This window comes from Pecten maximus, chromosome 16 (genome assembly GCF_902652985.1).
Source record: "Pecten maximus chromosome 16, xPecMax1.1, whole genome shotgun sequence".
Taxonomy (NCBI): Eukaryota; Metazoa; Mollusca; class Bivalvia; order Pectinida; family Pectinidae; genus Pecten; species Pecten maximus.
This window is the reverse complement of record NC_047030.1, coordinates 9,704,181-9,848,359: the sequence shown is the minus strand read 5'-3', so window position 1 is coordinate 9,848,359 and position 144,179 is coordinate 9,704,181. Positions and strand designations below refer to the sequence as shown.

General features: G+C 37.6%; 5 protein-coding genes across 6 annotated transcripts; 3 read left to right on the top strand and 2 right to left on the bottom strand.

Moving 5' to 3' along the window:
- The first annotated feature begins 17,108 nt into the window (after positions 1–17,108).
- LOC117314795 lies at positions 17,109–19,310 on the top strand. Its single transcript, XM_033868899.1, has 2 exons — positions 17,109–17,774; positions 18,132–19,310. Exons 1-2 carry the CDS (start codon positions 17,257–17,259, stop codon positions 19,270–19,272), a joined length of 1,659 nt encoding a protein of 552 aa, XP_033724790.1. The 5' UTR covers positions 17,109–17,256; the 3' UTR covers positions 19,273–19,310.
- A 382-nt stretch (positions 19,311–19,692) lies between these two features.
- LOC117314614 lies at positions 19,693–22,808 on the bottom strand. The gene is made up of 4 exons (XM_033868683.1): positions 22,485–22,808; positions 21,961–22,105; positions 21,374–21,634; positions 19,693–20,794 (listed from the first exon to the last, which is right to left on the bottom strand). The coding sequence occupies exons 1-4, from the start codon at positions 22,806–22,808 to the stop codon at positions 19,920–19,922; spliced, it is 1,605 nt and encodes a 534-aa protein (XP_033724574.1). The 3' UTR covers positions 19,693–19,919.
- A 9,392-nt stretch (positions 22,809–32,200) lies between these two features.
- Positions 32,201–34,339, top strand: LOC117314612 (apomucin-like). Its single transcript, XM_033868680.1, has one exon. The coding sequence runs from the start codon at positions 32,201–32,203 to the stop codon at positions 34,337–34,339; it is 2,139 nt and encodes a 712-aa protein (XP_033724571.1).
- A 1,496-nt stretch (positions 34,340–35,835) lies between these two features.
- On the top strand, positions 35,836–80,762 carry LOC117345422 (E3 ubiquitin-protein ligase MIB2-like). The gene is made up of 19 exons (XM_033908497.1): positions 35,836–35,943; positions 37,032–37,254; positions 39,261–39,438; positions 47,694–47,800; positions 48,609–48,824; positions 49,669–49,796; positions 50,178–50,288; positions 51,942–52,046; positions 57,589–57,796; positions 58,809–58,963; positions 59,953–60,101; positions 63,928–64,084; positions 71,727–71,887; positions 72,336–72,462; positions 73,401–73,506; positions 73,805–73,884; positions 74,844–75,007; positions 75,686–75,922; positions 77,722–80,762. The coding sequence occupies exons 1-19, from the start codon at positions 35,923–35,925 to the stop codon at positions 78,143–78,145; spliced, it is 3,057 nt and encodes a 1,018-aa protein (XP_033764388.1). The 5' UTR covers positions 35,836–35,922; the 3' UTR covers positions 78,146–80,762.
- A 13,354-nt stretch (positions 80,763–94,116) lies between these two features.
- LOC117345421 (E3 ubiquitin-protein ligase MIB2-like) lies at positions 94,117–138,442 on the bottom strand. 2 transcript variants are annotated; one of them, XM_033908496.1, is made up of 19 exons: positions 138,346–138,442; positions 136,042–136,255; positions 135,510–135,681; positions 134,776–134,882; positions 132,823–133,029; positions 121,617–121,753; positions 114,510–114,620; positions 113,467–113,571; positions 112,474–112,696; positions 111,139–111,284; positions 104,537–104,685; positions 103,188–103,344; positions 101,374–101,534; positions 100,885–101,023; positions 99,532–99,634; positions 99,033–99,112; positions 98,551–98,708; positions 97,912–98,157; positions 94,117–97,233 (listed from the first exon to the last, which is right to left on the bottom strand). In XM_033908496.1, the coding sequence occupies exons 1-19, from the start codon at positions 138,355–138,357 to the stop codon at positions 96,813–96,815; spliced, it is 3,048 nt and encodes a 1,015-aa protein (XP_033764387.1). In that variant the 5' UTR covers positions 138,358–138,442; the 3' UTR covers positions 94,117–96,812. The 2 variants fall into 2 exon arrangements, with proteins under 2 accessions (XP_033764387.1, XP_033764386.1); XM_033908495.1 differs by lacking the exon at positions 138,346–138,442 and adding an exon at positions 138,137–138,306.
- Positions 138,443–144,179: the final 5,737 nt, after the last annotated feature.

The window sequence follows — 144,179 nt, the reverse complement described above, 5'->3', positions numbered from 1 at the left end:
GTTCTGAAGGGGGCTCCTTTTGGTTTAAGGGGGTGGGGGCCCTTTTGGGCCCCGAACTGTTTGGTATGCTGGGCCAGTTGAAACCATGGGTGGGGGTTGGGTCCTCAAAGGTTGTTTTTACTCCACCCTTTTTTTTATCGGTTTAAAAATTTGGGGGGATGTCTTTTGTGTTTTACGGTACTAGCTTTTTTGTATGACTTGTATGTGCCCCCTTTTTCCCCGGGGAAAACCCTTTTTTGACATTTCCCCTTCCCAAAGGGTTTAAAAAGAAATTTAGCCCCGATCACTTATAAAAACCCAAAAAACCCGTAAAGGCTCGGGAAAAATCCCCTTTTGGGAAAAAAAGGGTGTCCCTTTTTTTTTTCATCACTGTGGGACAGTTATTTGTATTTTTTGGACTTTTAACTTGGGTGGAGGCGTTCTGGGGGCTTTGGGTTAGGTTTTTGGGGAACCCAATAAAAACCTTTACCCCAACTGCCTGTCTCCGGGAAATTGGGTGTCGTCTAAAGAAAGTAGTTTTTTAAACAGTATCTCAGCCCCCCTTTAAAAATTGAGGAAAAGGGGGTTTCTGGGGGGTTTTATTCTTTAATCCCCATTTTTTGAACAAATTTGAAAGGGGGGGGGTCAAAGGGGGGGGGTTTTTAAATTTTTCCCGGGCAGAAGGGTTCTCGGGTTTTGGTCTTAAACGTTTTTTTCTCACTTTTTGGGCAAATTCTTTAAAAACCCTTTTCCCTTTCCCCTTTTTCGGTAATTTTAAAACATCTGCACAAATCCCCGAGGGGCATATTTTTGGGGACATTTTTCGGGAACCAAATTGGAAAAGGATGCTTTTTAATTTGCATAAATGGGGGGGGGGGTGTTTTTTTGGTTTGTTTTGGGGGGTTGGGGGTTGGGGGGGTTTTGGGCATTTTTTTGTTTATTTTTGTAAAAAATTTTTTTTTTTCTTTTGACTTTTTTTCCAAAAAACTTGGGGGGTTTTTTGGTTTTTTGGTTTTGTTTGTTTTTTGGTTAAGGGGTCAAGTTAACTAAAAATTTTTATAAATGGACAAAAATCAAAGGGGGGGGGTTCAAGGGGCTGTTTAAACTTTTGTTTATACACACAAACCGGCCCGGGGGGGGGGAAAAACGGGTCATTTTTCCCGGGTTTTGGTTTTTGGGGGGGAACAGGTTTTGGGTTTTAAGTTTGGTTTTTTTTTGTTTTGGGGGGTTAAAAAGTTGTATTGGGGCTTGGTTTATTCTTTTGGAGGGGGGCCCCCTTTAAAGACAAACCCGAGGGAACGGTTTTCCCTTTTCGGGAAAATTTGTTTTTTCCCCAAAACTGAATATCCGCGGTTTTTTGGGGAAAACTGGTTTAAATTAATAAAAATTTCCTACCTGAATAAAAACCAATTTTTTAAAGGGCCCGGGGTAGGGAAATTTTTCAATTTTATGGTGGGGATCCGTTCATTTAAAAAAAATTCCATTTCTTGTTCGGAAAAAGAAAATTTTTCCCTTTTGGGTTTTTCCTTGCAAGGGGTTTTAAAATCCCGGGGTTTTTTTAAAAACGGGGTGGTTTTTTTCCCTTTAGAATGGTTTCCTTCCCCGGAATTGGGGGCCAAAAAGGTTTGGAGGGGGGCAAGGGGTGGAATTCACCCCCGTTCCTTTATGTATGGCCCCCTTGGGGGGCTTTTTTTTTGCTCCCGGGGTCCTCAAAAATTTAAAAATTTATTTTTTGGGGGTTTTTTGGGGCTTTATTTTTTCTTTTGTTTTTTGTTTTTGTTTTTTTCTTTTCCCTTTTTTGTTATTAGGGGGGGGGGGACAAAGGGCTCGGGGAAAAGCCAATCCCCTTTATTGTTTCCCCATTTTGGTTTCCAAAAATTCGTTTTTTTTTTTTTCCGTTTTTTTTTCGTTGTGGTTGGTTTTTGTTTGGGGGGTTTTGGGGTTTTTGGGGGAAAAAAAACCCAAAACTGGGGGGGCGTTAAACCCCCTTTTAGAGGTTTTTCTTATGGGGGACCCCCCCGGGAAAGGGGAAAAAACCCCGGGGCAGAAAAAACAAAACCCCCGGACCCCAAAAAGGACCCCAAAAAAAAGGCGGAAGAAAAGGGGGAAGAGGGAAAGGGGGGGTAAATGGGAACCAAAAATTTCCCTAAAAGGGGAAAAAAATAAAAAACTCCCCGCCCAAAAAGGGAATTTGTTGTTTGTTTGTTTATTGTTTTTTGGTGGGTTTTTCGGGGGGGGGGGGGGGTTGTACCTTTTTAAAATATTTCATATACACAATGTGACAATTAGATTTTGCTAAAATATGTTCATAAAGGTGTGAGTTCATAATTAAAAAAAAAACACCAGAAATCTCTCCCTGTTGATCAACACTATGGCTACGTATATTTTTGCGTCAGAATAGGATACGCATGCGTCCAATCACACCACACAAATGTAAAAGGAAAATGGCTTTCCATGTGAATCGGTTGCGGTTGAAATGTCAGTCCCAAAACAAAAGATGGCCGAAAGAGAAAAAGAAATCCTAGAATTTCTCTAGGAATGCAACGAACATAGCAGATGGGATTTGTTGAAGCACGCAGCAGCGATCTGGACGATGTACGTTTTCTGCTACATTGGCGTCTGTCATTGACAGACGAGACAAACCTATACATGTGGTTAACTCTTACTGTTGTTTACAATAGGTTTGGTAAAATAGGTTTGGATGTTAAGGAAGGGAGGCCTACAAAGCGTTAGGTCGTGAAAGCTTTGACATGGCAGCCACGGCGGCCCGGTATGTAACATGATTGTGAAATCATAGTTTTTCAGAACAAAATCATTCTTCTGAAGTTCCGCCACATGGATATTAACGTTCTTGAAATGATAAGAGAGTTATAGTTACTCCCGCCGTTTACCCGTGCTTGATTGAATTTCTTCACTTTGACATTCAGAGCACTGGGCAGAAATCACATTGCGTCAACACCAGGTTACGGCCATCGCAATGCTTTGTTTTAATTAGACAGTCGGATTCCCCTGGTCCGTACCAGTTCTAAGTTGGCTGTTAGTTGCCGGACGAAGCCAACGAACCGACAGCCGCAGCACAGTTGAGACAGTCCTTACCAGGTGTTCTTATTTTTGAGGTCAGTCTGTTGAAGTCAGATGACCGTTAAGGCCCATGGGCCTCTTGTTAAGCACTATATCAGCATTCTGTTGTTTCTCTGTGGTAATCAATGTAAAGATTTCTTTTAAGACTAATATCCTCTAGGAACTACATGTAACTTATATTTCCTCAAGGAACTTACTTCTAGAACGATTTCCTCAATGGTTTTACTCAAGACTGACTCTCTCCTTCAGGAAATATACTTCAATAGTGATTCCCTCTTTGAACTTTCTAAAGCATGTTTCCCCCTGGAACTTTAGTATCTGAATAGAATATCGGAATCAAGGAGTTTCCTGATAAAACATTCCAGTCGAAAACGAAATCTATTCACAATCCGATAATGCAATGCAAAGCATAGTATAATACAAACAATGATTCCGGAATGCGGACCAGAATTACAACACTAACTACAGTTGAGTGTAGACTAAAGGTTACACAAAGTGCACTCCGAGTGCACTCCGTTTGGACTCGGAGTGCACTCCGTTTGGACTCCAGGTAAACTTGGAGTGCACTCGGAGTGCACTCCAAGTTTACCTGGAGTCCTATTAGGCCCCAATCCTACCTGGGTCTACATGTGTCACATGTACCTGTAACCAAGTACATATATACAGGTACATAATGTTTATAGATAGTTGTATACTCTTATACATTTAGACTCCTTAAACATGTAACAATAAAATATGTATTACTGTTTTATCTTTGTATATACACTACAGCTTACGTGGACTTTGCGGTTTCCACGCGCCCACGGTGGACTGCCCACGCAATGTCCACTAGTGGACATGCGTGGGCAAAGTGTCCACGTGATTCCGCGATTCGTGATGGATCGGCAGATACCGTGGGTGTCCACGCAACAGCGCGGCCCGTCGAGGAACACTGGATATCGTGGCCCGCCGGAGGCCGTGTATGTCCACGGAACAGCGCGATCCGTCGTGGAACGCTAGATAGCGTGGCTAGCTTATGTTTTGAAGTTATGCTTACTTTACCGCGTCTTCTAATCACGGCCGAAGGCAGGATGTCCTCCCGATATATAAGAGTTACTTCCCTTCCGTTTCCCTGGTAATGTAATATTTGAATAATGCTCTATTATAACGGGCCGTATACAACATGTAACATCTCATTAATTTTCTTTAGTAACGGGCCGTATATAACATGTAATACTTGAATAATGCTCTATTATATCGGGCCGTATACAACATGTAACATCTCATTAATTTTCTTTAGTAACGGGCCGTATATAACATGTAATATTTGAATAATGCTCTATTATAACGGACCGTATACAACATGTAACATCTCATTAATTTTCTTTAGTAACGGGCCGTATATAACATGTAATATTTGAATAATGCTGTATTATAACGGACCGTATACAACATGCAACATCTCATTAATTTTCTTTAGTAACGGGCCGTATATAACATGTAATACTTGAATAATGCTCTATTATATCGGGCCGTATACAACATGTAACATCTCATTAATTTTCTTTAGTAACGGGCCGTATATAACATGTAATATTTCAATTATGCTCTATTATAACGGGCCGTATACAACATGTAACATCTAATTAATTTTCTTTAGTAACGGGCCGTATATAACATGTAATATTTGAATAATGCTCTATTATAACGGGCCGTATACAACATGTAACATCTCATTAATTTTCTTTAGTAACGGGCCGTATATAACATGTAATATTTGAATAATGCTCTATTATAACGGGCCGTATACAACATGTAACATCTCATTAATTTTCTTTAGTAACGGGCCGTATATAACATGTAATATTTGAATAATGCTCTATTATAACGGGCCGTATACAACATGTAACATCTCATTAATTTTCTTTAGTAACGGGCCGTATATAACATGTAGCATTTGAATAATGCTCTATTATAACGGGCCGTATACAACATGTAACATCTCATTAATTTTCTTTAGTAACGGGCCGTATATAACATAATAATTTTAATTGTAAATAATCTAATAATCTCAGATTAACACTAGTAAATATCTTTTATGTAATTTGCGTGTACACCATTGTATTAATGTATTTTATGTTACAGAAGTTAAAACGCAAAGTAAACGATGTGCTTATATCAGTTGATACTGTGTAATATGATAAATTCTTTTAATGCGTCATCTTTACGAGCCCATGTCTGTGTGAAGCACCTTCTATTTAAAAAATATATATATCTAAATTTCATTAAGTGTGAACTATATTACAGATATTCTTTCCGTATATTACTTATGATCTGATCAATAATAATCATATTTTGGTTACGTACATTATGTATGTTGGTTTATGGGTTCTCACGTAACCACGGAATAAAATTTGTTGATATCATAGTTATCATCTGCTTTAAGTTTGAAACAAAAGCAAGACCAGTCTATAATCATTAATTAATTCGCTGTATAGGAAAGCAAAATACCGTTACAAAAACTGAGTTGAACAGGTAAATGCCTGGGGCTAGGACCTCGCAGCGGTTGCTATGACGACTTGGTGTGTCAAACGAGCTAGAGCTGTGAATCTGTCGCCACGGATGACTGACCCACAAGGTAAGAAAAATCGTCTGGATTACCGCGGGGGGGGGGGGGGGGGGGGGTGGTCTCCTTTCTCCCACTTCTTACAAATAAGTTACGGGCAGGTATGTTGTGACAGTCATTATAGTCTTCACCTATACCTTACCTGGATTTTACCTGTGTTCTCCAAAGTTCTCCAAAATTACCGGTATCTTATCTGTATTCTCCGACATTACATGATCTTTACCTCTATTTTACACGAACTTTGAATTCATCTCATTTCATTCCTTATTAATAATTTTGCATACCATTTTCATAAACCAAATTTGCAGAAGACAGCTATAGTACAACAACGTAGATATTTTACTGTTTTAAATGATTGAAAATGCGAAACAAAATCACATCAGACCATTTACTACTATCCGATAACCCTTATCAACATGGCGAACTATCACTGATATTTATCTTGATATTATTTAACTTAACTGATTACAAATCATATAGACATAAAAGTGTACTCGACTGTGAGTGGGTTAGTATACCATTTAACAATAATCAGATGTGAAATTACGGTCGACACGGTCGTCACGCCTGTCACAGCACCACAGGTATCTGTTCTGTCGGGTGTTCTAATCGGAACCGCCTATAACTGCTGGTGAGTTGACACGTATGGTTTCCGTGCACGTCAAAAATGTTCCGAATATATGCTTTTACAGGTTGTACGTATATTTAGCTTGAGTTTTGTTAAAAATTTCTTTTTACTGTAGGGATTCATTTTTAAATTATACACATTATTTACATTTAAATTCCGTTGAGTTAAAACAATAAACATTCGTATCACAAATAAAATAATTAGCCTAAGTTTGAACATTCACATACCCACGATGTTGAAACTTTACTTTAAGCATTTATTTCATGTACGAATTCCATTTTAAACTTATATTATTAGAAGTGTTGTAATCGAAATCGTTATTGGTATGCAGCGAAACCCGTGTCCTCGTAATAAAGGCTATGGACAGGGTGATGTAAGTCGTTACACGTTATATATGTTGTATACGGCCCGCAATAAAAGAAAAGTAGTAAGTTACATGTTATATAGGCCCGTTGAAATAGAACATTATTCAAATGTTACATGTTGTATACGGCCCTTTACACCAGTATAGTAGAAAATTAGTAAGAAGTTAAATAAATGTTATATGCGACTCGTTACAATAGAAAATCAGTGAGATGTAACATGGTGTATACGGCCCGTTACAATAGCAAATTAGCATGTTATAAACGGTCCGTTCAAGCAGAAAAATAGAACATTATATAAATGTTACATGTTATATATGGCCCGTTATAATAGACATTCAGTGAGATGTTACATGTTGTATACGGCCCGTTATAAAAGAAAATTACAGTGAAACCTCACTATTAAGAACACCTGGGGTCCGGGACAAAGTGCCGAGGTGGACCAATTTGAGCTAGACCATCAGGAACCGTAACTCTTAATTGACTGAACTCAGGTGCAAGTTGTATAGATTTGGCTAAATACATGCCATAGGCTTAACTTTAAATAAAAAGAAAGACAATTGTTTTTGTCTATCATTTCCTTTATTTTCTTCATAACCTTCTAAAATTTCTGTCTTTCTTTTCAAGATGCTCTGACCTGTGTTTTGCCGACCCCAAACTGTTCAGCAAGTTGTCGTTGGCTACGACCATTGCTACATTGAATCAGTTCAATTTTCTTTTTTAGTGATAACTCGTTACGTTTACGTGATGTGGCCATCATGAGCGAAAAAAGAAATGAAGTTAGAAAGAATAGCATAATTCTAGCGAAATATTTGAAACCAAACATGTTTTTTTTTCAAATTATAATAACACCTACTCCTACAGGAGTGTAGGACAAAAGCCCCCCCGGACATTAGCCCCCCGGACATTAGCCCCCCCCCCCCCCCCCCGGACATTAGCCCCTAGGACAAAAGCCCCTCCGGACGAAAGCCCCCCCGGACATTAGCCCCCCCGGACAAAAGCCCCTTCATTATAAATTTAGCTGGTATACTTTATATAAATATATTTTGAAAAACAAAAACTGTATATATACTGCTGTTTTTATCTCTGAAATTTGTAATATACTGCAAATATTGATAATCAAAGAAATGCCTACAAAACATGTTGCTCTGTGTTGTAATTTTAATTTGAGGAATGATTAAAATCAAAGAAACAATATAAAAACAATTTATACCTGTGCAAACATGGAAATTTCACTGTTGATACACATGAAGCTATTAATGATATATTTCCTTCGAGGAGAATACAACATCAATGAAAAACCTACCAAACACCTGTGTAACAGCTTATTGTTTATGTAACAGTAAAATCAATGAAAAACCTACCAAACACCTGTGTAACAGCTTATTGTTTATGTAACAGTTCAAGTAGTTGTTTACATTGCAGAAGCCACTGGTGACTGAAGTCACTTACATATATATGTAGCACTTAATATAACCACTGCTAAAACATATATTGTAATTTAAAAAAAAATGAATAAATAAAAACATAAAAAATAAAAAAAATAAATATAATTTTTTTTATGAAGGGGCTTTTGTCCACTTTTTGATTAGTGTGAAGGGGCTAATGTCCGGGGGGGGGGGGGCTTTTGTCCTAGGGGCTAATGTCCGGGGGGGGGGGGGGGGGGCTAATGTCCGGGGGGGCTTTTGTCCGTACCTCTATCTACAGACCCTATTCGGCATTGATACAAAAACATCGAGATCGCTGAAAAAACTTGCGCTTGACCAGAAAAAAAATCAAACGTTACTATGTTTATTTTACTCGCTTGTATGTAATCGGGTCTTAAAACGACCAACAGCCACAAATCAATTATTTGAATACCATAATTAATAAGCAAATGTACGGTTATAACAATTTTCAAGGCAAGATAGATAATCTGATCACTTGTGTATTTGATCCGTCACAGCGCCACCAAGGAAGGACGATCACCCGTAACGGTAAACAAAGGACTACAAACTAAAACCCGGCACATGTTGGCTTGTTACGAACAATGAAAGACTGGATGTTTATTTTAACTTCCGGTCAGTGCGAAGATTTCAAAGAGATTAATAGCCATTCTACTCACCTGTCGATACACTGGTCAGTAAACCAAAGATCGATAATTACGTATACACACGTCAATGGCCAGTTTGACACGCATTACCGTAAGCTGTTCACGGTTCGCTACACACCAGGTAATTTTTTAGACACGACCAACTGGTCGTAATTGTGGGGGTAATAAGCGTTAATTAGTATTCGTTGGGACTGCCCAAGGTGGTCGTAATACGGAATAGCAAAGTGGTCGTAATAGTGAAGCGACCAATACCAAGATATATAGAGAAAAAAATCGGGACTGAAAAAAAAGTGCCCGTAATAGCGGGGTGGTCGTAATTTTGAGGTGGTCGTAAGGTGAGGTTCGTAGTAAGAAGTTACATGTTATAAACGGCCCGTTAAAATAGAACATTATATAATTGTGACATGTTATATAGGGCCCGTTTTAATAGAAAATTAGTGAGATGTTACATGTTGTATACGGCCCGTTATGATAGAACATTATTCAAATGTTACATGCTGTATACTGCCCGATATAATAGAAATTTGTAAGAGGTTACATCAGCATCACATGTTATATACGGCCCGTTAAAACAGAACATTATATATGGTGACATGTTATATACGGCCCGTTATAATAGAAAATTAGTGAAATGTTACAAGTTGTTTTCGGCCCGTTATATTAGAAATTTAGTGAGATGTTACATATTGTATACGGCCCGTTATAATAGAATATTGCTCAAATTTTACATGTTATATACAGGATGTTAAAACAGAACATAATATAATTGTGACATGTTGTATATGGCCCGTTATAATAGAAAATTAGTAAGAAGTTACTTGCTATATATAGCCCGTTAAAATAGAACATTATTCAAGTGTCATATGTCATATACGGCCCATTATGAAAGAAAATTAGTAAGAATATGTATGTTATATACGGCCCGTTAAAACAGAACATAATATAATTGTGACATGTTGTATACGGCCCGTATAATAGAAAATTAGTAAGAAGTTACATGTTATATATCGCCCGTTAAAATAGATCATTATTCAAATGCCATATGCTATATGCGGTCCATTATAAAAGAAAATTAGTAAGAAGTTACATGTTATATACAGCCCGTTAACACAGAACATTATATAATTATAACATGTTGTATACGGCCCGTTATAATAGAACAGTATACCAAATGTTACATTTGCATTATCGTTGTCTTATTCGCATTAATTGCAGGCACGTGTTTACATTTGTTTATATATATTTCCTAAAAAGCGGTCTGATCCCGTTGAACCTGTGATATCACGATCTTGTATTGCTAATGTATATGTCTTTGTATATGTTGTAAAATCAGATTGGCTGAAACGCCAAAGGAATAGATGAATTAAATTTACCTACAGTTAAGGACCCACTTCTTGGCATTGGGAGTCCTTTTATATCATAATTATCAAAACAAACTGCCCTACAGGTAAATTCAACATGTTAGAGCTACACCTGTTAATTAAGATGTGGTATTTACCGGGCTATTATCTTAACACGCCTCTGTGACCGCGGCTTGCCGGTCTCTGGCCTTTGTGGTGTTAGCCACTCGTCGGTTATAAAACGGACCCGGATGTATCTTAGTTCGTGTTTCTACGTGTAGATATTCATATAACATTATCATGACCAGTCCTAGGACAGGACTTTTTTTATTGTTTATTCCACAGATCAACCGATTCTCGTCTCTGATATCGAAGGTGCATTGAGACTTTTCTATCTCCAATAATTTAGCTCGAGCTCTCCAACAAATGAAATGTAACCCAAAACCGATATCGCCCGTTAAAATAGATCATTATTCAAATGCCATATGCTATATGCGGTCCATTATAAAAGAAAATTAGTAAGAAGTTACATGTTATATACAGCCCGTTAACACAGAACATTATATAATTATAACATGTTGTATACGGCCCGTTATAATAGAACAGTATACCAAATGTTACATTTGCATTATCGTTGTCTTATTCGCATTAATTGCAGGCACGTGTTTACATTTGTTTATATATATTTCCTAAAAAGCGGTCTGATCCCGTTGAACCTGTGATATCACGATCTTGTATTGCTAATGTATATGTCTTTGTATATGTTGTAAAATCAGATTGGCTGAAACGCCAAAGGAATAGATGAATTAAATTTACCTACAGTTAAGGACCCACTTCTTGGCATTGGGAGTCCTTTTATATCATAATTATCAAAACAAACTGCCCTACAGGTAAATTCAACATGTTAGAGCTACACCTGTTAATTAAGATGTGGTATTTACCGGGCTATTATCTTAACACGCCTCTGTGACCGCGGCTTGCCGGTCTCTGGCCTTTGTGGTGTTAGCCACTCGTCGGTTATAAAACGGACCCGGATGTATCTTAGTTCGTGTTTCTACGTGTAGATATTCATATAACATTATCATGACCAGTCCTAGGACAGGACTTTTTTTATTGTTTATTCCACAGATCAACCGATTCTCGTCTCTGATATCGAAGGTGCATTGAGACTTTTCTATCTCCAATAATTTAGCTCGAGCTCTCCAACAAATGAAATGTAACCCAAAACCGATGAGTGGATGAGTCGGAACAGAATATCACAAAATATCACAAATCGTGCAACATCGTTGCCTAAAATATTAGCATCTCTAGAATAAACTTTTAATAGACTATTAATGCAATGACTCAAATATGGTCTCTGGGCGAACCATGAGGTCACTGTGCGGAATATATCCCTATATAGGCTATTAGAACCGGTAGATAATCAGTTTTGACGGTATGTATCGATACAGGTTTTGATAATGTTTCTCAATATTTATTTAACGGATTTTACGTCTACTATTACAACTGACGACAAAACATGTGCACGTACGCTGACTTGTCGATCATTCTCACCAACCAATGGAATTAACGGACGCCTTTCTACAGTGTTTGATTGACAGAGTCCGAGATCACTGGAGTGTAACAAGCTTTAGTGTCTTGTCAATCATTCTCACTAACCAATGAAACTCACGGATGCCGTCAGATACCCCGTTTGATTGACAGACAGCTAAAATAGAATCATCTGCGTGTGACGAGCTGCCGAGAAAATCAGCGGTTATGGCTGCCATGTTTATGCAAAACACCGCATAAAAAGTGTTGCATTCAATGAGTAATTTATGACTTAAAATATGATTGAATACAAATCATTGAAATCACAGTGGTGATAGAAACAGAAACCATAATTGGACCTGAATGCAAAGCACTCAATATACATGATAAATATAAAGACATTAAATGGTTATCATAAATCGGTACATTTAGGGAGTGTATATAAACATTGTACATGTAAATTATATTGCAGAAAGGGCCGTACCTTTTTGTGTTTTCCGTTTAGATACCACATTAACGATATTACATGTATACAAGATACCCAGATAGGCAGTTATTAACAGCTCTTTTGTGTGTACACTTTAGAATAGATATACAAATAGTTGTCACAACATTCGATATTCCGCATATTTTAATATGGTCGGAGTCTGATAACATGATAACACCGATGTTTAAAAGATAACGGAATAAGGATTCAAATGCCGAAGTTTAGATATTTTGATGAGATTTGGAAAAGCTGTTCTTATGTCGCAGTGGTATTTTCTATTTTCCCAATTCAATGTCGTGTAATGAATGCAATATTTCTAAAATAAATGAATATTTTTTAAAAACGTGAATACGTCAATGGAGAATGCTGGATGGATGAAACAGCTTATGTTAAGTTACATTAAATATTAACGGCGCTTAATATATTGCGATTGTTTTTTAATGTTTATAATAAGGCCATCATAACGCTATTGATGGACCAAGGGTCTAAAGCTTTAAATAAAACTTGAAATGTTCTTCAATTTCATCCGAATCATAAAGGCTTATCTACACCGCCAACATGAAACCATGCATAATTCTGATAAACGATACCGATACCACTACCGCTACCAAAAGACGAAGGGATATAACTCGTGTAGATCAGAAATGAACAGCAAACAACTTGTACCCACTGTATATCGCGGATCGACATGGACCACGGGCTTTAACATGAAATGCATGTCCACCACGTATCGTGGATCGTCGCGGAACACGGTGTCTCGAGTTGAACTATGCCCACCACTAATCGCGGATCGTCACATACCGTGATGCCGAGTGGATACCGTATCAGTCAGCTGATGTCCACGATATATGACGGACCGTCGCGGAAGGCCATATCCGGTGGGCGAGTGGGGTCCGCGCTGCCCACGTCCGTGACGGACGCGTGGAAACCGCAAAGTCCACGTAAGCTGTAGTGTATCATGTACAAAGCGGACCCGGATGTGTTGTGTCATGTATTTATTAATCCACCGTTAATGCACTGGTGGCAATAACAAGTACAATATACAACATAGAAATCTTGCATTCCTTACGTACGTATACGTAAGATAATAGAAGTGAAATAACTGTTACTGAGATATGATACTTGTTAACACTTTACTCTGTAATGTAAATGTAAAGTGAAATTAATTGATATTGATTTCCAACGATAACTCAAACATTTTATCTTTTCCTCCTTATATATTAACAATTAATTAATTATTATTAATTATTAGCATTCCAATCACCAATTACTCCTACACTCTAAAATATAAGGACAAATTAAAAAAAGCATTCTAAAACACTCATTACTCATCCAAAGGCTATGGGGTCCAATTATTAGGAGTTTTATAAGGAGGTAAAAATAGCGTTAATTTACCAAATAAACCTTAACTGTTATGGAATTCATATGACTTCATAAACGATCGATGCAAAAAGATCACAACAAATTCCACTTTGACCATGAAATTGCTCAATGACAAAATGTCAATTACCTTATAAAAAAGATAATTGATCGATAACCACAATGTAATTACAAAAATAGTATATAAAGATACATTTTTGCTATATTATACCTACACAAACTTCATAATTAAACAGAGTAAAATATTATTATTTGACTTTAGGCTTGACCAAATTTACATGTAACCAGTCAGCCCAAGTTGGCCAAAGCTGAGGTAAACTGAGGCATTTGTTATGACCAAGCTAATAGCCTGTCCATAGTCATATGGCATATCAAACTCACTTGATCACTTCCACACAGAGGTAATTACATATCGCCTAAAGTAGTACCTTTATACGTTAAATGTGTTTCGTTATTTGTTTGTGTTTCTGCCAGTTCTGCCAAAGGACATGTGTACGAACAACAGAAAGCACTGTATCCACGTGTCACACACCAATACCCAGGTTCTTTTGGGGGTTCCGTGAAGTGAATAACAACCAGAAACTCATCAACACTATTGACATTTTGGTATCAGTTACTACCTACATGCACCAAGAACAGCATGTAGACATATTGACGAAGCTCCTAGCATAGGCTAATGGAGGGACGAGGGACGAGTACGCTCATACACTCATTGTCAGGGCAGCCCGGTGGGCTTGGCCTGCGCACTGCCACACATATATATTGGCCAACAACTAAAAACACCCACTTCGCTCGAAGACTAGGGAAGAAAGACACAGGGAAAGAGAGCAGAACTAGCTCTCGAAGGCTACGTACCAACTAGTTAGACTCGACAGAGCAGGAGAGTGACAGCCAATAGAAACGCAGCTTACAAGAGATAGGACAAAAAGGAAAAGTAGAGAGTGAGAAGTCCCTCCCGGTAATAACAATTCAATCACTCCTAAACACATTCACACACTCCTTCACAATCGGGTCAATCTCTCTCATAAAAGCCAACTTCCACACTAGCAGCGCTGATTCTAAACAAGGATATCGAAGAAATGTTAGCACATTTGACATATGCGGATGCTATATTATATGGCATCTAACATCATAACATACGCATTCATTCTTTTAGGTACGGGCGTAATAGAACGATGATAAACATACAGGGGGCTAGGAAGCATCTTTGAGTCGTGTCTTGCATATACAATGCAGTATATAATAAAATTTCTCGGCATTTGATGAACAAAAAAACATGCTTTTGCGTTTATCATCCGGAATATAATGTCGATTCACGTTCTATTGTTAAAGGTTTATTACATATTTCATTTATGCATTATTGACGTAATACAGCAGATTTAAATGTAATTATATGAAGGAAATTCCAAAAGGGATAATAAAGTTTAGCTTGATAAAGTTTTAAATCTTGTGTACAAAAACATAGAATGGTTTTAATAAATGTAACCCTACATGCATTTGGTTAACACTCTTAGAGCATGTAAATCAGGATATGTTCGTAGATAGACATAATGTTGCAATATTACATGAGGGAATATATCCTATCATTCATACACGTACACACTGCAAAGCCTTTGGATATAATCTGTTTTCTAGTGAATACGAGTATTTATTCATCCGAGAAGTCTCCTGAAGTCGGAGTATTCACCTAAATCAGGTTTGCTATATGACATTTGATAAGCTTTGCCGTGTGAAGTGTTGAACAAAATGCAGCACAGGATAATGGATTGTATTATTCATCTTGGATTTTTCCTGATACATTGAATATTCAGATACTAGGACTATATAGGTTTCGGTGAAGCATCGTAATATATTTAGACCTGTGAGATGTATTGAGACAAACAAGCGTGTAGCAAAAATGAAAGCCGTATAATAAAAGCGTGTGATATATGTTGTAATGATATTTTAGAGAAGTGAAATATCAATAACTACCGAAAATGAGTACTGTCCGAGGAGATCCGCCAATAGCCGCTTAGGTTGGTATTACTGGGCGAGAAATATCGATGTTATACTCATAGTCGCTAGGTATCAGTCTTGATCTGACATGGAAGCTGTTTAGGTAAATTCGAAGTTCGATTAAGTGTATCGTATATTTGTCAAATTTGTCAGTTCCTCGCTTAATCGCATATTCACATGCCTACATCAAGACAGAATACGTCATTTTGTGATTGCCTCCATAGAAACGGTACACGTAATTTTTAAAGAGACGAAGTGCTTTAGAAGTCATGTCTTGCAGAAGACAAAAAAGGATTACCTATATTTTTCTTGAAAGTATAGTTTCGTTTACCGGATGATGATTTGCAATATTTAATCAAGTAGCACTTCCAGTGTTAAATAATACAAATTCTTCCAATTCTTACAAGAAAGTACCCAAATGTTCAAAAAACATAATTTGTGTATGATGCAAAAAAAAAAAATGAAAAAAAATATATAATGAATTGTGGATCCCATATTATAATTATTTTAAAAATATAATTATCCTTGGTGAAAAGGGAGGCTTTATATTCAATCAACTCATTCTGTAGTTGTTTCAGGTTTATTAGGAGATCACCTGTTATGAACAACCTGTCTCTCTTTTGATGAATATGACCCAAAAGGCATATCATGTTGAACATTTTTTAATTGATTGTATGTATTTAAAACACTTTCAATGAAGTTTCTATGCCAGTCCGATATTTACAGTCGACATGACCACTCGATTTAGTCGGACAACCACTGACATTCGTATATTTTAACGCATAGGAGCGGATGTTTTTGGCATCAGATTTTGTTGAAGGTGTTGCAGATGTTATCCTATGACTCAAAATCATTTCTGAATTATGAAAGAATGATCTTATCAATTACTCAAAATCATAATACGAGTCTCCCTGGTCGTATTGTAGACAACATGCAGATCTGGAGCTAAGCTTAATTAATGTACGCCTGTCTCATTATAATATATATCCTTTTACTAGATTTACATCCCTGTAGACACCATTTTATTGGTTGGTATATAGTTAGCCCGAGTTTTCTTTGGCCCTGTCACCATGCCTACACCAGACATGGTGTCAGGGCCAGAGAAATCTCAGGCTACCTACATCAGGCATGGTGTCAGGGCCAGGGCTAGTACATAGTCTACATCCATACTCTAAAGGGCAATACAGGGGTAATACAGAGAGGAGAATTACATAGATCAAGTACTGAAATGCAGAGAGGATTTTAAAAACGAAAACATCCTGTATGGTCGATAGACTTATTCAGTAAAACGGAAAATATATTTAAGTTTAATATTTGTGTGTACAAAGGCGGCAGGAATTCGTCCGGACGCGAAAGGTATGGAGGACACCTGCCAGACCACGTGGGTTTTCTCCAAGATCCCTCGTGCGATTCCATCAGAGCTAACAAGCATGATTGATATAAGTTGTAATGACATGTTTCCCTATTGGTTTGATATAAATAAATTTTATAGTTACATTTTAAGGTATAAGATGTTATATAATTAAAAAGCAAGAGAACTTACCATATAGAAGCTGGGAAACCTCAATAGAAATCTGAAATGTTTTGATGTTAAATTGCTCGGCTATTTAAACAACATTTACTAATAGCTCTGTTCCGGGTTAGTGGAAACTCTTGTGTGGAGGAAGAAAACGGTCCCCATAGAAACAAAAATCTAGGCATGTAAACTTCCGGTTTGAGCCGACTTCCTTACCGTTTACACCGCTTTCAACTTTCGCGTTACAAAATATCGTCTCTAATGGATTTCGACGGATTCCACGTGCCGGATTTGAAGGGATATTTACAAGAGAGAGGTATTTCATGCAGTTTATATCGCAAGAACGATTTGGTTAGATTGTGTTCGCTAGCGAAGGAGTTAGACTTAGAGGTTGTTGCCTGTGATGATTATCATGATATGGACGTCTTGAGACGAACCGTCGACGGGATTGTGTTAGATGACGTCGGTCAGGTACAGTGGATATCAGATCTTACATCTATCCCTACCGTGGAGTATTGTGACATTCTGATTTATTTCATGAAAGTTTGTGGTTGGTCTGAAACAAGGTTGAAGAATTATAAAAGTGACAGTGGCTACAAGTTGTATCTTGATCATCACATCAGTGAAGTGTGTCTCGGTGCCATTCCAAACAGTGGGTCGTACATGTATGTGAAGGCCTCCTGTATTCCAGAGACTAGACAAAGTGCTACACCATATTCTACATGGCTCCTTATAAAGCAGGACGGACATGTGAAATCTGGTGGTTGTACATGTGTTGCGTAAGTACATTTTAAATAGAGTCAAATAAGTGAGCATGTAACCAAAATTCAACGTCAACACAAGTGTAGTTCTTCTATGAGCAGAATATGTTGGGTACTAACCCGGTAGTTACATTTATATTGTAGCTCACAGCCATTACCGCAGCATTGTAATGGCAAAATAGTATAGTTGTTCAATTAAAACAAGGATTTGTGTATGATATACAAATAATTGATTAATATATGCAAGAACTTAAATACAAGAGGAAATTGATCAACATACATCAGTATGAACAATGTATTTATGTACCATTCTACGTTGATAGTTTTATTTCCAGTTAATTGAAATTAAATGTTTTTATATATTTGTTTTTTCAGTGATGATGGTACATGTAAGCATTGTGTGGCTTTGCTGTTTGCCATGTCAGCATTCTGCGAACGACATCAAGACAGGAGCACTGAGGTTGGTACAGATGTTGCTTGTGTGTGGGACAAACCCAAGAAAACAACTACACCGTTGGAGATTGAGGACATGGATATCCGTGTAAACAAGGTAACACCCAAGCCCAAGTCTGCTAGTGCTGAAAACTACAATCCCACAGTAAGGTCAGAGTGTTTGTCAAAAAGACAGGTGGAGAAAGAGATCTTCACTTTGTGTAAGGGGAGTAACAGTGTACTTTTACAAGCTTTGGATCCACCAAGTGATGATGATGACAGTTTAGATGATGAAACTTTCCCACCTACATTGCTGGAAATTGCAGAAACTCTGAAAGGTAATGGTGATGATGTAAATGCCTTAGCCTCAAAAGTTAATTCAGCACACTCTGGTGCAGAAACTGTGAACAGGATTGAAGAAATGACCAGGGGTCAAGCTGATAATCCTGATTGGTTCGCTTATAGGACAGGACGTGTGACAGCCTCCATATTTTCCTCAGTGATGCACTTTAGATTTAATGAAAACTATGATAACTATATTGTGAAGAAAATCATGTGTCCCCAACCACCAGCTATGTTCTCGAGGTCAAGTGGTCCAGATGTTCTCAAGTTTGGCAAGGATCATGAACCTATTGCACGGTCGTTGTACACAACACAGTATGCCACTAGCCACAAGACGTCATCAGTCAGAGAGTGTGGTTTGTTTATTGATGCTGAACATCCATTCATGGGTGCCTCACCCGATGGTGTTGTGTGCTGTAAGTGTTGTGGGAAAGGATTATTAGAGGTGAAATGTTCATATTCATTTAGAGATTCAACGCCTCAAACTGTATGTGATGATCCCCACTACCACTTGTACAGTGATGATGCAAATATCATCCATTTGAAAACTGATTCCCCTTGGTACATTCAGATTCAGGGACAGATGGGAGTGTGTAAGATCAACTGGTGTGACTTTGTATTTTACACAAAGAAAGGGTTTTCTGTGGAAAGGATCTATTTTGACCCAGCTGTTTATGAACAAATCATTGAAAAATCTGAAAGATTTTGGAACAAGTATGTTGCAAGGGCATTGTTGCAATAGTGATTAAAAACTAGTAAGAAAGTGACTAAGATCCATAATGAGAGGGTTATTATTTGCTACTGATCAATGTCTTAGAAAATTTATATTGATATCTTAATGTTACTTGCAGTAACCTACATCAAAATTATCTGGTCATGGTATTCACATTGTGTTTAATGAAATTTATCTAAATGGATCAAAAGCTTATTAAAGCATGTACTTGTATAATGCTGTGCAGCAGAATGAAGCAAACAAAATGACTAGAAAAATTCATTTTAAATATTCACATCATATTTTACTGTTCATCTTCAAATCATAAATTGCAATTATAAGTTGTTGATTCAAAACCATCCAATCAATAAATTGCTTCTTGCCATGTCAATTTTGAAGTATTTTTATAGCTTGATATCCATAAAACATCTAAAAGTTTTAATACTGGCTTAATCTGCTCATAATATTGGTTTCAGCAGAATGTTTTCTTGTCTAAGATTAAATGTCCAGATATATAAATCATAAAATTCAAGTAACAAAAATGTCAATTTGTATTATAAATGATGACACCTGTATAATACAATGAATTATATGTAGTTGCTAAATTAAATGGTGTAATATGAAATTGATGCAGTAGTAGTTCTGGTACAGACTGACTGATGGTAAACTTGTTATACTCATTTTTTCACTAAAGGTCGCTGCAGATTACAAAGGAAAGAACACACTTTCAACATCTGGTTGGCAACTGGCTTACAACTTAAGGGCATAGTGTTTGACAAACTGTGAAAATTTTTCAGTCGTTCAATCGCTCTCTCCACATGAATTCGAAGTTTGGCTATATTTCGTGTTTTCTTAATTTCACTAGCATTGAGACGTTTGCCTTTACCCCAAGAACATTTTCGAGTAAAAGGTGGGATATTCAAAGTAGCATGATGTTCCAATAATAAATCCCTTATCAAAAAACCCCTGTCTGCCATAACTTCATCTCCAGGTTTGATGTTATCTAAAAATCCACTTTCTCTTGTTATGTATTTGTCAGATGTGTTACCACTCCATAGATTTGACACAAAATTAATACAGCCAGATGGAGTAATGCTGATCAGAGCTTTGAAAGTGTTCCTTTGTTTGTAAGAACTATATGTTAAGCTTTGTGCTGATGGTGATCTTGGTTTTTCAATAAAAAATTCTGTACAATCAATGATACATGTTGTCTTTGGAAAAAGTAATTTGAAACATCTTGGCATAAACTTTTTCACTTGTTTATATGAAGGCCACTTCAATAATGGAGTGAAAATGACAAACATAAAGTTAATCCAAGTGATGTATGTTTGGGAGACTCTGCTTTTCGAGATTCCAAAAATATCAGCTAAAAAAAAGGTCAGCAATGCCAGACGGAGCTTTACTAAAGTCAAAATGAACTCCTCAAACCGAGAAAGCTTCCTTTTTGGGCCACTCTTTTGCTTCTGGGGATTCTCTTGGTAGCTGGGCATCTCTTTAGTAGCTCCTTGACCACACCAGTACTTCAGAGTTGGAGAAGATCTATTTAGTATTCCTATATCACATACAAAATCACAACTTAGAAGATATAAAAAATAAAATCAAATGATAATCAAACCCTCCAGACCAACAATATAATACTAAGTTGTTTAATAACTCATACATTGTTGGAAGTTTCTGTGAGATTCAATCATTCCTTTGAATGCTACGCATAGTATCACTAGTATTTGCTCCTTTAAATGGTGTGAAACTGAATTTCTTTTAACCTTGACACCAGACTTAGATGCTTTGATGGATACATGTCTTGTTAAGGCCTAGATTAGACATAAGAATATTAATGCTTGAATATATTATGATGTCTTGGTCAGCAGAAACTCATGCTTAGTAAAACTAATGCATTGATGAGTATACAAAGTAGTTTGTAAGAATGTATTAAGTTCACTATTTTTTTTAATATACATGCAACTATTTCATAAATATACTTAAAATAAGGATCCAATGACTAGCATACAATGCTATTTACCCATATATTAATTATCAAAATATCCATGTGCATTATGGGGATCAGTGTAATTTAAGTTACAATTTCAATATTTACAAGATTGACTGAATAAATACAAATTAATTTACTAACCAAACAGTCCAAAAAGCAAATCCTTTGATGGTATGCCTGTATATTGCATTACACTTTCATCTGTTCTGGTCACCTTATCAACAAATAAATCCCTCAAAAGGGTATCCTTATTTGCCAATTTCTGTTCCAGGTCTTCAAGTTTCTGTGAAGTGTCTTGTATGTCGAACATTGACAAGTCTGTTTGGACAGCAGCATCTCTGGATGTGTGACTGTCTGATATAAGTGTTTGTCTCACCGAGTAGCGGTGGTCATCTGATATATCTACAATAATACAAAATAAATGCCCTTTATAATGACATATAATAACACTTTAATAAATAATGATGAAATATGATATAAATGAAGTCATTAACACAAATAATGATGAAATATGATATAAATGAAGTCATTAACACTGAGTACATAAATTGTTTATATAAACATGACACATCTGAACATTTTTGAAAAAAATATTAAGAACTAGGTGGGGATATCTTGAATCTTGGGTGCAATGGCCTTGCCAGTAAAAATATGTATGAGGTTTACATGGCCATGTTGCTGGTTTTAACCATACTGAAATTATAACAGAACCCACTATAATAACTAACCTTTAGATATGAAGCATGAATGATCATCAGATAAATCCACTGTATCTGTTTCTACCTCAACAGTACAGACAAATGGAGGAGAAAACACTGTATCAATTTCACTTGGACAGTCAATTTCTTCATAGGATGGATCAGATTCTAGTTCCTTTGAAAATAAACAAATGGATTTTTAATTATTATTTTTGTTAATATGGCAAGTAGTTTTTTATTACTTTTAACTGATAGTAACTAGATAGATCAATAGTTGTATCATATTTCCATTCACTGAATGCTTTGAATTGAAGTCAACAAGCCATATAAAGTAACAACAAGTAAATGGTACTTCAGAAAAAAGTTTTGCAGTGAATTACGTGTATATGCTGTAAGAGTATCATTATTACTTCTTCTTGCACAAGATAGTGATGTACATTCTGATTCTGATAAACATGTATGCAGTGTACATGTATGGCAGATGTAAACTATATATTAATTTATTTGTATCTACAATGTAAAGCAATGGGAGTTACAAAATTGTAAATACTAACCTCTGCAGCCTGTCGTTTTGTAATGGAAGAAGTATTCCTCTCTGATTTGGGTCTTCCATAATTGTTTCTACCAAAGAGTGTAGGGACTGGATGGTCATCAGTTGGTTTACCGTCAATGAAATGGAGCGAGCAAACACGGTGGTGTTGTTTTGCTTCATAGTCCTTTCTCATGATTTGGTCAAGCCATCGTTTTCGCAGTTTGGGCTTCTTTTCACCGCTCGGAAAGGGGAAAAACTGAACATTTTGCATAAAACTATATCTACCTATTTTCCTTCCGTCTGAATTACATTCGGGTACAGCGCACCAATGCTTGTTCGACGGCATACTATATGTAGCAGACGATATTCTGTACGTTGCTACAGACGCCGGAAGTAGGCATGCCTAGATTTTTAATGAAATCACGTGACTTCCGGCGTGCTTAAAGTCGGAACCGATTAGATCCGGACGCAACCCGGAACAGAGCTAATGTGCGTCTTCGTGATTCGCGTAAATGTAGATAATACAGATTTAATTACGAATTGCGTCATTAAAGTTAAAGATAAAATATGGTTGCGTCAACTTCTGTTGCTTCAGACGTCAAACAATTAGTGGGTTACAAACTAAACTACAGTTAACTCCACATATAACGAAATCTCAAAATAAAATTTACGCAGAAGTCAGGAATCTGTGAAGAATCTTTTACTTTTGTTGTAATTCACTAAAGGACATTATTATGAAGATAATAGTAGCTATATATCTATGCGATTGCATGTTCTTTTCTATTCCCACAACACGATCAGATATAAACAAAGAGTCCTCGATTCTTTTTCAACTTCGTTTATTATTTTGATTTCTCTCTCTTGGATTCAAGATGGCGACCGTGGCAGTTACACTGTAAGTACCTCAGTGGTAAAAAGTTTTGGCAAATCATGTTTGTACGGCGCTAGATTACGATGAACTTTGATATATATTGCTTCTAATGCTGCAAGTTATTACGGATGAACTTTTAGAAAGCCAATGAGTGATTTTTGAGGTACTTTCCCTTGTTTAGAAAATTGTGAATAGCGACATTCCTTTGTTCTGATATCGTACGTGACGAGCAAAAAAATGGAGGAAGACAAAAACCAGCCTGCAGGTACTCCCGTTGTCGACAACAAACGGAAAACCTGTGCTAGTACCCCTAGTCCCAGTGTCCCGTCCCAACCGACCCACAGAAGAAGAAATTCTATGGGTGATATGGAATATTCGGAGATGACGCCATCTTTGAAATTAGATGTAGGAAAAGGCAAGGTTGTTGACTTCAATTCTTTGATACAAAATACCGTCTCTAATCCTGCTTTTGCGGCAGCAATTGCCCCAGTTTGGGTGGAAGCTATGGTTCCACATTTTAAAGTGATGATGACTGCAGTGGTTACGGAAATGATGGGGGAATTGATTAAACCACTTCACCACAACATAAATGAATTAACAGATAGGATAAATGATCAGAGTGTGCAGCTCCAAAATCTAAAACAATCTAACAGTGAACTCACAAATAAATGTAACTTTCTCGAGAAAAAAGTTGAACAACTGGAAATTTGTGACGAAGAACAACAGCAATACAGTAGACGTAACTCACTGCGATTCCATAATGTCAAGTTAGCTTCCAGTGAGATTCATAACACTGATCAGAAAATAGTATCTATATGTTCTCAAATATCTGTCGACATTTCCGAAGATGACATATGCAGATCACATATCATTGGTAAGCCTTACAACGGAAAATATCAGATTATCTGCCGTTTTCGGAATTGGAAAATAAAAAATTCCGTGTTCCGCTCCAAAAAGGCCCTAAAAACGAACCCAGAAAAAATCTATATTACTGAGGATCTGACCACTTTTCGCCAGGGAATCATAAAAGATCTGTCCGCGGCAAAAACGAGAGGTGAAATAGATTCTTTCTGGACAAATGATGGTAGAATTTTCCTGAAACGTACCGTGGATTCATCCAAAACTATAATAAGAAGTAAGAAAGACTTACATCAATCCATCCCATCCACTCGCCCATCTGAGTGAAGTCAGCTGTGTACTCGTCAGATTATGTTATACCAAAAATCTAACATAAGGACACACTTCACAAGTTTGTGTTTATTTCCATCATTTACTTAAATTTCACTTTGTTTTGACAATTACTTTAATGTACCTACTTGTAAACAAAGTATCAAATTTCATGAAGTTTAATAACTATTAACTATTTGTCTACAAAATATCAGTTTGATAAAAGTAATATTTCATAAAGTTTGATATATGTTACTAATAACTACTCTTTTTCATAAAGGTAAATTTCACAAAGTTTGGTTAAAACTGCATTTGTATTCATGTCCATTGTGTCAGTTTATACGTTCTCACACAAATATGATTATAAACAATGATTTATTTTTAAAATGTCAAACCACTTAAGTTTTGATAACCATTATATATACATGCTTACTAAGGTGTTCTTTTTTTATAATAACCCCAATTAGATATACAGACTTCAAAAGTTTGTTTACTTTTACCTACTAGCTAATCTCATAACAAAGTTGATAACTACTATCAATGTTATTACATTCTAAAGTTTTCAAGAAGCTTGCAATTATTATCTACTGCTTATTAAGTGGCATTATTTTGTTGGTTTTTTCTGCTTCTGTTTTTCTTGTTTTGTTTTAAGTTTCACACATGATGTGTCAAATTTTTCACAAAGTTTAACAAAAATTACTTATACCAAGTGGTGTTTTGAATACTATTATCTCACCTTTTTTTTATCACAAGAATATATAAAAATTACCTATTTGTGTGGATACTTGTACATTAAATATCTCGAAAGAATCTTTCAACAACTCAAAGCAGCAAAACTCACTAGCGCATGTAAATATTTTTTTTTGTGAATATTTTTTAAAAGTGTTTTCTTTTTGCTGTCAAACTGAATTATCACACCAATTTCTGAGTTATTTTCAATATGTATTTTATATATCCCTTATTTCTTCTCTCTTCTCTTCTTTCCTTTACTTACTTCTATATGTCTCTTGTAAATGTATCTGAGTGTTTTGGCTGCCTTTCTTTTTATACATGTATGCTAATTTTGATAGATGTTGCCGACTGCCTCCCAACTTTCTATGTAATATTTGATGACCATGGGTAATGACTTAGCACAGTACCGGGCGGCTATCGGTTGCTTCTATCAAAGAACTCACTGTTTTTTGTTTTCACGAAAGTTTATTTATCATTTAAAATTATTTGATGTTGTAAATAGTTGCAGGTCATTAGTAAACTTATTACTAACTTACTTATTTCATTATATCCATGAGAATCGAATTGTTCCGAAATCTAAACAATTTCATGCCACTAGACCTGCAACTGTTGTTATATGGAAACAATGATTTATCCATTGAAGATAATTTTATGATAAGCCAAATCACTCAGAAATACATTCAAGACTCAAGAAGATTTTAATTCCCCGTTTTCTCTTTTCTTAATCAATATTGTGAAATATTATACATACATATATATATTGACAGTTAAAAAAAAAAGAAAATGTATTTATAAAGTCTCTTCCGATTCCGATAGCGCAAGAGAAACGAATATTTTTTTCCAGAAGGCAATGGATCGAACGGAGAAAGCTTACCATGGAACAGGATACAACGAACATTAGAAATAGCAGTGTGTTTTTGTGCAGCGAATAGTTTAATCTTCTGCTATCGAAATCGGATTTGTTTTGTTTGCTTAGTAAAAAATTAAACTAAATTTATCAATTGAATATTTGAATAAATTCGAATCGTAATACCTCTCTCCTTGACTCTCTGTTTCTCTCTCTCTCTCTCTCAGTCTCTCTCTCTCTCTCTCTCTCTCTCTCTCTCTCTCTCTCTCTCTCTCTCTCTCTCTCTCTCTCTCCCCAAATATAATTGTTAATATTTCAAATGTCATGTCATCTTGTATAAAAATTGTAAAAAATCATGATAATTGGGAAAGGGCTTCATATAAGTTTGAAAACTTGTGCCCAATCCTCTTGTATACATGTATATGTATATTGATACAAATAAAATATGTTTAAATCAATTTCTCTCTCGATCGAGATAACCTTTCTTTTTGAGTTGAAGTCTACTGCGTAGTTTAAACCTCACTTAATGCTAAAGTGTATGAAAAACACTTGCTATATTAAGTCATCAAAGTGGAAAGGATTAAGTTTATTGTTGGCAAACTTTAAATTAAAAAAAAAAAAAAAAAAAATAAAGTGACAAATGTAGAAATGATAAGCATTAATAACCGGGTTAAGTGTCAACATATGAATACGAGTCAACATGTGTCAACATATGCACACGAAAATAATATGAATTAAATTGTTTGCTTTTAGTTCGAATCTTTTGTTTATGTCCAGGTTCGCTCTTTCCTTTATCGGTCCCCATTAGTCGGACACATTTTCTATGGACCTACACCTAATACGTGCCAACTGGCGTATCTCTTATTTATCCTCGAAGCGCCACAACAATGATTCAATCACTGTTGCACATATTCTTCGATGAAATTCGATGCATCGTCAATGTAATGGTGAATGTAATGTCTTCTCCGCTCACTACTAAAACCAGCATCTGCAAATGTTTTCTTTGAAATGCGTCATCTAAGTGAATACCTGATTGCGTGACCTTTAGTAGACGTCATACTATTGGTGGTGCGACAAACAAAAGACAGACAGGTGGATAACAAAATCATTAATGACTTTTGAAATGGGGATACAGCGTATGTGATAACGACGATAATTTGTATAATAAGTTTGCTTCGTCAATGATTTCGGGTTAAAAAATTTGATGCCAATGATCTAATTGTTTGAATGGACACAAAATTTATTGGCAACAAGCTTAAGAAAAGCTGTTGAGTTGATTGGAAGATTTAATTGAAATTCTTCTTCGAAACGTATTTGATTAGCAAATTAAGTAATTTATACGCAAACTAAAACGTGCACAAGACGTGAATAAGTAAAGACGCGATCGGCTTAACGGAACAGTCAAATATTAAGTAATCATCTCAACAAGATTGAAGCAACTTCGAAACAAGTTGCATCTTTTTCATAAGTATCCTCACGACAAGCACCTCAGTTACATTATGTAACAGTTTATTAATATTCTTAGTGAATTAAAATACAGGATTCCTTTGTAAGGGCCATGCTTGAATGATTCGAGGTAGTAATTGGCAACTTAAAGAACGCTAAAAGGCTATTTTTACAATTAAGCACAATTAAGAATAAACCATTAGCGGTTTATCATGAAGGTATACCCCGGTTAGAGCCCCATATTCTAACGATATTCAAGTCAATCTTTATCATTTAGTCTACTTGAAACAGTCCCTATGAAAATCTACCTTTAATGATGAACAATTTAATTTCTAGAAAGTATTACACTACTATTTCAGACAATCAGTCTGCGTTTCCAATGGCCATGTCTTTTCACAATTATAATTTTCTTAGACTATTAATACACTGTCACAATGGTAAACAGAGGTGGTCGTGGCGAGATACTTGTTTATTAGTTGTTTAGAGCTTGTTCCGGTGATCACTTGATATTAACATATTTTCCACGGTTCCGAGAATGACGGATATAATTGTCCTATAGGTACGTATTTCGAATGTTTCCGTAAGGTTGTTATATTTTATCGTCCTACCTGTCAAAATGGACACGTTATTGACAAGCGCCAGAGCGAGAAGACTTGTGTAGGCATGTAAGGTATTTATCATTCTAACCATGGACACATTCCGTATTCAAAATTGAATGTTCCCACTTACATGGAATTTTGAAGGTAATAAATGCACGGAGCCTTATGCCTTACGAATTTAAAAAATAAGGTTTTCAGGTTGGGTGTCTTGCTTAACTTACCAGTACAATTGTTCATTTTTATTATACTAAACGGTTTTTAACATTTAGCAATAGCTATATAAACAGTATATTTGTAGAGTGGAAGTTGTACTCAATCATTAAAAGTCATGCATGACTAAACCGGATGTTACGCATTGTCCTCACTGACTAAATTAAGTTCGCGTTTGTGTTTTTTGTTTTTGTTTTTGTTTTTAAGGTTGGAGCGTAGTGAATTAAGTACCAAACTATTCCATTCAGGCAATAGCGTCTTTACTTGTTGCCGTTCAAGTTGCTAGTTAGATATTTTTCAGAGAAATAAGTTCAAGAGCTTGTCGCTGTCATTGCACGAAGTTTCAGTTCCAAAAACTAGATAATTTGCGTAAAACATTTTGATCCTTAATCAATGACGAGTTCTAGGAGGACAAAATAGATCTATGGGGCTATTCACCTGGCGGTCTTTTGTTTGTCACACCACCTAGTGTTTGACCTTTAGTGTAGCAACGGTTCACGGAACCAGATGCGTATACTCTTAACTTAATGACGCATTTCGTATAGAACATTTCATTAGCGAGAATTACACAGACGCACTTTACATTAGGGATTGTAGTTTAAATACCCGAGTATTCTTACATCCCCAAGTATTCATAAACTTTCCATTGAAGTATTCCAGCTTTTTTGATACGGTGAGTCTTTAATTCTTTTTTAATTTTATTAACTTGAATCACATGCACCCTGATTAAATACATTAACTGAATTAGTTTATTGTATATAAAGAGCGTTTTGGTATATCAATTTTCATTAGGTGGACATTACATTTCTTTTGAAGAATTGTTTTTTTCAAATGCTAAAGAATCGTTGGTATCTAGGTGTATGTCTCCTTTTTTAATGATCCTGGTATTGTACGAACATCCAAACCAAGAAAAAAATACATTATATTTCATACCATACAATTATGATTATTTTTCTTTGTTTTCATGGTAAATACTCAAATGTGATTGGTCGAAAAATTCTTTTCATTCTTCTATGAAAGGAATTCTGAGAATGACGCGAAAAATGTGACGCCACAATACGACAATTGACGTTGCGTATTGATTTGAGAAAACGAATCCCATCTAAAACCAGTAAAATTGTATATAAAAAATGTTTTAAATTAGTAAATTATTTTCAAAAATTAATTATAAGCGTTGATGTCAATTATTTTTTAGTTTCACCCCGATGAAACTAAAAAAAAAAGACATCAACGCTTAACACACCAATGCTGATACTGACAGCAATAACGCGATTCGCCACAAGCTGAATGTAAAAACATGAGAAATGCATATGTGTAGTAGAATTAACACAGCATTGCTTTATTTTTCTAGATCAAGATGTTCTGCATGTTTGTGTTGCTGATGCTGGTTTTGGCAGTGAGAGGAGAAGACAATACATTGAAACACATATTGAAGTCGGGGCGAACACATAACGTTCGGGGATCAATTGACAATAAGTCCCGAAGCTATCGAAGAAAATGTCCATCAGTTGTTACATCATTGCTGTGGTGGTTCAGGGATACAGAAGAGATACGCCAGTTGGCAAGTATTAGGTGTACAGCCATGGAAAATACCTCTAATGAGGGGGAACCATAAAGAGAAAAGCAAATCAGGACATAAACATAATAACCGAACTAAAAGCAAACATCACCGAAAATCCGGAAAATCCAAATCTCCATTTAGATATGGAAAATAGGTAATAACAGTTATATTACAAATGCAATGTGCCATTTTTTTATTGTTTGACTATAAAAACACACGAGTTGCTGCATATGATGGTCTGGCAGGTGCCGTGTTATGATCTGATTTGATATTCTGACCGTAAGCAAGAGAGTAGCTCAAAATAAGTAAAAATGTCAAAGTGTATATCAACATGAATACCCTTGAAACATGTATGGGATAACAGGTCTTCTGGATGTGCGTAATTGACAACATTATGTAAATCGTGACTCCACTTCCAAGGTTACAGCGTCAGACACAAAGAGAAGGATTGTCAAACGGACACAAAAAACCCTCAGAATTTCGTTGGGGAACCAACATGGAAAATGAAAGATGTTCAAGCAAATCAAATATGTCGCAGCAATCAGGACGCTGAACAATGACGATGATGTCAAAAAGAACATTTACATCTATCATTAAAACGATGACACACAAGTATTCAATAGGCCTACCACGGAGTAGGCTTTCTGGAAGAGAAATGTGTTGCTATGGTACCCGCTATTTAAATAGTTGAGTTTAGAAATACTTTACATACCTGTCCATTACTAAAAAAATGTAGTACACTACAGCCAAACAGGTGTGACCGCTAAAACTCAATACAGCTAATTAATGAACATTGCCTTTATTTATTTATTTATGGGTTCCATAAAACTCAATACAGCTAATGAACATTGCCTTTGTCTACCTGTGGCTTTTAACTGTACAGCTGTTGTCTGTCGGGGCAGCCTTGGCTGTTTGCTATTCCTCTATACTATACGTTTATTTGGATTTATTTGATAAATAAATATTATATTTTCTTAACTTTTTTATTGGTTGTTTTTATCGATCCAGTTGTGAAAATTGAAACACAACTTTTGTTCACGAAAAGATAATAAATATAAAAACTGGGCGGAGATATTGTGTAATTTCACATAACATCCAGTTCGAAATCATTCTGACGCTATTTTCTCACAAGTGGCATTTGTTTAGTTATGTTTAATAAAGAGTATATACATCATAGTAGATGCTTGGCAAAATTAATACTTTTATTCGTACATATCGAAATAAGACAATACAATATATTTCGACAGTTTTAGATATATTTTTGTCAATCATAAAAAACAACTAAAATGGGTTATTGCCTGTTTACCTGGGGTCTTGATAATCTCATATCGCTTCCATTTGTTCTCTCATTTCAAAAGCATTTTACACTGGTAGTACATCACCAGTATACTGTCAGGGACGTACATGTAGCTAGGCCAACAAAAATGTGTAAGCCCAGGTGAGTGTGTGTGTGTGTGTTGAGGGGGGTGGGGGTCCATGGCTGAGCCCTGGTGGGATGAGTGAGGGGGCAAAGCCCCTCACGGAAAATGAATTTAAAGATTTTATGAGGGTTTGAAATTGATTTCCGAGATCCGAGAGATAGTAATTTCAGAATATGTTTAATTCTAGTGACAGTAATATACAAATATGATGTGATAGGTATTCCGGAATGCACTAGACCTATATTTTATAATATATAGCACACAGTGGTACATTTTCTGGTATTATCAATAATTTGGTTATGATATTAAATCAAAACATAGGGTCCAACGTTTCAAGTGTTCTCCGAAAAAAAGTAATGATTATGACTTCAAAGTTTTCATTTAATATCATAACCAAATTATTGGCAGGAATTTTATCTGTATGCCCGGGCTTTTTTTTCTAATGGACGCTACGCCCCTGACTGTGGTTGAAGTTAACATGATAATGACTCTCTCACCTGTGTTATGTCCAAAAAAAACTTTAGCTCTGGACATTGCCGCCAAAATGTTGATAAGACAGGGAGTTTGTTTACTCAGCATGTGTAGCGAAGGTCATACCAACCACGCAGCTGTAAAATCCCAGTAAAACTTCCGGTGAAACAAATTTGCAAAAATTATAATTCATTTTTTACAGAAAAGGATTAACATATTAAGATTTCTCACAAAAGGATATGTAAGCATGACAAAATTTGTGTGAGATGTTAATTTGATAAACATGAATTGGAAGCAATTCTCTCTCTCTGATGTGAAGGCAGCCAAATATTCGTTTAACCTCCATCTCCCCAAGCTGTCTCTCTTTTGTACTCCATCCCGACCTTTCTTTACCTCTGTTCAGGGAGTAAGCCATGACTATAGCCACCACGACAGGAGCCATGACTATAGCCACCACGACAGGAGCCATGATTATAGCCACCACGACAGGAGCCATGACTATAGCCACCACGACAGGAGCCATGACTATAGCCACCACGACAGGAGCCATGACTATAGCCACCACGACAGGAGCCATGACTATAGCCACCACGACAGGAGACATGACTATAACCACCACGACAGGAGCCATGACTATAGCCACCACGACAGGAGTCATGACTATAGCCACCACGACAGGAGCCATGATTATAGCCACCACCACAGGAGCCATGACTATAGCCACCACGACAGGAGCCATGACTGTAGCCACCACGACAGGAGCCATGACTATAGCCACCACGACAGGAGCCATGACTATAGCCACCACGACAGGACCCATGATTATAGCCACCACGACAGGAGCCATGACTATAGCCAACACGACAGGAGCCATGACTGTAGCCACCACGACAGGAGCCATGACTATAGCCACCACGACAGGAGCCATGACTATAGCCACCACGACAGGAGTCATGACTATAGCCACCACGACAGGAGCCATGATTATAGCCACCACGACAGGAGCCATGACTATAGCCACCACGACAGGAGCCATGACTATAGCCACCACGACAGGAGCCATGACTATAGCCACCACAACAGGAGCCATGACTATAGCCACCACGACAGGAGCCATGACTATAGCCACCACGACAGGAGCCATGAATATAGCCACCACCACAGGAGCCATGACTATAGCCACCACCACAGGAGCCATGACTATAGCCACCACCACAGGAGCCATGACTATAGCCACCACGACAGGAGCCATGACTGTAGCCACCACGACAGGAGCCATGACTGTAGCCACCACGACAGGAGCCATGACTATAGCCACCACGACAGGAGCCATGACTATAGCCACCACGACAGGAGCCATGACTGTAGCCACCACGACAGGAGTCATGACTATAGCCACCACGACAGGAGCCATGACTGTAGCCACCACGACAGGAGCCATGACTATAGCCACCACGACAGGAGCCATGATTATAACCACCACGACAGGAGCCATGATTATAGCCACCACGACAGGAGCCACGACTATAGCCACCACGACAGGAGCCATGACTATAGCCACCACGACAGGAGTGATGACTATAGCCACCACGACAGGAGTCATGACTGTAGCCACCACGACAGGAGTCATGACTATAGCCAACACGACAGGAACCATGAGTATAGCCACCACGACAGGAGCCATGACTATAGCCACCACGACAGGAGTCATGACTATAGCCACCACGACAGGAGTCATGACTATAGCCACCACGACAGGAGCCACGACTATAGCCACCACGACAGGAGCCATGACTATAGCCACCACGACAGGAGTGATGACTATAGCCACCACGACAGGAGTCATGACTGTAGCCACCACGACAGGAGTCATGACTATAGCCAACACGACAGGAACCATGAGTATAGCCACCACGACAGGAGCCACGACTATAGCCACCACGACAGGAGTCATGACTGTAGCCACCACGACAGGAGTCATGACTATAGCCACCACGACAGGAGTCATGGCTATAGCCACCACGACAGGAACCATGAGTATAGCCACCACGACAGGAGCCATGACTATAGCCACCACGACAGGAGCCATGACTGTAGCCACCACGACAGGAGCCATGACTATAGCCACCACGACAGGAGCCATGATTATAACCACCACGACAGGAGCCATGATTATAGCCACCACGACAGGAGCCACGACTATAGCCACCACGACAGGAGCCATGACTATAGCCACCACGACAGGAGTCATGACTATAGCCACCACGACAGGAGTCATGATTATAGCCACCACGACAGGAGCCATGACTATAGCCACCACGACAGGAGCCATGACTATAGCCACCACGACAGGAGCCATGTTTATAGCCACCACGACAGGAGCCATTACTATAGCCACCACGACAGGAGCCATGACTATAGCCACCACGACAGGAGCCATGACTATAGCCACCACGACAGCGGTATTCAGATCACCGTTATGTGGCGCAAAGAACATGAAGAAACTGTTTCATAACGGGGACCCTTTCCCGTTTACTGCTAAATTTTATTAAAGGTGATTTTCCCACAAAGAACACGGTCTGTAAAACACACAGAGTAATTTGTGAATACCAATAATAAGACGCATGGATAACGTATAGTAACTAGCTATTATGCATAAAATTCCATTAATTCAACAGTATCAAATAGGACTACAATCTCGTAAGCCCGAGTTTCCTCTGGCCCTTACACCTTGTCCGGTGCAGGGGCCCTACACCAGACATGGTATCAGGGCCAGGGGAAACTCGGGCTACAGTATCGCTTGCACAGATGATACTAAAAAGAAGTTTAAAGACTTAGCTGAACAACTAATCGAGCCATCGATACTTTGTTTACTAGGATTAATAGGACTCCAATATAAACGCAGTAGATCAGTATAATTCTCAATATCACGGATTTTGGAAGATTTCAATACTAAAGAACGTCAGAACAGGATGCCGACTTCAGAAAAACTGGACTAGTTGTAAAAATGGGGGGGGGGGGGGGGGGGGGGGGGGGGGCTGGGTTTCATTCATGCAAGCCTAGTTCTTTTTGAAAGCAGAACATGTAAGTATTTAAAGACGATAATTAAATTATTAGATGCCTTGTCTGAGGGCACAGACACAAACCTGTAAAACCTGTAAAATCGGGACCCGTTTTGTTTTCAATGTTGTTGTTTTACCTGTTCTCTGGAATTTTGAAATTCATACTCTAATTATCCAGACCCTTAATGAACATATCTCGTAGCAGTCCCTGGGTATAGGTCGTGTTAAAGACATGGGTGTATCGCTCACTCCGTATCTTTACTTTTCATTGCAAGTTTTAAAAATGTGGTTAGTAAGGTCATGCGAATGTTTTGAATATTAAAAATACATGTAGTTGCAGGCCATTTTCAAACGTGTTGAAGTAATATATAGAAAGTTTTTTTTAAGTTTTTGTGTTTAACTAATAGTCTATCTCACTTGAAAATGTGTACTCAATTCAACTTACCTAGTCTGGAATGTAGACGTTAATTACATAGATTTTATATTTCTATTCTAATGTGTGCATAGCCTGCGTGATTGTAATTATTTAACAGGGGAAACTAACATTTTATTTCCACATCGTTTTTAGGGTCGAGTAGGCAAATTCTGTCTTATCCCTGTAAATGCGGTATTAATGTAAGAAAATAAAGTGTTCATCACAGAATCAAAATTAATTTTAATAATTTTTGTTAATTGGTCATGTCCCTAACAGTTTTAATTTTTCGTTATAAATTCTGTAATTGGACCTCCGGGTTTGTAGAAATTGAAATAAATCAAATTTGATTAGAGTGTGTGATAAAATATAGTGGAATGCAGCAAGTGGTCATATATATATATGTATAACATATAAGGACATTGGCTAGCTCGGGCTGTACTTGGATCTGGTAATTCTAGGAACAGTACGCGTAAGTGCCTATGAGTAGGCCTCAATCGAAGGGAAGTAACTCGTATAGATCAGGATGTCCGGCCGTGGTAACAAGTAATCTATTTATAGCCCCGCTTGTGTACACACTAATGCTGATGAAGGTACTTTCGTTTTGCGTTGGTTTACCAGACAGCGGTTAATGGCGTTCTTGTGATCGTCTGTTACCGCCATGAGCGATCCCACAGGCCAGGTAAGTTGGTCACATGATAAATATATGATATTGATTGCCGTATACTTGGAATTTAAATTATATTCCTGGTAGGATATACCTGTCAAATGACATACCTGCTCTTCGACTTCTCTTACAATGACACAGAATCTGGTATGTACAGAATTTTGGGATTATATTCAGGCAGCACATCATGATCTTGTAATGTTTATTTTTTGTTCGCATCATGATATTAATACATTTAAAGCAAATCATGGAATCAATAAAGGAATGCAAAGCGATCGCGCTACATAGTATGGGAAGGAAGTATATAATCAAATATATACATTTTTTTGTGTGATTGTACACTCTAATTCAGAAAAGGTCCAAACTTCTGGTTGGTTAAGTCTAAAAGTTAATTCAAACTGTACTCTGCAACAGCCTCCTCTTAAAAAAGAACTACATGATTTTTTTCTAAATGCTGTAAAATTGGATATATTTTAAGTCTGATTGTCGTACAAGTAATCTAAACATTGATACATTTCTTTTTACTTCCTCTTCTTAAATTTAAAAATGCAATATAAAAACACCATTGATGCAAAAACCAGAGGTACCCCTATGTCAAACACAAACATTATTGGTTATATTTATAGCATCAATTAGCCTATAATGGTTTCTGGTTAATCAAGTTTATTTGTCACATGTATTAATATTCAAATTGAAATTTCATCAGTTTATTCTTACATGTTAGAAATATCAACAACAGTTGTAATAATTAGTATAATAATAAACAAAATGTAGCTATAGTGTACCCAGGTAGTGTGGCATCATAAGATTTTACCTGGGTAACCTAAATGCAAATCAACAAGTTAACCTAGCTATAAACATACACTTACCTGTCACTCTTTCAAATACATTTCCGAAAACACTATCAAGGTAGTTACCGAGGGTTTTTTTTCCCCAAAAAGCCCTTAGAAAAAGCCCTGTTACCATTTGCAAACAATGCATCCTTACTTTTTTTTTTTTGTAAATCCAAATTAACACAATCTTTATAGTTAAGTTCCTACACATCAATAACTATACAGCATAACAAGGAATTGAGTGTCTTTTGATTGGAATCTTGCTCACAGCTTCGGCCAGGAGTGAGGGTTGTGCGGGGACCTGACTGGCGACATGAAGTTAACAGAAAGCAGGATGGTGGTGAGGGACACACAGGGACAATTGTCTATGTCCCTAAACACAACACCACTGACCGGAAGGTGACAGTGATTTGGGACTCTGGCCGGGAAGTCAGGTACCGTGCTGGTCAAGATGGAAAATATGATCTCAGGATCTTCGATTCCGGCCCCTCAGGTATTTTATATATTTGCTTCACAACCTGCTGTCTATCTGAGATATTCTACACAGAGACCATTTAAGTTACAAACATGTATGAGCAACTGGTAATTTAAGATAGCAAAAAACAATTACAATATCCTGAGAATAAAACCAGCCATTTTATTTTTAATTCCAACAATGAGATTATCTAGTTTTCATGCAGCATCTAACATAATCCCTTAACCTAATGGAAACCACACCTTACATAATCCCTTAATCAAATGGAAACCACACCTTACATGACCCCTTAACCTAATGGAAACCACACTTTAGCTGACCCCTTAATCAAATGGAAACCACACTTTAGCTGACCCCTTAATCAAATGGAAACCACACCTTACATGACCCCTTAATCAAATGGAAAAGACATCTTACATGACCCCTTAATCAAATGGAAAAGACATCTTACATGACTTCTTAACCAAATAGAAACCATACCTTTTATTGACCCCTTAACCAGATGGAAACCACACCATACATGACCCCTAACTATGGAAACCACACCTTAACATGACCCCTTAACCAGATGGAAACTACACCTTACATGACCCCTTAATCTGATGGAAACCACACCTTACATGACCTCTTAACCAGATGGAAACCACACCTTACATGACCCCTTAACCAGATGGAAACCACACCTTACATGACCCCTTAACCTAACAGAAACCACACCTTACATGACCACGTAACCAGATGGAAACCACACCTTACATGACCCCTTAACCTTATGGAAACTACATGTACACCTTACATGACCACGTAACCAGATGGAAACCACACCTTACATGACCCCTTAACCTTATGGAAACTACATGTACACCTTACATGACCACGTAACCAGATGGAAACCACACCTTACATGACCCCTTAACCAAATGGGAACCACACCTTAACATGACCCCTTAATCTGATGGAAACCACACCTTACATGACCCCTTAACATATCAGAGAGATTCAAAGGTCTTTACTGTTTATTTAACTATAGTTTATTCATACATTTACATTTCCACCTTTTACCATGCATACACAAAGAAAATAATTACAAGCAGAAGTTAAGTTCAAACTTGATCTAAGTTTGCATTGTTTGTGTCTCGAAGTGTTGTAAACATACCTGGAATAACTGATGTTGTTATAAATGGCATGGTTTGTTTATTGTCACTATGAAAGCATTCAGGTCACTATGGAAGAGAGATTTCAGTGTCCTGATCTTAGTTGTTGGAGATGAAACTGCTTATAAAGTTAATAAATTGCATTGCATGAGAACCTGAATGCTTGCATGATATTATTCTACTAACACTGTTTGTGGGGAAACAAATTATATTATGAAAATCTTTGGTTTGCATGTCCTAAAGCCCTCTCTTGAGAACCTTTGTGTTGTCTGTCCTAACAAAACACTCCTGAGAACCTTTGTGTTGTCTGTCCTAACAAAACACTCCTGAGAACCTCTGTGTTGTCTGTCCTAACAAAACACTCCTGAGAACCTCTGTGTTGTCTGTCCTAACAAAACACTCCTGAGAACCTCTGTGTTGTCTGTCCTAACAAAACACTCCTGAGAACCTCTGTGTTGTCTGTCCTAACAAAACACTCCTGAGAACCTCTGTGTTGTCTGTCCTAACAAAACACTCCTGAGAACCTTTGTGTTGTCTGTCCTAACAAAACACTCCTGAGAACCTTTGTGTTGTCTGTCCTAACAAAACACTCCTGAGAACCTTTGTGTTGTCTGTCCTAACAAAACACTCCTGAGAACCTTTGTGTTGTCTGTCCTAACAAAACACTCCTGAGAACCTTGGGGTAGCTTGTCCTAAAAATCTCTTATGAAAATCTTTGGCTTAATTATATATAGGGTACATTTACTTGTATGAATGCAAATACGACAGTAACTAAAAAAATGTGCATCTACATGTTATATAAATGGGCTCCATAGAAAAATGGTAAAGAAAAATCCTGCTAAGTTAAATTTAATTAATTGTTGTTTCTAGGTGTGGTCCATGAAAATATCATATGTGATGGTGAAGGGTGTCATGAGTCAAAGGTCAAAGGTTTTCGATGGAAGTGTGCCGTCTGTGATGACTTTGACCTTTGCACCCATTGCTATATGGGTCGACAACATAATCTCAGACATGGATTTGTGAGGATTGATGTGGAGAAGTCTGCTGCGTAAGTGTTGTTTAAGCAAATCACAAACTACAACTTAGTGCATATCTACAGAGAAAATTTCATGTATGAGTTTATTTACCAAAAGACACAGTACACTTTTCTAAACTTTTCCCTCCATACATCTAGTGGACATGACATTGGAACACTTCCCCAACCAATCCTCAGTTTAAGTGAACATGATGTTTAAACATTTCCCCCTTCCCATCCTCCTCTAGTGACCATGACATTTTAAGTGAACATGACATTTGAACACTCCCCCCTGCCCCCCCCCCCCCCCCCCCCCAACCCCAACCCCAACCCTCCCTCCTCTAGTGAACATGACATTGGAACACCACCACCCCTCCAACCCATCCTTAATTTAAGTGAACATGATGTTGAAACATTTCCCCTACCCATCCTCCTCTAGTGACCATGACATTTTAAGTGAACATGACATTTGGTTTTCCTCTGCGTACTCCGGCTTTCCTCCACCTCCAAAACCTGGCACGTCCTTATATGACCCTGGCTGTTAATAGGACGGCAAACAAAATTAACCAAACCTCTAGTGTACATGTTGGAACACTTCCCCCAACCCATCCACTTCTTTAAGCTTGTGTACATGTTGGAACACTTCCCCCAACCCATCCACCTCTTTAAGCTAGAGTACATGTTGGAACACTTCCCCCAACCCATCCACCTCTTTAAGCTAGTGTACATGTTGGAACACTTCACCCAACCCATCCACCTCTTTAAGCTAGTGTACATGTTGGAACACTTCCCCCAACCCATCCACTTCTTTAAGCTTGTGTACATATTGGAACACTTCCCCCAACCCATCCACCTCTTTAAGCTTGTGTACATGTTGGAACACTTCCCCCAACCCATCCACCTCTTTAAGCTTGTGTACATGTTGGAACACTTCCCCCAACCCATCCACCTCTTTAAGCTTGTGTACATGTTGGAACACTTCCCCAACCCATCCACCTCTTTAAGCTAGTGTACATGTTGGAACACTTCCCCCAACCCATCCACCTCTTTAAGCTAGTGTACACGTTGGAACACTTCCCCCAACCCATCCACCTCTTTAAGCTAGTGTACATGTTGGAACACTTCCCCAACCCATCCACCTCTTTAAGCTAGTGTACATGTTGGAACACTTCCCCCAACCCATCCACCTCTTTAAGCTAGTGTACATGTTGGAACACTTCCCCAACCCATCCACCTCTTTAAGCTAGTGTACATGTTGGAACACTTCCCCAACCCATCCACCTCTTTAAGCTAGTGTACATGTTGGAACACTTCCCCCAACCCATCCACCTCTTTAAGCTAGTGTACACGTTGGAACACTTCCCCCAACCCATCCTCCTCTTTAAGCTAGTGTACATGTTGGAACACTTCCCCAACCCATCCACCTCTTTAAGCTAGTATACATGTTGGAACACTTCCCCCAACCAATCCACCTCTTTAAGCTTGTGTACATGTTGGAACACTTCCCCCAACCCATCCACCTCTTTAAGCTAGTGTACATGTTGGAACACTTCCCCCAACCCATCCATCTCTTTAAGCTAGTGTACATGTTGGAACACTTCCCCCAACCCATCCACCTCTTTAAGCTAGTGTACATGTTGGAACACTTCCCCAACCCATCCACCTCTTTAAGCTAGTGTACATGTTGGAACACTTCCCCAACCCATCCACCTCTTTAAGCTAGTGTACATGTTGGAACACTTCCCCAACCCATCCACCTCTTTAAGCTAGTGTACATGTTGGAACACTTCCCCAACCCATCCACCTCTTTAAGCTAGTGTACATGTTGGAACACTTCCCCCAACCCATCCTTCTCTTTAAGCTAGTGTACATGTTGGAACACTTCCCCCAACCCATCCACCTCTTTAAGCTAGTGTACATGTTGGAACACTTCCTCTAACCCATCCATCTCTTTAAACTTGTGTACATATTGGAACACTTCCCCCAACCCATCCACCTCTTTAATCTAGTGTACATGTTGGAACACTTCCCCAACCCATCCACCTCTTTAAACTAGTGTACATGTTGGAACACTTGCCCAACCCATCCACCTCTTTAAGCTTGTGTACATGTTGGAACACTTCCCCCAACCCATCCACCTCTTTAAGCTAGTGTACATGTTGGAACACTTCCCCCAACCCATCCACCTCTTTAAGCCAGTGTACATGTGGGAACACTTCCCCAACCCATCCACCTCTTTAAGCTAGTGTACATGTTGGAACACTTCCCCAACCCATCCACCTCTTTAAGCTAGTGTACATGTTGGAACACTTCCCCAACCCATCCATCTCTTTAAACTTGTGTACATATTGGAACACTTCCCCAACCCATCCTTCTCTTTAAGCTAGTGTACATGTTGGAACACTTCCCCCAGCCCATCCACCTCTTTAAGCTAGTGTACATGTTGGAACACTTCCCCAACCCATCCTCCTCTTTAAGCTAGTGTACATGTTGGAACACTTCCCCCAACCCATCCACCTCTTTAAGCTAGTGTACACGTTGGAACACTTCCCCCAACCCATCCATCTCTTTAAGCTAGTGTACATGTTGGAACACTTCCCCCAACCCATCCACTTCTTTAAGCTTGTGTACATGTTGGAACACTTCCCCCAACCCATCCACCTCTTTAAGCTTGTGTACATGTTGGAACACTTCCCCCAACCCATCCACCTCTTTAAGCCAGTGTACATATTGGAACACTTCCCCCAACCCATCCTTTTCTTTAAGCTAGTGTATATGTTGGAACACTTCCCCCAACCCATCCACCTCTTTTAGCTTGTGTACATGTTGGAACACTTCCCCCAACCCATCCACCTCTTTAAGCTAGTGTACATGTTGGAACACTTCCCCCAACCCATCCACCTCTTTAAACTAGTGTACACGTTGGAACACTTCACCCAACCGATCCTTCTCTTTAAGCTAGTGTACATGTTGGAACACTTCCCCCAACCCATCCACCTCTTTAAGCTAGTGTACATGTTGGAACACTTCCCCCAACCCATCCACCTCTTTAAACTTGTGTACACGTTGGAACACTTCCCCCAACCCATCCACCTCTTTAAGCTAGTGTACATGTTGGAACACTTCCCCCAACCCATCCACCTCTTTAAGCCAGTGTACATATTGGAACACTTCCCCAACCCATCCACCTCTTTAAGCTAGTGTACACGTTGGAACACTTCCCCAACCCATCCACCTCTTTAAGCTAGTGTACATGTTGGAACACTTCCCCCAACCCATCCACCTCTTTAAGCTAGTGTACATGTTGGAACACTTCCCCAACCCATCCACCTCTTTAAGCTAGTGTACATGTTGGAACACTTCCCCCAACCCATCTACCTCTTTAAGCTAGTGTACATGTTGGAACACTTCCCCCAACCCATCCACCTCTTTAAGCTAGTGTACATGTTGGAACACTTCCCCCAACCCATCCACCTCTTTAAGCTAGTGTACATGTTGGAACACTTCCCCCAACCCATCCACCTCTTTAAGCTAGTGTACATGTTGGAACACTTCCCCAACCCATCCACCTCTTTAAGCTAGTGTACATGTTGGAACACTTCCCCCAACCCATCTACCTCTTTAAGCTAGTGTACATGTTGGAACACTTCCCCCAACCCATCCACCTCTTTAAGCTTGTGTACATCTTGGAACACTTCCCCCAACCCATCCTTCTCTTTAAGCTTGTGTACATGTTGGAACACTTCCCCAACCAATCCACCTCTTTAAACTTGTGTAAATGTTGGAACACTTCCCCAACCCATCCACCTCTTTAACTTGTGTAAATGTTGGAACACTTCCCCAACCCATCCACCTCTTTAAGCTAGTGTACATGTTGGAACACTTCCCCCAACCCATCCACCTCTTTAAGCTAGTGTACATGTTGGAACACTTCCCCAACCCATCCACCTCTTTAAGCTAGTGTAGATGTTGGAACACTTCCCCCAACCCATCCACCTCTTTAAACTTGTGTAAATGTTGGAACACTTCCCCAACCCATCCACCTCTTTAACTTGTGTAAATGTTGGAACACTTCCCCAACCCATCCACCTCTTTAAGCCAGTGTACATGTTGGAACACTTCACCCAACCCATCCACCTCTTTAAGCCAGTGTACATGTAGGAACACTTCACCCAACCCATCCATCTCTTTAAGCTAGTGTACATGTTGGAACACTTCCCCCAACCCATCCACCTCTTTAAGCTAGTGTAGATGTTGGAACACTTCCCCCAACCCATCCACCTCTTTAAGCTAGTGTAGATGTTGGAACACTTCCCCAACCCATCCACCTCTTTAAGCTAGTGTAGATGTTGGAACACTTCCCCCAACCCATCCACCTCTTTAAACTTGTGTAAATGTTGGAACACTTCCCCAACCCATCCACCTCTTTAAGCTAGTGTAGATGTTGGAACACTTCCCCCAACCCATCCACCTCTTTAAACTTGTGTAAATGTTGGAACACTTCCCCAACCCATCCACCTCTTTAAGCTAGTGTAGATGTTGGAACACTTCCCCAACCCATCCACCTCTTTAAGCTAGTGTAGATGTTGGAACACTTCCCCCAACCCATCCACCTCTTTAAACTTGTGTAAATGTTGGAACACTTCCCCAACCCATCCACCTCTTTAACTTGTGTAAATGTTGGAACACTTCCCCAACCCATCCACCTCTTTAAGCCAGTGTACATGTTGGAACACTTCACCCAACCCATCCACCTCTTTAAGCCAGTGTACATGTAGGAACACTTCACCCAACCCATCCATCTCTTTAAGCTAGTGTACATGTTGGAACACTTCCCCAACCCATCCACCTCTTTAAGCCAGTGTACATGTTGGAACACTTCACCCAACCCATCCACCTCTTTAAGCCAGTGTACATGTAGGAACACTTCACCCAACCCATCCACCTCTTTAAGCTAGTGTACATGTTGGAACACTTCCCCCAACCCATCCTTCTCTTTAAGCTAGTGTACATGTTGGAACACTTCCCCAACCCATCCACCTCTTTAATCTAGTGTACATGTTGGAACACTTCCCCAACCCATCCACCTCTTTAAGCTAGTGTACATGTTGGAACACTTCCCCCAACCCATCCACCTCTTTAAGCTAGTGTACATGTTGGAACACTTCCCCAACCCATCCACCTCTTTGAACTAGTGTACATGTTGGAACACTTCCCCCAACCCATCCACCTCTTTAAACTTGTGTACATGTTGGAACACTTCCCCAACCCATCCACCTCTTTAAGCTAGTGTACATGTTGGAACACTTCCCCCAACCCATCCACCTCTTTAAGCTAGTGTACATGTTGGAACACTTCCCCAACCCATCCACCTCTTTAAGCTAGTGTACATGTTGGAACACTTCCCCAACCCATCCACCTCTTTAAACTTGTGTACATATTGGAACACTTCCCCCAACCCATCCACCTCTTTAAGCTAGTGTACATGTTGGAACACTTCCCCCAACCCATCCACCTCTTTAAGCTTGTGTACATGTTGGAACACTTCCCCCAACCCATCCACCTCTTTAAAGGGACATCACGGTAAACCAATTTTGTTTTTGTATTTTTTCATATTATTGGGTATATCTTTAAAAAATATAATCTTATGAACAATAACCATTTGAATTTGATGATATATGTACATAAAAAACATCAATAAAATTATTATTAATTATAAAAAGGTTATCACAATTTGTTGATCATCAGTCTGGATATGTAAATATTGTGATATACACGATAAAACGCAGGCGAACAACAACCTAAAACACCTGAAAATAAAAATGGCTTCCAACTTGAATCGACTGCGGCTGAAAAACGATAACAGCTTCCACAATAAAGAGAATAATGGGCAAATGAGTCAAAGACAATCCTAGACTTACACTGGGGAAGTAGTACAATAGATTGGAACGGTTCAAACATGAAGACAATGACTGCAGTAATATGGATGCTGCTCCTATTCTGCTTGATTGCTGGATAGTAGGCCATAACAAACTCGGTAATATTTATACAAACTCCGTAATATCTACACAAACTCGGTAATATTTATACAGTCTGTACCAGTACATCGCTACTGTCACTATATTATATGTACAGTGTTTACACTTACTCATAAATATTTGCGCCGGAATATGTACAGAACGTGCTATTTAACATTTAAACCACTGTATAATATCGTAATCCAACTAACCCAGATGGAATATTTTGACTTGTAAGCTATCGTGCGTTTGTGTTTACAAATGAAAATGCCTTGATTTCAAAACAGTCACGTAATGATTTTAAAATAATTTCGGCACTAAATTTAGAGGGAGATTCCCAACTAAAACAAGTGGTCAATCTGGACATAGGGATTGACAATGAATATTGGGATGGCACAGAAACATAACTGGAAAGGAACAAAACACGTACATTCAATGAAAATAACAACGTTTTTACCGTGATGTCCCTTTAAGTGTACATGATGTTGGAACACTCCCCCCAACCCATCCTTCACTTGTGTACATGATGTTGAAACACTTCCTCAAACCTATCCTAATAAATTGTACATTACCCCATCAATTAACACTTTTCCCCACACCATTAGTTAGCATGATGTCTGATCCAGAGAGAGCACGTTTTTGACCTCTGATATTTCTGTACCTGTTAACAAATACCAAAATGTCTGTGTATAACACATCGAGATGTGCTAACTCAGTGATCATGCTGTCTGTGAATTGTATTGAAGAAAGATTTTTTGCAAATGTAATAATATTTTCAAAGTAAAGCTTCAATAAAATATAAACGATCATGTATGTCCATACACTCAAGTATAAAACTTACTAGAATTGTATGTGTACAGTGTATATATCCTTCACTGTGATGTACAGCACCAGGCTATGTACATTGTAATTTGTTCCTTCCAATTCTTCAATATTTATGAAAATTTTCTTCAATGGGAATGTTTTTGTAAGTAAATTGTTTAAATCATTTTTGTTGGTTTCATTTGATGTAAAGATGTGTTAAATCAAGAATGAAAATAATTTCAGTGATAAACTGAGAATAAATACACATGTATAAGGACACCTGCTTCATAGTATGTTTTGTAATAGAATAGTGCCCTCACTGCTTCCAGTATCATGTTTGTGATAGAATAGTGCCCTCACCGTGTCCAGTATGGTTTGTGATAGAATAGTGCCCTCACTGCTTCCAGTATCACGTTTGTGATAGAATAGTGCCCTCACCACCGTGTCCAGTATGTTTTGTGATAGAATAGTGCCCTCACCATGTCCAGTATGCTTTGTGATAGAATAGTGCCCTCACTGCTTCCAGTATCATGTTTGTGATAGAATAGTGCCCTCACCACCGTGTCCAGTATGTTTTGTGATAGAATAGTGCCCTCACTGCTTCCAGTATCATGTTTGTGATAGAATAGTGCCCTCATCGTGTCCAGTATGTTTTGTGATAGAATAGTGCCCTCACCGTGTCCAATATGTTTTGTGATAGAATAGTGCCCTCACTGCTTCCAATATCATGTTTGTGATAGAATAGTGCCCTTACCACCGTGTCCAGTATGTTTTGTGATAGAATAGTGCCCTCACCGTGTCCAGTATGTTTTGTGATAGAATAGTGCCCTCACTGCTTCCAGTATCATGTTTGTGATAGAATAGTGCCCTCACCACCGTGTCCAGTATGTTTTGTGATAGAATAGTGCCCTCACTGCTTCCAGTATCATGTTTGTGATAGAATAGTGCCCTCACCGTGTCCAGTATGTTTTGTGATAGAATAGTGCCCTCACTGCTTCCAGTATCATGTTTGTGATAGAATAGTGCCCTCACCACCGTGTCCAGTATGTTTTGTGATAGAATAGTGCCCTCACCGTGTCCAGTATATTTTGTGATAGAATAGTGCCCTCACTGCTTCCAGTATGTTTTGTGATAGAATAGTACCCTCACTGCTTCCAGTATCATGTTTGTGATAGAATATATAGTGCCCTCTCTATGGCGAGTAAGTTTTATGATAGAAAAGTGCCCTCGCTGCATTAAGCTCAGGCATCATATTAACTCCACACAGTACTAAAAGTCAAGTTTATGTCTGATCATCAAGACCATAATCCAAATAGGTAATTTCTTATATAATTATATATAACTTTAAAAGGGGCGGATTGTTTCAAAAATTCTACAATTTATTAAATTGTTTTTACTCTCACTTTTACTTCCCTGATATATATATATATAAACATGATAATTGATATACTTAATGTCTGTCTACAGAGTGGCAGTTCCACCACGCTCCAAGTCTAAATCTGTGGGCTCCATGGGTGTGTTCCCAGGAGCCAAAGTTGTCCGTGGACCACACTGGAAATGGAAGAATCAGGACGGTAATATAGTAACTGTTATTGGAGGGCCACCTCCTTTTGTCAGACTCAGTCAGATATAGCTGTTGTATATCATAACCTGCTCTAATCGTCAAAAATGATCAAATTTCCCAGAATATTTCATTATATACTTCTGAAAGTTTTAATATCAGTTTCTGAAAATGCCCCTGAAAAAACAAAATGTTCAAATAAAGCATAGAATGTAATGTGCTCTTACATGTATAATGTAGTTGAAATATATATATCTCCTCAAAGACTAATTAATTTTATAATTTTGATATTATAGATATAAACTCTAATGTGATATCTATTAATCTTTGTTTTCTGTAAACACAAAAAAAAGAAATATCCAGATTACAATAAAATTGATGGGAGACTGCAAGACAACCCATATCCTTGTAGTGTTATTGAATGTTTTTAACTGTATATGGCATTCATCGAAATAAGCACCCAAGGTGCCTAGAATATTGTCAAAATTGAATGGGGGGATGGGGTCTTATTAGATGAAAAAAATTAAAGTAGCCTTTTCAATACAATAACAAGAGCTTATCATATAATTAGGTTAAAATTATAATGTGTAAAATAGTTTAAGCAATTGATAAGTGCTATGGGTGAATTAATGTTTGGAAATATAGTAAGTATAACAACTTTCACTGTATTTTATCGAGATGTATCAGGATGTATTAACCACTGTTAATTATAGCATAGTAATAATATATCATACTCACAGCTGTAAATCATAACACTGCTTGAAGTAACTTGCAATTCTACATTAAAATTGCTATAGTATTGTTTAATTTGACAATGACAGGGTCTGACGGAGAAGAAGGTGAGGTCAAAGAAGTGGTGACCTGGGGGTCAAGCCAACCAAAAGGATATAGGGGAGGGGTCAAGGTACTCTGGAGAAAAACTGACTTTGAAGGCAAATACCGTCTTGGGGGTGATGGCTGTGTGGATGTCCTCTACAAGTCAAAAAAGTCTATTGGTTCAGGAGGGCCCTACTACCCAGACCATCTACCTGTTGTTGGTAAATAGAATAATCTGCATCATAGGTTATTTCCAGTACAGTACTGTTGCTATAGCAATCAGCCAAACATATCAAGTTGGCATCAATACTTTTGAGATCTTTTGGTGGTCCAGGGCCATAACATGGCAGAGCCAGAGGTATGCTGGGGTAAATGATTCCAAAGTTTGTTCAAATGAGCTGAGCTTAGTGGCTTTCTCTGTTACTTAATGGAATGAGATGGCATTCATACTAGCATATGACTGACCTACAATCCATTCTAAAATTGCATTACTAACAGGTTATTGGTACAGCTAGGTTGACCCAATCGACCTCTTTTTGTGAGTTATAGAATATTAAGAACACATTCAAAAGTATATGTCAGGAATTGTGTACTACTGAACACAATATCAATATTAATAATAGCTGTAATAGAGTATACATTGATCATTTATATCATAAGTTTATGGTATATATAATCATCTAATGATTAAAATCGGCTTTCATTTCATGTGAAATTTCATAAAATGAGTCGTAGAAGTTTTTATAGCCAGTAGAAATAAAAACTTTGACCGACAAGTTTCATAATCATCTCATATATGGAATGAATACAAACCGATACATCTGATCATATAATTTCTATAAACTGCCTTTTGGCTGTTTTAAAGTCCGAGCATGGATGACTTAAACAAACAGTCTAGACAGCCATTTTGTTGCAGTATATATATTCACAAATCATGATATCACATCATTGTCCATATTAAGATGTCATATTCAGTTTCTTACTGGCGCAGTGCAAATGCAAAAATATTATAGAATTCACTGGATAACAGGATAAATATGTGATTTTGTATCCATTTCTCTGTAGATGTGGTTAACCCAGGTGTGGTAGCAATGAGACCGTCGGACAAAGTCAGAGTGGCTCTGGAAATTGGCGCACTGAAAAAACTTCAGGAACATGATATGTATGGAGGCTGGGACGACGGTATGCACCAGGTAAACAAATGCTTTATTCAGTCATACATTGTTGTCTCGAAGTCAGAGAGTTCGTTAAACTTTTTCCAGATATCCCTTGTAATTGTCAGTTAAAACAAGTATATTTTATATCAAACTTATTAGAAATCTATATAATAATAGTATCATACGATAAGATTTGTATACAACGTTTTCGGTTCTAATTTATTTTGGCTTTAATGTATGAACAAAGATCCCTATCGAAACCATTAGATATTCCTTTCTTAATTTGTGTGCTTTTAACATTTCCGCAAACAACATATTTCTGGGTTTTTGTCTTTAACTTTTTGATAATTGAGTCCTGACAGCCAAGTTTACCTGGTATAACATACGCGAGTACACTTTTTGTTTTAAAATCTGTAGTGCACAAAGGAACTGGGTACCATTGTGGAGATGCTGTTTGAGGGCATGACTGTCAAAGTCCAGTATGAAGATGGGAAAGTGTGGACCTTACATAGGAGTGCCCTCACAAGGGTAGGTATCATAAGTCTGGTAATAAGATGGTAAGGTGTGGACCTTATATAGGAGTGCCCTCACAAGGGTAGGTATCATAAGTCTGGTAATAATGGTAAGGTGTGGACCTTATATAGGAGTGCCCTCACAAGGGTAGGTATCATAAGTCTGGTAATAATGGGAAGGTGTGGACCTTATATAGGAGTGTCCTCACAAAGGTAGGTATCATAAGTCTGGTAATAATGGGAAGGTGTGGACCTTATATAGGAATGTCCTCACAAGGGTAGGTATTATAAGTCTGATGATAATGGTAAGGTGTGGACCTTATATAGGAGTGTCCTCACAAGGGTAGGTATTATAAGTCTGGTAATAAGATGGTAAGGTGTGGACCTTATATAGGAGTGTCCTCACAAGGGTAGGTATTATAAGTCTGGTAATATGATGGTAAGGTGTGGACCTTATATAGGAGTGTCCTCACAAGGGTAGGTATCATAAGTCTGGTAATAAGATGGTAAGGTATGGACCTTATATAGGAGTGTCCTCACAAGGGTAGGTATTATAAGTCTGGTAATAATGGGAAGGTGTGGACCTTATATAGGAGTGCCCTCACAAGGGTAGGTATCATAAGTCTGGTAATAAGATGGTAAGGTGTGGACCTTATATAGGAGTGTCCTCACAAGGGTAGGTATTATAAGTCTGGTGATAATGGTAAGGTGTGGACCTTATATAGGAGTGTCCTCACAAGGGTAGGTATCATAAGTCTGGTAATAATAGGAAGGTGTGGACCTTATATAGGAGTGTCCTCACAAGGGTAGGTATTATAAGTCTGGTAATAATGGTAAGGTGTGGACCTTATATAGGAGTGCCCTCACAAGGGTAGGTATTATAAGTCTGGTAATAATGGGAAGGTGTGGACCTTATATAGGAGTGCCCTCACAAGGGTAGGTATTATAAGTCTGGTAATACGATGGTAAGGTGTGGACCTTATATAGGAGTGTCCTCACAAGGGTAGGTATTATAAGTCTGGTGATAATGGTAAGGTGTGGACCTTATATAGGAGTGTCCTCACAAGGGTAGGTATTATAAGTCTGGTGATAAGATGGGAAGGTGTGGACCTTATATAGGAGTGCCCTCACAAGGGTAGGTATTATAAGTCTGGTGATAAGATGGGAAGGTGTGGACCTTATATAGGAGTGTCCTCACAAGGGTAGGTATCATAAGTCTGGTAATTATGGTAAGGTGTGGACCTTATATAGGAGTGTCCTCACAAGGGTAGGTATCATAAGTCTGGTAATACGATGGTAAGGTGTGGACCTTATATAGGAGTGCCCTCACAAGGGTAGGTATTATAAGTCTGGTAATACGATGGTAAGGTATGGACCTTATATAGGAGTGTCCTCACAAGGGTAGGTATCATAAGTCTGGTAATTATGGGAAGGTGTGGACCTTATATAGGAGTGCCCTCACAAGGCGGGTAGGTATTATAAGTCTGGTAATAATGGGAAGGTGTGGACCTTATATAGGAGTGCCCTCACAAGGCTAGGTATGCTATTATATGCTAGTTTCAATAATGCATATCTTATTTGATTATTTAAGTTTCTAGATTGATTTTGAATATTTTGTTCTAATGATAAATAAGTTATCATGTTATTTCCACATTTTGTTATAAAACAGATCCATGCATTCACCAAAGACGAAGCTGTAAAGATCTTAAATGACTATAACACTGTGATGGGACTTCAAGATGGACACGGAGGCTGGAACAATAACATGAGCGAGGTGAGTGACTAGTCATGTGAGGATCCAATGTCTACTATAGATGTCTTTATAATATACAATTGTACAGGTGAATCAGGTATCAATATGGATGGGAACATGTATTTCTTAAGGTTAATACTGCACGTTAAGTGTATATAGTTTACCTCTTGTGGGATCAGAGTCAAGTATACAATTAGTTCACTGTTCACCCTGTGTCAGTGTCAAGTATACAATTAGTTCACTGTTCCCTCAGTGTCAGTGTCAAGTATATAATTAGTTCACTGTTCCCCAGTGTCAGTGTCAAGTATACAATTAGTTCACTGTTCCCCCAGTGTCAGTGTCAAGTAAACAATTAGTTCACTGTTCCCCAGTGTCAGTGTCAAGTATACAATTAGTTCACTGTTCACCCTGTGTTAGTGTCAAGTATACAATTAGTTCACTGTTCCCTCAGTGTCAGTGTCAAGTATACAATTAGTTCACTGTTCCCCCAGTGTCAGTGTCAAGTATACAATTAGTTCACTGTTCCCCCAGTGTCAGTGTCAAGTATATAATTAGTTCACTGTTCCCCAGTGTCAGTGTCAGGTATACAATTAGTTCACTGTTCCCCTGTGTCAGTGTCAATTAAGTATATAATTAGTTCACTGTTCCCCCAAATGTCAGTGTCAAGTATACAATTAGTTCACTGTTCCCCCAAATGTCAGTGCCAAGTATACAATTAGTTCACTGTTCCCCCAGTGTCAGTGTCAAGTATATAATTAGTTCACTGTTCCCCAGTGTCAGAGTCAAGTATACAATTAGTTCACTGTTCCCCCAGTGTCAGAGTCAAGTACAGAATTAGTTCACTGTTCCCCCAGTGTCAGAGTCAAGTATACAATTAGTTCACTGTTCCCCAGTGTCAGTGTCAATTAAGTATATAATTAGTTCACTGTTCCCCCAGTGTCAGTGTCAAGTATACAATTAGTTCACTGTTCCCCCAGTGTCAGTGTCAAGTATATAATTAGTTCACTGTTCCCCCAGTGTCAGAGTCAAGTACAGAATTAGTTCACTGTTCCCCCATTGTCAGAGTCAAGTATACAATTAGTACCAATTAGTTCACTGTTCCCCCAGTGTCAGTGTCAAGTATACAATTAGTTCACTGCTCCCCCAGTGTCAGAGTCAAGTATACAATTCGTTCACTGTTCCCCCAGTGTCAGTGTCAAGTATACAATTAGTTCACTGTTCCCCCAGTGTCAGTGTCAAGTATATAATTAGTTCACTGTTCCCCCAGTGTCAGAGTCAAGTACAGAATTAGTTCACTGTTCCCCCATTGTCAGAGTCAAGTATACAATTAGTACCAATTAGTTCACTGTTCCCCCAGTGTCAGTGTCAAGTATACAATTAGTTCACTGCTCCCCCAGTGTCAGAGTCAAGTATACAATTCGTTCACTGTTCCCCCAGTGTCAGTGTCAAGTATACAATTAGTTCACTGTTCCCCAGTGTCAGAGTCAAGTATACAATTAGTTCACTGTTCCCCCATTGTCAGTGTCAAGTATACAATTAATACCAATTAGTTCAGTGTTCCCCCAGTGTCAGTGTCAAGTATACAATTAGTACCAATTAGTTCACTGCTCCCCCAGTGTCAGAGTCAAGTATACAATTCGTTCACTGTTCCCCCAGTGTCAGTGTCAAGTATACAATTAGTTCACTGTTCCCCAGTGTCAGAGTCAAGTATACAATTCGTTCACTGCTCCCCCAGTGTCAGAGTCAAGTATACAATTCGTTCACTGTTCCCCCAGTGTCAGTGTCAAGTATACAATTAGTTCACTGTTCCCCCAGTGTCAGAGTCAAGTACAGAATTAGTTCACTGTTCCCCCATTGTCAGAGTCAAGTATACAATTAGTACCAATTAGTTCACTGTTCCCCCAGTGTCAGTGTCAAGTATACAATTAGTTCACTGCTCCCCCAGTGTCAGAGTCAAGTATACAATTCGTTCACTGTTCCCCCAGTGTCAGTGTCAAGTATACAATTAGTTCACTGTTCCCCAGTGTCAGAGTCAAGTATACAATTAGTTCACTGTTCCCCCATTGTCAGTGTCAAGTATACAATTAATACCAATTAGTTCACTGTTCCCCCAGTGTCAGAGTCAAGTATACAATTAGTACCAATTAGTTCACTGCTCCCCCAGTGTCAGAGTCAAGTATACAATTCGTTCACTGTTCCCCCAGTGTCAGTGTCAAGTATACAATTAGTTCACTGTTCCCCAGTGTCAGAGTCAAGTATACAATTCGTTCACTGCTCCCCCAGTGTCAGAGTCAAGTATACAATTCGTTCACTGTTCCCCCAGTGTCAGTGTCAAGTATACAATTAGTTCACTGTTCCCCCATTGTCAGAGTCAAGTATACAATTAGTTCACTGTTCCCCCAGTGTCAGTGTCAAGTATACAATTAGTTCACTGTTCTCCCCAGTGTCAGTGTCAAGTATACAATTAGTTCACTGTTTCCCCAGTGTCAGTGTCAAGTATACAATTAGTTCACTGTTCCCCCAGTGTCAGTGTCAAGTATATAATTAGTTCACTGTTCCCCCAGTGTCAGTGTCAAGTAAACAATTAGTTCACTGTTCCCCCTGTGTCAGTGTCAAGTATACAATTAGTTCACTGTTCCCCCAGTGTCAGAGTCAAGTACAGAATTAGTTCACTGTTCCCCCAGTGTCAGTGTCAAGTATACAATTAGTTCACTGTTCCCCCAGTGTCAGAGTCAAGTATACAATTAGTTCACTGTTCCCCGAGTGTCAGAGTCAAGTATACAATTAGTTCACTGTTCCCCCACTGTCAGAGTCAAGTACAGAATTAGTTCACTGTTCCCCCAGTGTCAGTGTCAAGTATACAATTAGTTCACTGTTCCCCGAGTGTCAGAGTCAAGTATACAATTAGTTCACTGTTCCCCCACTGTCAGAGTCAAGTACAGAATTAGTTCACTGTTCCCCCAGTGTCAGTGTCAAGTATACAATTAGTTCACTGTTCCCCCATTGTCAGAGTCAAGTATACAATTAGTTCACTGTTCCCCCAGTGTCAGAGTCAAGTATATAATTAGTTCACTGTTCCCCCAGAGTCAAGTATACAATTAGTTCACTGTCCCCCCAGAGTCAGGTATACAATTAGTTCACTGTTCCCCCAGTGTCAGTGTCAAGTACAGAATTAGTTCACTGTTCCCCCAGTGTCAGTGTCAAGTACAGAATTAGTTCACTGTTCCCCAGTGTCAGTGTCAAGTATACAATTAGTTCACTGTTCCCCCAGTGTCAGTGTCAAGTATACAATTAGTTCACTGTTCCCCCAGTGTCAGTGTCAAGTACAGAATTAGTTCACTGTTCCCTCAGTGTCAGAGTCAAGTATAGAATTAGTTCACTGTTCCCCCAGTGTCAGTGTCAAGTATACAATTAGTTCACTGTTCCCCTAGTGTCAGTGTCAAGTATACAATTAGTTCACTGTTCCCTCAGTGTCAGTGTCAAGTATACAATTAGTTCACTGTTCCCCCAGTGTCAGTGTCAAGTATACAATTAGTTCACTGTTCCCCCAGTGTCAGTGTCAAGTATACAATTAGTTCACTGTTCCCCCAGTGTCAGTGTCAAGTACAGAATTAGTTCACTGTTCCGTCAGTGTCAGTGTCAAGTACAGAATTAGTTCACTGTTCCCCCAGTGTCAGTGTCAAGTACAGAATTAGTTCACTGTTCCCCAGTGTCAGTGTCAAGTATACAATTAGTTCACTGTTCCCCCAGTGTCAGTGTCAAGTATACAATTAGTTCACTGTTCCCCCAGTGTCAGTGTCAAGTATACAATTAGTTCACTGTTCCCTCAGTGTCAGTGTCAAGTATACAATTAGTTCACTGTTCCCCCATGTCAGTGTCAAGTATACAATTAGTTCACTGTTCCCCCAGTGCCAGTGTCAAGTACAGAATTAGTTCACTGTTCCCTCAGTGTCAGTGTCAACTACAGAATTAGTTCACTGTTCCCCCAGTGTCAGTGTCAAGTACAGAATTAGTTCACTGTTCCCCAGTGTCAGTGTCAAGTAAACAATTAGTTCACTGTTCCCCCAGTGTCAGTGTCAAGTATACAATTAGTTCACTGTTCCCCAGTGTCAGAGTCAAGTATACAATTAGTTCACTGTTCCCCCAGTGTCAGTCAAGTATACAATTAGTTCACTGTTCCCCCAGTGTCAGTGTCAAGTATATAATTAGTTCACTGTTCCCCCAGTGTCAGTGTCAAGTATATAATTAGTTCACTGTTCCCCCAGTGTCAGTGTCAGAGTCAAGTACAGAATTAGTTCACTGTTCCCCAGTGTCAGTGTCAATTAAGTATATAATTAGTTCACTGTTCCCCCAGTGTCAGTGTCAAGTATATAATTAGTTCACTGTTCCCCCAGTGTCAGTGTCAAGTAAACAATTAGTTCACTGTTCCCCCAGTGTCAGTGTCAAGTATACAATTAGTTCACTGTTCCCCCAGTGTCAGAGTCAAGTACAGAATTAGTTCACTGTTCCCCCAGTGTCAGTGTCAAGTATACAATTAGTTCACTGTTCCCCCAGTGTCAGAGTCAAGTATACAATTAGTTCACTGTTCCCCGAGTGTCAGAGTCAAGTATACAATTAGTTCACTGTTCCCCCACTGTCAGAGTCAAGTACAGAATTAGTTCACTGTTCCCCCAGTGTCAGTGTCAAGTATACAATTAGTTCACTGTTCCCCGAGTGTCAGAGTCAAGTATACAATTAGTTCACTGTTCCCCCACTGTCAGAGTCAAGTACAGAATTAGTTCACTGTTCCCCCAGTGTCCGTGTCAAGTATACAATTAGTTCACTGTTCCCCCATTGTCAGAGTCAAGTATACAATTAGTTCACTGTTCCCCCAGTGTCAGAGTCAAGTATATAATTAGTTCACTGTTCCCCCAGAGTCAAGTATACAATTAGTTCACTGTCCCCCCAGAGTCAGGTATACAATTAGTTCACTGTTCCCCCAGTGTCAGTGTCAAGTATACAATTAGTTCACTATTCCCCCAGTGTCAGAGTCAAGTATACAATTAGTTCACTGTTCTCCCAGTGTCAGAGTCAAGTATACAATTAGTTCACTGTTCCCCCAGTGTCAGAGTCAAGTATACAATTAGTTCACTGTTCCCCCAGTGTCAGTGTCAAGTATACAATTAGTTCATTGGCCCCCCAGTGTCAGTGTCAAGTATATAATTAGTTCACTGTTCCCCAGTGTTAGTGTCAAGTATACAATTAGTTCACTGTCCCCCCAGTGTCAGAGTCAAGTATACAATTAGTTCACTGTCCCCCCAGTGTCAGAGTCAAGTATACAATTAGTGCACTGTTCCCCCAGTGTCAGTGTCAAGTATACAATTAGTTCACTGTTCCCCCAGTGTCAGAGTCAAGTAGACAATTAGTTCACTGTCCCCCAGTGTTAGTGTTAATTAATAACAGGTAGATAGTCATCTTGACTAATAACAATTATTTTGATTAGTCTTCTTTTTGAAATTTGTTCCAACACCAGATATATATCTTCTTATTAAGTGTATAACATGTACTAAATATTTTCTGCCAGACACTTGGTCAAACTGGACGCATTGTAAAAATAGACAATGATGGAGACATGAGGATTAAAATAAAAAACAAAGTTTGGCTGTTTAGTCCAGTGTGTGTTAGTCCTGTGGAGGACCTACTTGTTGCAGACAGCATTCCAGCAAATGAAAAGGATGATTACGATAGTGACAGTAGTGATGATGAAGTTGAACTCGGGGAAAGTATGAATGGTAAGCATCTCAAGAGAAGCTTAAATCTTTGAAAAAAAGTTCTCTGCATGATTTATATTGATCTGTGTTTATAATTATTTGACCTTCACTACATCAGCTCTTTTATTTTCAAAGATTTTTCTGGAATCTAGGAGGCCATCATTTGTGTTAATATGTACATAGTTATTATTCACTTAGGTGTATTTTTAGAGCAGATTTGTCTTACATCCATGCTAAATTCTCAAGAAGGACAAAGTTTCACATATTCATAGTATATCTGTACTTGTCATAAAAGAACAAAGAGTCAGCATGAAGCATGTTATGTCTCTTGTAAACAAACTAGAGTCAACATGAAATAATGTCTACATTAAATAAGGAGTTAATATGGAGCATTATGTATCCCACAAGCAAGGAGGCAATATGGAGCATTATGAATGCTACACTGTATAAACCAGGAGTCAATATGGAGCACATTATGTTTTTCCCATAAACAAGTTGATATGGATATATGCATTCTATTTTGAAATAAAATATGCAAAAGAAAAATAACTTAATAATAAAGTAAATAGCAACAGTTTAATTTTTGTGGATAATCTTTTGAAAAGTAGTTGATAGCAAATGATGTCATGACAATTTCGGTGCCTCCATTGTTTCTGTAGTAGCATGTCTTGGAAAAGATTTTTAAGCTTCTAATTTCCTATTTTAGAATTGTGAAAGTGGATTAATAATAAATTACATCTGTATTTTGTATGTAACTAATTATACAGTCTATAAACATGCAGGTCTTGAAGCTCTTATTTTCTATTTTGTTGGTGCTAATAAGATATATTTCTGTATATGTCATTTTATCCATCTTCGTGAGAAGAGGTGTATATTACAGGTATGTTGTTGGTAATGAAGCATCATTAAATCATCAATTAAAATTGATGCAAATTTCAGCTGTTTATCTTTGAACTCCTGTATGTACTGTGTACAATATTATATTTAACCACATGACCGAAATCACTCTCATGGATGTAATTTATCTATGCAGATGTTGCTGAGGCCATTGCCAAAGTGTTTGTTGAGATGTTGAGAGCTGACTCAAATACACGATCAGATAACACTGTCTCTATCAACATAGTACAGGCTGCAGCCCAAGGTGCCTTTTCAGATGTCCAGACAGTTTTAGAGAAGGACCGCTCACAGGTAACAACTGACTGTCCATACGTTGGTAAAAATGTCAGCTCACAGGTAACAACTGACTGTCCATACGTTGGTAAAAATGTCAGCTCACAGGTAACAACTGGCTGTCCATACATTGGTAAAAAGGTCAGCTGACAGGTAACAACACGCTATCCAGACATTGGTAAAAAGGTCAGCTCACAGGTAACAACACACTGTCCATACGTTGGTAATAATGTCAGCTCACAGGTAACAACTAGCTATCCATACGTTGGTAAAAATGTCAGCTCACAGGTAACAACACGCTATCCAGACATTGTTAGAAAGGTCAGCTCACAGGTAACAACTGGCTGTCCAGACATTGTTAGAAAGGTCAGCCCACAGGTAACAACTGACTGGCCAGACATTGTTAGAAAGGTCAGCCCACAGGTAGCAAATGGCTATCCAGACATTGGTAAAAAGGTCAGCTCACAGGTAGCAAATGGCTATCCAGACATTGGTAAAAAGGTCAGCTCACAGGTAACAACTAGCTATCCAGACATTGTTAGAAAGGTCAGCTCACAGGTAACAATTAACACACTGTCCATACATTGTTAAAAAATGTCAGCTCACAGGTAACAACTGGCTGTCCATACAGTGTTAAAAAAGGTCAGTTCACATGTAACATTATACACTGTACCTAAGTAAAGAACTTTGCAGATTTTAGTCAGTTAGCGCAATGATGAATTAGCGCATCCACAGAACTTTCTATAGAAATAGAATACACAAAAAGTAATTAGCGCAATCATAATTTAGCGCAAGGCTTCCAGCGCGAAAAGCGCTAAAATAAAATTACCGCTAAAATATGTACGTTTACAGTATGCAAAATGAATTGAGCAACAGACATAGCCTTACTGATTAGTAGGCTTAATACTTATTATAATGAAGCCTTCAAATACTCTCATGTTAGAGGTACCAGTGTCATCTTCCTGGATTAAACATTATTAAGACAGTTTGCAAAATGTAAATTGTAGGTTGACCGGACGGTTGAGGATAAGACTGCCTTACAACTAGCCAGCTATGAAGGTCATGTCAAGGTTGTTGAGCTGCTGTTGAAATACAAAGCAAACAAAGACAAAGTGGATAAGGAGGGAGACAGTGCCCTACACTACGCAGCTTTCGGGTGAGGCAGTCTTATGATTGAAGGAACATTAATGTCAATTTATTTAAAAGTACTTTCTAGATAGTCATACCCCTCTAGATAGTCACACCCCTCTAGATAGTCACAACCCTCTACATAGTCACACCCCTCTACATAGTCATACCCCTCTAGATAGTCACGCCCCTCTAGATAGTCACACCCCTCTACATAGTCATACCCCTCTACATAGTCACACCCCTCTAGATAGTCACAACCCTCTACATAGTCATACCCCTCTAGATAGTCACGCCCTTCTAGATAGTCACAACCCTCTACATAGTCACACCCCTCTAGATAGTCACACCCCTCTAGATAGTCACAACCCTCTACATAGTCACACCCCTCTACATAGTCATACCCCTCTAGATAGTCACGCCCCTCTAGATAGTCACACCCCTGTAGATAGTCACAACCCTCTACATAGTCACACCCCTCTAGATAGTCACAACCCTCTAGATAGTCACACCCCTCTAGATAGTCACACCCCTCTAGATAGTCACACCCCTCATATAGTCACACCCTTCTAGATAGTCACGCCCCTCTAGATAGTCACACCCCTCATATAGTCACACCCCTCTAGATAGTCACACTCTTCTAGATAGTCACACCCCTCTAGATAGTCACACCCCTCTAGATAGTCACACCCTTCTAGATAGTCACACCCCTCTAGATAGTCACATCCCACTAGATAGTCACACCCCTCATATAGTCACACCCCTCATATAGTCACACTCTTCTAGATAGTCACACCCCTCTAGATAGTCACACCCCTCTAGATAGTCACACCCCTCTAGATAGTCACACCCCTCTAGATAGTCACACCCCTCTAGATAGTCACACCCCTCTAGATAGTCACACCCCTCTAGATAGTCACACCCTTCTAGATAGTCACACCCTTCTAGATAGTCACACCCCTCTAGATAGTCACACCCTCTAGATAGTCACACCCCTCTAGATAGTCACACCCCTCTAGATAGTCACACCCCTCTATATCTAGTCATCTAGTCACGCCCTTCTAGATAGTCACACCCCTCTAGATAGTCACACCCCTCTAGATAGTTACTGTTACCCATCATGATATCAAACAGCACAGTGAAAAATTTCTGGCTCTCAGTGTTGTGGTTTAAAAAAGTAAAAATAGAAATAATTGTACATGTCAATATTGTGTATTTGTTTGAAATGTGGTTACACATTGACCAAACTTATACAAGAATTTGGAGTCGGAACCATGTATTGGTTGTTGGTCATGACCCAGTCATTTGCATCAGTATTGCTGAATTCCAGGAAATAACTAACGTAAGATTTGCCATAATGTTATAATTAAGTTAAGAGTTAATATATAGGAACATTGCTAAAACTATGGCCATGAATTACTACTGCATACCCAAGCCCTTAAAACGGCCATTAAAAACCCCATTAAAATTTCCCATCATAAAACCATCAATCATGCTATTAATTTTGTACCTTTAATTGCTATTAATTGAAAAATTTTAATACAAGTTTGATAGTCTTTAAATGTGACAGTTTTCAATTTTAATGATCATCAAAGGGTTGAAACAAATCAATTAAATCATGGTACTTAATTAATACATTTTAATGGCTATTAACAAAACATTTATAATGATCATTAATTATTTTAATAATGGCTTTTAATTTAACATTAATGACTATTAAAGGTACAAAATTAATGGGTCTGAAAAAAAACCAATAAAATTTAAATGCATTTTAAGGATTTTAATGGTTTGTCAAATTGCCCATTACAAACCCATTAAAGTTTTCACTAAGTAATTGCCATTACAATGTAATAGGGCCATCAATAATTAGTTTTCAATGTAATGGGCATCAAACCTTATGGTGTAATTTGGTGTAATGTAATGGCCATTAGGTTTGGAGCAAAACCATTTTTGTAATGCCCATTAACGGTGTCATTACTTTCTGAAGTGTACTCTGTAATGGCCATTACATTTCGTCAGAAAAGGTGTAATGGCCATTAAAGGTGTACAAAACTAAAAGACCATTACAAGAAAATACACTTTAATGGCCATAATTTTTACAAATATAATGACCATTACTTTTAAAGTACAAAAACTGTTTAAAGATCAACACAATGGTAATGGCCATTACGTTTTTACAAACAAAAGTGTAATGGCCATTATATATATACAGGTATACAAAATTAACGGACCTACATGTGACCATTACATAAGGCGCATTCAGAAAATTTAGAAAATGCATTTTACCACTTAATTTCATCAAAGTTCATCATGAACTGTATCACTATGCATGTTTGACAATATCGTTGTACATGTAGTCCTTCCATTAAAAATTGCATTCAAAGTGATCCATCATTTGTTTCAAATTGATAACTGCTTCAAAAATGGATATTCACAGTACACAATCATGTGGACCCAACATCCTTTTAATATTCTTCAGATACATGTAAGAGTGATTTATGTTCATTATTGCATTAATTCTCAATGTACATATGATGTGTGTTTGTACAATTTGGTTGAATAGGCAATACAATTTAAGAAATGCCAAAGCTGTTTGAATATAATGTACACTATGTAAATTTATGTCACATGCATGGAGATTGGTTTTAAGTTAATTCTTACCTATAAACAGGTTGACATACTTCCAGAGTTGAATATTTCATTTCCTGGTAGTCTTGTATTAATCATGAACCAGGTATTAAAGATAAATACTTCCCTTCATTTGTAAAATAACATGTTGTTCATATGTGTGAGAAAAGCCTCATGGCTGCCATGTATTGGAACTCTCCTGCTTGAAGTTATTGGGCGGGAAAAATTTGGCGGAAAATTTGGCGGGAAATTTGAAGTTTTTTTATTGTGAAGGGGTTTAGTAAGCTTGTACAGTTTCCTTATTCTTCTTTAAGCCAACAACAAAATTGTAATATAGACATGGAATTCAACAATAACAATATAATGAAAAATAAGATACTGAAATAATACATTAATTTAAGGTCAACAATTCATGGTAGTATATTAAACATTGTCATATATATATATTACAATATGATGTGATGATATTTGTAATATTTGTAATGGCCATTACAAGAAAAAAAATGTCACTTATGAGGAATAACAAATGTAATGGCATTACATAAAGGTACCATTAAGTAATGGCTATTGCATTATGACCATAATTTGTTATGGTCATTAAATGGAAAATGTAATGGGCATTACATGAAGGTACCAATAAGTAATGGCCATTGCATTGTGATCATAATTTGTTATGGCCATTAAATGGAAAATGTAATGGGCATTACATGAAGTTACCAATAAATAATTGCCATTACATTGTGATCATAATTTGTTGTGGCCATTAAATGGAAAATGTTATGGGAGTACATAAAATCCACAGTTAGTAATGGCCATAACATTATGATGACTCCACTCTAATGGCCATTACAAACAGAATAAAGGCCATTAAGAAAAATACAAAACATGAAGTAATGGCCATTATTTTGTTAATGCATGACCATTACAAAGAAAATATTAATAGGAACGTAATTGAAATTTAGAAAAATAATGCCCATTACATTACTTAACTCCAGGTTTGTCCCAAAAATGGAAACGAGAAATAATGGCCAATTTTAATGGAATCAGTGTTTTTTATGGTTTTGTAATGGGTTTGTAATAGATTTGTAATGACTTTGCTGGGCAGTAGTATCGAAGCTGGTGCAATATCTGTACATCATACACGTAACACCAACACATACTTGACATCATTCATGAAAAATGTGTATTAATGCTTAATTTACTTCAAATTCTTATCTCTTTCTCAGGAAAGAGAAGTCAACGATGGAAATTTTGCTTAAATCTGGTGTGAATATCAATGTGACCAACAAGAAGGGCCAGACAGCCCTACACGTGGCCGTGGGAAAAGGCAGTCCTGACTGTACAGAACTTCTGGTCAACAAGGGGGCTGATGTTAATACCAAGGTATAGTACTGGTCAACAAGGGGGCTGATATTAATACCAAGGTATAGTACTGGTCAACAAGGGGGCTGATGTTAATACCAAGGTATAGTACTGGTCAACAAGGGGCTGATGTTAATACCAAGGTATAGTACTGGTCAACAAGGGGGCTGATGTTAATACCAAGGTGTAGTTAGTACTGGTCAACAAGGGGGCAGATGTTAATACCAAGGTATAGTACTGGTCAACAAGGGGCTGATGTTAATACCAAGGTGTAATTAGTACTGGTCAACAAGGGGGCAGATGTTAATACCAAGGTACAGTACTGGTCAACAAGGGGCTGATGTTAATACCAAGGTATAGTACTGGTCAACAAGGGGGCTGATGTTAATACCAAGGTATAGTACTGGTCAACAAGGGGCTGATGTTAATACCAAGGTATAGTACTGGTCAACAAGGGGGCTGATGTTAATACCAAGGTATAGTACTGGTCAACAAGGGGCTGATGTTAATACCAAGGTATAGTACTGGTCAACAAGGGGGCTGATGTTAATACCAAGGTATAGTACTGGTCAACAAGGGGGCTGATGTTAATACCAAGGTATAGTACTGGTCAACAAGGGGGCTGATGTTAATACCAAGGTATAGTACTGGTCAACAAGGGGGCTGATGTTAATACCAAGGTATAGTACTGGTCAACAAGGGGGCTGATGTTAATACCAAGGTATAGTTGGTACTGGTCAACAAGGGGGCTGATGTTAATACCAAGGTATAGTACTGGTCAACAAGGGGGCTGATGTTAATACCAAGGTATAGTTAGTACTGGTCAACAAGGGGGCTGATGTTAATACCAAGGTATAGTTGGTACTGGTCAACAAGGGGGCTGATGTTAATACCAAGGTATAGTACTGGTCAACAAGGGGGCTGATGTTAATACCAAGGTATAGTTAGTACTGGTCAACAAGGGGGCTGATGTTAATACCAAGGTATAGCACTGGTCAACAAGGGGCCGATGTTAATACCAAGGTATAGTTCTGGTTAACAAGGGGGCTGATGTTAATACCAAGGTATAGTTAGTACTGGTCAACTAGGGGGCTGATGTTAATACCAAGGTATAGTTAGTACTGGTCAACAAGGGGGCCGATGTTAATACCAAGGTACAGTACTGGTCATCAAGGGCGCTGATGTTAATACCAAGGTATAGTTAGTACTGGTCAACAAGGGGGCTGATGTTAATACCAAGGTATAGTACTGGTCAACAAGGGGGCTGATGTTAATACCAAGGTATAGTACTGGTCAACAGGGGGTCTGATGTTAATACCAAGGTATAGTACTGGTCAACAAGGGGGCTGATGTTAATACCAAGGTATAGATAGTACTGGTCAACAAGGGGGCTGATGTTAATACCGAGGTATAGTTAGTACTGATCAACAAGGGGGCTGATGTTAATACCAAGGTATAGTACTGGTCAACAAGGGGGCTGATGTTAATACCAAGGTATAGTTAGTACTGGTCAACAAGGGGGCTGATGTTAATACCAAGGTATAGTTAGTACTGATCAACAAGGGGGCTGATGTTAATACCAAGGTATAGTACTGGTCAACAAGGGGGCCGATGTTAATACCAAGGTATAGTAAGTACTGGTCAACAAGGGGGCTGATGTTAATACCGAGGTATAGTTAGTACTGGTCAACAAGGAGGCTGATGTTAATACCAAGGTATAGTTAGTACTGGTCAACAAGGGGGCTGATGTTAATACCGAGGTATAGTTAGTACTGGTCAACAAGGAGGCTGATGTTAATACCAAGGTATAGTTAGTACTGGTCAACAAGGAGGCTGATGTTAATACCAAGGTATAGTTAGTACTGGTCAACAAGGGGGCTGATGTTAATACCGAGGTATAGTTAGTACTGGTCAACAAGGAGGCTGATGTTAATACCAAGGTATAGTTAGTACTGGTCAACAAGGAGGCTGATGTTAATACCAAGGTATAGTTAGTACTGGTCAACAAGGGAGCTGATGTTAATACCAAGGTATAGTTAGTACTGGTCAACAAGGGAGCTGATGTTAATACCGAGGTATAGTTAGTACTGATCAACAAGGAGGCTGATGTTAATACCAAGGTATAGTACTGGTTAACAAGGGGGCTGATGTTAATACCAAGGTATAGTACTGGTCAACAAGGGAGCTGATGTTAATACCGAGGTATAGTTAGTACTGGTCAACAAGGGGGCCGATGTTAATACCAAGGTATAGTACTGGTTAACAAGGGGGCTGATGTTAATACCAAGGTATAGTACTGGTCAACAAGGGGGCTGATGTTAATACCAAGGTATAGTACTGGTCAACAAGGGGGCTGATGTTAATACCAAGGTATAGTTAGTACTGGTCAACAAGGGGGCTGATGTTAATACCAAGGTATAGTTAGTACTGGTCAACAAGGGGGCTGATGTTAATACCAAGGTATAGTTAGTACTGGTCAACAAGGAGGCTGATGTTAATACCAAGGTATAGTACTGGTCAACAAGGGGGCTGATGTTAATACCAAGGTATAGTTAGTACTGGTCCACAAGGGGGCTGATGTTAATACCAAGGTATAGTACTGGTCAACAAGGGGGCTGATGTTAATACCAAGGTATAGTTAGTACTGGTCAACAAGGGGGCTGATGTTAATACCAAGGTATAGTTGGTACTGGTCAACAAGGGGGCTGATGTTAATACCAAGGTATAGTTAGTACTGGTCATCAAGGGGCTGATGTTAATACCAAGGTATAGTACTGGTCAACAAGGGGCTGATGTAAATACCAAGGTACAGTACTGGTCAACAATGGGGCTGATGTTAATACCAAGGTACAGTACTGGTCAACAAGGGAGCTGATGTTAATACCAAGGTATAGTACTGGTCAACAAGGGGGCTGATGTTAATACCAAGGTATAGTTAGTACTGGTCAACAAGGGGGCTGATGTTAATACCAAGGTATAGTTAGTACTGGTCAACAAAGGGGCTGATGTTAATACCAAGGTATAGTACTGGTCAACTAGGGGGCTGATGTTAATACCAAGGTATAGTTAGTACTGGTCAACAAGGGGGCTGATGTTAATACTAAGGTATAGTACTGGTCAACAAGGGGCTGATGTTAATACCAAGGTACAGTACTGGTCAACAAGGGGGCTGATGTTAATACCAAGGTATAGTACTGGTCAACAAGGGGGCTGATGTTAATACCAAGGTATAGTTAGTACTGGTCAACAAGGGGGCTGATGTTAATACCAAGGTATAGTTAGTACTGGTCAACAAGGGGGCTGATGTTAATACCAAGGTATAGTACTGGTCAACTAGGTGGCTGATGTTAATACCAAGGTATAGTTAGTACTGGTCAACAAGGGAGCTGATGTTAATACAAAGGTATAGTTAGTACTGGTCAACAAGGGGGCTGATGTTAATACCAAGGTACAGTACTGGTCAACAAGGGGGCTGATGTTAATACCAAGGTATAGTTAGTACTGGTCAACAAGGGGGCTGATGTTAATACCAAGGTATAGCCCTGGTCAACAAGGGGGCTGATGTTAATACCAAGGTATAGTACTGGTCAACAAGGGGGCTGATGTTAATACCAAGGTATAGTTAGTACTGGTCAACAAGGGGGCTGATGTTAATACCAAGGTATAGCACTGGTCAACAAGGGGGCCGATGTTAATACCAAGGTATAGTACTGGTTAACAAGGGGGCTGATGTTAATACCAAGGTATAGTACTGGTCAACTAGGTGGCCGATGTTAATACCAAGGTATAGTTAGTACTGGTCAACAAGGGGGCTGATGTTAATACCAAGGTATAGTACTGGTCAACAAGGGGCTGAATGTTAATACCAAGGTGTAGTACTGGTCAACTAGGGGGCTGATGTTAATACCAAGGTATAGTTAGTACTGGTCAACAAGGGGCTGATGTTAATACCAAGGTATAGTACTGGTCAACAAGGGGGCTGATGTTAATACCAAGGTATAGTACTGGTCAACAAGGGGGCTGATGTTAATACCAAGGTATAGTACTGGTCAACAAGAGGGCTGATGTTAATACCAAGGTATAGTACTGGTCAACAATGGGGCTGATGTTAATACCAAGGTACAGTACTGGTCAAATAGGGGGCTGATGTTAATACCAAGGTATAGTACTGGTCAACAAGGGGCTGATGTTAATACCAAGGTATAGTACTGGTCAACAAGGGGGCTGATGTTAATACCGAGGTACAGTACTGGTCAACAAGGGGGCTGATGTTAATACCGAGGTACAGTACTGGTCAACAAGGGGGCTGATGTTAATACCAAGGTATAGTTAGTACTGGTCAACAAGGGGCAGATGTTAATACCAAGGTATAGTTAGTACTGGTCAACAAGGGGGCTGATGTTAATACCAAGGTACAGTACTGGTCAACAAGGGGGCTGATGTTAATACCAAGGTATAGTACTGGTCAACAAGGGGGCTGATGTTAATACCAAGGTATAGTTAGTACTGGTCAACAAGGGGGCTGATGTTAATACCTAGGTATAGTTAGTACTGGTCCACAAGGGGGCTGATGTTAATACCAAGGTATAGTTAGTACTGGTCAACAAAGGGCTGATGTTAATACCAAGGTATATTTAGTACTGGTCAACAAGGGGCTGATGTTAATACCAAGGTATAGTACTGGTGAACAAGGGGGCTGATGTTAATACCAAGGTATAGTTAGTACTGATCAACAAGGGAGCTGATGTAAATACCAAGGTATAGTTAGTACTGATCAACAAGGGGGCTGATGTTAATACCAAGGTATAGTTAGTACTGGTCAACAAGGGGGCTGATGTTAATACCAAGGTATAGTTAGTACTGGTCAACAAGGGGGCTGATGTTAATACCAAGGTACAGTACTGGTCAACAAGGGGGCTGATGTTAATACCAAGGTATAGTACTGGTCAACAAGGGGGCTGATGTTAATACCAAGGTATAGTTAGTACTGGTCAACAAGGGGGCTGATGTTAATACCTAGGTATAGTTAGTACTGGTCCACAAGGGGGCTGATGTTAATACCAAGGTATAGTTAGTACTGGTCAACAAAGGGCTGATGTTAATACCAAGGTATATTTAGTACTGGTCAACAAGGGGCTGATGTTAATACCAAGGTATAGTACTGGTGAACAAGGGGGCTGATGTTAATACCAAGGTATAGTTAGTACTGGTCAACAAGGGGGCTGATGTTAATACCAAGGTATAGTACTGGTCAACAAGGGGCTGAATGTTAATACCAAGGTGTAGTACTGGTCAACTAGGGGGCTGATGTTAATACCAAGGTATAGTTAGTACTGGTCAACAAGGGGCTGATGTTAATACCAAGGTATAGTACTGGTCAACAAGGGGGCTGATGTTAATACCAAGGTATAGTACTGGTCAACAAGGGGGCTGATGTTAATACCAAGGTATAGTACTGGTCAACAAGGGGGCTGATGTTAATACCAAGGTATAGTACTGGTCAACAATGGGGCTGATGTTAATACCAAGGTACAGTACTGGTCAACTAGGGGGCTGATGTTAATACCAAGGTATAGTACTGGTCAACAAGGGGCTGATGTTAATACCAAGGTATAGTACTGGTCAACAAGGGGGCTGATGTTAATACCGAGGTACAGTACTGGTCAACAAGGGGGCTGATGTTAATACCGAGGTACAGTACTGGTCAACAAGGGGGCTGATGTTAATACCAAGGTATAGTTAGTACTGGTCAACAAGGGGCAGATGTTAATACCAAGGTATAGTTAGTACTGGTCAACAATGGGGCTGATGTTAATACCAAGGTACAGTACTGGTCAACAAGGGGGCTGATGTTAATACCAAGGTATAGTACTGGTCAACAAGGGGGCTGATGTTAATACCAAGGTATAGTTAGTACTGGTCAACAAGGGGGCTGATGTTAATACCTAGGTATAGTTAGTACTGGTCCACAAGGGGGCTGATGTTAATACCAAGGTATAGTTAGTACTGGTCAACAAAGGGCTGATGTTAATACCAAGGTATATTTAGTACTGGTCAACAAGGGGCTGATGTTAATACCAAGGTATAGTACTGGTGAACAAGGGGGCTGATGTTAATACCAAGGTATAGTTAGTACTGGTCAACAAGGGGGCTGATGTTAATACCAAGGTATAGTACTGGTCAACAAGGGGCTGAATGTTAATACCAAGGTGTAGTACTGGTCAACTAGGGGGCTGATGTTAATACCAAGGTATAGTTAGTACTGGTCAACAAGGGGCTGATGTTAATACCAAGGTATAGTACTGGTCAACAAGGGGGCTGATGTTAATACCAAGGTATAGTACTGGTCAACAAGGGGGCTGATGTTAATACCAAGGTATAGTACTGGTCAACAAGGGGGCTGATGTTAATACCAAGGTATAGTACTGGTCAACAATGGGGCTGATGTTAATACCAAGGTACAGTACTGGTCAACTAGGGGGCTGATGTTAATACCAAGGTATAGTACTGGTCAACAAGGGGCTGATGTTAATACCAAGGTATAGTACTGGTCAACAAGGGGGCTGATGTTAATACCGAGGTACAGTACTGGTCAACAAGGGGGCTGATGTTAATACCGAGGTACAGTACTGGTCAACAAGGGGGCTGATGTTAATACCAAGGTATAGTTAGTACTGGTCAACAAGGGGCAGATGTTAATACCAAGGTAAAGCACTGGTCAACTAGGGGGCTGATGTTAATACTAAGGCCAACCATCACTTTGCCATTGAAACGTTGTTTTAAAGAACGCTGATGTGGCGCAGCGGTATAAGCTGCGGATATTTCTGGCTAGGCGATTGGGTGCTGTAGATCGTGAGTTGGAGGCCCGGTCAGGGGAAGAGTCAAAAAGTTGTATATAACATAGTAACACAAATGACCAAGGAAGACAACTTTTTGACTTAAATGCCAAGATAAATAAGACCTGGATTTTAGATTTCAATGTTGTTTTCCAGGGCATGGCTGATGATGCCAGTTCAACAGTCAATTTAATATTACGGCTGTTATTAGTGCTTTACCATTGAAACTAGAGGCACTATCGGCTTCCTCTCCCTATGCCTTGTACATACATGAACTGTACAATACCTACATATGTAAGCAACTCCAAAGTTTGCCAGTGTTCTAGCAGCTTCATTCTTTGAGGGATTTCAATCAAACTTCACGCAATGATTTTAATATCTAGGACAAGTTTGAGTTTCAGGGTTTTTGAGTCAAGGTCGCTGGTACTTTTTTTTAGCAGTGACCAGTAGGGGACAAGTATTAAATTCAATGCTTTGGCAATTTCATATATAATTTGGTTAGTATTCACATTTTAGAATACAACCAATTCTGAAACAACATGATAATATATAAGTGATCAATCTATGATTTAATGTAGCAAGCTGTTTTCAACTGTATTGCTATAAACAATGTGTCCCGGCCACGATGCTAAATTTAACTTGCATCCAGATTTATCATGATTGAACATGTGCATGTATTAATTATTATAATGTCATACAAATTTAGCTTGGGAAAAAGTCTAATGCAGATAAATGAAGACAAACGTAAGTACTGTAAGAGTACATACAAATACAGAGGTATACGTAGTGAAATGAGACTCACCTGTGTACTAACTGATTTATTGTAGGATGATGATGAGGATACTGTCATGCATGACTGCATCTTACAAAAGGTAGGACAGCCACGTATCCTTCAGTCAGTACTAAAGGCCAAAAAGGCAGATTACAAGAAACAGAATGAGAAGGGGTTCAATGTGTTACACTGGGCTGTTCTCAAGGACAACAATCCGTAAGTCTTCTGAAACCTGGCCTGTTATCATCAACTACAATGTAGCCTATACACATGTAGGTTTCCTTTATTTAGATATTCTTTTCAGAGATGTGAATTGATGAAGCAGAAGTATTGATGAAGGGTCAGATTTGTGTGTAAAAATACCCCGAGAATATTGATTGAAAGTTGACATCCATAAATACATTCAATATATATTTTTGAATTTCCTGAAAAACCAGCAGTGATGTATCTGGGATATATTATTATGAAGTTTTCTCATATGAATGACCTTGGCCATGTACATTCTGTGTCAGAGTATGAAATATGTAAATACGTTTAGCATTAATTATCTGAATATCATGTAGACTAGTTTTTTTATTAGAATACTTTGCCATTTAAAATGTTGATTAATTGAATAAGATTATACATGTGAGTGATATTGGGCATCTTTTAACCATTTTTGCAGTGCTGTCCAAATAATTCTGGAAAAGGACCGTAATATCGTAAATGAACAGACAAAGGATGGTTACTCTCCGCTGCACATTGCTGCTATCAACAACCACATTGACCTGGTTAACACTCTGATTAACAAAGTAAGTTTGATGAAGTTAAATGTATTAAGTTTGTGCTATTTCAATCTTAGGTGGCCGGTAAAACTTTTTAACAGGAAATTCTTACATAACAAATATAGAACCAATACAGGTAAAGATCAATAATTAAAGTGTGTATAACAATTATAGAACCAGATACACTAGGTACAGTCAATAATTCTGCATCAAAATCTGCAGGATATCTAGGGACTTCTAGTCTGAGGTGGTATACTTTACTATAAATGCTTTAATCAGTAAAACTTGAATTAATACGATTAAAAAGCCAAACAAAAAAAAAGAAAAAGCATATGAGAGAAAATACATTGTTTGATTAAGCATTATATACTTAATCTTATATATGAATGTTATTATTGTACAGTGTATTTGTATTCCTCACTTGGGGTAGTAAGCAGGATGTAAAAATAACATTTTCTGTCCCCGATAGTCCTAGAATTAAAAAAAAATAATGCCATTATACAACCTGCACGAAGTATCACAAATAAATGTTAACCAGCAGTCCCACTGCTGTTTAATAACATGATAGGTGAACTTGTATACTGTCAGAAATGTTTTTTGCCGTTAATCATGCATCTAAATTTGAGAGATAGCAACAGATCGTATACATATATGTAGCACTTATTTGCATAATACATAAAAAGGATGAAGTAACATTATAAATCCTGATATTTACACATTGTTTTTTAATGCAAAAAGCAAAACCTGTAATATAACTATCAGAATTATATAGACAGATGAAATAATTAGGGCATAAGAATATGAAGAATTGGTCTATTATTTCTATACAGTGGCCATATATTTAGTCTTGTTTACATACTGCATGATCAGAAATATGATTTTTATACACAGTTTTGTATATATTCATAAATAATTCTTTACTTGTATACATTGAATGTTGAAAATGTACCTTGTTTCTGATACAGGGTCAAGCAGATGTGAATGTAAGGGACAAAGAGAAGAGGACACCTCTGCATTTGGCTGTGGTCCGCTGTCATAAAAGTGCATGTGAGATCCTTGTCAATAATGAGAGTAGGTTACTTCTACATCTTTATATATTTCATATATATCTTTTATACAATAATTACCACTGTAATTCCAGAAATCTGATTAAAATCATTAAAATAACATTATTTTTTTTATGAAAGACAGCGTAAAATGTTTTACTTATTGTATAGAATGTTTGGGAGATGTACAGGTAATTATAAATTATAGGAATTTTATTCAAATAAATTACTTTTAACTGATGTATTAAGGTTGCAGAAAGATTTAGTAGAGACATAAGTATATATTCTTGAATCCAATTACCTCAATTTGTTTTACATAACAGAATGTGATTTGAATGCTCAAGACAAGAATAACAACACAGCTCTTCACCTGGCATTGGGCAACCGCTCACTACCACCGTCGGTGAGTTAAATATACCCTGATAGTTACCTCTCAAACTCATCTAGGATATCATGATGTGTTATACTAGACGATGATACTGCTGCCTGATGATGATGATGACTACAACTTTATAGATGATGATGATGATGATGATGACATGACCACGATGATGCATGACAGACTTTAAAGATGATGATGATGACGATGACGACGACGACGATGATGATGATGACTGCAGAGATAACGACGAAGATGCATGACAGATTTTATAGATGATGATGATGATGATGACGACGACGACAATGATGATGATGACAATGATGATGATGATGTCTACAGTGATGACCACGATGATGCATGACAGACTTTAAAGATGATGATGATGACGATGACGACGACGACGATGATGATGATGACTGCAGAGATAACGACGAAGATGCATGACAGATTTTATAGATGATGATGATGATGATGACGACGACGACAATGATGATGATGACAATGATGATGATGATGTCTACAGTGATGACGACGATGATACATGACAGACTTTATAGATGATGATGATGATGATAATGACATGACCACAATGATGCATGACATACTTTATGGACGACGATGACGACGACGACGCATGACAGACTTTATAGGTGATGGTGATGATGACGATGATGATGATGATGACTGACTTTATAGATGATGATGATAATGATGATGATGATGATGATGACTGACTTTATAGATGAACATGATGATGATGATGATGGTGATGATGATGATGATGATGATGAACATGATGATGATGATGATGGTGATGGTGATGATGATGATGATGAGGATGAACATGATGATGATGATGATGATGATGACAGACTTTATAGATGATGATGATGATGATGATGATGATGATGAACATGATGATGATGATGAATGATGATGATGATGATGATGATGGTGATGATGATGATGATCTGTTATAGGTAGTACACCAGTTGGGATTAGCTAAGGACACAAGCAGTGATGATCTCAGTGAGATCATCTGTCTCCTCCTCGAACATCAGGCCAGTATCACACTGAAGAACTCCGATGCCAAGACAGCTCTTGACCTGACCAGTGACCCAATGACACGAAAGTTTATGGAAAGGTTGGTTTTAGGAAAAAGTGGTTAGCAAAAAATAAAATGCCAAAAATTTGTCAGTTGCCAGCTTTCCTTAAGAATTAGCTTCAGCTTGAATCGAGATTTGTTATGAAACTGTGCATTGACATTGAATAACAGTGATAAAGTTTGTATTGGATCAATGTGTATATGTAGAGCTCTCTAATAGTAAATTGCAGTGATAAAGATTGAGTCCCTTGATCACCTACTGTAAAAACCAGTCTAATTCGCGCATGTACTTTTTGGGGCTGAAAATGCTGGAAAAAACATCTGTCCGTATATTTTGTGCATGAACAAATTTGACCAAAACATGATGTCCATGAGGTCGGGAAATCGATGTATAAAAATGACACTTACACATGTATAGATTAACACAAAACTTTCCTTAACAATATTTTACTAAACACTTGATGATTATACTAATTTGATCATTTTGTGTTTGTAATGAGGAACTAGAAAAATTGCATCTTGTTTATTATGTTTAAATCGACCGTAAGAGAAAAAGCTACTGTAACCGCAGTGCACACACCATTAAAAACATTGATCAACTCAAGCTTACACAAACTTTGAAAGAAAAGTAAAACTAAGTAATCACGTTTGCATATATGGCCACAAGTATGCCTTGTACTGTTTTCAGTCTATAACTTGATCTTAATGATTTTTCAGATTCAAGGACACAAGGTCATCTTCTACAAAGTCCAATAACGGAATATATTCTCCTAGTCACTGGGATCCAATGGATGGAGAGATGGTAAAACGGTTTGTCCTGAAGAATGAGGGATGTGGCATCAACAAGATGGAGTATGAAAATATCGTCAAAAAATTTTCTCGGTCCCTACCACAAGCCCGCATACTGAAAATTGAGCGAATTCAACACAAGTTCTTATGGGAGATGTATTATATGTAAGTAGGCATTAGGGACACGTATTAGTGTCATTATCTATTAATAGCAAGTATGTAGCATGAAGTGTTTAGGGTAGAAGAATCCTTAAGTGATTATTGTAGTGACTACAGTACAAAATTATCTGGGAGATGTACTAAATGTTCTGGGATATGTACTAAATATTCTTGGAGATGTACTAAATGTTCTTGGATATGAACTAAATGTTCTGGGAGATGTACTAAATGTTCTTGGATATGAACTAAATGTTCTTGGATATGAACTAAATATTCTGGGAGATGTACTAAATGTTTTCGGAGATGTACATAATGTTCTGGGGTATGTAATAATATAGAGTTATTAATCAGCCAATTCCATATTGGCCCTGTTATTAGGCCAAGGTCTGTCATATTGGCCCGAGGCCGCAGGCCAAGGGCCAATTTGACAGACCGAGGCCTAATAACAGGGCAATTATGGAATTGGCTGATTAATGACTCTTTTATTAATTAACTACTTGCATATTGGTAAAAATATGAAAAAACGTATATTTTTGCCAAATAACATTTAATCACAACAATACATGTAATAATCAGCTCAACAAATTTAATGACAACAATTAATTCAATAAAAACATTCTAACAAGAATCATTATAATGAGTCAGTTCAATTAATTTAATTTATTCTTGAGAGCTGGATAGAGATCTAGACTGATGGGAATATTTCATTTGTTTCTGTGGCGGCATAAGAGTGATGAAATGTTACCTCCTGATATGTTTGCACCAGATAAGAGAGAAAAGGGCAGATAACCCTGTTCAGAATTTGATACTGTACTACTGGATGCTATCAAAAAACTGAGCACAATCGAGAAAACTGGGCCAATATGATATTGGCTCAGTTTTGCCCATATTGGCCAAGTTTTCCAGTGATATTGATTGGGCCGTTTTTTCATATTTTTACCAATATGCAAGAAGTTAATTAATAAATGTTCTGGGATATATACTAAATGTTCTGGGAGATGTAATAAATGTTCTGGGATATGAACTTAATGTTCTGGGATATGAACTAAATGTTTTGGGATATATACATATAAATGACTCTGACCTATTTTCAAGGTCAGCATGTTCAAATATTTAAAAATAGATTTTTAACATATTCCTCTCAAGTTCTAAAAGAGGCAGGGTACTCATCTTTGACCAATAGGTTCCTGGTATGGACTGTTATGGTTCACTTATATCAGTGACCTTGACCTGTTTTCAAGGTCACAGGATTCAGTTATGTTAAAAAGATTCAATGATCTTCTTTTCAAGTTCCAGAAGACCCATATGCATAACTTTTTTCCCTGTATGTAACAAGGATCATGTGGTTTAAAGATTCAGCATGCAAGTAAACTATGCCTATAATTTTCAAAGGTCATCATTGTGAAACATGAAATGTGACCATGTACATTATATATACTACACAGCGTTCTTCACATTACACTTCACATTGCTACATGGAACAGGTTTCACATCGATTATGTTTAATTTATCAAAAACACCAACAGAGGTAATTTTTGGTATTTCCATACCGATTGGACAATGCATCTTTAATTTGCAAAACTCTACATTATCATTCTTTTGTTAGAAACATACACCAATTCCTTAACATCATTCACATATTATGGTAAACATAAAAACTGGAAATACGTTGTAGTTACTTGCCATCATTCCAACTGGCCATGTAAGAAATTCAGGAACTCTGAGCATCTTGTTTATTGTTTATAAATAGACAGGCCTGTTAAGATTAACACATGTATATGTTTATATGTTTTTCATGCTTACAGGACAAAGCGTAATCTGGAGAGACAGTATGGTGGACGTGGTACTGCTAATGAGCGCGATCTGTTTCATGGTACAGTACCTGAGGCTGTAGATATCATATCTCAACAAAACTTTGACATGCGGCTAGCAGGGGGTCGAGTCGGAACTCTCCTGGGCAAGGGCACATATTTCGCTGCTGAAGCTAAAACATCTGATGGCTACGCAGCTCCGGACAAAAATCGTAACAAATTTATGTTCTTGGCGAAAGTCCTGGTGGGGAAATATTGTGTGGGCAATGCAGAGTATAGCCGACCTCCCTCTCAGAATCCCAGTGACAGCCAGTCTGCTCTGTTTGATTGTTGTGTGGAAAACACCAGGGATCCTAAGATCTTCTGTGTTTTTAGTAACAACCAGTACTACCCGGAGTATATCATAGACTATGTGTAGGTTTTATCATCCGCAGTACGGTATCTTTGTTCAATTTCAAGGGAATAATAGATTACGGTTGTTCCAGTCAGAACTTCTTTGCGAGTAATACATTTCGCACAACATCAGCTTGTAAACTTTCTGCAGTCAATATTTATATATATTTGTACATAATATATGATTTTGTATGCCCGCTGTATGTAATGGCCGCAAATATAATTAACTTACATTTGTTTCATGTACAAGGTTTGAGTTTAGTCACATGCATTCCTTCATGTGTTTTCAAAACAGGAAAAAAGCTGTAAGAAATCTATTATCTAAAGAAGAGTGATTATTATATCATACAGGTACCTCCTGGAATAACCAGGCGAAGTTCCGACCATGGTCAACCATGGTATTTGATTGTTGACCATGCAAATTCATAGTCAACCATCAAATACCATGATAATTACATTTCGCCTGAGGGAATTCAATATACACAACCACACCCTACTTCAACACAGTAATAATACAGTTAGTGCAGAATAATTCTGTGGAAATCAAGACGGAAAATCATGGAAAACGGTAAGGTTAACATATGGACTTGTATATGTTTGCACCGATTGGGGTATTTAATAAACCACGTTTGCGAACACTTTTAATTTCTGTAATATTTTACAACAGTGATTTTTACGGTTTTAGTGACTTACGCCCCATCATTTAATCATTTTCTTATCCATATATATTAGATAATACATTGTAAGCTGTTTCCAGTATACGTAGTCAGCTTCTTATTTTAAACTCGGTGGACATGTAATTTCTGACAATCTGGTAACTGTACAAACATGAATTTAGTCACTTATGGTGTCCATCATTCACAACTCTTGTTTTAACCGAGTTCATGTAATCTTTATACAGTTAGTTGCACTCTGAATATGGAACATTTAATATTATTTTGTGTTTAATGTTTGAAGTAGATGGTAGAAATGTACCGACACAAATATCGTTACCCGAAACGTCTTCCAAATTATACGTACTGTACACATGTCTGAGTGACAAAAAAAACAGTACCCCTTTCGATATATGACAGAATTAAGATGTCCATTCCATATACCATAATGCTTTTAGTATTCTTATACACAGGGGGTAGGCGTAGACGTACATCACAAAAAAATAATTGACATATTAAAAAAATAGCCTCCCTCGAGTATGGCCCGTCCCAAGACTACATATCCTTGACTCGGGAGAGGCTATTTGTTTTTATCTGACAATTATTTTTTTGTGATGCAGGTCCGCACGTATCCCGTGTTCTTATACAGCTGAATGTATAGCTTTGTGTTTTCATATACATGTAATGGTATGTCTTAGATGTGTTGTTGGATTTTAATGCTGTTTATATAATCAGGTTTTCAACGAAATTATCAGACGAAATTATTTAAGATTAGCCATATGTGTGTGTGTGTGTGTGTGTGTGTGTGTGTGTTACTTGGCAAGAATTATGTGTGTAACATTAAGGTTTTAAGAACCACCTTCTTTAACCTTTTTTTGCCCACCATCATTATTATGGTGATCTGTTCAAATTGCCATCCTCCTTGGTTCGTCGTCAGTCCATTAACATTCAATGTTGATGTTCTTGTGAGGAATTATATGGAATTTTTTCAGATTCCATTGATAGGTGCGTGATCGTTTTGAGACTGATTTGGGAATTTTGAAATTTGAAATGTGGAATTTTGACAATTGAAATTTGTTATCGTTTTTTTTTTTTTGAGTGAGTTCTTCATAAATCATTTGGAATTACAAATGGAAGTTTACTTTCAATATAGAGAATATATGATAGAAATCTAAGGAAATAAATATAGGCACCGAAACGTCTTGCAAAGTACATATATCCGTACTAAACACACAATCGGTTCATCCTTCTGAATGTGACAGATGTTTGTCGTCACACATGCCCTAATTAATGCTTTAGTACTGTTATAAAAATAATGTAAAGTTTAGTAAATTCATATTATAATGTACATGTATTCTATACACAAGTATTTGCTGGTTTAATGGCTTTATAAATTTAATGTTTTCAAATAAATTGTCAGTTAAAATTATTTACTAAACAGTAAGATAAGCTAAACAATTTTAGATGGGCGGAAATGTTTATATGTATGGCTGGATGCACATATGGTTTATCGCTCCAAGAACAGACAGGATCATTGTAAAGAGGGGTCTCATTTTAGTAGCTGGTGGCTACCCCATAGAACAACATACGGGAGACCCGTCGCATGCCATCCGGAGCTATTGGGTAGAATATCTTTACATTCCAGAGAAACACAAACCGCTGAGGGATGGGACATCGAACCACGCAGCTCGGAACTTCACATGAGGTTACGCAGGCTGTCTCACTAACCGACTGTACTTTATCGTAGTCCCCTTTCGTCATAAAGAGAGATTATATATATTTAAATGTAAGTATACGTATTATACAATGAACATGGTGTTTTACAAATCATGAGTAATTTTGATAAAAGCTATACATGTGATTTTCCAATTAAATTGTTTTTGGATTTGTTTATGTCATACACTGTATTTGCGAACAATATTTATTGATTTTTATAATTCATACTTGTACGTTTTCAATATTTTTAATAAACACTTTTTTATTTCATCATATGTTGTCTGTTGTTACACTTACAATATGAAATGGCTTTAGTACAGGAACAAAACTGTTATTACAGAATGATTTAGGTATCTCATCTTAAATTTCGTCGGTTAAACGCGGAGGAAGCATTTGTTTCTGTTTTCCTGAGACTTGAATTTGTGAGGCTAATTTCGGTATAATATTTTTATTGAATACGTACGCCCAATAGTCACCATGGCACCACGATGTCCTGTCTGAACGTCAGCATCAATGGCCAAAATTTCAAACTTTCACGCGGCGATACAATATGATTTTTAGCCCACCAGATGGTGGGCTATTCAAATCGCCCTGCGTCCGTGGTCCGTCGTCCGTCCGTCCGTCCCTCCGTCCGTCCGTCCGTCCGTAAACAATTCTTGTTATCGCTATTTCTCAGAAAGTGCTGAAAGGATCTTTCTCAAATTTCATATGTAGGTTCCCCTTGGTGCCTAGTTATGCATATCGCATTTTGAGACCTATCGGAAAACAACATGGCCGACAGGCAGCCATCTTGGATTTTGACAATTGAAGTTTGTTATCGCTATTTCTCAGAAAGTGCTGAAGAGATCTTTCTCAAATTTCAGATGTAGGTTCCCCTTGGTGCCTAGTTATGCATATTGCATTTTGAGACCAATCTGAAAACAACATGGCCGACAGGCAGCCATCTTGGATTTTGACAATTGAAGTTTGTTATCGCTATTTCTGAGAAAGTGCTTAAGGGATCTTTCTCAAATTTCATATGTAGGTTCCCCTTGGTCCCTAGTTATGCATATCGCATTTTGAGACCAATCGCAAAACAACATGGCCGACAGGCAGCCATCTTGGATTTTGACAATTGAAGTTTGTTATTGCTATTTCTCAGAAAGTACTGAAGGGATCTTTCTCAAATTTCAAATGTAGGCTCCCCTTGGTACCAAGTTATGCATATTGCATTTTGAGACCAATCAAAAAAACAACATGGCCGACAGGCAGCCATCGTGGATTTTGACAATTGAAGTTTGTTATTGCTATTTCTCAGAATGCACTGACAAGATCTTTCTCACATTTTATATGTAGGTTCCCCTTGGTGCCTAGTTATGCATATTGCATATTGGGACCAATCAGAAAACAACATGGCCGACAGGCAGCCATCTTGGATTTTGACAATTGAAGTTTGTTATCGCTATTTCTCAGAATGTACTGAAGGGATCTTTCTCAAATTTCATTTGTAGGTTTCCCTTGGTGCCTAGTTATGCATATCGCATTTTGAGACCAATCGCAAAACCACATGGCCGACAGGCAGCCATCTTGGATTTTGACAATTGAAGTTTGTTATTGCTATTTCTCAGAAAGTACTGAAGGGATCTTTCTCAAATTTCATATGTAGGCTCCCCTTGGTACCAAGTTATGCATATTGCATTTTGAGACCAATCAGAAAACAACATGGCCGACAGGCAGCCATCTTGGATTTTGACAATTGAAGTTTGTTATCGCTATTTCTCAGAATGTACTGAAGGGATCTTTCTCAAATTTCATTTGTAGGTTTCCCTTGGTGCCTAGTTACGCATATCGCATTTTGAGACCAATCGCAAAACCACATGGCCGACAGGCAGCCATCTTGGATTTTGACAATTGAAGTTTGTTATTGCTATTTCTCAGAAAGTACTGAAGGGATCTTTCTCAAATTTCATATGTAGGCTCCCCTTGGTACCAAGTTATGCATATTGCATTTTGAGACCAATCAGAAAACAACATGGCCGACAGGCAGCCATCTTGGATTTTGACAATTGAAGTTTGTTATCGCTATTTCTCAGAATGTCCTGAAGAGATCTTTCTCAAATTTCATATGTATGTTTCCCTTGGTGCCTAGTTATGCATAAAGCATTTTGAGACCTATTTGAAAACAACATGGCCGACAGGCAGCCATCTTGGATTTTGACAATTGAAGTTTGTTATCGCTATTTCTCAGAATGTACTGAAGAGATCTTTCTCAAATTTCATATATAGGTTCCCCTTGGTGCCTAGTTATGGATATTGCAATTTGAGACCAAACGGAAAATAACATGGCCGACAGGCAGCCATCTTGGATTTTGACAATTGAAGTTTGTTATCGCTATTTCTCAGAAAGTACTGAAGGGATCTTTCTCAAACTTCATATGTAGGTTTCCCTCGGTGCCTAGTTATGCATATTGCATTTTGAGACCAGTCAGAAAACAACCTGGCCGACAGGCAGCCATCTTGTATTTTGACAATTGAAGTTTGTTATCGCTATTTTACAGAAGGTACTGAAGGGATCTTTCTCAAATTTCATATGTAGGTTCCCCTTGGTCCCTGGTGTTGCATTTTGGGACCAATCCGAAAACAACATGGCCGACAGACAGCCATTATCGCTAAATCTTAAATTTTATATATAAGTTCCCCTTGTTTGAAAAGTACTAGAGGGCTGTTTCTGAATTTACACAGATTAGTAAGACTTAGAGGAAGGGAAAAGTAGAGAAAAGATCAATCTGACATGGAACCTATAAAGATCATTCAATGGTGGGCGCCAAGATCCCTCTGGGATCTCTTGTTATAAAGTTCCAAGGTCAAGGTCAATGTTACAAAAATATAACTTGATATATAGCAAAGGCTAACCCTTAGGCTGCCGGATCTTCACATGATGATACGTTCTCGGGTGCAGATGTGCAACAGAGATTTTAAAAGTTTTCTGTGTAGAGGCCAAGTTCATTTTTAATGAAAATAAAACCAGAAATATGCTGTCAAAAATATGAAATTATACCATGACAGGCGCTTTTCAGAAGATCAAACTTTCTTCTAAGATGATACACTTTGATAAATAGATATGGGGTTTATAAGATTTGGGTTGTCACTCTTCAGAATTAAATGGTCAAAGATCACATGTTCGTTGGTACGTCAACGGTTTCTTAAACGCCTTCTTAAGTAATGATAGGAATTTAACTTACACATGTACAAGTGTAATATGATTGGAAACATCCCGAGGTGGTAGGGATTCCACGAGCAAGGGGTCAAAGGCGGCAATTGGGATATACTGCTGAAAACTTCTCTTTAATGGATATCACTCAAATTTGACTGGTATAGTATCAAGTGATGGTTTGAAACTCGTACGAATAGCGGGAATGGCCGAAAGGGACAGAGGCAAAACTGAGGTAATTCGGCTATGTGACAACGACTTCTTTAGAGGGAAGCAATGGATATCACTCAGTTTCGACTGTTAGCATTGCTAGGTACTGGGATTTCAAAATTTAACAAATGATGGAGCCAAAGGACAAGACCGAAACGACTTCTTCTCTAGAACTAAGCAATGGATGTCGCTTATGGTGGACTGGAAGCATTCCTAGATGGTAGGGGTTGAAAATTATACTAATAATTGGACAAACAGACATTGCCAAAAGGGGGCGATTTCGCAATTTATGCATTGAACTATTTTCTTTGGAAAATTATTGCCCTATAATGTCAGGTCCCCAAAAAAAGATCATTAGCCCACCATCATCAGATGGTGGGCTATTCAAATCGCCCTGCGTCCGTGGTCCGTCGTCCCTCCGTCCCTCCGTCCGTCCGTAAACAATTCTTGTTATCGCTAATCCTCAGAAAGTACTGAAGGGATCTTTCTCAAATTTCATATGTAGGTTCCCCTTGGTGCCTAGTTATGCATATTGCATTTTGAGACCAATCGGAAAACAACATGGCCGACAGGCAGCCATCTTGGATTTTGACAATTGAAGTTTGTTATCGCTATTTCTCAGAAAGTACTGAAGGGATCTTTCTCAAATTTCATATGTAGGTTCCCCTTTGTGCCTTGTTATGCATATTGCATTTTGAGACAAATCGGAAAACAACATGGCCGACAGGCAGCCATCTTGGATTTTGACAATTGAAGTTTGTTATCGCTATTTCTCAGAAAGTAATGAAGGGATCTTTCTCAAATTTCATATGTAGGTTCCTCTTGGTGCTTAGTTATGCATATTGCATTTTGAGACCAATCAGAAAACAACATGGCCGACAGGCAGCCATCTTGGATTTTGACAATTGAAGTTTGTTATCGCTATTTCTCAGAAAGTACTGAAGGGATCTCTCTCAAATTTCATATTTAGGTTCCACTTGGTACCTAGTTACGCATATTGCATTTTGAGACCAATCAGAAAACAACATGGCCGACAGGCAGCCATCTTGGATTTTGACAATTGAAGTTTGTTATCGCTATTTCTCAGAAAGCACTGAAGGGATCTTTCTCAAATTTCATATGTAGGTTCCACTTGGTGCCTAGTTATGCATATTGCATTTTGAGACCAATCGGAAAACAACATGGCCGACAGGCAGCCATCTTGGATTTTGACAATTGAAGTTTGTTATCTCTATTTCTCAGAAAGTACTGAAGGGATCTTTCTCAAATTTCATATGTAGGTTCCCCTTGGTGCCTAGTTATGCATATTGCATTTTGAGACCAATCGGAAAACAACATGGCCGACATGCAGCCATCTTGGATTTTGACAATTGAAGTTTGTTATCGCTATATCTCAGAAAGTACTAAAGGGATCTTTCTCAAATTTCATATGTAGGTTCCACTTGGTGCCTAGTTATGCATATTGCATTTTGAGACCAATCGGAAAACAACATGGCCGACAGGCAGCCATCTTGGATTTTGACAATTGAAGTTTGTTATCGCTATTTCTCAGAAAGTGATGAATGGATCTTTCTCAAATTTCATACGTAGGTTCCTCTTGTTGCCTAGTTATGCATATTGCATTTTGAGACCAATCGGAAAACAACCTGGCCGACAGGCAGCCATCTTGGATTTTGACAATTGAAGTTTGTTATCGCTATTTCTCAGAAAGTAATGAAGGGATCTTTCTCAAATTTCATACATACGTTCCCCTCAGTGCCTTGTTATGCATATTGCATTTTGAGACCAATCAGAAAACAACATGGCTGACAGGTAGCCATCTTGGATATTGACAATTGAAGTTTGTTATCACTATTTCTCAGAAAGTTCTGAAGGGATCTTTCTCAAATTTCATATGTAGGTTCCCTTTGGTGCCTAGTTATGCATATTGCATTTTGAAACTAATCAGAAAACAACATGGCCGACAGGCAGCCATCTTGGATTTTGACAATTGAAGTTTGTTATCGCTATTTCTCAGAAAGCACTCAAGGGATCTTTCTCAAATTTCATATGTATGTTCCCCTTAGTGCCTAGTTTTGCATATTGGGACCAATCCAAAAACAACATGGTCGACAGACAGCCATTATCGCTAAATCTTAAATTTTATATAAAGCTTCCCCTTGTTTGAAAAGTACTAGCTATAGAGGGCTGTTTCTGAATTTACACAGATTAGTAAGACTTAGAAGAAGGGAAAAGTAGAGAAAAGATCAATCTGACATGGAACCTATGAAGATCATTCAATGGTGGGCGCCAAGATCCCTCTGGGATCTCTTGTTTGAATTAGTATTTTTACTTATATGGGAGTGTTATTTTTCATATCTTTTGTCATGCTACTATTTCAATGTGAAATGGCTTTGGTCAATGAACAACACTGCTATCAAATACATCACAGAGTCTTTGCACAAATTCCTAACCCACAGACAATATGGATTATAGTAGATCATTGATTGGGAATCTGTGCCATGTCCCTCTGTCCGTGGCATCTCCAGCTGGAGTGTCATCAGTAAATCGCCGATGAAGCATTAAAGGTTTGTTTTTGTTGTCCCGAGACTTGAATTTTTGAGACTCGTTTTTCTAAAATCTTTTTAAAATACGCACACCCAATAATCATCATTGTATCCCGTCTGTCCGTCAGCGTTAAGGACAAAATTTCACACGGTGATAAAATGTGGTGTCCCTCAGGTCATTATTTATAAAATATCAATTGGAAAATATTTTCAGAAATGATGGGTAGTTATAAAAGGACAAACTCTGAAATATAGTTGATGTCGGTTTATTAGATTTCGGAAGTCATCTTTCAAAGTTAACCTGCAATACTAAGGAATTGAATAAGATAGGAATGTATATATGTATATATGAGCTTAAAACGCCTAAGTATTTAACTATGATTTTGTCTTTATATACATCATATGCAAATATGCCTATATGATTTTCTATATGATGTCTACTCTCCAATATGTCTTGTAAGACGAGGAATATAATAGTCTGAACGGGTCAACGTCACGTGTCCGTTGTTCGTCCGTGCGCTAACTCTTTCTCTAAACTCCATCTTTTCGCAACTACTGATTATAATTCAACTTAGGTTGCCTGGCAACATCCTTAGGTGGCGTGGCTTCAGAATTGTACAAATTGTGGGACTGACTCCCCAGCGGGCTGAGGTTTGTACGCAAAACGTGGCAATTTTGCTATGTTGCTTTAAGTGTAGGGTTAACTTACTGTAGCAATGGGTATCATTCAAGGTTGACTGTTACATAAGTACATTGTAGCATCCCTAATCTATTGGGAATTAACGTATACTGTACAAATAATGGGGCTGACCTCCAGGGGCCTGAAGGGCGGGACCAAATAGGGGACATCAAATTCTTTGGAATCTTTTCTAATGTGGGAATGGTAGAGGTTGGTCCATATTTGGTCTAAAACACCCTTTGTTATGTTAATTGTTGAAGTAAAACTACAGTGTACGGTACTGGCAGATCTCAAACAGGGATTTTTTTTGTAATAGAACGTACATGTCATTTGTGTTGTGAATGTCAAGTTATTCAAATGTTTTACCTTGTGCCGTGCGTCATTTGTGTGCCAAAATAATGATATGAATGTTCAAAGTAGAACTAAATGGCCCTGTCCAAAACCATAGTTTACAAATGAATGCAATAGGCACATGTTATAAGAAAAAGTATCATACATTAAAAACTGAACAGTTACTGGGTATTCATAAAAGACATCACTATAATCTATAGTTATTGCAAACACTTCTACACCATTTCTCACAACACACAAGACATCGAGAATACATCGTCCATAAACATTACAAATATCATTCAAATAGCAATATTTAGCTGGTTAATCGCAGTCTGCGTTTTCAAGAGTAATCAGAATGGCACAGTGATATGATATGATGTTGACTCTGGTATCAAGATGGTGTAGAAGTGTTTGCAATAACTACAGCATATAGCGATTTCTTTTATGTATATCCATTGAATATTAAGCGTTACGGGTCCCGTGCACTTATTAAACTGTTGTTATCGATACAGTAATTGAGTTCAAAAGCATCAAACTTACCGCGAGCTGTCACCTTCGTCCGCCATTATCGGACTTTTTAGTGCTTCGATCATATCTGTTACAGGTCTTGAAGTGCTAAACTACTAAGACTTAACTACTGTAGAATGCACAATATTTCCAACAACATTGTATAGAGTATATCGAAGTGCTCTTTGTACAAATATATTTGTGGACATTTTTGTCTGAAACAGTATTTAACAAAACCTATTGTATTGAAAGTATTAAAAACATTACACAAACAATTAATTATCGTCCCATAAGTTGGATATAGACACTAGGAGATATGGAACATTGAAAAAGAAATAATAGACTCTGTATGTATTGTGACAGCGGTGATGTTGAAGACGAATATCATTTCAAAAAGGCGGGATTAGTTTTTTCAAAGTTGACGAAAATGGTAAGACAATGTAAATATAAGTATTGAACAGTGGCTTTAATGTTGTTATAGTCGATATGGCAGCAAGATGTATGGTGGGCAATTGTAGCATGGGAACGGTTCCCGTGCCATTTGCCCACCATACATCTTGCTGCCATATCGACTATAACAACATTTAAACCACTGTTCATTGCTTAAATAACATACATTGGTAACGCGCGCCACGTTGGATATGCTAAAACACTCAATGCATGTTATAACCCAAGGCATGTCAAAAATATGAATTTCCATTTTGTAGTGTCAGTGTTGCTACGGAAAAAATATTTAAGAAAAAAAAATATATATATTTACGCATGTATTAACTTAGATCCCTTTGATGGAACAGCCTTTGATTTCGCGGGAAATTCCAGAGTCCCAGCTGTTGGCACGGGCTACTGACTAAACAGACAGTAAACAAAATAGTCCCACTGATAAAAAAGACGTATATTTAAATTACGTTACACGTCAACGGTCGCCATGTTTCACATGGTTCACATGGTCCAAGCTAGAGTGTCACTTCCCGAAAGAAGATGCACAGCGGTGGAAAGTGGAGTTAGAGAGAAAGCCTCCTGTGAATGAGGACGGATTTGACTGAAATTCTGAAGGATTAGAGAGAAAGCCTCCTGTGAATGAGGACGGATTTGACTGAAATTCTGAAGGAAGATAACCTGGCTTTCCGCGTCATTTGACCTAGTTTGCAGTGATGGCGAGATGACGGAGACAACACTTGGTTTACTGAGATCTTTCGAGTAAAGTGATGTTAGGTTGGACACGATGTGAAGTCGGATACTTTTCAGCTTCATATTCAATGCCAACTTCCCATAATAAATCATTTTACCAATGCGTATTAACTTGAGATGATATTAAACTTGTTAGGGTTATCTTTCTTGTCCCGATTCAAAGCATCCGGTTTTAGTGAAGGTAAATCTTCAGAAACAACGAAAGCGGTAAATTTCTAACAAGAGGTAAGCAAATATGGAACGATCATCTAGATTACCAACAATATAACAGAAAACCTCTCTAACCCGACAGCGCCCTTAAGTGACCATAGCTTCTTAGGACATCAAGCAAAATGGAAGTATTTTTTTGTATTCTGGCACTATCCGTGAAATTTTGTTCTGTTTTATGTATAAACTGATAAATACACGTCCCCGGCAAAAAAATAAAGCTCGGGGAAATAAACTCAAATTCATCAATTTTTCTACATTTTAATAAATATAGTCTACCGTGCGGATATTGATCATTCAGCTTTATTACTTCCGTGGGAATCTATGAGGTACTAATACAGAATTCTAGTTTGGCTTGTGCTACAAAATAAATAAAAATTATTCTACTTTTCTTTTAGTTTTCAGGAAATCGTTATATGCTTACATTTACAGAGTATTTAACAAAGCGGATTGATGCAAAACCTATCGAGGACAAATCAGCCGAAACTGTCCCTCAGCATGTTGTGGAGTTCACCTTCACGCTTGGTGTCCCACATATAATTATTACTGTTCAAGGAAGCGAGTTTTGTGACACAACCAACGACGTAGTATTTTAGATTGAAAACAGATTTCCAAGTCCATACCACCCCAAACATGAGGATTGGCCGAAATATATTATATGACTCACCGTGTGCCGCGGTGGCCGAGTGGTTAAGGTGTCCCGACACTTTATCACTAGCCCTCCACCTCTGGGTTGCGAGTTCGAAACCTACGTGGGGCAGTTGCCAGGTACTGACTGTAGGCCGGTGGTTTTTCTCCGGGTACTCCGGCTTTCCTCCACCGCCAAAACCTGGCACGTCCTTAAATGATCCTGGCTGTTAATAGGACGTTAAATAAAAACAAACCAAACCAAACCAAACTCATCGTGTAGATGCGTTACCAACGTATGAAATCAATCTGACTGGGACATAACAAATTCCCCTAGCCCTTATTGCTGACAAAGGAAGCTACATAATCTTTAGGGTCCAGTCACACCATGTTCTGATTAGTGTTCTGATTAGTGACCATGTAATTAATCACCTGAAGGAAACCGTGGAACATGTTGAAAATCAACCGGTAAAAGAGTATGTCAATATAGCGCAAGGATGCAAAAGGTAGGCACGTGGGAAACTGACATTGAGATTGATGCAATGGTCAATAAATTAAAAACTATCATATACGTGTATTCTCAGGACGGAGAACGAGAAGGCAAGCCTTCTTTCAAGTGTCTTGAATTCAAACCAAAGTGTCCATGTTTCTGACCGGTACATTTACCTGAAAAATATTTGTGCAGCATACTATGAACCTGTTCTCTCGGTGAAGTCTAACAATTTATATTCGATGAAGGTCTAATAAACTACATCCCCAAAGCTTACTGGTCTCTTCTGTCACAAGCGTCTTTAGATGCCGCTTTAGTGTACACACACGAAGATGAACGGGTTTTGATGGACACAGGTTTTGACCACACGATCTTCGTCCATGGCTTCAGATGTCCCATACAATAGTAGTGGAGGAGTCGGTATCGACAATATAGATCCAAATGTGTTCAACCTGCTCTGCATATAGGAAGCCTTTGGTGAAACGCTTCTTAGACAAATAAAATACAAACAAGAATCATTAAACCCTAATGATAAAAACCATCAATGATCTGTCCGTTATTAAATAACCCCCGTTAGTAGAACACGTAGAATACATTTACAGGTAACAATAGTGAATTTTATTCAAGATTAAATAAATGAATAACTGGTTTTAACCAATTTTGAGTCTTTTATATGAAGTCAAACATGTGTAAAGGACATCTCTATATAAGGATTCATACAAATGTGCAGGTTAGTAAACGCTAACTTTGATCACTTTAATTTTAAATGAATAAATGATATTTGTGTAATTGTTGATAATAAACATTTAATAGAGAATTTTGAGGTCAAGATACATGTATATGTAACAAACTTGATTCATGACCTTTTTTTTTCTTTGGTTAAAAAAATGAACATTGTTAAGACTTGACTGATTTCTCTGGCCCTGACATATCCTACACCAAACATGGTGTCAAGAACATGGCGTCAAGGCCAGAGGAAACTCGGGCTATCAGTCTTTCTGCGGTTTTGGAGTACACTATATCTGAATGGTGACGGCAACATTTGACACTAATATGCAAACAAATCAGCAATTTCATTGGAAAATGCATGTCGACCAATGAGGTTCTCCGAAATTGAGGAATAACTAAAAGGGATGGAGCTACCGTTATCGCTAGATCAAACGGAAAGTGACACGTCGAACATATATCATTGTTATCCATGTGTTAATGTTTATATTCTCTGCACTGTTTATGAGAATAAACAAATTGTCATTGTCATTATGCGACAACAGCTGTATATTGTCCCTAACGTCACTGACGAGTCCTAGAGTCCTGTATGATTCACTTTATGTTCCAGCTCTATGGTATCTAACTCTAATATAAAGTAGTATTAGGTACATGTACCAGGTACCTGTCCGTCTTCTGTACAATCCAAAAAAAAAATACACAGTCCTATTACGATGTTATAGATCTTGAAATCTTAAAGAGTGGTGATAACGAGAATTATTTATGGGTGATGAGATAAATGAATGGACAACAAGACCACAGACCAAGTGTATATGTAATTTGAAAAGTAATAACTATATTACGATGGTGGGCTAAAACATCATTATAGGGACAAACTGTATTTCATTCAGATGAACATATATACAACCAGACTCTACAGTTTAATTTTAATAGTTTTTATTATTAAAATAAAATGTCAGTTATATTTGTACAACCAAGCCTAAAATTATGACAAGAGATCCCAGAGGGATCTTGGCGCCCACCATTGAATGATCTTCATAGGTTCCATGTCAGATTGATCTTTTCTCTACTTTTCCCTTCATTTTACTAATCTGTGCAAATTGAGACATCCCTCCAGTACTTTTCAAACAAGGGAATCTTAGCTATATAAGAAATTTGAGATTTAACGATAATGGCTGTTTGTTTGCCAGGTTGTTTTCAGGACAGACTGGTCCAAAAATGCATAACGAGGCACCAAGGGGAACCTCCATATGAAATTTGAGAAAGATCCCTTCAGTACTTTCTCAGAAACAGCGATAACAAACTTCAATTGTCAAAATCCAAGATGGCTGCCTGTCGGCCATGTTGTTTTCAGATTGGTCTCAAAACGCAATATGCATAACTAGGCACCAAGGGAAACTTACATATGAAATTTCAGAAAGATCCATTCAGTACTTTCTCAGAAATAGTGATAACAAACTTCAATTGTCAAAATCCAAGATGGCTGCCTGTCGGCCATGTTATTTTCAGATTGGTCTCAAAATGCAATATGCATAACTAGGCACCAAGGGAAACTTACATATGAAATTTCAGAAAGATCCCTTAAATATGTTCTCAGAAATAGTGATAAGAAACTTCAATTGTCAAAATCCAAGATGGCTGCCTGTCGGCCATGTTGTTTTCAGATTGGTCTCAAAACGCAATATGCATAACTAGGCACCAAGGGAAACTTACATATGAAATTTCAGAAAGATCCATTCAGTGCTTTCTCAGAAATAGTGATAACAAACTTCAATTGTCAAAATCCAAGATGGCTGCCTGTCGGCCATGTTGTTTTCTGATTGGTCTCAAAACGCAATATGCATAACTAGGCACCAAGGGAAACCTACATATGAAATTTCAGAAAGATCCCTTAAATACTTTCTCAGAAATAGTGATAACAAACTTCAATTGTCAAAATCCAAGATGGCTACCTGTCGGCCATGTTATTTTCAGATTGGTCTCAAAACGCAATATGCATAACTTGGCACCAAGGGAAACCTACATATGAAATTTCAGAAAGATCCATTCAGTACATTCTCAGAAATAGCGATAACAAACTTCAATTGTCAAAATCCAAGATGGCTGCCTGTCGGCCATGTTGATTTCGGATTGGTCTCAAAACGCAACATGCATAACTAGGCACCAAGGGAAACCTACATATGAAATTTCAGAAAGATCCATTCAGTACTTTCTCAGAAATAGTGATAACAAACTTCAATTGTCAAAATCCAAGATGGCTGCCTGTCGGCCATGTTGTTTACCGATTGGTCTCAAATCGCAATATGCATAACTAGGCACCAAGGGAAACCTATATATGAAATTTGAGAAAGATCCCTTCAGTACTTTCTCAGAAATAGCGATAACAAACTTCAATTGTCAAAATCCAAGATGGCTGCCTGTCGGCCATGTTTTTATCCGATTGGTCTCAAAACGCAATATGCATAACTAGGCACCAAGGGGAACCTACATATGAAATTTGAGAAAGATCCCTTCAGTACTTTCTGAGAAATAGCGATAACAAGAATTGTTTACGGACGGACGGACGGACGGACGACGGACCACGGACGCAGGGCGATTTGAATAGCCCACCATCTGATGATGGTGGGCTAAAAATACACGTAATCAGAGACGTTCAAACTACACTACAACACTCCAGGTTTAGTCGGAATAGCATTGATGTTTTTTTTCTGAGAAATTTGCCTAAACACAGAACTTTCTAAGTCCAGATTCCCAGAATCTCTAATTTCCAGTGAAATGTGAAATATTGTCGACGGCGAAAGTAACACCATAGATATATAGTCTCCCTTCACACAGGGGGACCAAAAAATCACAAGAGAAATTAATTCCAGGATCTTGTCTTAAACTATTAGATTTATAATTTATGTAAAACATCACTGCGTAGGTGTGATTGAAAAGAGTTTAATGATAAATACGAAGAATTAGTTTTGTATGTGTACTCAACGTAATTGATTCTGATATTAGTTGATTACTGACAGAAGTATCTATTCCCAAAATGTATCTCCGTGAAACCACTATATAACAACTGAAGGAAGGACAAACTTATTTGAGCATACACGTTCGAGATTTGATTACCTCTATATTATAACAAGGACAACCGTTCAATATCCATCTCACCAACTAAGACACACACTGATGTTGGGGTACAATGATAAGGACGTTTTAAGAAGACGTTTACCTACACTTTACAAATGTTTCCTCGCCCTCATTTTATCGATTTCGAGTTAGAATTAGTTTCGTTATCATGTCGGTATTCTTTGCTGTTTTTTAACATTGAGGGAAATCACGTTGAATTGTCAAGTCCCCTATCGTAATTAAGTATAATTTGTAAATATTGATCTGCTTGTTATGGCAGTTGATCAATACATGTTACATTTATTATACAATATCATTAACAAATAACCTTTGATATACACATGTACACCAGCATCCGTGACAGTCTAGTGGTTAGTGTACCATGGTATAAATCATGGCAAAATCGAAAGCAAACAAATAAAATCTATTAAAAAAACGCACCTGACAATTCACTAATTAGCTAGCGCATTTGTTGTGAAAACCACAATGGAACAACAAACAAGCTCAAAAACAGGTCAATTCAATGATATGACGACTTTAGGATTCATTTGATGAATATCTAAGAACAAATCAGCCTTTTTGTTTAATAGAAGAAGTGACCGTGCTTGAGACATAAATTTTGCCACGACATATGCCAAGGGTGCCAGATAGCGAAAGTGAACGTAACCGCTGGAGTGTCGGGTTTGACATATTCTAGTGGTCCTAGAGTGCGAAAGTATAGTAAACATAACACCTGTATGAGGATGGACACACTCTAGTGGTCACAGAGTGCGAAAGTATAGTAAACATAACACCTGTATGAGGATGGACACACTCTAGTGGTCACAGAGTGCGAAAGTATAGTAAACATAACACCTAGAGTAGTGAGGATGGACATATTCTAGCGGTCCTAGACCGCGAAAGTACAGTTACTGTAATGTAACACCTGTGGTATTGAGGATTTACAGCAGTAGCAGGGAGCTTGATCTATAAAGCCAGTATAAGCCATCCATTGTATTTAAGAATTAATAATTCCCCTAACAGTAACAGATTCCAAAATTGCACATATTTCAATGTGGTCCTACCAATGTACATATTTCACAGCCTACAAACACAGAGTGCCATTCTCGTCAGAATGTTTTTACACTCCAGCTTGAAAGACACTTCCCTAGAAACAGATTTTTCTGCCATCCATTACATTTTTAACATGGTGAAATGGAACAATTATACAGTTCTATGATGTGTTTTGAGTACTTCATTTTCCCAAAAATCAGTAGCTCTAAAGCGAACCAGAACAGTGTGTATTCCTCGAGATTGTGTCTTTCACCTTAGTCCAATTTAAACATCCCTGCATTGCTAGCAACAGGATTTTCTCAAGCTGTTCAGCCATTGAGGTGGTCATCTGCTTCTAAAAGTAGACATTGTCTCTATATCAAAATGGCCATGGCTAATACACAGCAATGAAATAAGCACACAATTGCAGACAACTACATGTAGTTAGTTTTATATTATTACAAATAACAGTCTATTTCTTGCTACAAAACTGCAAGTGTAATGAAAAGATATGCAATTCTAATGAATATTCATGTATATCGGTGCAAGTGTCAAGAAAAAACGTATCTATCATAAATTATCATATTATAGCTAGTTAAAATAATTATATATCTGTAGGTCATTGGATGGAATTAATAATTTTGTTTACTAATGTATAAGTCCAAGATCATCTGAACCTATTAAATCCTTAGTGAATTTGATTTCAATTTGATATAATTCAACTGTAAAAAACATCAATATTATAAAAACCAGGATTCATTCGTGAAATAGGTGAAATTTAATACTTATTAAAATTACATTACTGTTTCGTACATCGTGCCTAATCCATTGTATAAAGGCCTTCAATGCCATGTAAAACTACCTTTTTTAGGTATAATGACCCACATCATAATATTGTTCCACGCTTTGTGTATAGGCTGCAGTAATTTAATGTATAGTAGTGCTTTGACGTTGGAGTACAAAATGTAATTACAGATTCTCTATCACATCCAGTCATACAATATAACTTAACAGAACTTCAAATTTAGCAACATTGTACATAATTACAGACTAAATATAATGAAATATCAATATAATAATTTTCAATTTGTCTTTTCAGATTTACATCAATCATTCCTTATAATTTAATAATTTAATAAGTTTGTACAGTAGATCCTACCTGAAGAGCTCAGCAAATGTTTTAAAGCTTCAAGTAAATGGTAAATATACAAGTTGGTTGTCGATCTTTGTTGCTTTGTCATATTATAATGGAATATATTATCAAATAAAGCATAAATATACCTCTCCAGCACACAATTCTATTTGTATGGCAGGTGCTGCATCAATAAACATTGTGTACATGTAGTATACAACAGTCTACTCAGGTCTCAGCACATTATCAAAAGATATCACTCCAGTAAGCATGTAAATATATCAAAAATGGCTCATTCTTGTTATTCTTCAGAACAGAAATAAACAAGTTAAATAAGCCATGTTATTTATATTCAACAATATATTCTGGATAATATTGATTGGTATCAAATAAACAGAATATTTTTGGGTTCTTCACGTTGTCCACACAGCAGTCGTAGAGTCGAGAATGCTGGTCAGATGGATCAACAGGTGGTGGGCGACGGTACTGATTTTTACCAACACAACACTTCCCTGCCAAAACACGTGTCAGCACCATGAATTTGTGATACTTTTCATCTGCCTGAGCGTATAGATCTGAGTACTTAGCTTCTACAGCGAAATATGTCCCCTGACCAAATATGGCACCAACACGCTCGCCAGCCAATCGAAAATCCAGATTTTCCTTACAGATTTTATCGATCTTATCTGGGAGTGTCCCATGGAAAAGCTCCAATTCATTGGCTCCACCCATTCCATACTGCCCTTCCAATTGACGCTTTTTTCTGAAGTCATATAGCAGAAACATAGGTCATGTTAGAAGTAAGTGTATAACATTCTGTAAGGATTTTGATGCCCCACATCTGGGATGGGTCATATGAATTTACTATTAAAAGAAAGACTTCTTCTTTTATCTGTATATGATTGATCATGTTGCTTTCTTATTGTAAATAAATTCATTAAAAAAAAAAAAAAAAATACAACCGGTGAAACTGGCTCTTAACTCGTACAAAAATTGGTTCAAATTCAACAAATGATGCTTCCGATAAAATTTGGTCTTAATCTCCTTCATGGTAAAATGACCCGCCACCCCCTACTAAAGTCACTATAATATGATTTTCATATATTACTAAACATATTTTGATAAAAACAATGTTGTATCATTATAAAAAGTACAACTTTGGATGGATAGGTTGACTTTAGAGCGAAATATAGGTGAACAGAGGATGGGAGTCAACAGAAAAACTTTTTATCATCTTTTTTGGAAATGGTAAGCGACTTCTTTTCACTAAACCTTTAACAGTATAAGTCAATTTATTCTATACATTTTTACAACAACAAAATTGGTCTAGGATAAGTGATTTTAATGCGAATCATTTAATTGGAGAGAGGGGGGGGGGGTCACTTTGCCAAACTGGTAGAAACTGGTTGTATAATAGTATAAAACTGGACTAGGTACATACAGATAGTAGACCTCCCACAGATACATGTTCTGGACACGGTGAATACTGAAGATCTTTGCCTGGGGTAGCGTGATATGAAACTTCCTGGACACATTTTCATACTCCATCTTCAACATGCCACCCCCCTCTACAGAAACAAGTATGCGTTTAAAGCTTTCGCCAGTCTTCATCGTATCCCAGGTAGAGGGTAGGGTAATGCCTCGTTTGGTTGTTTCAAACTTGTTGTGCTTGGCTTTATCGGCCAGTCTACAAGGGAATTTAATCGTGGGTATAATTATATACTGTACTGATCGCTGCCATTTGAATTAAGTATGATATATTTATAGTGTAAACTTTCTTCAAATGGTATCATCTCTATAGTCCTTGAGGATGAAGAATGTATTCCTTCTACACTACAGTACAACCTTTTACTGTAACATTTGCCATCCTGGTTTCATATATCTAAGTTAAAAGAAGTTAAAAAGCATGAAACAAACAAAAAATTGCTAATCAAAAAAAAAAAAAAAAAATGAAAATTATTTTAATCCATTCTGTCGAATCATTTAGATGGCAATTAACCTTTGTCCTCATAAAGTCTATATTTAGCTAGTATGTTTAAGTGATGCTCACAAAATAAAAAAAAAAATAAAAAGTACTGACCTTTCCATGAACATACGAACCATAGGGTCAGCGGCTAGGTCGAGGGGTGTGTCACCATCTTTGTTTTTGAGTGTGATATTAGCACGGGACTCGAGTAACAGACAGACAATCTGTGTTGTTACTTCATGATCCTTTTTAGCGCCCATGATTTTATCACACTGGAATGATAAATCATTTTAGCAAACTCTCAGATTCATTCATTGCTTTTTTCAATTAATAAATGTAAATGTACTTATAATCATATATATAGCATGATCAAATCTTAGCGCTAAAGCTAATTAAAATGGATTTGCACAATGATAAATTAACGCACGACAATGCTTGCCACATTGTTGATAAACCACCATTAGAGCTATCAAAATTAAGTGAAATGCTTCCTGTATGAAAATTGCTAAAATATGCACTTCAGTATATAAAGTTACCCTACTTGTTACGGCTAGTCGGAACATCATTTAACCTAATTGAGTCATCATGTTACAAACCTCTTTTGATGGGCCTGATCTACTTAATGCCAAGTGTAAGGCTGTATTCCCGAAGTCATCCTGGGCATTCACATCAGATTCTAAAACAAAATATATAACATATTGTATTAGATATGGTTTGTCAGTATATTAATCACACAATCCTTAGCCTGTTATATATCCTGTGAATTCACTCATGGAATATTTTTGCATATGTTACTTAGTCTAGACTAATATGTACATGTATAAAATGTGGATCATTTTTGATAGCACCTGTCCATAGTCCATTGTGACAGCATTACACTATATCAGTTTTTTGCACTATGAGAAAAAATATTAAGTCTCATGAAAATATAAATTTCTAAGATTTTTTTTTATAAAATCTCATGAAATGAAAACTGCTGTTTAAATTGTCTTCATACATAAGATATGTTTACTAATTGGCGTGACAATAAAGAATATTGAATCAATGTGACCATAAATAAAGTTGACTATGTGTGACCGTAAATATGAGTATCACCTGCAGCTATGAGCAGCTCGATCACCTGTTTGTGACCTCCGTTCACAGCATAATGCAGTGGTGTTTTCTTCTCCTTGTCACCAATGTCAATGTTCAAGCGGCTCTACATCGAAAACAACCAACAAGGCATGAATAAAATGTCTACCATGTAGCAAGATAAATTCACCAACAATCCCAATTATTATCAATATTGTCATATGATTGAAGATTTCTTGCAACCTTCCTCCTACTGGAATCAGCTTGTCTGTGCACCGAAAAATTCTGTCCAGACAACTCCTCCTAAACGTGTGATCTGATTCCCATGTGTAGATGTGCATGCAACAATTTTTCTCCAAACTATGGTTGCTGTCAAGTACCCTAACAGGCTACAGGCCTAATATCAAGTCCCTGGGCCTCTTGGTTATTGAGATGAAGTCTTTTGAAGATTATAGCCTATTTGACCTTTGTGACCTTGAATGAAAGTCAAGGTCATTCATTTGAACAAACTTGGTAGCCCTTCACCCCAGGGTGCTACAGGCCTAATATCAAGTCCCTGGGCCTTTTGGTTATTGAGAAGAAGTCAGGGAAAGATTTTAGCCTATTTGACCTTTGTGACCTTGAATGAAGACCAATGTCATTCATTTGAATAAATTTTGTAGTCCTTCACCCCAGGATGCTACAGGCCTAATATCAAGTCCGTGGGCCTTTTGGTCATTAAGAAGAAGTTGTTTAAATGAAAAAGTTGACGCCGCCCGGCCTGCCAGACGACGGACGCGCACCACAGCATAAGCTCACTTGCCATGTATATTAGGATATGCCATTTGTCTATATAGGTTTTGTTGCCATGACAATCATGCCAAGGCAAATGGTGGCCTCTGATTGGTTGGAGTTTAGATATTGTCCAATTTCGACCCAATTTGGTACATAGGGGTATTAAGGGAAAACAAATATTACTGTATAGGTTTTGTTGCTAAAATCATGCAAAAAAAAGTATGGCTGCGTTATTAGTCAGTCATCGGTTCACAGTTCTAGTTTCCTAAAGGCCCATTTTTTCAACTAACAATTATTACTCGGAAAGTACATGTATATCTTTAATTTTGGCCAAAAAGTAGTGTGTTTCTTTAGACCCCAAACTTATCCTGAGCTTGTTACAATTAATTCCAAGTCATACTTAGTTTCCCCTATTTTTCCATCCCTTGCTTACTGTATGGTATCCAGGCAAGTTATATATGGATTCCCAACTGAAGCTAAGCTAAAGTTAGTTAGACTGGCTCTATTTAGGATCCATGTTGCCGATGTTCCATGTTGGAGAGTGTGATTTAATTAAGGTTAAATGTGGTGCCCACATAATATATTCAATATAATTGTACTCACATCAGATCTAGATCTTGCAACAAGGCAATTAGTGGCATCCACAAAGTTATTAGCGGCTACGATATGGAGAACTGTAAACCCGTCCATGGTCTGGTCGTTAACAAAGTTTTTATTCAGTGCTAAAATCAGCTTCATTGCCCTGAAATTTGAAACACATTTAGATGCAAGACTGTTTATCAAATAAACAAATTGGTGCTTACCTTGAATGAACTCCATTGTACTAATAAAGTTTGGTCATTTCATTTCAGTCCATTTTTAAATAATCTAGTGATAACTATAAAATATTATCTTGTAATGAATATTTGAGAATCATTTTATTTCATATAGTGCCCAAAAAAGTTGTATGTGCCTTGTAAATGTGTTTTATTCAGATAAGTTTCGAACTTGGCAATAAATTTGTCACAAAGATTTGTAAATTGTTTTCGAGTCAATCTTCTACTTTGTATGGACAAGGAAACACTACAGCTACAAATACTGATATGTATCTACCCAACATTGTTCTTCAGTCCTGCCCACTGCAGTAAATTGAAACCATCTTTGTTCGGGATTTTGAGATCCGCTTTGTGAGATTTAAGAACAGCTTCCATGATCTCGGGTTGTCCATTTTTCTGTTGTACAGCATCATGCATGGTAGTGTCTCCATCACTTGCCTGTGTATAAAGCTCAAAATTATTGTTTGGAATGAGGTCCATTAGTTTGGTATTAAATGTTATTTGGAAAGATGTTTATATATCCTTTACATAAACTGGGCTGGGATAGCTCAGTTGATGTGAGCACCAGCCATGTAATATCGCGTGAAGATCCGAAGTGTGCAATTTAAAGCTCCCTATCCATATATGGTGGTTTGAAAATTTGAAAATTCTGTTTAAATAAAATAGACTAATAATACTAAATCATGTTCTTGTAAAGCAGAATTCACAATCCTGATGCAAATTGATTTTATTATCATATTATAAAAGAAAACAAAATTTTTGGTCTTTGTAATTGTCTACCGTCACTATGTCACTATGATTAATAGAATTCATCATATGTAGGTATGTTGGATAGGGAAAATCTACCTCAGGTTCTGACCCCAAATTCTACACCCGAGCGTAGAATTCCCTATTCCACATACCTAACATACATTTTTTGTATGATGGTCTATATTTCTCACACCTGTTTGATAAATTGCATGGGGAAATTGATCCAACATTGCAAAACCATAGAAACTTTATATTTTTTCTCTGTGACCGACAATAAAACCAATTACATATCTGGCAAGATGAGAAAAAAGCATGGTACATTATGTGAAAAATAAGCTGACTGTCAAAGTGTCAAGATAACAACAAATATATATTTAATTATGTTTGTCAGGGGTGATCGGCTTTCAGAAAACTGCCGACTGATGTTTGACATCACGTCATATTCCTACATGTACGCCTTACTTGCTTGCACAATAAAAACTATCTAGTCTTCCGCAGTAAAAAATAAATCCTTGACAAACAGTAACAATATGACTGAATTTAAAGGTCAATGACCACAATTAATATCGGTGAACCTATGTGGGATAGAGATTTCTCTCACCCTGGACTGGGGTATCCACAGTTTTACCGGGATTTTCTTATCTCACCCTAGGGAAAAGACAAGCGACACATGCTCTTTGAATGTGCATGCTCTTGTTCTCGATAGGGTGACGTCACTATGACCTGACCCGAGCGTTTGAATGCTAAATATCAATATTATTCACAAATCAAATCAAATTAAAATAAATATTAATTATCAGATTTTACTGAGTGTTTGGTGTTCTTTTTGACAAGCTAAACGGAACTATATTTTGTATGAAATCAACATCATAAGGTGTAAAGCGTCTGCTGAAGCCTTATATATATCACAACTGTCATCTGCCGTCCACCTGTTGTTGTTTACATACGTTTGGATTTGTTTCACACTTCGATTGGAAAACAGGGTAAGAGAAAAGAGCAAGCCTCTTGTTTGGGAATTTAACAATCTCCCTCCGAGGGTTGAGATCCCCCTATCTCACCCCAAAAGGGGTGAAAGATTCTATTAATCCTACATGGGTGTTCCACATGGGACAAATGTATCTTAAATATGCAAAGGTGTGAGAAAAATACATTATACGTATGTATATCTATTTTCACCTTTTTGAATGATGACAACTTTCTCTCTGGACCAGACAATGTAACCAATGCTCGGAAGGTATTTCAAATTTTGATGGGACTTTAAAAATTGTACAGCCTGATCACTATCTACATGTATACCCAAAAGTAATTCCCTACCAATACTGAAGTTTAGACGCTACATACCTTTATGTTGACATCACTTCCAAACTGGACTAGAACCTGCACTGCCTCCACACATGCCTTTCCAATAGAGATGTGTAATGGACTATGACCAGCCTTATTCACTATGTTGACCTTTGCCCCCTTATCCAATAACTGTTTCATTGTTTCTGTTTCCTTCCTTTTAAATAAATAGGAAAGCTTTCTAAGCTTTTATGATAGCTCAAATATGAGATGATCACGAGTTGCATTCATCTCATAATAAAATGTGAGATATATTCATGCAATGAATGTTCAACAAGAAGCCAATGTTCTGAAATACAAACTGATAGTTGATGAACACATTTAAACACTGTGACCCTGAATGTAGTTCAAGGTCATTCAATTGAACGCCCTTTTCAGTCTGTTATCAAAGCATGCCACTATCCCAATATCACTTGCTTATTGCTTGGTTACTGAGAAGTAGTTTAAAGATTTCAACCCATTAGACCTCTAGATCTGTGGCCTTTAAGGTACATCAATCATTCTTTTGAACAAACTTGGTAGTACTTCCTCCCAGCATGCTACTGGTCCAATATCATGACTCTGCAGGCCCCTTGGTTGGGAAGAAGTCAATTAAAGATTTTTAACACATTTGACCCATGTCACCATGAAAGTAGGTCAAGGACATTAATTTGAACAAACTTTGTAGCCTTTCAACCCAATATGCTACTGGCCCAATATCATGATCCTAGACCTCTCAGTTATTGAGAAGACGAAAATGTAAATTGTTTACAACACACGATAGACATCGCACGTCACACAAAGCTGGACAAAAGGAAATCATTATACATATGTAGGTCACTTGAGACTTCATCTCGGATGACCTAGGAATTAAAAATAACAAACCTCAACAGTCACAATAGAACATGGTAGCCTGTAGGCAAGGATGATATATTGAATATACAATACACCATGGACAAAATAGAGATCTGAATTGCACCTGTGTGTTGATGTTCAACTGAAAGTAAATACAATGTCACAGAACAGGGCATTTTACAGAGAAATACCTCTGAATGAGTTTAATTCAACGTCATTAGTAAGTGAAAAAAAATACAAAACATGTTAATTAAGTAAAGATGTAAAGGGTGAAAAAAAGGCCAGGGCCAGTAAATTTGGTCTGTTGTCCCAGTAAATATTGGTGACAACTTGTCATACAGGAAATTGCAAAATTTCACATATTTATACCTTTTTAAGAGTAATTCAAGATACTACTAAGTATTAGATTGGACCACTATGGTTCATCATTTGAGCCCAAACATGCATAATGGACCAGTGATGCTGTAATTGATTTTCCCTCAGTGAATTCCATGTCTGTTAACGTTGCCACATACCCAAAGGCAGCATAGTGCAGGGCACTGTCTCCTTCCCCATCCTTAAGGTCAAGGTCAGCCTTGTGTTCCAGGAGAAGTGTCACAATCTGAGAATGTCCTTCATAGCAAGCCAGGTGTAGGGCTGTCTTCCCATCCTGGGTAAAGTTCACCTTCAGGTAAAAATACAACACACCTTAAAAATAGTCTGTTAAACAATGATTTTATCTTTAGATTAATTCTGTTAAACAATGATTTTATCTTTAGATTAATTCTGTCAAACAATGATTTTATCCTTATATCAAACAGGTGACAGAATACTGTTTAAAGAGTAATACCATATTTCCTACTATTTTCAAAATAGAACTGTCGTCCAGAGGGCCAACTCATACCCCCCGCTCCTCCACCGCTCCTCTGGTGAAGATTTTCCAACAAAAACCTGTTTCTAGTGTACGGGTTACCACGGCAACCTAAATTTGTGGGGAAAAACCTGCATGCATATGTAAACATTATGAGTCCCTAACATTCCTGTGTATTTCAAATGAAATAGCTATGTAGGAGTTGTCCGAGTTTTCCACAAGAATATGGATATTGAAACATGGTAACCATGGAAACCAAAAATTCTGTAGAGAAATATCATGCATGCACATTTACACATGGTCCCTATCACTCCTGTGCAGTTCACTGGTTTATGATCATGAGGAGTTGACTGGACAAAATTCCCCCTCACCCAAAAAACGAAGTACATGTATAGTGACCTGGTTACCATGGTAACCAGAAAATTACAACATGACATAGATTACGCACATCTACAATGTACAAGGGTAATTGCCATAAAGTTTCGTTGAAATTCCCTCAGTGATTTAGGAAGAGTAGTCGGTACATCATTTTGTCTACAGACACCAAAAAAATGAAGTATAGTGACCTGGTTACCATGGTAACCACAAAATTACAACATGATATAGATTACTCACATCTAAAATGTATAAGGGTTAATGCCATAAAGTTTTGTTGAAATTCCCTCTGTAGTTTAGGAGGAGTAGCCGGTACATTGTTGTGTCTACAGACGGACAGACGGATGGATGGACGGAAAACCTGATTCCAGTAAACCTCCCCTTACTTCATTGCGGGGGGTATGAAAATATATTTGTTTATTGCTTATAGTGGATGGATAGGTGCAAGCGTAATGGTCATAGCTTGTAACGTGAATTATTGCTTTTGCTGGCAAAGACTATCATAGTAGTATACTGAGAAAAATAAATTGAAAGAACAATTCATCTGGCAACAGAAGAAGTGAAATACATATTTATTATGTACTTCAAAGGGTACCATGTCTTGTCTGATTTCTGACAGTAACCACATTTTTACCACACTATGCTGTGTTATTCCACTCTCAAGCCATTGTATAAATTTGCCTACTTGGGTAAATATATGTTATATACCACTAGTGGTATATGGCCTAGTGGTATATGACCTTCCGGTCTTTTGATTGGTCATGAATTCAAACTTTGACCCAAACTGCAATTGTTATTTAGGTCATCAATAATCAAATGACGTCACATCGCCGGGTCCTGGACGTCACCGGTACACTTTAGTTGCATACGCAAAATTATACTTGGCCACGATTCCCTTTGATTCAAGCCAATATTATTGTGGTAGAGACAGGTCACACGACTCGTGATTGTTGGATATGGAATTTATTTCACACTCGTAAGTTATTTTTCAAAAGTTGCAAAAGACATTCGCTAAAGCTCGTGTCTTTTCTAACTTTTAAAAAACAACTTACTCGTGTGAAATTAATTCCATATCCAACAATCACTCGTTGTGTAACCTCTATATATCTTACCTTGTCTGGTGTCTGACTGAGAACCTGTTGTATATCTTACCTTGTCTGGTGTCTGACTGAGAACCTGTTGTATATATATCTTACCTTGTCGGGTGTCTGACTGAGAACCTGTTGTATATATCTTACCCTGTCTGGTGTCTGACTGAGAACCTGTTGTATATCTTATCCTGTCTGGTGTCTGACTGAGAACCTGTTGTATATATATCTTACCCTGTCTGGTGTCTGACTGAGAACCTGTTGTATATCTTACCTTGTCTGGGGTCTGACTGAGAACCTGTTGTATATATATCTTACCTTGTCGGGTGTCTGACTGAGAACCTGTTGTATATATCTTACCCTGTCTGGTGTCTGACTGAGAACCTGTTGTATATCTTATCCTGTCTGGTGTCTGACTGAGAACCTGTTGTATATATATCTTACCCTGTCTGGTGTCTGACTGAGAACCTGTTGTATATATATCTTACCTTGTCTGGTGTCTGACTGAGAACCTGTTGTATATATATCTTACCTTGTCTGGTGTCTGACTGAGAACCTGTTGTATATATATCTTACCTTGTCGGGTGTCTGACTGAGAACCTGTTGTATATATCTTACCCTGTCTGGTGTCTGACTGAGAACCTGTTGTATATCTTATCCTGTCTGGTGTCTGACTGAGAACCTGTTGTATATATATCTTACCTTGTCTGGTGTCTGACTGAGAACCTGTTGTATATATATCTTACCTTGTCTGGTGTCTGACTGAGAACCTGTTGTATATATATCTTACCTTGTCTGGTGTCTGACTGAGAACCTGTTGTATATATATCTTACCCTGTCTGGTGTCTGACTGAGAACCTGTTGTATATATCTTACCCTGTCTGGTGTCTGACTGAGAACCTGTTGTATATATATCTTACCTTGTCTGGTGTCTGACTGAGAACCTGTTGTATATATATCTTACCCTGTCTGGTGTCTGACTGAGAACCTGTTGTATATCTTAACTTGTCTGGTGTCTGACTGAGAACCTGTTGTATATATATCTTACCTTGTCGGGTGTCTGACTGAGAACCTGTTGTATATATATCTTACCCTGTCTGGTGTCTGACTGAGAACCTGTTGTATATCTTACCTTGTCTGGTGTCTGACTGAGAACCTGTTGTATATATATCTTACCCTGTCTGGTGTCTGGCTGAGAACCTGTTGTATATATATCTTACCCTGTCTGGTGTCTGACTGAGAACCTGTTGTATATCTTACCTTGTCTGGTGTCTGACTGAGAACCTGTTGTATATATCTTACCCTGTCTGGTGTCTGACTGAGAACCTGTTATATATATCTTACCCTGTCTGGTGTCTGACTGAGAACCTGTTGTATATCTTACCTTGTCTGGTGTCTGACTGAGAACCTGTTGTATATATATCTTACCCTGTCTGGTGTCTGACTGAGAACCTGTTGTATATATCTTACCTTGTCTGGTGTCTGACTGAGAACCTGTTGTATATATATCTTACCTTGTCTGGTGTCTGACTGAGAACCTGTTGTATATATATCTTACCCTGTCTGGTGTCTGACTGAGAACCTGTTGTATATATATCTTACCTTGTCTGGTGTCTGACTGAGAACCTGTTGTATATATATCTTACCCTGTCTGGTGTCTGACTGAGAACCTGTTGTATATCTTACCTTGTCGGGTGTCTGACTGAGAACCTGTTGTATATATCTTACCCTGTCTGGTGTCTGACTGAGAACCTGTTGTATATATCTTACCTTGTCTGGTGTCTGACTGAGAACCTGTTGTATATATATCTTACCCTGTCTGGTGTCTGACTGAGAACCTGTTGTATATATATCTTACCCTGTCGGGTGTCTGACTGAGAACCTGTTGTATATCTTACCTTGTCTGGTGTCTGACTGAGAACCTGTTGTATATATATCTTACCTTGTCTGGTGTCTGACTGAGAACCTGTTGTATATCTTACCCTGTCTGGTGTCTGACTGAGAACCTGTTGTATATCTTACCCTGTCTGGTGTCTGACTGAGAACCTGTTGTATATATCTTACCTTGTCTGGTGTCTGACTGAGAACCTGTTGAATATATATCTTACCTTGTCTGGTGTCTGACTGAGAACCTGTTATATATCTTACCTTGTCTGGTGTCTGACTGAGAACCTGTTGTATATCTTACCCTGTCTGGTGTCTGACTGAGAACCTGTTATATATCTTACCTTGTCTGGTGTCTGACTGAGAACCTGTTGTATATTTATCTTACCCTGTCTGGTGTCTGACTGAGAACCTGTTATATATATATCTTACCTTGTCGGGTGTCTGACTGAGAACCTGTTGTATATCTTACCCTGTCTGGTGTCTGACTGAGAACCTGTTGTATATCTTACCTTGTCGGGTGTCTGACTGGGAACCTGTTGTATATTTATCTTACCCTGTCTGGTGTCTGACTGAGAACCTGTTGTATATCTTACCCTGTCTGGTGTCTGACTGAGAACCTGTTGTATATATATCTTACCTTGTCGGGTGTCTGACTGAGAACCTGTTATATATCTTACCCTGTCTGGTGTCTGACTGAGAACCTGTTGTATATCTTACCCTGTCTGGTGTCTGGCTGAGAATCTGTTGTATATATATCTTACCTTGTCGGGTGTCTGACTGAGAACCTGTTATATCTTACCCTGTCTGGTGTCTGACTGAGAACCTGTTGTATATATATCTTACCCTGTCTGGTGTCTGACTGAGAACCTGTTGTATATATATCTTACCCTGTCTGGTGTCTGACTGAGAACCTGTTGTATATCTTACCTTGTCGGGTGTCTGACTGAGAACCTGTTGTATATATCTTACCCTGTCTGGTGTCTGACTGAGAACCTGTTGTATATATCTTACCTTGTCTGGTGTCTGACTGAGAACCTGTTGTATATATATCTTACCCTGTCTGGTGTCTGACTGAGAACCTGTTGTATATATCTTACCCTGTCTGGTGTCTGACTGAGAACCTGTTGTATATATCTTACCCTGTCTGGTGTCTGACTGAGAACCTGTTGTATATATATCTTACCTTGTCGGGTGTCTGACTGAGAACCTGTTGTATATCTTACCTTGTCTGGTGTCTGACTGAGAACCTGTTGTATATATCTTACCTTGTCTGGTGTCTGACTGAGAACCTGTTGTATATCTTACCCTGTCTGGTGTCTGACTGAGAACCTGTTGTATATCTTACCCTGTCTGGTGTCTGACTGAGAACCTGTTGTATATCTTACCTTGTCTGGTGTCTGACTGAGAACCTGTTGAATATATATCTTACCTTGTCTGGTGTCTGACTGAGAACCTGTTATATATCTTACCTTGTCTGGTGTCTGACTGAGAACCTGTTGTATATCTTACCCTGTCTGGTGTCTGACTGAGAACCTGTTATATATCTTACCTTGTCTGGTGTCTGACTGAGAACCTGTTGTATATTTATCTTACCCTGTCTGGTGTCTGACTGAGAACCTGTTATATATATATCTTACCTTGTCGGGTGTCTGACTGAGAACCTGTTGTATATCTTACCCTGTCTGGTGTCTGACTGAGAACCTGTTGTATATCTTACCTTGTCGGGTGTCTGACTGAGAACCTGTTGTATATTTATCTTACCCTGTCTGGTGTCTGACTGAGAACCTGTTGTATATCTTACCCTGTCTGGTGTCTGACTGAGAACCTGTTGTATATATATCTTACCTTGTCGGGTGTCTGACTGAGAACCTGTTATATATCTTACCCTGTCTGGTGTCTGACTGAGAACCTGTTGTATATCTTACCCTGTCTGGTGTCTGGCTGAGAATCTGTTGTATATATATCTTACCTTGTCGGGTGTCTGACTGAGAACCTGTTATATCTTACCCTGTCTGGTGTCTGACTGAGAACCTGTTGTATATATATCTTACCCTGTCTGGTGTCTGACTGAGAACCTGTTGTATATATATCTTACCCTGTCTGGTGTCTGACTGAGAACCTGTTATATATATATCTTACCTTGTCTGGTGTCTGACTGAGAACCTGTTGTATAAATATCTTACCTTGTCGGGTGTCTGACTGAGAACCTGTTGTATATATATCTTACCCTGTCTGGTGTCTGACTGAGAACCTGTTGTATAAATATCTTACCTTGTCTGGTGTCGGACTGAGAACCTGTTGTATATATATCTTACCTTGTCGGGTGTCTGACTGAGAACCTGTTGTATATATCTTACCTTGTCTGGTGTCTGACTGAGAACCTGTTATATATCTTACCTTGTCGGGTGTCTGACTGAGAACCTGTTGTATATATCTTACCTTGTCTGTTGTCTGGCTGAGAACCTGTTGTATATATATCTTACCCTGTCTGGTGTCTGACTGAGAACCTGTTATATATATCTTACCCTGTCTGGTGTCTGACTGAGAACCTGTTGTATATATATCTTACCTTGTCTGGTGTCTGACTGAGAACCTGTTGTATATATACCTTACCCTGTCTGGTGTCTGACTGAGAACCTGTTATATATATCTTACCTTGTCTGGTGTCTGACTGAGAACCTGTTATATATCTTACCCTGTCTGGTGTCTGACTGGGAACCTGTTGTATATATATCTTACCTTGTCTGGTGTCTGACTGAGAACCTGTTGTATATATATCTTACCTTGTCTGGTGTCTGACTGACAACCTGTTATATATATATCTTACCTTTTCTGTTGTCTGGCTGAGAACCTGTTGTATATATCTTACCTTGTCTGGTGTCTGACTGAGAACCTGTTGTATATATATATATCTTACCTTGTCGGGTGTCTGGCTGAGAACCTGTTGTATTGTGTTAATGTCATTCTGAGAGGCTGCCTGTACAATGTTAGCAGAGGCAGCTTGTAGAGGGGGTTGGACTTTCAGCATGTCAACAAAAAGCTGAGCTATTGTCTCAGATACATCTGTAATAGAAATATTAATATACTGGACTCCTGTATTAGGGGATACATACTGTACCCTAACAGATTGATGGCATAAGAATCAACATACTCAGTTTTGATAATGTTATCCAAGTGATCCAAACATTTTATAACAGCACTTCACACTACCATCTCTACAGTTCATTAAAAATATCAGGATTCTCAGTTTAGTGTCTTTATTCCTGAAAGCCATCTGAGTCAAAAGTCAGTTCATACAAGGCTTAAGTAATTCTATGACAGAAAATTTTCCAAAATATGAAAAGTTGCAGGTGGACAAGAGGAGTCTTTTCAAAAATTGATTCAGTTTGTATTAAATTGCAAATTGTCATGTACAGTAGTGATTTATGTAGATAGGATCAACAAGCTGTAGTAAATCAAAAATTCTCACTATTTTATAAGACACTATAATAATGCCTACCCTTACCCATTTTGACCTACCAGAGTTATTTCCCTTTACAACTATAAGTTGGTATAACCACAATCTTTTGACAGCCCATATTTGCTTATTCTTTCTGACCTAATAGATTTACTTGCCTAGGACATCTCTATCAGTTTGGTACTGCTTCCCCTTGATGACCCATCAGAGTTACTTCCCCTTACACCTCTCTATCAGTTGGTATTTGCCTGCCCTTTCTGACCTACCAGAGTTACTTCCCTTGGACCCTGCCCTTTCTGACCTACTAGAGTGAGGGGCCAACGTGGCCGAGTGGTTAAGTTGTCCCGACACTTTATCACTAGTCCTCCACCTCTGGGTTCGAAACCTTCGTAGGGCAGTTGCCAGGTACTGACTGTAAGGCCGGTGGTTTTTTTCTGGGTACGCCGGCTTTCCTCCACCTCTAAAACCTGGCACGTCCTTAAATGACCCTGGCTGTTAATAGGGTGTTAAACAAAACAAACAAAACAAACCAAACCTACCAGAGTTACTTCCCTTGGACCCTGCCCTTTCTTAACTACCAGAGTTACTTCCCTTGGACCCTGGCCTTTATGACCTACCAGAGCTACTTCCCTTTGACCTCTCTATCAGTTGACCCTCCAGAGTTATATGCCCTTACACCTCTCAGAATCAGTTGGTATTTGCCTGACCTTTTTGACCCATCAGAGTTAATTTCTTCCCTTGGACTTTTCTGTAAGTTTGGTATAACAACAATCTTGACAGCACATATTTGCCTACCCTTTCCACTGATGCTCATTTCCATCTCCTCTGAGCTGTCCTCCTCATCATCATCTACCACCACAGATGTTCCCATCAGAGATGGTGGTGCATTCGAGGCAGCTCCTTCTGGGGTGCATGCCATGATACAAGCAGGGTTGAAGATCCACATACGATCATCTACCTTCACACGAATGTCTCCATCACTGTCTATTCGTGCAATTCGTCCCTGTTTCTTCAGCACCTGAGGCAAGAGATGGTTTCAAATATGTACTTCGGACAAGAAATTGGATGTGATGTATATACAGTGCAACTGCCGAAAACCTAACCTTCTAAAACCGAACACCTCTGAATACCGAACGAATTGTATTTGTACGGAATCAGTCCTTCTTTATCATAGTATTAAAAAACTTCTAAATACCAATCCCTCTGAATTGCAAACACTATATATAGCTATCTTTCCAACTTTCTTGGGATATATGACATGACAAAATCACTTTTTTATGTGGTGAATTAAATGATTTCAAATGTTTATTTTTTGTGTATTGATATCTCTATGTATTCTAGGTAAACTGTAATTAAAAGATGATTCTGACTCAGACCTGATGCTCTACATGTGTTACAGGAGGTGTTATAAAGTTACAGGGGAAAGGCTTGTACAACAAGCATATCAGTGATACTGGTTAGTGCTACAGTATTACATGTTCCTACCAACCCCCACTGTAACTAGTAACAGTGACCTTGACCTTGACCAAAACCCCTTAAACTCTAACTAGTTAACGATGTAATAGTTCTTTATCATTGAGTGAAGATTGATCAAAATCCTTCAAGGAATGAAATGCAGCACTAGAGTGCTTAGAGTGCTGACAAACTTAGGAATTATGTAAATTTACATTAGTTACATACATGACTGAGGGAGAGGAAACCTGAAGTCCCCCCCCCCCCCCCCCCCCCCCCCCCCCCCCCCACCGGTTTCACTGGTAGGGGACCAATAACAGTGTGTACAGTGCTAACCTGTTTCATGTCATCGTTCCAGCCACCGTGACCAGCCTGTAACAATTTCACCTGTTCCATGTCTCCCAGTATCTCCACCAAGTCATCTTTGCTAAATGTATGAACCTGTTAGAAGTTAAATCAACGATCGCTTAACAATATTGTTTACTAAATCTACAAGTACAATTGAACCTGTGATCTCAAAGTCATTGAGATCATCAAAACGCTTTAGGATATCCATTGCATACAAGGTCATCAAGTAAATTTGATACAGAATTTTTACTCTCAGAACTGAAATAGTCATTCCAGTTAAACATGGACTTTGAATTATCAGAGTTTGAGATAACACAGTTTGACTGGAGCATCTCAAAGCACTTAGCTCTATGTGGTTTTTATCACAAGAATTATCATAAAAAAAAGCCACAAGGAACGTGCCTAACTACTCATGAAAGATGTCACATACGAATCACAAGATTTCAATACATTTTCTACTCTGTGACAGACCAATCACACATTTCAATACATAGACCCTTATGTGACAGGCCAATCACAGATTTCAATACATTTACCTCTCTGTGACAGACCATTCACTGATGTCAATACATTTACCTCTCTGTGACAGACCAATCACAAATGTCAATACATTTTCCTCTCTGTGACAGACCAATCACTTATGTCAATACATTTACCTCTCTGTGACAGACCAATCATAAATGTCAATACATTTACCTCTCTGTGACAGACCAATCACACACTTCAATACATTTACCTCTCTGTGACAGACCAATCACACACTTCAATACATTTACCTCTCTGTGACACAAAGATGTAAATTTAGCACTTCTCTATAACAGATCAATCAAATCAGTCACGTTGCTAAATCTCCTCTCTTTGACTGACTAATGCAGTCGCATAATATGTCAATTACACCACTCTTCTGTGACAAACCAACCACAGATGCCATTTGTCACCTCCCTCTATATATGACAGACCAATCACAGTAAACGTTGTCAATACACAATACATGTACATGAATTAATCTGGTGGATGGTCAGCTAACTTACTCGAGTGAGAGCTTTGCGGTTGAGGTCCCATATCTGGCCGTCTAGGTACTGGACTTTGCCAACATCTCCTCTATGTAACAGCTTGATCAGAGTTCCTTCCTCCTTGATACACTGTAATGTCAGATCATTTAATACACTGTAAGTCACTATTGTATACCGTGTACAATTATCTGACATTATATATAGGTATAATACCTTATATATATTCCAACACTGTAAAGTCAGATAATTTAATATACTAGTGTACTGTACGCAAGTCATAACTGAATACCTTATATATTCCAACAATGTAATGTCAGACTTTTTGATATACTTTTATAAGCTACTGTTTACATTATGTTATACTAACTCCTATGATTGTAGTTACTATTAATAAAAAATCCCAGAAACTTGGCGCCCACCATTGAATGATCATCAATGGTTCTACTACACAGTGTATGTCACTCAGACTGATCTTCTCTCTACTTTTCTCCTTTTTCTCTTAATAATCTAAAGACAGGAACAAGTTGAGCCAAAATTTGAAGAAAAAAAAATTCCATCATTTTTTTTCAAGAATAAAGCAATCACAATCTTCAATTCTAAAAATCCAAGGTGGCTGCCTGTTGGATATTTTGTTTTTCTGATAAAAAAATTGAAACTAAAATTGGCCCAAATAAGGACCAAGGGGAACATACTTTTGACATTTGAGAAATATGCCTCCAGTACTTTTCAAAGAATGGAGATGACAAAGTTAAAATCTAAGATGACCAACTGTTGTTCATTTTCTTTCCCAGATGAAAAATCTAACTTAAATTGGTACAACTAAATAGGCACTTAGAGGAACCTGTACATTAAGTCCAAGGAATATATTCACCACTTTTGAAGAAATAGCGATGACAAACTTAAATTTTCAAAATCCAAGATGGCTGGCTGTCGGCTATTTTATTTTCATGATCAAAAATCTAAATTAAATTGGCACATCTAGGTTCCAACGGGAACCTACACATGTAGTTTGAGGAATATCACAGAACTTTTCAAGAAATAACAATAACAAGGATTGTTTACGCTGGCCATGGACAATCTTATCAATATAAGGCTGCCTACCAAGTTCCATCAAAATTCATTCATTTTTACTAAACGTTCATATATAAGAAAAGTTAATGCATGACATGTAGAAGATGCAGGACATCAGACAAAAGGCAAAGGTCACCTAAAATACAGTTTATTATATAATCCACGTACTGGAACAATTCACCCCAACCTTTGTGCATACAAATGTAGTTCTATCAATTGATGCCACCTCGCTTTCTATATACATATTGTCATTTTACCTAATGAGAGCTTGCTATATCAAGAAGATGTTTTCTGGGTCAACCATTGACACTGCACTGTCCAGAACAAGAGATCCCAGAGGGATCTTGGCGCCCACCATTGAATGATCTTCATAGGTTCCATGTTAGATTGATCTTTTCTCTACTTTTCCCTTCATTTTACTAATCTGTGCAAATTGAGACATCCCTCCAGTACTTTTCAAACAAGGGAATCCTAGCTAATTAAGAAATTTGAGATTTAACGATAATGGCTGTTTGTTTGCCAGGTTGTTTTCAGGACAGACTGGTCCAAAAATGCAATACAAGGGACCAAGGGGAACCTACTTATGAAATTTGAGAAAGATCCATTCAGTACTTTGAGAAATAGAGATAACAAACTTCAATTGTCAAAATCCAAGATGGCTGCCTGTCGGCCATGTTGTTTTCTGATTGGTCTCAAATCACAATATGCATAACTAGGCACCAAGGGGAACCTACTTATGAAATTTGAGAAAGATCCATTCAGTGCTTTCTCAGAAATAGCGATAACAAACTTCAATTGTCAAAATCCAAGATGGCTGCCTGTCGGCCATGTTGTTTTCAGATTGGTCTCAAAACGCAATATGCATAACTAGGGACCAAGGGGAACCTACTTATGAAATTTGAGAAAGATCCATTCAGCACTTGAGAAATAGAGATAACAAACTTCAATTGTCAAAATCCAAGATGGCTGCCTGTCGGCCATGTTGTTTTCTGATTGGTCTCAAATCACAATATGCATAACTAGGCACCAAGGGGAACCTACTTATGAAATTTGAGAAAGATCCCTTCAGTGCTTTCTCAGAAATAGCGATAACAAACTTCAATTGTCAAAATCCAAGATGGCTCTCTGTCGGCCATGTTGTTTTCAGATTGGTCTCAAAACGCAATATGCATAACTAGGGACCAAGGGAAACCTACATATGAAATTTCAGAAAGATCCATTCAGTACTTTCTCAGAAATAGTGATAACAAACTTCAATTGTCAAAATCCAAGATGGCTGCCTGTCGGCCATGTTGTTTTCTGATTGGTCTCAAATCACAATATGCATACCTTGGCACCAAGGGGAACCTACTTATGAAATTTGGGAAAGATCCCTTCAGTGCTTTCTCAGAAATAGAATAACAAACTTCAATTGTCAAAATCCAAGATGGCTGCCTGTCGGCCATGTTGTTTTCAGATTGGTCTCAAAACGCAATATGCATAACTAGGGACCAAGGGGAACCTACATATGAAATTTCAGAAAGATCCATTCAGTGCTTTCTCAGAAATAGCGATAACAAACTTCAATTGTAAAAATCCAAGATGGCTGCCTGTCGGCCATGTTGTTATCCGTTTGGTCTCAAAACGCAATATGCATAACTAGGCACCAAGGGGAACCTTCATATGAAATTTGAGAAAGATCCCTTCAGTACTTTCTCAGAAATAGCGATAACAAACTTCAATTGTAACAAGAGATCCCAGAGGGATCTTGGCGCCCACCATTGAATGATCTTCATAGGTTCCATGTCAGATTGATCTTTTCTCTACTTTTCCCTTCATTTTACTTATCTGTGCAAATTGAGACATCCCTCCAGTACTTTTCAAATAAGGGAATCCTAGCTATATAAGAAATTTGAGATTTAACGATAATGGCTGTTTGTTTGCCAGGTTGTTTTCAGGACAGACTGGTCCAAAAATGCAATACAAGGGACCAAGGGGAACCTACTTATGAAATTTGAGAAAGATCCATTCAGTACTTTGAGAAATAGAGATAACAAACTTCAATTGTCAAAATCCAAGATGGCTGCCTGTCAGCCATGTTGTTTTCGGATTGGTCTCAAAAAGCAATATGCATAACTAGGCACCAAGGGAAACCTACATATGAAATTTGAGAAAGATCCATTCAGTACTTTCTCAGAAATAGTGATAACAAACTTCCATTGTCAAAATCCAAGATGGCTGCCTGTCGGCCATGTTGTTTTCTGATTGGTCTCAAAACGCAATATGCATAACTAGGCACCAAGGGAAACCTACGTATGAAATTTCAGAAAGATCCATTCAGTACATTCTCAGAAATAGCGATAACAAACTTCAATTGTCAAAATCCAAGATGGCTGCCTGTCAGCCATGTTGTTTTCGGATTGGTCTCAAAAAGCAATATGCATAACTAGGCACCAAGGGAAACCTACATATGAAATTTGAGAAAGATCCATTCAGTACTTTCTCAGAAATAGTGATAACAAACTTCAATTGTCAAAATCCAAGATGGCTGCCTGTCGGCCATGTTGTTTTCCGATTGGTCTCAAATCGCAATATGCATAACTAGGCACCAAGGGGAACCTACATATGAAATTTGAGAAAGATCCCTTCAGTACTTTCTCAGAAATAGCGATAACAAACTTCAATTGTCAAAATCCAAGATGGCTGCCTGTCGGCCATGTTGTTTTCTGATTGGTCTCAAAACGCAATATGCATAACTAGGCACCAAGGGGAACCTACATATGAAATTTGAGAAAGATCCCTTCAGTACTTTCTCAGAAATAGCGATAACAAACTTCAATTGTCAAAATCCAAGATGGCTGCCTGTCAGCCATGTTGTTTTCGGATTGGTCTCAAAAAGCAATATGCATAACTAGGCACCAAGGGAAACCTACATATGAAATTTGAGAAAGATCCCTTCAGTACTTTCTCAGAAATAGCGATAACAAACTTCAATCGTCAAAATCCAAGATGGCTGCCTGTCGGCCATGTTGTTTTCTGATTGGTCTCAAATCGCAACATGCATAACTAAGCACCAAGGGGAACCTACATATGAAATTTGAGAAAGATCCCTTCAGTACTTTCTCAGAAATAGCGATAACAAACTTCAATTGTCAAAATCCAAGATGGCTGCCTGTCGGCCATGTTGTTTTCGGATTGGTCTCAAAATGCAATATGCATAACTAGGCACCAAGGGGAACCTTCATATGAAATTTGAGAAAGATCCCTTCAGTACTTTCTCAGAAATAGCGATAACAAGAATTGTTTACGGACGGAGGGACGGAGGGACGGACGGACGGACGGACGGACGGAGGGACGGACGGACGGACGGACGACGGACCATGGACGCAGGGCGATTTGAACAGCCCACCATCTGATGATGGTGGGCTAAAAATTCAAGATGGCTGCCTGTCGGCCATGTTGTTATCCGATTGGTCTCAAAACGCAATATGCATAACTAGGCACCAAGGGGGACCATCATATGAAATTTGAGAAAGATCCCTTCAGTACTTTCTCAGAAATAGCGATAACAAACTTCAATTGTAACAAGAGATCCCAGAGGGATCTTGGCGCCCACCATTGAATGATCTTTATAGGTTCTATGTCAGATTGATCTTCTCTCTATTTTTCCCTTCCTTTTACTAATCTGTGCAAATTGAGACATCCCTCCAGTACTTTTCAAACAAGGGAATCCTAGCTATATAAGAAATTTGAGATTTAACGATAATGGCTGTTTGTTTGCCAGGTTGTTTTCAGGACAGACTGGTCCAAAAATGCAATACAAGGGACCAAGGGGAACCTACACATGAAATTTGAGAAAGATCCCTTCAGTACTTTGAGAAATAGAGATAACAAACTTAAATTGTCAAAATCCAAGATGGCGGTCTGTCGGCCATATTGTTTTCCAATTGATCTCAAAATGCAATAAGCATAATGAGGCACCAAGGGGAACCTCCATATGAAATTTGAGAAAGATCCCTTCAGTACTTTCTCAGAAATAGCGATAACAAACTTCAGTTGTCAAAATCCAAGATGGCTGCCTGTCGGCCATGTTGTTTTCAGATTGGTCTCAAAACGCAATATGCATAACTAGGCACCAAGGGAAACTTACATATGAAATTTGAGAAAGATCCCTTACATACTTTCTCAGAAATAGTGATAACAAAGTTCAATTGTCAAATCCAAGATGGCTGCCTGTCGGCCATGTTGTTTTCCGATTGATCTCAAAACGCAATATGCATAAAGAGGCACCAAGGGAAACCTACATATGAAATTTGAGAAAGATCCCTTCAGTACTTTCTGAGAAATAGCGATAACAAACTTCAATTGTCAAAATCCAAGATGGCTGCCTGTCGCCAATGTTGTTATCCGATTGGTCTCAAAACGCAATATGCATAACTAGGCACCAAGGGGAACCTTCATATGAAATTTGAGAAAGATCCCTTCAGTACTTTCTCGGACATAGCGATAACAAACTTCAATTGTCAAAATCCAAGATGGCTGCCTGTCGGCCATGTTATTTTCAGATTGGTCTCAAAATGCAATATGCATAACCAATCACCGAGGGGAACCTACATATGAAATTTGAGAAAGATCCCTTCTGTACTTTCTGAGAAATAGCGATAACAAACTTCAATTGTCAAAATCCAAGATGGCTGCCTGTTGGCCATTTTTTTTTCTGATTGGTCTCTAAACGCAATATGCATAACTAGGCACCAAGGGGCCCCTTCATATGAAATTTGAGAAAGATTCCTTCAGTACTTTCTCAGAAATAGCGATAACAAACTTAAATTGTCAAAATCCAAGATGGCTGCCTGTCGGCCATGTTATTTTCAGATTGGTCTCAAAATGCAATATGCATAACTAGGCACCAAGGGGAACCTTCATATGAAATTTCAGAAAGATCCCTTCAGTACTTTCTCAGAAATAGCGATAACAAACTTCAATTGTCAAAATCCAAGATGGCTGCCTGTCGGCGATGTTGTTTTCCGATTGGTCTCAAAACGCAATATGCATAACTAGGCACCAAGGGGAACCTTCATATGAAATTTGAGAAAGATCCCTTCAGTACTTTCTGAGAAATAGCGATAACAAACTTCAATTGTCAAAATCCAAGATGGCTGCCTGTCGGCCATGTTGTTTTCCGATTGGTCTCAAAACGCAATATGCATAACTAGGCACCAAGGGGAACCTTCATATGAAATTTGAGAAAGATCCCTTCAGTACTTTCTGAGAAATAGCGATAACAAGAATTGTTTACGGACGGAGGGACGGACGGAGGGACGGACGGAGGGACGGACGGACGGACGACGGACCACGGACGCAGGGCGATTTGAATAGCCCACCATCTGATGATGGTGGGCTAAAAATTCAAGATGGCTGCCTGTCGGCCATGTTGTTTTCCGATTGGTCTCAAAACGCAATATGCATAACTAGGCACCAAGGGGAACCTACATATGAAATTTGAGAAAGATCCCTTCAGTACTTTCTGAGAAATAGCCATAACAAGAATTGTTTACGGACGGAGGGACGGAGGGACGGACGGACGGACGGACGGAGGGACGGACGGACGGATGGACGACGGACCACGGACGCAGGGCGATTTGAATAGCCCACCATCTGATGATGGTGGGCTAAAAATCAGTAAAAGTAGGAGTTGGAGACAAAAATTATTTTTATGTGGTACTTATCCATAAATAGGAATTATTTCAAGGACATTACTGGGTAACCTTCTTTAAAATGTCTACAATATAATTTTACAATATTGTATTTATTATTATAAATAATTTTCAATACTTTCTACTATATGAACACAAAAACTGTTAAGTACATATTATCCAATATCAAGGACCTGCTTTAATTGCCAGAAAGCTAGATATATAATTACTGCTGTACATTAACTGACATACAGTATTACATTATATACATGTTAAATGCTAATATATTTAATCCTGGGTCTCAAAGCTGTACACTGATCTATATTCATATCAACAACAAAAAGTCATATGTTTAAACATTTAATTGGCTATTACTGACCTGTTCCATTTTCTCACTCCACGGTGTATATCTGTCGTCGTTGTCCTGAAGCTGTCGTAGAGACTTCATGTCCATACATACCTGGACTTTGTCAGATGGTTTTAGTGCTACAGTATAGTTACCCTTGTTTACAACATCTGTAAACAGACCACAACACACATAATCAAAATGACTACAAAGGATTCATATAGGTACCAACAAAATAATATAATTACAGGTTTAAATATGATATTCCTGACAAATGTACATTCTGTTTTTGACCCTAAAATCAATGATGAGTTCTTGGTGCCAGTTAAGTTATCAAAAGTGATATTATCGATTAAATGAATTAGATCATTTCTTAAATAAATTGATTCAAACGAAAGAGCTACAGAAGCTGACAATTTATGTCTGCAAGTACCTGTTACACACTTTTATACAATAAAATGTACAATATTCTGACCCAAGGTACAGTAATGTAAACATGGAAAGGGGATGGTATAGTAATGTAAACATAGATAGGGGATGGTATAGTAATGTAAACATAGATAGGGGATGGTATAGTAATGTAAACATAGATAGGGGATGGTATAGTAATGTAAACATAGATATGGGATGGTATAGTAATGTAAACATAGATAGGGGATGGTATAGTAATGTAAACATAGATAGGGGATGGTATAGTAATGTAAACATAGATAGGGGATGGTATAGTAATGTAAACATAGATAGGGGATGGTATAGTAATGTAAACATGGATAGGGGATGGTATAGTAATGTAAACATAGATAGGGGATGGTATAGTAATGTAAACATAGATAGGGGATGGTATAGTAATGTAAACATGGATAGGGACGGTATAGTAATGTAAACATAGATAGGGGATGGTATAGTAATGTAAACATAGATAGGGGATGGTATAGTAATGTAAACATAGATAGGGGATGGTATAGTAATGTAAACATAGATAGGGGATGGTATAGTAATGTAAACATGGATAGGGACGGTATAGTAATGTAAACATAGATACGGGATGGTATAGTAATGTAAACATAGATAGGGGATGGTATAGTAATGTAAACATAGATAGGGGATGGTATAGTAATGTAAACATGGATAGGGGATGGTATAGTAATGTAAACATGGAGGGGATGGTATAGTAATGTAAACATGGATAGGGGATGGTATAGTAATGTAAACATAGATAGGAGATGATATAGTAATGTAAACATGGATAGGGACGGTATAGTAATGTAAACATAGATAGGGGATGGTATAGTAATGTAAACATGGATAGGGGATGGTATAGTAATGTAAACATGGATAGGGGATGGTATAGTAATGTAAACATAGATAGGGGATGGTATAGTAATGTAAACATAGATAGGGGATGGTATAGTAATGTAAACATAGATAGGGGATGGTATAGTAATGTAAACATATATAGGGGATGGTATAGTAATGTAAACATAGATAGGAGATGATATAGTAATGTAAACATGGAGGGGATGGTATAGTAATGTAAACATAGATAGGGGATGGTATAGTAATGTAAACATAGATAGGGGATGGTATAGTAATGTAAACATGGAGGGGATGGTATAGTAATGTAAACATGGATAGGGGATGGTATAGTAATGTAAACATAGATAGGGGATGGTATAGTAATGTAAACATAGATAGGGGATGGTATAGTAATGTAAACATAGATAGGGATGGTATAGTAATGTAAACATAGATAGGGGATGGTATAGTAATGTAAACATAGATAGGGGATGATATAGTAATGTAAACATAGATAGGGGATGGTATAGTAATGTAAACATGGATAGGGGATGGTATAGTAATGTAAACATAGATAGGGGATGGTATAGTAATGTAAACATGGATAGGGGATGGTATAGTAATGTAAACATAGATAGGGGATGGTATAGTAATGTAAACATAGATAGGGCTGGTATAGTAATGTAAACATGGATAGGGGATGGTATAGTGATGTAAACATAGATAGGGGATGGTATAGTAATGTAAACATAGATAGGGGATGGTATAGTAATGTAAACATGGATAGGGGATGGTATAGTAATGTAAACATGGATAGGGATGGTATAGTAATGTAAACATGGAGGGGATGGTATAGTAATGTAAACATGGATAGGGGATGGTATAGTAATGTATACATAGATAGGGGATGTTATAGTAATGTAAACATAGATAGGGGATGGTATAGTAATGTAAACATGGAGGGGATGGTATAGTAATGTAAACATGGATAGGGGATGGTATAGTAATGTATACATAGATAGGGGATGGTATAGTAATGTAAACATGGATAGGGGATGGTATAGTAATGTAAACATGGATATGGGATGGTATAGTAATGTATACATAGATAGGGACGGTATAGTAATGTAAACATGGATAGGGGATGGTATAGTAATGTAAACATAGATAGGGGATGGTATAATAATGTAAACATAGATAGGGGATGGTATAATAATGTAAACATATATAGGGGATGGTATAGTAATGTAAACATAGATAGGGGATGGTATAGTAATGTAAACATAGATAGAGGATGGTATAGTAATGTAAACATAGATAGGGGATGGTATAGTAATGTAAACATGGATAGGGGATGGTATAGTAATGTAAACATAGATAGGGGATGGTATAGTAATGTAAACATAGATAGGGGATGGTATAGTAATGTAAACATAGATAGGGGATGGTATAGTAATGTAAACATAGATAGGGGATGGTATAGTAATGTAAACATAGATAGGGGATGGTATAGTAATGTAAACATAGATAGGGGATGGTATAGTAATGTAAACACAGATAGGGGATGGTATAGTAATGTAAACATAGATAGGGGATGGTATAGTAATGTAAACATAGATAGGGGATGGTATAGTAATGTAAACATAGATAGGGGATGGTATAGTAATGTAAACATAGATATGGGATGGTATAGTAATGTAAACATGGATCGGGGACGGTATAGTAATGTAAACATGGATAGGGGATGGTATAGTAATGTAAACATAGATAGGGGATGGTATAGTAATGTAAACATAGATAGGGGATGGTATAGTAATGTAAACATGGAGGGGATGGTATAGTAATGTAAACATGGATAGGGACGGTATAGTAATGTAAACATGGATAGGGGATGGTATAGTAATGTAAACATGGATATGGGATGGTATAGTAATGTATACATAGATAGGGACGGTATAGTAATGTAAACATGGATAGGGGATGGTATAGTAATGTAAACATAGATAGGGGATGGTATAGTAATGTAAACATAGATAGGGGATGGTATAATAATGTAAACATATATAGGGGATGGTATAGTAATGTAAACATAGATAGGGATGGTATAGTAATATAAACATGGATAGGGGATGGTATAGTAATGTAAACATAGATATGGGATGGTATAGTAATGTAAACATGGATCGGGGACGGTATAGTAATGTAAACATGGATAGGGGATGGTATAGTAATGTAAACATAGATAGGGGATGGTATAGTAATGTAAACATAGATAGGGGATGGTATAGTAATGTAAACATGGAGGGGATGGTATAGTAATGTAAACATGGATAGGGACGGTATAGTAATGTAAACATGGATAGGGGATGGTATAGTAATGTAAACATGGATAGGGGATGGTATAGTAATGTAAACATGGATCGGGGACGGTATAGTAATGTAAACATGGATAGGAGATGGTATAGTAATGTAAACATAGATAGGGGATGGTATAGTAATGTAAACATAGATAGGGGATGGTGTAGTAATGTAAACATAGATAGGGGATGGTATAGTAATGTAAACATAGATAGGGGATGGTATAGTAATGTAAACATGGAGGGGATGGTATAGTAATGTAAACATGGATAGGGGATGGTATAGTAATGTAAACATGGATATGGGATGGTATAGTAATGTATACATAGATAGGGACGGTATAGTAATGTAAACATGGATAGGGGATGGTATAGTAATGTAAACATAGATAGGGGATGGTATAGTAATGTAAACATAGATAGGGGATGGTATAATAATGTAAACATATATAGGGGATGGTATAGTAATGTAAACATAGATAGGGGATGGTATAGTAATGTAAACATGGATAGGGGATGGTATAGTAATGTAAACATAGATAGGGGATGGTATAGTAATATAAACATGGATAGGGGATGGTATAGTAATGTAAACATAGATATGGGATGGTATAGTAATGTAAACATGGATCGGGGACGGTATAGTAATGTAAACATGGATAGGGGATGGTATAGTAATGTAAACATAGATAGGGGATGGTATAGTAATGTAAACATAGATAGGGGATGGTATAGTAATGTAAACATGGAGGGGATGGTATAGTAATGTAAACATGGATAGGGACGGTATAGTAATGTAAACATGGATAGGGGATGGTATAGTAATGTAAACATGGATATGGGATGGTATAGTAATGTATACATAGATAGGGACGGTATAGTAATGTAAACATGGATAGGGGATGGTATAGTAATGTAAACATAGATAGGGGATGGTATAGTAATATAAACATGGATAGGGGATGGTATAGTAATGTAAACATAGATATGGGATGGTATAGTAATGTAAACATGGATCGGGGACGGTATAGTAATGTAAACATGGATAGGGGATGGTATAGTAATGTAAACATAGATAGGGGATGGTATAGTAATGTAAACATAGATAGGGGATGGTATAGTAATGTAAACATGGAGGGGATGGTATAGTAATGTAAACATGGATAGGGACGGTATAGTAATGTAAACATGGATAGGGGATGGTATAGTAATGTAAACATGGATAGGGGATGGTATAGTAATGTAAACATGGATCGGGGACGGTATAGTAATGTAAACATGGATAGGAGATGGTATAGTAATGTAAACATAGATAGGGGATGGTATAGTAATGTAAACATAGATAGGGGATGGTGTAGTAATGTAAACATAGATAGGGGATGGTATAGTAATGTAAACATAGATAGGGGATGGTATAGTAATGTAAACATGGAGGGGATGGTATAGTAATGTAAACATGGATAGGGGATGGTATAGTAATGTAAACATGGATATGGGATGGTATAGTAATGTATACATAGATAGGGGCGGTATAGTAATGTAAACATGGATAGGGGATGGTATAGTAATGTAAACATAGATAGGGGATGGTATAGTAATGTAAACATAGATAGGGGATGGTATAATAATGTAAACATATATAGGGGATGGTATAGTAATGTAAACATAGATAGGGGATGGTATAGTAATATAAACATGGATAGGGGATGGTATAGTAATGTAAACATAGATATGGGATGGTATAGTAATGTAAACATGGATCGGGGACGGTATAGTAATGTAAACATGGATAGGGGATGGTATAGTAATGTAAACATAGATAGGGGATGGTATAGTAATGTAAACATAGATAGGGGATGGTATAGTAATGTAAACATGGAGGGGATGGTATAGTAATGTAAACATGGATAGGGACGGTATAGTAATGTAAACATGGATAGGGGATGGTATAGTAATGTAAACATGGATATGGGATGGTATAGTAATGTATACATAGATAGGGACGGTATAGTAATGTAAACATGGATAGGGGATGGTATAGTAATGTAAACATAGATAGGGGATGGTATAGTAATGTAAACATAGATAGGGGATGGTATAGTAATGTAAACATGGAGGGGATGGTATAGTAATGTAAACATGGATAGGGGATGGTATAGTAATGTAAACATAGATAGGGGATGGTATAGTAATGTAAACATAGATAGGGGATAGTATAGTAATGTAAACATAGATAGGAATGGTATAGTAATGTAAACATAGATAGGGGATGGTATAGTAATGTAAACATAGATAGGGGATGATATAGTAATGTAAACATAGATAGGGGATGGTATAGTAATGTAAACATGGATAGGGGATGGTATAGTAATGTAAACATGGATAGGGATGGTATAGTAATGTAAACATAGATAGGGGATGGTATAGTAATGTAAACATAGATAGGGGATGGTATAGTAATGTAAACATGGAGGGGATGGTATAGTAATGTAAACATGGATAGGGACGGTATAGTAATGTAAACATGGATAGGGGATGGTATAGTAATGTAAACATGGATATGGGATGGTATAGTAATGTATACATAGATAGGGACGGTATAGTAATGTAAACATAGGATAGGGGATGGTATAGTAATATAAACATAGATAGGGGATGGTATAGTAATGTAAACATAGATAGGGGATGGTATAATAATGTAAACATATATAGGGGATGGTATAGTAATGTAAACATAGATAGGGATGGTATAGTAATATAAACATGGATAGGGGATGGTTATAGTAATGTAAACATAGATATGGGATGGTATAGTAATGTAAACATGGATAGGGGACGGTATAGTAATGTAAACATGGATAGGGGATGGTATAGTAATGTAAACATAGATAGGGGATGGTATAGTAATGTAAACATAGATAGGGGATGGTATAGTAATGTAAACATGGAGGGGATGGTATAGTAATGTAAACATGGATAGGGACGGTATAGTAATGTAAACATGGATAGGGATGGTATAGTAATGTAAACATGGATAGGGGATGGTATAGTAATGTAAACATGGATCGGGGACGGTATAGTAATGTAAACATGGATAGGAGATGGTATAGTAATGTAAACATAGATAGGGGATGGTATAGTAATGTAAACATAGATAGGGGATGGTGTAGTAATGTAACATAGATAGGGGGATGGTATAGTAATGTAAACATAGATAGGGGATGGTATAGTAATGTAAACATGGAGGGGATGGTATAGTAATGTAAACATGGATAGGGGATGGTATAGTAATGTAAACATGGATATGGGATGGTATAGTAATGTATACATAGATAGGGACGGTATAGTAATGTAAACATGGATAGGGGATGGTATAGTAATGTAAACATAGATAGGGGATGGTATAGTAATGTAACATAGATAGGGGATGTATAATAATGTAAACATATATGGGGATGGTATAGTAATGTAACATAGATAGGGGAGGGTATAGTATGTAAACATGGATAGGGGATGTATAGTAATGTAAACATAGATAGGGGATGGTATAGTAATAATAAACATGGATAGGGGATGGTTATAGTAATGTAAACATAGATATGGGATGGTATAGTAATGTAAACATGGATCGGGGACGGTATGTAATGTAAACATGGATAGGGGATGGTATAGTAATGTAAACATAGATAGGGGATGGTATAGTAATGTAAACATAGATAGGGGATGGATATAGTAATGTAAACATGGAGGGGATGGTATAGTAATGTAAACATGGATAGGGACGGTATAGTAATGTAAACATGGATAGGGGATGGTATAGTAATGTAAACAGGGATATGGGATGGTATAGTAATGTATACATAGATAGGGACGGTATAGTAATGTAAACATGGATAGGGGATGGTATAGTAATGTAAACATAGATAGGGGATGGTATAGTAATGTAAACATGGATAGGGGATGGTATAGTAATGTAAACATAGATATGGGATGGTATAGTAATGTAAACATGGATAGGGGACGGTATAGTAATGTAAACATGGATAGGGGATGGTATAGTAATGTAAACATAGATAGGGGATGGTATAGTAATGTAAACATAGATAGGGGATGGTATAGTAATGTAAACATGGATAGGGGATGGTATAGTAATGTAAACATGGATAGGGACTGAGTATAGTAATGTAAACATGGATAGGGGATGGTATAGTAATGTAAACATAGATAGGGGATGGTATAGTAATGTAAACATGGATAGGGGATGGTATAGTAATGTAAACATGGATAGGGATGGTATAGTAATGTAAACATAGATAGGGGATGGTATAGTAATGTAAACATAGATAGGGGATGGTATAGTAATGTAAACATAGATAGGGGATGGTATAGTAATGTAAACATAGATAGGGGATGGTCTATATGTAAACATGGATAGGGTGATGTATAGTAATGTAAACATAGATAGGGGATGGTATAGTAATGTAAACATGGATAGGGGATGGTATAGTAATGTAACATAGATGGGGATGGTATAGTAATGTAAACATGGATAGGGGACGGTATAGTAATGTAAACATAGATAGTGGTGATGGTATAGTAATGTAAACATAGATAGGGGATGGTATAGTAATGTAAACAAGATAGGGGGATGGTATAGTAAGGTAAACATAGATAGGGGATGGTATAGTAATGTAAACATGGATAGGGGATCGGTATAGTAATGTAAACATGGATAGGGGATGGTATAGGTAATGTAAACATGGATAGGGGATGGTATAGTAATGTAAACATCGATAGGGGAGGTATAGTATGTAAACATCGATAGGGGATGGTATAGTAATGTAAACATAGATAGGGGATGGTATAGTAATGTAAACATAGGAGGGGATGGTATAAGTAATGTAAACATGTGATATGGGGATGGTATAGTAATGTAAACATGGATAGGAGATGGTATAGTAATGTAAACATGGATAGGGGATGGTATAGTAATGTAAACATAGATAGGGGATGGTATAGTAATGTAAACATAGATAGGGGACGGTATAGTAATGTAAACATGGATAGGGGATGGTATAGTAATGTAAACATAGATAGGGGATGGTATAGTAATGTAAACATAGATAGGGGATGGTATAGTAATGTAAACATGGATAGGGCATGCTATGGTAATGTAAACATGGATAGGGGATGGTATAGTAATGTAAACATAGATAGGGGATGGATATTGTAATGTAAACATGGATAGGGGATGGTATAGTAATGTAAACATAGATAGGGGATGGTATAGTAATGTAAACATAGATAGGGGATGATATAGTAATGTAAACATAGATAGGGGATGGTATAGTAATGTAAACATTGATAGGGGATGGTATAGTAATGTAAACATAGATAGGGGATGGTATAGTAATGTAAACATAGATAGGGGATGGTATAGTAATGTAAACATAGATAGGGGATGGTATAGTAATGTAAACATAGATAGGGGATGGTATAGTAATGTAAACATGGAGGGGATGGTATAGTAATGTAAACATGGATAGGGGATGGTATAGTAATGTAAACATGGAGGGGATGGTACAGTAATGTAAACATCGATAGGGGATGGTATAGTAATGTAAACATAGATAGGGGATGGTATAGTAATGTAAACATAGATAGGGGATGGTATAGTAATGTAAACATAGATAGGGGATGGTATAGTAATGTAAACATAGATAGGGATGGTATAGTAATGTAAACATAGATAGGGGATGGTATAGTAATGTAAACATAGATAGGGGATGGTATAGTAATGTAAACATAGATAGGGGATGGTATAGTAATGTAAACATAGATAGGGGATGGTATAGTAATGTAAACATGGAGGGGATGGTATAGTAATGTAAACATGGATAGGGGATGGTATAGTAATGTATACATGGATAGGGACGGTATAGTAATGTAAACATAGATACGGGATGGTATAGTAATGTAAACATGGATAGGGGATGGTATAGTAATGTAAACATAGATAGGAGATGATATAGTAATGTAAACATAGATAGGGGATGGTATAGTAATGTAAACATAGATAGGGGATGGTATAGTAATGTAAACATAGATAGGGGATGGTATAGTAATGTAAACATAGATACGGGGATGGTATAGTAATGTAAACATGGATAGGGATGGTATAGTAATGTAAACATAGATAGGAGATGATATAGTAATGTAAACATAGATAGGGGATGGTATAGTAATGTAAACATAGATAGGGGATGGTATAGTAATGTAAACATAGATAGGGGATGGTATAGTAATGTAAACATAGATAGGGGATGGTGTAGTAATGTAAACATAGATAGGGGATGGTATAGTAATGTAAACATAGATAGGGGATGGTATAGTAATGTAAACATGGATAGGGGATGGTATAGTAATGTAAACATAGATAGGGGATGGTATAGTAATGTAAACATGGATAGGGGATGGTATAGTAATGTAAACATGGATAGGGGATGGTATAGTAATGTAAACATGGATAGGGGATGGTATAGTAATGTAAACATAGATAGGGGATGGTATAGTAATGTAAACATGGATAGGGGATGGTATAGTAATGTAAACATAGATAGGAGATGATATAGTAATGTAAACATAGATAGGGGATGGTATAATAATGTAAACATGGATAGGGGATGGTATAGTAATGTAAACATGGATAGGGGATGGTATAGTAATGTAAACATGGATAGGGGATGGTATAGTAATGTAAACATAGATAGGGGATGGTATAGTAATGTAAACATGGATAGGGGATGGTATAGTAATGTAAACATAGATAGGAGATGATATAGTAATGTAAACATAGATAGGGGATGGTATAATAATGTAAACATGGATAGGGGATGGTATAGTAATGTAAACATAGATAGGGGATGGTATAGTAATGTAAACATGGATAGGGATGGTATAGTAATGTAAACATGGAGGGGATGGTATAGTAATGTAAACATGGATAGGGGATGGTATAGTAATGTAAACATAGATAGGGGATGGTATAGTAATGTAAACATAGATAGGGGATGGTATAGTAATGTAAACATAGATAGGGGATGGTATAGTAATGTAAACATGGATAGGGGATGGTATAGTAATGTATACATAGATAGGGGATGTTATAGTAATGTAAACATAGATAGGGGATGGTATAGTAATGTAAACATGGAGGGGATGGTATAGTAATGTAAACATAGATAGGGGATGGTATAGTAATGTAAACATGGATTTTGATGGTATAGTAATGTAAACATAGATAGGGATGTTATAGTAATGTAAACATGGATAGGGACGGTATAGTAATGTCAACATAGATAGGGGATGGTATAGTAATGTAAACATAGATAGGGGAGGGTATAGTAATGTAAACATAGATAGGGGATGGTATAGTAATGTAAACATGGATAGGGACGGTATAGTAATGTAAACATGGATTTTGATGGTATATAGTGAAGTATACAATGACAGGCGACCATCAGGATGGCAATAGAAGTACTAAAAATATAATAGGGTATCAAACTGACACATTGTATTATACTTACCAACCAAAGGTAGATGTTCTGGGTAATATTTGCCACCTGATTTGGCCTGTTTACTGCCCGTGAAGATGATATCCACGCAGCCCTCTCCACCTAGACGATGCAGATGTTCCTCTTTGGTAGACTTCCATAACACTGATGCACCCCCTCGCTGTGACTGTTTATTCCATTCCTTCAGATTTGTCACTTTCCCCATCTCCCCTTCGCCCCCTGGCCAAATCAATGTTACATGCAGTGGTCTCTTATGATTTATTTAAAGTAAAATATTCAAATCTAGTGAGTGTACTACTGTAACAGAGCACATTATAAATTAATATTTAATCAACCTGCGTCCCCTGGCTTACTAGCCTTAATACGCTCAACCAATGAAGCTTAAGAGAGTATCTCTCTAACTGAGTAGCATATTGCAGCTAGTATTTACCAGGGTTACACACAAGAAATATAAATGATATAATTATTAATAAGCAACATATTATGAAAATAAAAGTAAGAGGTTCATTTTCGTTAAGTTCAACATACAATGTATTGTTTTCAATATGTACATCCATCGAAAAGCTATGGAATTAAAGGTATAATGATGAAGATTTTTTCTTATGAACCGTAGACAGTATAGGTGCAAACATGATTATATATAATCATAGTTATATAAAACACTCATAAAATGTTACCTCACAAGAAAAATATTTCCAATCCAATGCCAGAACTATATGTTTAAGTACGGTTTGTAAGAGTTATCCCCCCTGTGAACGTTAGTCTGTGAGAGCAGGAAATGATAGAACAATGTGATGAAATATACAGGGGAGATAACTCCTCTTTACATGATAAAAAGAAAAAACAACAAGACTCTGTTGCATTATTTTTAAACCACATATGAAAATATAAATTGAGAAGTTCATTTCCGTAAAGTTCAAAATATTATTTTCATTATGAACCATCAATGTTAACGACCTACATTACAAATTGTCCAGTAATGGCTTAAAATATACAAGTCGAATACAGGTTGAGTTGGGTATTAAATAAATAATTAAAAATAGAGCTGAATGATTTAATAGTTAAGAGCTTAGATTACTGATACTTAGGAGACAATCAAAGGAGATCAATAAGTTTAATTCAATGTTAAAGTGATCAGCCAATCATTACAGACCTAGACAATTTTAAATAACAGTGCAATTACATTTTTGTTTTAATCTAATGAGTTATCAGACATTTTAAATCAGTTTATGAATTCTTAATATCATGGATGATATTTTCGAACGAAATCAGTAGATCTGTAGAAAGGTTTAAAAACAAAAATAAACAAATGCAATGCAATCTTCTGATCAAGACAATTTAAGTCCTAGACAAACACCATGATGTGAATTAAGGACACAATTAACCAGGATATTGACCGAAGTAAAGCATGGAAATTTACACGAGGTGGAAATATACATTAAATACGTAAACAGAATTCGGCCGTAAAAGTTCCCACCACATGTATTTTTCTTTGACATATGTGATTTTTATGAAACAAGTGGAAAAGAAAATTACATTGATCAAAAAATAATCCCAACATGTATAGCTTAATTACCTACTGAAATCGTGAAATTAAAAAACCCTGCGGAAATAATCACATTTACAGTTAATTGTATGTAAATCATAGTCTGAAACTAGCTGCAAGTATGTGGAGAGTTTGGGTCACTACAGGTGATAATTATTTTTTGAAATTGTCATATCAAATGACACGATTTCATTTCACGATGATAATAAGCCTATTCTATTTTAAAGTTTCTAAGAGATTTGTGGAAAAGTGAGAGAGATTTCCAGACAAATATGCATGTTTATATTGAATGAACGGACAGTGCTATATTATTTAATACTTAACTCAAACTTTGACAGGTGCATATTAACACAGTGCCACACTATTTATACTTTACTCAAACTTTGTCAGGTGTATATTGATAAGAATTGAATTATTACCATCAACATTCTTCGATTTCCAGTGTGGTCCTCTCATTACCTCTGTACCTATAAACAGACCTCTGGAGTCCACTTGTCGACTTCCCTCTCTCTTGAGTACAGACCACCTATGGGAAGACCAGGTATGGATATATTTATACAGACAAGTGCTCGATAAAGTTTACTTTATTAAAAAAAATACAAATGTTCTGATAATCTTGGAATTCCATATTTATATACTAAATGTGGCTAAACTCCAATATTATATACTCTTAATCAACAAAACAAAGACATCAATTGTAACTTTGGTCAATCAACATGCAACATTCTGGTTGAGGTTTGCAAACCAAAGCTCTGCTAATAATTGAAATAAAATTTTGCTTACTTATCATAAAGAGTTTTAAATATAATAGGACAAAGTCAAACAATTAATTAAAAAATACAATTAGAGGCTTAGATATAGTTCATTATCCACATAAATTGCTATATTTACACCACCACGTGATTAAAACTAATGATGGCATGCGATAATTTATGACATTTTGTACCATAAAATTAATTGTCTAATCAAACTTTACAACAGGATTCCATAAAAAAGTTTACACCATCCTATTGATAACTACAATAAAAAATAACTGCAAAATATTTATGACCGTCATACACCTCTAAAATGATCATATCACTTATTAAATGAAATATGATTAAAGAATATACATGTATCACAAAATGTCTTAAATATTAATGCCATAACTCACGGCGTAGCCTTCTCCACATCAATCCTAACAAAGCCATGCTTGATGTTGTGTTTGTCCGCCATGTAACAAGGAGTACACAGGTTGATGTCTGTACATGAAGAACACTTCCACCGCATACCAGCTATTGGTGTCACTGTACACTCAGAGCAGGAGATGTACTCATGTTTGATACCTAAACAATCAACATCCGAGGTCATTTCAAAGTTAAATCCTACAGTTAATGACTATAAATGATATTTCTGTTTGAATTAATGTTATAGAGACTGACAATAATATTAAAATAGATGCTCTATACATATATCTATGCATATATAACAGGCAAATTGTTAATTCAATTTTAGAGCATACTCTGAAAATGTTTTCTTCTATTTTTTTTCTAATGAAAATTTGCCAGTCAGTCTCTATCTATAATATATATGTTTGAAAATTAAACAATTACAGCTGACTTAAAATGTCATTTATTTATATTTTATGTGAAGTTGAAAAATCCTCATTATAAGCTGTACTCATGCAGAAATAACCGAATCCTTACCAATTTGAGCTGTATCAAAAATTCTGAGGTCATATTTCCCATCCTGTCCAGCACGGTACCGGAGTTCTCGTCCCGAGTCCCATATAACTGTGACTTTTTTGTCGGCCATTGCTGACTTGGGAACATAGATAACAGTACCCAGATACCCCTCTCCACTGTCTTGTCTCTTACTATTCCAGTCGGGGCCCCGCACCACCCGGGTACCGGCCTTCAGCTGTAGGTACATCAAATACACTCTCTAATATTTAATTGAATTCATGTACATGTACTTACTTAAAAACATGTCATCTGATATTTCATTGAAAAAAGAAACAAACAAAAACCATACGATATATTCCAAAATCTAAAACAATCAAGATAATATAAATTTTGTGCATTAATGTATAGACATTTTTACTTGGATACTCTTTTTAATGTGCTGGAATTCATCCTTGATATTGAAGACACCTAAAGAAAGTACAGCACAGATTATAGCAAACAGAAAAGAAAGGAAAACAGGAAAAATAGGGAAAATTCCCAACTATTTCAATGGGGTCAACTGATCTATTTTGGTTTCTCTGATTCTGAAGGAGGCCCACTTTGTTGCCTTCTAAGACACACATGCAGTCCACAAATACAGTGGACTGTCCATGCATGTCAATCTCCCCTGAACAGAAGAGAGAGAAGAATCAATACCCCACTCATCAACAGTTGGGCCTACATGTATACAAGAACATATTAAAATGTAGTCACCTCCTATGACATACAGTGCATGAGAAAAGGGATGTTCTACCCTCGCTCCTACAGTGTACATGGGTTAGATAATGAATAAGGTCAAATTATTAGGTATACATTGTAACTGCTGTTCCTGTGGGACATTTACTTACACTGTATATTAACTTACAGTTGAATTATAAAATCGTCTGTTTTAATATTACTGGGGGTGGCAAGCGCATTTCTCTATAATAATTAAATAGATATGTACAATTTTAGTTAGTGTATTACTAACCATTGTTACATGCCCTATCCATGTATCTTGATGAAGAAGAATGCTTCTGGGAGCCTCTAGTACAATTCAGCTTAGCTAAAGCCAGTCTCACTTTGCTTTATAAAATCATTAGCATTTATGAAGTAGGCATATCTTCAGCAGCTTACATAACATAAGGAGACAGGAGAAAGAGGAGTGGGGCCCATAAATTCATCAGGTATATCCACAAACACCAACCAATACCAACAACTCCATCACCACCTTTAATTCTGACTCAACTGCCTGTCCATCAAGTCCGCAACTCAGGGTTTTTTTCACACTGGTTTGGGAATATGGGAACTTTTTGCCTCAGTCTGGGATAAAAATGGTGAATTGTGATGGAAATTTTCATGGGTAAACAAAAAAAATGATAACTTAAGCCTAAATAGTAAAAATTTTAGTCAAATAAGTGGGTGGGCCCATTATCGCCCTCAAAAAGTCTTTAGAAAAAGCCCTGCAATTACAGCCCTCCACTGTGAACCTCTCTTTTAACAACACCATGTAGGCCTACACGTAAATTTTACCATTAACTATTATCACCGATTTCAATGTTATTAATTGTATATAATAATTCATTATATTCTCTGTATATGCCACAGGATCCCAGGAGTGCATAGAATACAGGGGTATCTTACACAGATTATTATATATCTTTATTGATAGAACGTCAAACTCCTATGACTCGGATCAACTTATACAACCCCTACAGCAACATGCAGCACAGGCGTCTGAAGTTCTGACAGTAAACTGAGATATAATACCATATAAAAAATAAGAATATCTACTATAAAAAAAGAATAGTTATAGATACTCTTATTTTTGATATGGTATTATATCTCAGTTTAATGTCTGAACTTCAGACGCCTGTGCATGCAGCTACATTCTTAGCCCGAGTTTCCTCTGACCATGACACCATGTCTTACACCAGACATGGCACGCCAGACATGGTGTCAGGGGCAGAGGAAACTTGGGCTACTACAGATGTACATGTACATTCTGTGTTCTCGTTGCTTTTAAAATGGAAGAAGAAATGTTACCAGTCAATTCAATTATAATGTTCAAGTGTCACTACTATGTACATGTACTTACCACAAACCTCTCCATTTCCTCTTATGTAAAACCCCAAAGCAGAAAATAATAAAGGTTCAAGTGCCGGTAACCCTAATAATATAACCTACAACTTAACTAGTCTTGTTAACGTTCAGACACCCGTATACATGGCTGTGTTGATCACCCGTGAACAAGAGGAGACAAATTAATTTACTTCCTTATTTGTTTAGGAGGCGAAATATACGTACATGCCCGATCATCACGAAGCTGATGTATTCCTGGAATTTCCAGTCTAAGCCTGCAAATTGAACATTGCCGAATCGGTCCTGGCCATTCTCCACAGTATGTATACGGAAATCAAAAGTACGTGTACTTTTACCTGCACAATCAGGGAGTTCCGAAGGACAGATTGGACTTCCGAAATTTAAAAGCGCGCCTAATTTCAATTTGGGTCACAACACTTACACATCATTGTCATGGTTCGTCTTAACAGAGACGCATATTTAGTGAATTAATAAGCCTATTAGTGTCAATAAGGTAAACTATAGTTAGTTGATAAACTGAATAACGCGAAAAAAACGCAAAATAACGCAAATCAGAACACGTAATAACGTAAATTGAAACACGTAATAACGCAAATCTATGGAACCCAAATTAATATCAATTAATTGAACTTATCTTCAAATATTTGAAGGTAGGTTCAATTAATTGAAGATAGGTCCAATTATTTGTACCTACCTTTAATTATAATTCTTGTTGAAATGTTATACGAAAATAATTCATAACAAATTATGATACTATGACGCAATGAATGATTTTGACGTTGACCAAACAGGCCGTGTTTCAAATGAGCTCATTTCAATATCAGTTCATTTTTGTCTATCACTTTCTAGACAGAAGACACAAACCAATGAAAACGCTCGTTACAACACAAATCCAATCCCGAGTATTTTACCAAATGCCAGCCAACGTTAAATTGTACATGACTGTGACATCATTGAACTATGGCGCGGGAAGGATGTCATAATTAAATATTTTTGCCTAGGCAAAATTATTTCTGCCTAGGCAATATTCGATTTTTGCCTAGGCAATATTCGATTTTTGCCTAGGCAAAAATAATTTTGTTTCGATTATTGCCTAAGCAATAATAATTTTGCCTTGGCAGAAATCGAATTGTCTAGGCAGAAATCGAATTTTGCCTAGGCAAAATTATTTTTGCTTAGGCAGAAATATATTTGCCTAGGCAAACTTCGATTTCTGCCTATGCAAAAATATTTAATTATGACATCCTTCCCGCGCCATATTGAACTTCGCAAGTTATATTCACTGAATGGCCAGTATCGGCCGGGTGACAAAGTGTGGGCCGCATTGGGTTAATGCTAATTCGTTAGCGGAGACTTTAACCTCTCACAAATTTATTGGATCAACAATTAAGCAGTATCACAGGAAAACCAACACATATTTGATATAATCGACAACTAACCAATACACACAAACTAGCTTTAGGGAGAGACAATCTAGAATTATTACTCACAAATCAGTGATATGGGAACACATCCTAGACTTAATTCTCACAAATCAGTGATATGGGAACACATCCTAGACTTAATTCTAACAAATCAACAACAGGGAAACACAACCAACCTAGTCTTAATTCTTACAAATCAGCAAAAGGGGATTACAACCTAGTTTTAATTCTCACAAATCAGCAATGGGGAACACAACCTAGACTTAATATTCGCACAAATCAGCATTAGGGGAGCATACACTGTAAAAACAATAAACAATAGCCTATATGACAACGCAAACTGGGACAACATCAGACAATCCCTAACCCTATTAAATAGTGGTGTGGCGCAGTGGTATAAGCGTTCGGTATTTCTTGCTAGGCTATTAGGTAAAAAAAGATCGCGAGTTCAAGACTTAGTCAGGGCACGAGTCGTAAAGTTGTCTCCCTTCTTCATTTGTGTTACTATATTTTAAACAATGTTATCATTTACACAGTGGGTGTTTTTTAAGAACATGGATGTGGCACAAGGATATAAGCTGCCAGTATCTCTAGCCTAGGCGAGGAGATACCGTGAGGTCGCGGCCCGGTTAGGGCAAGAGTCTTAAAATTGTCTTCCTTCGTCATTTGTGTTTTTAATTATTACCAAAATGTTTCCATGTGTTGAAGATCCGAAGGTTAAAAATTTGAATTTCGTGTTGTAATTGTACTGTGTTAATATACACTCATACTCAAATCTGAACCTGATGAGCTCCGGACTAGAACATACAACCACATAAACTCTTTCTTCATCAAAACAACCAGAAATTACAGCTCTCAGCAAAATGGCCCCTTCGCAAAAGAACCTGAAATGACGACATACCTAACAATTCAACGAAGCCTTCACAACTGAATCGAACACATCAATACCTGACCAAGGACAATCACCCCGCCCACCCATGACAGACATAGACCGTGACATGCAACTAGTAGAAACAAATCATAAACTGCGCATGAAATTTCATGCAAACAAATACACTGAACACAGCAGCGTCAAAAACGTACACAGATCAAACACCCAACGATACCATCAGTCCACAATAACATAACCTCAAATGGGACCAGCACATCAATCACATAACATCAAACGCAAAGAGATGTCTAGCTCTCTAAAGATTAATTCAGAAATAAACACATGTACAAATCTGTCTACAAAACATAATTACAGTACTGCTTTTCAGTTTGGGACCCGTGCCATACAAATAGAGGAGACTGCAACGGGAAGGAGCTAGATACATCAACAACAAATATTACAACACAAGCTCCGACTCAGAAAAGCTACATCAACTGAAATGGCCTACATTGCAGAAAGACGGAGCAAGAACTCAACAACATCTAACCATGAACACAAATATCCTCATCCCTACGGACCACATGACAGGACATGGACACAACCTTAACTAGACATCAACAAATAAAACAAAGACTGTTATCATTACTATCTTGTTGTCTATATGTTATAACACAATGGAACATCCTATACTTCTCAATCACCCAAAACACCACTTTCAAATCATAATTTAAAAATACATAATATTATGTCAGACATATGCCAACACAAGATACATTGTCTACCTATACCTAGTACTACCCACCAAATTGATGGCAATGAAGAAGATCTTTATATCCCTGTTTTACTTTACATGTATATAACAAATCATATGTCTAAAGATTATGACTAATCTATAGGCAGATACTGACTAGAAATATATTACATATAATGCGTATAATACTTTTAACACGATAACAGGTGACACAGCGTATTAACTTACATGTCACCTATTTGACGATGATGTTCGACGGCACACTTACAATGTACACTGTCATATGGTGACTGATCCACATTTGTATCCGAAACAGAGTTCCGACAAGGACTGTTTTACATACACATTTGCAAAACGATGATAACTTTGCGATATTCTCTTTTACTAACCATGTACACATTGAAGACGACCAAGTCGGTGTTTCAGCATCCCTAGGATCGTTGCTACGTGCTTAGTGACGCAGTGTGTGATCCGTATACCTGTTCATTAAAAGCAAATGACAAACAAGGAAACAATTTACATATCAAGAATGGATAACTGTCTAAAAGGAAAATATTTATAAATATTTCAAAAAACATTATCATCAAAAATGCCGGCAAGTGACGAAGGAGGAACTTATAACTACGTATACGGTCTGGTGTTATGCAATGCGATTTCTGTATTAAGTTTTTTGTTTCTGATTACCTGGATAAAATGCAGAAATCTACCAAAGCAGATGAAATATCTCATTGTTAATATGATTACTGTATGCTGTTTGTCTGGACCAGTCGCTGCTATATCAAAACGGTTTCATAAAGACTGTGCATTCCAACACATCTATTGGCTATTTACAATCAGTATCACACAACTTACTATCATTCTGTTATTACTCGACCAGTTGGTATCTATCTATTGTCCATTTTGGTATGCAAGATGTTCCACAGCTCGAATACGTGTTATTACCATTATATCCGTGTTAGGATGGCCGTTTCTACTTTCCACGATAGCTGCAGGTGTTATTGACTGGAAGAAAACGTACAAGAACGATTGCATTGAAGAAATGTTTTACCAGCTCCAGCTGAAATCTTTTTGTTTGGTGGTGTCGTCCACATATACGGCATTATCATTGCTATTCTGTCTTCTAGTGTGGCGGAAGATTAGACAGAACATAGTTGGACCGCTCGGCTACCTGTCCAGCAATAGGAATCGAGCCTTAGTCAATGTCCTCATTATCGCCATCTTCATGTCTCTGTTCGAACTGCTTGTATTAGCGGCCGCTATTATACTGCAAGCTTTGGATGTTTCCTCTGGCATTGGCGCGCTTCATTTCTGTATGATCACCAGAGGTATAGGTGGACATTTTGTTTATGGAATATTTCTTCCGTCACTTTTATTTTATAGATTTAAAGAATGTAGGGTCCAATTTATCATTATATTTTGTCATTGTTTACCTAGATTACGTACACAGGCAAAGCAAGAAAGAACACATATTTATATGGAAGCGGCAGGAATTCCGTTTAATGTTGCTAACGAACGGAACCAAGTCGGTAACGATATGGAGACAACCTATCATTTATAGGTACTGAAGTATAATTAGGTTTCTAGTAAAATGTTTAACGATGATCGTAGAAGAAAGAATGCAGCAATAGATTCCATAATTACGTTTATTATGTTAATAGAAAATACTATTTTGAGTAACTGTATTTTTATTTTGCGATCACTAATAACCCTTTGCCGTCATATGTTCGAATCCCAAAAACATATATCTGGTTATTTTTGCGAAGATGCTATTTTTGCAATTTCCGGAGCCAATGACATGGTCGCGAAAATGTGATCCGTGCATTACAATGACATGGGAGACATATTTTTTTAGAAAGTATCACGTGTTGAATAGTTCTTCAGTCACCTTGGGAACAATATTAGATATCCTGTTAGAGCTATATCGTGAAATTTTAATTCGTAAAAAATAAATTATTTCGATTAGATAGTCGCAAAACTTTTGAACCGTCAAACTAACTGACTTTACGATATCTGCATATACCTACAATACGACTGGGGTTCTATAAAAAGTAAAGCACTTTCAACAAGGTGGCAACCTTATATTCCGAATGCCTTTTAGTCTGAAGGCCCAATAGTCCGATGGTCCGAAAGTCCGAAAGCGCAATGGTCCAAAGGCCTGATAGTCCGAATACACGTAGTCCGAAATAGGTAAATGTTAATACTTGGGATATAGTAATGTTGATAAATATATCTTTATGTCAGCTTTAATCGAAATTGTTACTTAATCAGATTCAATGTTAAATGCTACAAAGGATACAAAGGCTTTTTGACACTTTATCATTTCGGTTTTTAATTTCAATTTCCGTATGTATACATACTTGTATTCTGTCATACTCGTGATACACATGGTATATTTAATGGGAAAAGAGTAACATATGTATATAACCATTATCCACCTGAGAAGTATTATCTGTTTTCGGTCTATTGAACCTTCGGACTAATGGACCTTCGGACCACCATCGGGCCTTCGGACAATTGAGCCTTAGGACTACTGGGCCTGTAGGCTACTAGTAAAGGGCATCATAATATAGGATGGTCACCTTCAACAATTGTTAATTTTTGGTTTTTGTAAGCTAACGTAAATCAATTGCATGCTGTTTCATAAATCTGATTTTACACTTCATTATATACCTGTTTGTTAACACAGCAATTATTAAAGAGAGAACAATTTGAACATTTTCTGTTAGAAAGAAACAACCAATTTTGGTGTTTCAATTTCTTTTACCCTTTTTGTTTGCTTGTTGTTTTTGTTGTTGTTGTTTTCTACTTCAAAATGAAGTTTATTGAATAATTTATTTCTATTACTCTGTAATGCTGTAATCGATATATATATATATCAAATAATCACGATTTTCGTACGAAGTAAATATATAGGGGATAGCTATACCCACGGCCATCAAAGGTGTTAGTGTTAGAATTTATTTGAGGAAGGTTGATTCCCTATTACAGGTAC

Excerpts from the sequence above, each read along its gene's own strand:
- LOC117345422 (XM_033908497.1), top strand. The coding sequence starts at position 35,923 with ATGAGCGATCCCACAGGCCAG. Across the intron at positions 37,255-39,260 it reads CTTCGATTCCGGCCCCTCAG|GTGTGGTCCATGAAAATATC; the intron begins GTATTTTATATA and ends TGTTGTTTCTAG. Across the intron at positions 58,964-59,952 it reads TAGAGAAGGACCGCTCACAG|GTTGACCGGACGGTTGAGGA; the intron begins GTAACAACTGAC and ends TGTAAATTGTAG.
- LOC117314614 (XM_033868683.1), bottom strand. The coding sequence starts at position 22,808 with ATGCCGTCGAACAAGCATTGGTGCGCTGTACCCGAATGTAATTCAGAC. Across the intron at positions 22,106-22,484 it reads CAAAACGACAGGCTGCAGAG|GAACTAGAATCTGATCCATC; the intron begins GTTAGTATTTAC and ends TTATTTTCAAAG. Across the intron at positions 20,795-21,373 it reads TTTGCTTTTTGGACTGTTTG|GAATACTAAATAGATCTTCT; the intron begins GTTAGTAAATTA and ends TATGTGATATAG.
- LOC117314795 (XM_033868899.1), top strand. The coding sequence starts at position 17,257 with ATGGATTTCGACGGATTCCACGTGCCGGATTTGAAGGGATATTTACAA. Across the intron at positions 17,775-18,131 it reads GGTGGTTGTACATGTGTTGC|TGATGATGGTACATGTAAGC; the intron begins GTAAGTACATTT and ends TTGTTTTTTCAG.
- LOC117345421 (XM_033908495.1), bottom strand. Across the intron at positions 113,572-114,509 it reads ACCGCAAAGCTCTCACTCGA|GTTCATACATTTAGCAAAGA; the intron begins GTAAGTTAGCTG and ends AACTTCTAACAG. Across the intron at positions 98,158-98,550 it reads GTTCGTATGTTCATGGAAAG|ACTGGCCGATAAAGCCAAGC; the intron begins GTCAGTACTTTT and ends ATTCCCTTGTAG.
- LOC117314612 (XM_033868680.1), top strand. The coding sequence starts at position 32,201 with ATGACTATAGCCACCACGACAGGAGCCATGACTATAGCCACCACGACA.